General features: G+C 37.3%; 7 protein-coding genes across 11 annotated transcripts; 4 read left to right on the top strand and 3 right to left on the bottom strand.

The window, feature by feature from the left end:
- The first annotated feature begins 5771 nt into the window (after positions 1-5771).
- LOC139133506 (beta-1,4 N-acetylgalactosaminyltransferase 1-like) lies at positions 5772-8614 on the top strand. Of its 2 annotated transcripts, none has more exons than XM_070700144.1 (2): positions 5772-5902; positions 6670-8614. In XM_070700144.1, exon 2 carries the CDS (start codon positions 6808-6810, stop codon positions 7903-7905), a length of 1098 nt encoding a protein of 365 aa, XP_070556245.1. In that variant the 5' UTR covers positions 5772-5902; positions 6670-6807; the 3' UTR covers positions 7906-8614. The 2 variants fall into 2 exon arrangements, with proteins under 2 accessions (XP_070556245.1, XP_070556246.1); XM_070700145.1 differs by having other exon boundaries at positions 5812-5969; positions 6670-8610.
- On the top strand, positions 7915-8394 carry LOC139133647 (beta-1,4 N-acetylgalactosaminyltransferase 1-like). The gene has a single exon (XM_070700396.1). It carries the CDS (start codon positions 7915-7917, stop codon positions 8392-8394), a length of 480 nt encoding a protein of 159 aa, XP_070556497.1.
- Positions 8615-11308: 2694 nt separating the features above from the next.
- On the top strand, positions 11309-17201 carry LOC139133505 (beta-1,4 N-acetylgalactosaminyltransferase 1-like). Its single transcript, XM_070700143.1, has 2 exons — positions 11309-11375; positions 13944-17201. Exon 2 carries the CDS (start codon positions 13958-13960, stop codon positions 15587-15589), a length of 1632 nt encoding a protein of 543 aa, XP_070556244.1. The 5' UTR covers positions 11309-11375; positions 13944-13957; the 3' UTR covers positions 15590-17201.
- A 2788-nt stretch (positions 17202-19989) lies between these two features.
- On the bottom strand, positions 19990-32959 carry LOC139133504 (beta,beta-carotene 15,15'-dioxygenase-like). Its single transcript, XM_070700142.1, has 11 exons — positions 32797-32959; positions 31543-31684; positions 30627-30720; positions 28633-28747; positions 26389-26578; positions 25235-25443; positions 24254-24405; positions 23371-23472; positions 22193-22390; positions 21577-21724; positions 19990-20258 (listed from the first exon to the last, which is right to left on the bottom strand). Exons 1-11 carry the CDS (start codon positions 32957-32959, stop codon positions 20050-20052), a joined length of 1722 nt encoding a protein of 573 aa, XP_070556243.1. The 3' UTR covers positions 19990-20049.
- Positions 32960-40199: 7240 nt separating this feature from the next.
- Positions 40200-78136, bottom strand: LOC139133502 (beta,beta-carotene 15,15'-dioxygenase-like). 4 transcript variants are annotated; one of them, XM_070700137.1, is made up of 13 exons: positions 78006-78136; positions 67215-67468; positions 61522-61692; positions 53627-53768; positions 51756-51849; positions 51005-51119; positions 50299-50488; positions 48965-49173; positions 47858-48009; positions 47017-47118; positions 45145-45342; positions 44491-44638; positions 40200-41919 (listed from the first exon to the last, which is right to left on the bottom strand). In XM_070700137.1, the coding sequence occupies exons 3-13, from the start codon at positions 61682-61684 to the stop codon at positions 41711-41713; spliced, it is 1722 nt and encodes a 573-aa protein (XP_070556238.1). In that variant the 5' UTR covers positions 61685-61692; positions 67215-67468; positions 78006-78136; the 3' UTR covers positions 40200-41710. The 4 variants fall into 4 exon arrangements, with proteins under 4 accessions (XP_070556238.1, XP_070556240.1, XP_070556239.1 ...); XM_070700139.1 differs by lacking the exon at positions 78006-78136 and adding an exon at positions 62318-62360 and having other exon boundaries at positions 67215-67302; XM_070700138.1 differs by lacking the exons at positions 67215-67468; positions 78006-78136 and adding exons at positions 62318-62360; positions 63463-63695.
- On the top strand, positions 76329-90252 carry LOC139133503 (monomeric sarcosine oxidase-like). The gene is made up of 5 exons (XM_070700140.1): positions 76329-76522; positions 78899-79040; positions 85343-85921; positions 88191-88334; positions 88851-90252. The coding sequence occupies exons 1-5, from the start codon at positions 76382-76384 to the stop codon at positions 89105-89107; spliced, it is 1263 nt and encodes a 420-aa protein (XP_070556241.1). The 5' UTR covers positions 76329-76381; the 3' UTR covers positions 89108-90252.
- A 7519-nt stretch (positions 90253-97771) lies between these two features.
- LOC139133501 (uncharacterized) lies at positions 97772-142724 on the bottom strand. The gene is made up of 26 exons (XM_070700135.1): positions 142538-142724; positions 142181-142239; positions 139310-139396; positions 138666-138764; positions 137674-137793; positions 137195-137297; positions 136461-136585; positions 135825-135996; positions 134035-134163; positions 133357-133537; positions 130454-130563; positions 129330-129388; positions 128614-128700; positions 125735-125833; positions 121348-121467; positions 120833-120938; positions 118686-118819; positions 117951-118122; positions 115634-115762; positions 114952-115138; positions 102320-102429; positions 101767-101892; positions 101318-101578; positions 100417-100574; positions 99751-99912; positions 97772-98956 (listed from the first exon to the last, which is right to left on the bottom strand). Exons 1-25 carry the CDS (start codon positions 142605-142607, stop codon positions 99799-99801), a joined length of 3117 nt encoding a protein of 1038 aa, XP_070556236.1. The 5' UTR covers positions 142608-142724; the 3' UTR covers positions 97772-98956; positions 99751-99798.
- Positions 142725-144179: the final 1455 nt, after the last annotated feature.

Raw genomic sequence — 144179 nt, 5'->3', positions numbered from 1 at the left:
GAGCAGGTGACAATTTGCCCGCGCCAGGAGGGCAAATTGCCTACTGCTGCAAGGGCATATAAACCCATGTATTCAGGCAATACTATTTAATTATATTACATACCTCTTCACAGTTAATGCTATGTGACATTTAGTAACATGCAGTGCATTTTCAAATAATTTTACCATCATCGACCAGAATCAAACAGATTTTAACAAAAGTCAAAAAAGCAGTGCACGCGTGGTTATTTTACATCTAGCATTAAGTGTCAACTTTGACGTCGAAACGTCGAAAGCTTAACTGGACCGGGTAACCATGGAAACAGGTTAGTTCATCGTTCACCGGCCCGCTAACCCCCCGGATGTTTCCTATTCAAATCAATGCACTGAGTTTCACTCACATCGAGGCATGTAATGCATGTCTTGCAAGACCACAGTTTCGGATAAACGTTTTGCCACACTCTTTGTCTTCATTTGGTCTAATACCAGAGTGGTACAACATGAGACAAAGGATTTCTCACAAGACCATTCTTGCTTATAAATGCGCTGCAACACTCTTTTCATTTATGTTGTCCAAGACCTGAATAGAATCTATGTCTCCTGAGATCAGACTTTTGAACACATTTTCCATCACACTCATTGCATTCATGTGGTCCGACATCAGAATTGATTGACAAATGCCTCTTAAGATTACACGTTTGGCACAAATGCTTGCCACACTCTTTGCATCCATGTGGTCTGATATTTAAATGGGTTAACACATGACTATCAAGATTGTTCTGTCTAGTGAATGTTTCACCACACTCCTTGCATTCATGTCAGAGAGCATTGAGAAATGTCTCGTAAGATTACTCTTTTGAGCAATTTTTTTTTGCACACGCTTCGCATTCATCTTATCTGACATCAGAATGGAGCAATAAGTGTCTCTTAAGGTTACAATTTCCAGCAAATGTCTTTCCACACTCTTTGCATCAATGTGGTCTGATATTTAAGTGTTTCAACATGTGTGTTTCAAGAGTGCTCTTATTCGCAAATCTCCTACCACACTCTTTACATTCAAGTTGTTTGAAATCAGCATTGATCAGGTCTCTTTTTGAGTAAATGTTTGCCATACTCTTTGCTTTCATCTCGTTTGATATTTAAGCTCGACATACGATGATGCAGACGACAAATTCTATGTAGCACCCATGCAACTCAATCACCTCATTGTCCTCGGCAGTCTTCAAGTTGTTACAGCGCCCCCATGTGGCTAATTTGTTCCCACATGTGGAGGGACCTTGGTCCTGGGTCTGGTGGTACCTCCATGCTCCAAAGATGGAACCGTCTATGTCTAAGTCTTACTGGTTATATGATTACTACTCTGATCCAAATATGCTTGTCAACACATTCTGTAATAAAATTGTTGGTATTTTTCATATCCGAGGCCATTATCGAGACATACTATGTATATTAAGTGAATAATACAATACCTTGTTTAGCATATAATGTTCATCATTATTAAGCCTCATCGTTGTCTCTTTGTTTTAATATGTTTGCTCTATAAGTTGGACTGAAATGATGTTGGTATCACCAATACCACAGGGAAATTTATAGGGGCCATGGATAATTAAAACAGGCACAAAGTAAACGCAATTTCAGCGCCAAGGGGGAGGGGTCTGGCTGTATTTTGATTACTGTGCGCAAACATCGCACTCGCAACATCTCGCTACACGTTTTTAGATTGCAAAATGTACCAGGCAAGTGTGGCAACGGCCCTATATCCTCATTTTTTCGACATCCATTTTAGGTTACCGTATTGTTACAATTTGTTGCAAGTTCGAAACGACGTAATTACCCATTTTAGGGATGCTGATACAGAATGAGGCTTGGTTGGAATGTCACATTTCCAAACTTTCATTTAGAGAAGGGGAGGGGAGGGGGTTCGGGGCCAAACGCAAGTAGTTGTGTTTACCGTGCGCATGTTTTATTTATCCACGGCCTCTCAGGAATCACAGGACAAAGAACACATTAAATAAACCACGGGGGACCGTGAACAAACAGAATGAATGCGTACATATACACCAAGAAATAAATGAATTAAACAACAAACAAAAATGAGTAAACAATACGATGAAAAAACGTATTGACACATATAACCAGCCAGATTTATTATAGGACATAAACTGCAGCAGTTAAAATATTCAAAATGGGAAATTACTCCCATGGTCACTTATGGCTACAGTCACCGAAGGTGGACATTTGCATATAAATTACGTTTACTTTTTTGTACGTCACTTTTTGTACACAAATTTTGTAGATAACATTAACAATGTGATATTATATATACTGATTTTGCTAAGGCACTCGATAGTATTAATGGTAAATTATTGCTTCATAAGCTGACTTCTTTTGGTGTCAAGGGCACCAATGTGAAATGGTTCAATTCATATTTTCATAATATGCTAAACAGAGTGATTATAAAAAAAACCTTTTCTGTATGGGCATCTGTTGATTCGGGCGTTCCTCAAGGATCTCACCTTGAGGAACCGGAACCTTTTGGTCCACTTTTGTTTATTTTTTCATTAATGACATCTGTGACAATCTCATGTCAGACTCGTTACATTTAGTCGATGACATGTAAATTTATTGTATCATTTTTAACATTCCGTCATAAATGAATTACTGGTTTTTACAGTGATGACATTAACTTATTGCGCAAATATTTACAATTTAGAGTAATTAAAATCAAGGAGGGCTATTTTTGATAATATATTTTTAAACAAATGCATAAATGCAATGTTTAATGTTAATTCCCCTACTTCCTGTTTTGGTCTTCATGTACCTAGGTTATTAACTCGGCGTACTACTTTCTTTCATGCGCCGTTCGATAGGGTCAGTTGTGTTCGTGACTCTCTTCTTAGTAGAATTTCGAGACAATTTAATTCGCTTGTAAACCAATACTATGACATAGATCCTTTTTCTGTAACTTGAGATGGTTTTCAAAATACTTTAAAACTTTGCTTTCTCAGTTTTTGTTAAAGCTTGTATGTCTTGTCTCTGTGTTTTAACTCTGTATCTGTATTTTTCTAACAGTTTTCCATAAATGACATCGGCTGTGGAAGTCATTATTAATAAAAATAAGAACATTTCATTTGGTCTTTGACCTTCCATAGAATGCTTCTAATGTTTAATGTCACATTCCACTGAACTTTATTATACACCACTTCATTAACGCATGAAGTTTTTAAGGCAAAGTACTAACAACTTTAAGTAAAATAAATGTAAATGAAGTTCCCAGCTGTATAATAGATCAAACTTTCCTTTAGCTATTGGTAATTCTTATCATATTGTACATGTTCCTGTACATGTTCCTATCCTTTTTTCACCGGTGAATTAGAATATTGAGAATCTGTGTTAACTTTGAAAATATATTTGCAAATTTTAAACCCCCTCCAGACAGGTTTTCAAAATATGACCCTCCCAAAATATCTCCGGCCCACACTCTCATAGTAGATGAAAGATCCATATAAGCTTCTAGTGGTTATTGCACCACTGGGCTTACTATGTCAGCTGTAACATCTGCAGAGAATAAAACATTCGCGATCGAGAAATTCTATTTTGGGAGCAGAGTTTGACTCTCCACAATTTTGTCTCCTACACCCTGTACTGAGATCATTTGTATGCCAATTGCAATCTCTTGTGCTTTGCTCCCCAAAATGTTGAAACAATATACAGCTTGTTAACACAGCGTCAATACGTTTGAATTCTCATCAGACCAGAATTCTATAGTCACTTGTCAACAGTAACAACCCAGATCACATGGAACTGCTCCAGCTTGTTTCTTCTATGTGTCAACAGAAACTTTGATTTTGTTTTATAAAGGAGTACAAAGATAAGCCGCTTGTTCCAATGTACAATATTTAGGATTTATGAAACAGCCCATCCACAACTTTTGCAGCATTCTCTAGCAGAGACTGGAAACCTAACGATTGAGCCTAAAGTTGTAAGAATAAATGGTTGCTGTTGATAACCGTACTGAAAGCAACTTGTGAGCTCCCCTTTCCATATGTTGGCACGAGATCAGTGGAAATCACACTGGGTCACTATTAATAGGAACACAAATGGAACAGTATACATACTTAGACTGGCCTATCAGTAACAAATCAGATTGATGGGTGTGAACAAGCAATTTACATAACCCAAGAGCGACATTTACTCCATTGAGAGCTGTAACTTTTAGGCAATTTTTCCGGTGGTTTTGTTTTGCGTATCTACTAAAGTTTCTTGCTTTAATCCCTGAATTGTGATGAAAAAGTCCAATTTCTAGGTTATCAACACAGCCACGTGTGTACAGTCATTATTGTTACTGTTTAAGATTGAATTCAAGTCCGGACTAGAATTCATTTGTCGTCAATAATAATAATTGCAGTCTCTATACATATACAGAGTGTTCTACTAAGCAGAATATTTGTTATACAGCATGCTGTGGGGAGTAGAAAAAATACGACAGAACAAAACTTACTTGAAATCTGGCCAAAATGTACAAGCTAATGGCCGTTATATACAATAATGTTAATTATATCAGTTTCCCTGATAGGTGAGGGAAATCATCCTGTTCGCGAGCCCTCTTTTATGTAATCGCTGAATATTTTACAAAATGAAGTTTTACAGTAAAAGAAAAAAAAAAAAAAATATATATATATATATATATATATATATATATATATATATAATATAAACAGATTACTTCAAGTACAAAATAATGAAATCTATTACTTAAGTTCATGCATCTTGCAATCCTCAGATAGAGTGAAAGGATTTCTAGCTCGACACTCTTACATATATGATTGGGACGAACCATTCTATTTGTAGGTAGTGTTAAAATTCGATAAATAATATTTGTTTTGGTGGCGACATTTTGAAACCAACTCAGAGCGTTTGTTTAACAATGTAGATTTGTCAGCATTGATAATGTGCAGCTTTTCTGATATACAAAGATTACATCGCTTGTTCATGTTAGAGTAGCTCAATGCTTTATCAATGATTGACCATGAAATGTCAAAGTCTTGTCCCTTATTTCTTAAGTTCCATACATATTTTGATAACTCGGTGTCGTTTTTGTATCTCTCGTTGCGGAACGACTTCATGTGATTAGCGTAGCGCGTCTTGAAGGTGTTATCAGTGAGGCCGATGTAAACCCTCTCTCCGTTATGATCTGAGGATTGCAAGATGCATGAAACTTAAGTAATAGATTTCATTACTTTGTACTTGAAGTAATCTGTTTATTTATAACGCTCTGCTTTTTGCATTGAGCACTGTAATTTCCCTCGAGGACATCTGTATACTTCGATATATATATATATATATATAATATATATATATATATATATATATATATATATATATATACATATATATATATATTCACAAATTACTTCAAGTACAAAACATAATATTTTCATACGTCTAGCAATCTTCAGACTGTAAAATACTTGAAATTTAAGTAACAAATATTATTACTTTGTACTTTAAGTAATTAATGTTATCATTTATAACGCTTTGCTTTTGCCAATGAGCAATGTAATTTTCCTCTCTGTTTGTCGCATAAAATAACCCCATCTGGTTTTTGTACGGATTAGAAAAAATGCAAATTACCCTCAATGTTTCTTCCTGTACGTGATTAAAACATAAATAGTAATCCCAGCCTCGGGCAAACACAATAACTATTCATGTATGGCACCAGCTGTCGCACACAGTGGAAACAGCGTAAATCGGAAAATATCTCATCCGGGGACAGTAGTCAAACAAGGCACAGGAAATGATGTCATGTGTATGGTTGTTTGTGTATACGTACTCATAATGAATGCGGTACGTCAAATATTGCTGTACGTGTAGGGGAATTATTGTTGGACTGCGTTTGGTCCGGCGTAAAGAACGTAGGATGGTAAGCTGGTATTTCGTTTATTATCACGGAAAATTATCAATGGGATAAGTGTTGCCGCGCAAGCAATGTAGGTCATTTTCAACAGTGTGAAGTTCTTACGCCAGAAATTATTCGATTTAGTAAGGCACAGGTTGCTTACTTTCTATCGAACGCTAATGATACATACAACTTGTTTCACATCATAACCCGTATCTGTTTATCGTAACCGGGTGCATTATTACCAAATGAGAATCGTTTGCTAGGGTTTTTGCCGTCAATAATTCACAATAGGTCAGTCTGCAGTAGCATATCTTTTTATCTCCATGTGTAACCACAAATATTAATTTGTATGCAAATACTTCCACAGGCAGAGCGTAATATGAATACTCATGCCAGATGCGGCCTTTCTTTTGATTTTTTAACTGTATGGAAACATGGTATCGTAACGTGTATGTGTTGCATCCTACCGACTAATATAACAAATTGATGACGACTTTGCGAAATAACCCTAAAGAGAAGATTATTTTATTGTATATTCACCACTGTTTACACATTTTAGTTATATGTTTTATTTGACTGTACTGTGGATCACGTGACATAGACCATGTCACTGTAGAGACCAATAGTTCATAAGCTGACCAGCAAAGAATTAGCGGATGCGATTGTCGATGCGATCAAGAACATCAATTATAGAATTCATGTCTTTTTTAATGATACCCTTATAGACAAAATACATGCATGTATATTTAACCGATTTGCTAATTTTTATTTGCTACCATTTCACATAGGATGGGCCAGGTGGGGCCAAGCTTGGACAGGTAAATCGCAGATACGGCTGTGACGATATTTTCTCTGAGACATATATGCTGTCGGCAAGAATAATTGGATAACGACAACTCAAAATCGAGACCAATTTTTCGCTAAAAATGAGATTGACTTGGATTTTGAAATCTATCTTGCGGTACACATTTTCAATATTTCCGTTTATCTGCTTGGTGCATTATTACTTCGGTGCTGGTTTGACCGATGTCGGCTGTATTCCAAAGTTACCAAGAAGTGAGGTGGCCGCTGAAAAGGACGTTGACCCCTTCGTAGGTTGTCGGAAGGACTTCACGAAATGGCTGGCCGATTTCAAGATGGAAAATGCCGAGGATGACGTCAGTTCGTCGGAGGAGTTGCACGACAAATGTACTTGTCACAGATCGGCCTCGTACGGCCCCCTGGATAAAACCACTCTTCAAAGAAGACGTGAGATATTACTTTCGCAGGTAAAAGAACGGACAGAAACCGGTGAACCACTAGTCCGTTGTCCAGCTATGTCACCGATAAGTTTCATTGGTCGAGGGATCGCTGTGGAACCGTTAAAATCGGTGAAGATTCAAGGCCTGTCACTGCACCCTTCTGCAGCATTTCTCATGCATCCACATTCCTGGTACACCATTGGTTTCCACTCGACGAGATCACTTGGCTCGCTGAGCGTTGAGGTCAATGAGGCTTTCGACGACGAGGTCAAAGTTATCGGCCAGAACACGAAACTGCTGACCATAAATTCATCCCTACCAGTGGAGCAGATGAATCTGTTGCTTGGAAACGTTTCGTATCATAGTGAAAATTTCGACGCCGACGCACTTGAGGTGATCGAAGTGTCTTTCCTCCATTTCATCGCATCCATACATTTGCATATATTCAGAAAACCTTTCCCCAAACTATACGATATGGAAGATGACGCGGGTGATTTAAACAAACGAGTTACCATAGTGACGAAAACATTCATGAGATATGAATCGGTTAATAATTTAGTTGCCAGCGTCAATAAACACTATCCAAACTTGACAATTGTTGTCGTGGACGACAGTGAGCAAATAGAGCCAATCAGAGGACGGAACGTCAAACATTTCATCATGCCTTTTAAAGAGGGCTGGTTTGCCGGGAGAAATTTAGGACTTAGCCAGGTCGCTACGAAATATTTCTTCTACGTTGATGATGACATGGTTTTCACAGAGAATACAAACTTGGAAACATGACTTGATAGGATGGAGCGCCACCCTACTTTGGACCTTCTCGGCGCGAGGACAGAGGATGGGAATGGTAACCTTGACGACGGGCACTTCTCTCCGGCTATTTACATGCGTAACCATAGCGACAACGGGTACTGTCTCTACAGGCGCCATCCGCGGCATTACCACAACGTTCTGAATCTACCGAACTGCTACTACGCCGATGAAATCGGAAACATTTTCCTCGCTAAGACCGAGTCCGTCCGGAGGGTCGGTTTTGATCCGATGTTAGACAGGATCGGACACATCGAGTTCTACTTCGACGCGCTCGGCAAACTCCGGATTGCAGTGTGCGATGACGTCACGGTTTATCATGAGCGGGTTCGCTCGAGGGAATACGTCAAATATCGATACAACGACGGAGTCGGCGATAAGGAGGGTTACGAGCAACGGATTTTCTACTCCCTCTTCAAGAACAATTTAAAATGTATTGGGGGCTTGAAAACAGTGCCTTGAGCCAAGCAGACACGAGATATAGACACGCTATTGCTAGCTGACGCGACTCGAAATAATATCGTTAACTTTGAAATTCACAACTTGCGTGTCTGTTGGGGATTTTTTCACATTTACAAAACATTTGCTTTCAGCTGAAAAATGAAATACTAATATAATCGAAAATTTTTCGCTTTCATCAAGAAATAAATCTATTCATAAAGACCAAGATCATTGATCAAGAATATCTCTTGTGTTCTTTCCATGAACAACGCAATGAAACACTTACAACACTATAGATTTGCATTGTCTATCTCACACTGCGGTATGTAGTGACAAGAGGTTACAAGAAATTAAAAACATCACCCACAACCCATGTCATGTCTGAATAGCCAAGCAACAATGCATTTATTACAACCTTTTTCAGTAATAGAGCGCGAAGCCTCTGCAGTGAACTGCAATAAAACTGCTCACACTAATTATTTTCAGCTGTAGCCAGCTGGCAAAGTCGACAACATTGTATGTCCCATGCAGACAGTTTGTCTGGGGAAGTTGAAATAAAAAAGATTTGTACATGGACCAGTGCATGGTTATGTTACATTGTATCTTAATCTTGAACACAGGGTGCCAATCGTAAACTCTCATTTACAACTCGAGCCTCAGACAGAGCTAGTTTTGCCTTTGTACAAGCAGACTTTTTGGTCTTTATCAAGTAGCCTTGTTCAACACCAAAGTGGCCACGGCTACAGCTGAAACTAATTAGTGTAAGCAGTTTCATTGCAGTTCACTGCAGTGGCTTCGCGCTCTATTACTGAAAATGGTTGTAATGCTCTCCTGTATTAAGTTATACAACGTTTAACACAAAGTGTACGTGCTTACGGATATGTATGTATGTATGTATGTATGTATGTATGTATGTATGTATGTATGTATGTATGTATGTATGTATGTATGTATGTATGTATGTAGGTAGGTGTGTGTATGTATGTATGTATGTATGTATGTATGTATGTATGTATGTATGTATGTATGTATGTATGTATGAAGATGTATAAGTAGTCCACATTGACCGTAATCGTCATAGACCTATAATTGCTTTAGACTGTTAACTTTCGACAGTTAGGTCTGTTAGGTCCTAAATTAGAACATAACGATGAGGGAAGCTTGCATATATTGCGGTATTTTGATATCCAGTATGCTATCAGAAAGTCACGAGATCTGAAGAAATCCCCCTTCTGCCTAAGAATTCGACACTGCCATATATTTTGCCTCCATTTCTGATAGATGCAGACTACAGAATGTGTGTACGCAGACAGTAAACAAAAATGGTTCAGCACTGATGTTTGTTGGGTCTGGTCAGATACAACACTCCGCTATAATATGTAAATTTCTTCTATCGTATTAGAAAAATTCATGCAAATCACACAGCCCGCAGTCTCACTTCCAAAGCAGGCGGCGTATGAAAATTGCTATTTTTTGTCATTTGCGCGTATTTGCGAGTGTCGACATCATAACGTGCCTGGAATACGCTGGATATGACACCCTCTATTCTTAGGGTTGATGGACACTTTTCACAAGATTTGTATTCACACAGGCCCGGAAAAGTCGTCTACATCTAATCAGGGGACACGTCAACTCTTATTATCATTAGTAGGACGGTAAAGTCGTAAAAACATGACCATTGCTGATCGTTAGAATATGAGAATTGATGTTAAATGTTTTCAGCAGGAATCTGCGTAGACATTATTATGTGCTCAGAATTTGTTTCGTTAACACAGCCTGTGTTTGTCTTCTATTATTGCGGACAGTTTGTAAATCTACCCTCAATACGATATCGATTGGAACTGATTTCGGAGAATAGGATATTGTTGTAAATGATGATTTAATCGTAGACCCTAATGGTTTAATCATCAAATTTAAGCTAATCTACTTTTCCGTTTTGGCAATTGACTTATTTATATTGACAATTTGTAATATTGCAACTTTCAGCTGTAAGGCACCAAACTCTTTTGATAAATTTGAACAATTAAAAGATCCATTTCTCCCAAAGTAGTTCCAATCGCGTTACTCCAAGTCATCAGTAAAGATGTACCTAGCGGGAGATATTTTACTGGTTCGTGATTTTTCTTAAAATCTCTCGCCGACTTTATCGCTTACCAAAAAATCCGAGGAAATATATTTGTTTTTCTGGCCTCAATACACACTTTACAAAAGTGATCAATTTCTCAAAACTTGATTGCAGCAAACTGATACTAATACTGCATACTATATATATATAACATTACCCTAAAATTTGAATAAAATAGAACGTATGGTAGGAGCTGAATGCGATTCCATATTTGAATTATAATATTGGGGAAAGTGCATAAAACGTTGGGAAACGTTGTTGAATCTTATTGATTTGACACTTGAATGAAATAATACATAAATAAACTCGGCTCGGTTCCCTGCACACTTCCTGTTTCATAAGAGAATCGAATAACACGATTGGAACTCATTTGGGATGATTTGGATCTTCATATTTTTCAAATTTCTTCAAAGTGTTAGGTGCCCTATTGCTGAATGTTGCAATATTTACAAATTACTAGTGTGTAACTTAAAAAAGAAAAGCAGATGAGCTTTCATTTGCAGATTAAACCGACATTACTTCACCATCCAATTATCCCAAATTAGTTAAAATCGTCTTGAATGTACCAGAGGGAACAAAATCAGGTTTTATAGAATTCCCCATGCGACCAAAAAACGAAAGTACATGTAACTGTGAGGTTAATGAGTTACTTATTATATCCGTTTTTGACAAATGATATTTTTTTAACAATTAATTGCCATCGAGGGCTGCTAATCCCCTGAACAGCTGTGCACATCAGCTTGTATAGCGTCAATTTCTGGTCACCCGCCGGACGAGTGATCGTAGGTGCACAGATGTGATCACGTGACACCGGTAAATAACTGCCGCGGAGAGCTGTTTCCGCTCTGCTTTCCCGCCGGACGTGGCTGACGTTGAGGTGAGTATCAAGCATGTCTGTTTCAAAACAACATCCATTTCTCGTCAATTTCTGAATGACATCTCTCGCCGAAGTTGTAATTTGATCGGCGATGTTGTATTTGTCCCCAGTGTAGCGAAACCAAAATCCCAACTTAATCAGAAATGGTGGAATTTCGGCAGTGATTTCGGTGATTTGACAGTGTCAGCGCCCGCGCCTCGACATCACTAACCACGGGCTGTCATTATCTGACATGCAACATGCCGAATGCAATGATCACAAATGCAAACAAACCTTATTCAAATTTCATTGATAATTTTTTATAAAACATACATCTTTGCATCAACGTTACGGTTAAATTATAAAAAGCATGTATTTCTTGTGCGGTGAAAATGCGAATAGATCTTGCCAGAGTTTTACTTTCGTTTATTTCGAGTTAAGTACCATTGGTAATCCCAACCATAAAGTAAACATTTATTGTACGCATACCTTGCTTAAGAATGATTTCACATCATTTAGTTTGACTTTTTGTGCGTTCAGGATGCTAGGATCTAAATTTGATAACAATCTCATCAAGGACTAGCATAATTGTATCATGATACTTTTGTTTCGTATGACTAAATATCGATTTTTTGGGGGAGGGGCAAATATGCAATTCATGAGAAATGGTGCTACTGGAAAAAAAATCAAAATTTTGCAATTACACATAAAGGATTTATCATCCAGATATAGATACGAAAACGATGAAATAGATAGCTTGTGAGCGATTTTACTAAGGTGGCGACCGCGATGATCCTTTTTTCCAATCTGGCGTGCAAACTTTTTCCAGGAGTCAATTCAATTTCGCGTTGAACCTACGATGTGTTTAAAGAACATGTTGTGAAGGAAAATGTCTTGCGCCGCAATGTATACATCAAAAGTATCCAATAGACAACGGTTATTTTATTAAAACACGTGGTTTTCTTTTTTAATTAATGTAAATCAGGGAAAAGATGAATTCTTTACAAATGAGTATTCTGATTAATCATCGATACTTAAATATCCTCAGTGGTGTAAATCAGGCAAGGAGAACTGCCAATATTCCAATAGGGGACGTCAGACTTTGTCCGGCCGGATGGACGCAAAGTCTGTCAAATTGAATAAAACAATTAATCATTATGCTATTATGCAAATATTACACGGTCTACTAACACCTTGATTAGGGTCTTCTCCAGCTAGCTGTCTTGCCGCCCCAACCCCTGAAAAAATCCCAACAAAAACCTGTCATGTGATGCCAATTTCTTTACTTTCAGTCTGCTCCGACAAATCTGCCGGCAGTTATGGACGTAATTTTCACTGCAAAAGTCCAAACTTCTTAAAGTTTTGTGTATCGATTACAATTTTTTTTTTAATTTTACAGTGACTTTTCTTAAAAATGCGTAGTCGTCGATACTTTGACATCATTAACAACGAGTGTCAACGATCTCATAGTTCATGCAAGCTGTCGTCTGCAGTGATCCGATTTGACGTCACTGATAATTTGCATAAATCCGTGCGTCTACCGTTCAATGCACGTATTGTAAGAGCCCTAGTAAACAAGCCTTTCATGGGGCGCAAGGCCGTAGCATTAAGGCATAGTTCCCGCCCTATTGACTTATATAAAAAGTCGAACTCCACCAGATTATTCTCCCAACATTTGTGACGTCACAACTGCAAAAGCGTACTCTTTTGTGTCATGTAAGTAAGCTCATAAGTTTGGCACAAATGCACAAACAACTCGAATAATCGGCAAACCGCGAAAACGTAAAAGTACATCGACATAGTCCGTCGTTTATCTAACTACCAAGAACTGTATTCAAATTATAAAAAAAATTGTCAATGAATATAAAGTTTATCTGTGCGCAGGCGTGTGGAATTCAGTTTTTACCATTGGATTGCCCGTCCTCGGAGCTGGATACTAGACCTGCATTTCAATATTATTCTGGAATAATGTTTTAAATTGCTCGGTCGCCTTTATCATTCTAGAATTGTTTATTTTAGAAGTCTCATATGACAAGCAGAAGTTAGTTATTCATTTTGAATCGTTCACTGGTTCTTTCTGACACCCATTTCAACAAACCTGTCCTTATAGAACTTATATAGTTTTTTCAAATAGTAACTTCAAGTTAATTTTTACAAACTTTCGTCCCAAAGATCACGTTTCCATTTTTATTTTATATCTTTATTAATCAATTTTCTATGATTGAAGTTTGAATTACATCCTGGCAAAGAATTATTTATTCTTGGTCTTATTACAGTTAAATTGCGTAATCTAACATTATGTAAAACGCATTGGACGAACTCATATTTAGCTCTACACGATGCGTCACTGTTGCTTTTAAAACGTATAATTTACATTGTTGAAGTTAAGTTTATACGATCTTTGTTGCAATTTTACAAAGTATTTCCCACTTGAAGGAATTTCTTGTGTGTGGAGGGAATGTTGCTTGAGGTTTTGTTTCATAGCAAGTAGAGTGGATACCGAATACACAATTTATCCAATAGTCTCAATTTGAAATCTTGCATTTATATCACTCTGCACCGTATTGTAATGTTGGTTGCATTTTCCAGGTCGCCTTACGACAATGATGAAGGTCTACACGTTGCGTCTGAATACCTTGATCTTCTTCGTGTCTTTCATGACGATCTGGGGACTCATCTCACACTACCGTCAAATAACTGTCAATGAAAGATGCAGCCGTTCTCTAGAAAACTTGAACAGCGCCACCAGCCCCGTCGCGAGTTCGCCAGTTTCCAACAAACCGAGCGACTGCCGCCAGGCCTTCACCAAATTCGTGAACAAGGCCTGGGAAGAGAACGGGCTCTCGCTGAGGGAACTGCAGCAGCTGCAGGTCGACCTCAAGGAGCGGGAAGAAAGCGAGGAGTGCGAGTGCGACGGTGGTTTCTACGGTCCTCTGAAGACCAACGTGAAATATCGCCGGAAACGAGAATTAGAGAGACTTGAAAAAGAGCACTGGGACGAACAAGAACCTCTCGTTATGTGCAATGCTATGTCACCGATTGCCTATATCGGCAGTGGGCTTACAGTGGAACCGTTGGAGTCTGTGCCGCTCAGTGGGCTGAGCATTGTGGATATTCCGTCAATGCAAGGAAACCAGGAATACGTGATTGAATTTGTATCGCTGAAAAACCTCGGGGTGCTCAAAGTCGGCTTGGCGGGAAAGTTTGCGGAAAAAGTCGGTTTGACTGGACAGGAGTCTGGCCAGGTGAAGATATTCACGGACATGAACGTGTCAGATACAAACGATCTGTTGAAAAACGTCATTTATAGGAGTAAAGTGTACGACATCGACGCCAGAGATATCGTTGAAGTTCGCTTCAGGGGGTTTACGGTTCATTTGCATATTCACGTACGACGGAAACCGTTTCCGCGACTTTTTGACGTCAGAGAGGAGGATAACATCAACAAGAAGGTGACAGTCATCACGAAAACTTTCATGAGGTACGGCGCGTTGCGAGCGATGATAAACAGTGTGCATGAGTATTACCCGGGCATGACGATCATCGTCGCCGATGACAGCAAAGACATCGAGAGGGTCACAGACCCCAACGTCAAACAGTTCATAATGCCGTTCGCCGAGGGTTGGTTCGCGGGAAGGAATTTGGCGCTAAGCCAAGTCAGGACTCCGTACTTTTTCATTCTAGACGACGACATGGTGTTTACAAAGACCACGAAGCTGGAGAAATTGGTTGAAATATTGGAGGACCCAAATTTGAAAATCGACATCGCCAGCACGCGAGTAGAGAAAGAAGATGGAATCATGATGAAAACGCTTTTCACGACGTCCATCTACGAGAGAGGCTTCAGTCGAGATGGTCACTGCATAAATCGTGTCTACAACTCCAGGCACGGTTACTTGGAAGAGTACCCAGAATGCGAAATAGCAGACGAAATACCGAACGCGTTCATGGGTAGGACTCTTGAAGTGCGAAGTATTGGGTTTGACCCCATGTTAGAGCGAGTTGGTCACTACGAGTTTATGCTTGACGCACTTGGCAAGCTGCGCATCGTCTGCTGTAAGGACGTGCGCGTGCGGCATCTGCCGATCAGGACACCTGAGTATGAAAAGTATCGCTTTTCTGACGGTGTTGGAAACAGCAAGGGCTTCGGTGGGAGGGCGCTGTACTCCATTTACAAGAACAATCTGAAATGCATGTCGGGTATGCGACAGAAAGGCCCTCACTACTACAAGTAAACCAACTGAAAGCTCTTTTACCATGGGGCAAGTTTTATACCTTTTGCAAAAATTCTAGCCGGTTGCAGAAGACAACTGAAATAGCAAGCGAAGTGACGAGTCAGCTTTACTTTAAAAGTACACAAAATGCAGCATATTGTACCAAAATTACTGAAATCTACAATTGCCTTCTCCAATCAGTTTCTAAAACTGTTCAGATCAACCCATCAACCAAACATGTGGCTCGAATTTTCTCTCTCTCTCTCTCTCTCTCTCTCTCTCTCTCTCTCTCTCTCTCTCTCTCTCTCTCTCTCTCTCTCTCTCTCTCTCAGTTATCTCAGTGATCTTGTTAAACACATATTCTGGGCAAAGACCATGAACATTTTCCTCAATCTTTATTCGCATTTACTTAACCTTACATTACACACAGAATAATATTATCTGCAGGGCAATTCATTTGCGTTAACGTTCTAAATACATATTTACCGCTTCCATTTACCGTTTGCAACAGATGTGGACTCAGCGAGTGATCAACAGCTGTCGTGCAAATTATCTTTTCATCTGTTATTAGCTTTCGCAAAGCAGGGTGGTACTGCAGGTCGCTCCGTAGTGACGAAAACTGTCGCGAATGATACAAGTAAATCGGTGTATCGGACAGTTTAATTTTCAATTTCCTCTAAGATATATCTATTTCAGCGAACACATGTTGACCTTTAAGCAGTACTATATTTACATTTACAGAGTAAAATATTATATCAATGAGATCTTTTCAATAATATCTATGTTGACGGAAATCTGAAATCAATAGTTGAGGGCGTCCTAAAAAGTGTGAAATATCAGCATGTTAGGGTGTTATTGTGATTTCTTTCAATACCAGGGATGCCACTGAATACTCGAATTTGTTACCTAATATTTAGCAAGCCATACCCATCGAGATGCCATCGAGAAATCTAAGCAGCCGATTGGTACGATACTACGATACCATTTTAATTATTATGTCTATTCAAAACGTGATTGTTTCAGCGGTTGATATTAGAGTTTTAGAATTTACTATTCAGTATCGTTGTGCGTCTGCGCTTTATTTAGATTTTACTTATGTCGTTTTATTCAACTGCAACTTGAGAGTCAAGTCCATTGCCCCTATAGCAGGATGCCCAGGCTTTGTTTCTGGCTTTTACACTTTTACCAATTTCCCTTCACCCAGCTTCACGTCACATCCTTTGAAGTATCGCGGTCTAAGGTTACGAAAAGAGAAACCGGATTTAGAAAGATAACATCCATGACTTTAACCTGGACCCTAGTCTCCGCTTTTGGCCTTCGTCTACGCTCAGTCTGGCCTCGAGATCAACCTTTAGCGCCGTAGAATAAAAACAGCTCATTTGAATAGTCAAAGCAAGTTTCGATGCAAACATTGCCATTTTTCCTATCACGTCCAAGCATAGTCCCTGGTTTCCCCGTTGATGTATTCATACTCTATCTACTATGTAAACTGTAGCCTTGAATTCGAATTGTATTATACTAGCCAATTTAATTGTTTATACCAACTTTAAATGAAATTGTAATTACAAAAAAAGTATTGTAAATAAATAGATAACTACATAAATAAATAAATAAATAAATAAAATTTACTTATCATAGTGACTTAAAGGTGTTTGGTTTGTTATCGTCGTTTGGAAAGGACTATTTAAGGTATACTGTCACTTGTTCCAATTTGCCACAGTTACCATGGAAAGAGAATATCTAATCAATCACAGATTTTAAGCGGGTGGCCGCTTTTCAAAAACAGCGCCCTCACATGGGCATTTTGAATACCAAGGAACGCCCCTTTGACCATATATGGGCATACTTAGATTACAAGTGACTGTATACCTTTCAAGTAGTCAAACGAAATTTGTTTCACAAATGAACACATCTCAACGATTACAATGCGATACCACGTCATCGGAGTGGAGCGAAACGGGCATTGGTACACAATAAAGTGTAAATTATGTATATGTGTATCAAGCATTTGGTTAATTTACTCAATTACCATATACCTACCCACTAAGTCTACAGTGAACTACATATAATAGTGAATTAGATGTAAAAGTTAACCCGAACCACATTTCGTAAATGGAATAAATAAATGTACAAACTGCTTTCTCTCTTCTCTGTTTGCGTTACAAAATCGACACTTAAATATTGAGGCGGATAAATGAAAATATAGTGAATTTTCGCGTCTTCTTAAGCTCGAGTATTATTCATACGCAGTGTCGAATATCCAACACCATGTCGTTCATTTCATATTTACCTGGTGTTGTACATTGCGTAATGGGCATACAGTAAAATCATCACTAGTGATTTACGAGACAGTTAAAGTTTCCACACACATAGCTATTTTATCCCAATAGTGTAAATATGATGAAGTTAAGCTTGAGCAAAACTGATAAAAAATGTGGCCTACTTGCCAAGCAAAGCACACAAATAACCAGTAATGTCGAGTCCGGTGGTTACTAACCACGTGTTTACCAGCAATATATATATATATATATATGTGTATATACAGGAGCCACAAACTAGACTTAGCACGTGTTTGAAACTGATAAAATTCAGCTAAAGGCAACCAGGTGGTGTGAATTAAAGTCGTTATTTATTGTTCCACAAAAAAACTGTTGCCTTTCCAAGTTCTCGATCCTTATGCGAAAACAGTTTTTGCACAGTCTTCAGATACGGCACAGACGTGAAAGACTCTATTTACAATACATATAAAAATATTTGGTTCACCATGCCCATTAATTTTGCGGATAAATGAAAGCAGTTGAGTCGGCATTTTCATAATGCTTTTCCTAAATGTTTAACGTTTCTCTCAAAATAAAATCTATTACGCACGTGCATACGTACATACATACATACATACATACATACATACATACATACATACATACATACATACATACATACATACATACATACATACACACATACATACATACATACATACATACATACATACATACATACATACATACATACATACATACATACATACATACATACATACATAATACATACAACATACATACAACATACATACATACATACATACATACATACATACATACATACATACATACATACATACATACATACACACACACATACATACATACATACATAATACATACAACATACATACAACATACATACATACATACATACATACATACATACATACATACATACATACATACACACACACACACACATACATACATACATACATACATACATACATACATACATACATACATACATACATACATACATACATACATACATACATACATACATACATACATACATACATACATCCACCAACACATCCACCCACCCAATCCCTCCGCCAAACCACCCATTCATCCATCCATCTATCCACACAAACAAACAAACAAACAAGGACGCACACTGGAATTACGCTTTCATATGTGGAGGTACATATGTACACACATGTACTAACATGAATTAGCAGTGCAATTCCTTTAACTGTGTTCGTTTTCAAAATGTCAGAGTAAGAATTCTACGGTGTGCAAATTCCTTTATTACAGCAGGGAATATCTGTTGTCATGGTTTTAATGTAATGAGTAGATTGACAATATAAAGTACGTATTATTAAAACATATATGGTGTAATAAAGACAACATCTTTTCTTAAATATTCCATCACCAGATTTTATGAAAATACAAAGTTTAAAGGACAGATCATAGAAACGAATGTTAGAATGACGTCATGGAGAGTTCTTAAAGCCACACTATCCTAAAAATTTGACATTTTTCGCCAGACAAAAGACAAAGAAAATTATGAACCTAATTTTAATTTATTTTGCCTTTGTACTCCATACATTGCCACTCTGTTCACGTGACCCCTGACATTCAGTGATGGTAATGAAATAAAAAGTTTAAAGTTCCGGTAGATATAAAGGAAAATGAAGGCAACTCCACACATCGGCTCTACCAAGATTGTTTAGTATTACGATAGGTGAATAAAATATAAAGGAAAATGAGGGCAACACCACACATCGGCTCTACCAAGATTGTTTAGTATTACGATACAGTGAATAAAATATAAAGGAAAATGAGGGCAACACCACACATCGGCTCTACCAAGATTGTTTAGTATTACGATATGGTGAATAAAATATAAAGGAAAATGAGGGCAACACCACACATCGGTCCCCGGTAAACCGGTTTGTTGATTGAGTGATTCGTCTTAACGGTGTTTCGGAACCAAAAATGGGGTTCCTTCATCAGTCGCTCTCTTGTTTTGTATCCCATCCGCTTGGTTGTGTAATGAAGTCATCTTCGTCCTCGAGGAGGAGAAGCCAGATTCGTTAATGAGAGAGTTAGCCACTATATTGACTGACTCTAAATTTTGAAGCATCAAGTATCATACTATTTGAAGTTATGAAACAATACAGACACTTTTTGAAGGTGTTTCGGACCTACTCATAAAAATAATGAGACTAAAAAAGACATCAGTAGAATGTAGACACTTCGTATGACCGGTTGGCTCGCAGCTGACACCGTTGTAGGCTTCGGTATTGGCTCAAAGTCCTGATGAATGAACTTACTGTGGAGCCCAAAGGGCATGACCTCGGGTGAAATGACCCGACCGAGCTCTGTGAAAGTGGCAGCATCCAGCACAACGGCCATCCCTGAAACGAATCCCAAATGAGAACAACTTACACAAAATAAGTCAAGAAATAAACGATAAGCACGTTGATGTATCTTCATAGTGGCAATTTTAATTAAGTTAGAATACGCCTCGGGGACAGATATTTGGACTCTCAAACTTTTACAATTCTTTTCTATGCTACCCCTTGTTTGGGCCCATTTTAAAGCTGTTGGTGTTTTATAAAAAATTTCACCGTCTTATTTTTTCAAAAATCGAAAAAAAAGTTAATACAGGGATGGTGGCCATTTTGCATTTCAAATCTCGGTAAATATTTTGTAATTTGTTTCTCCAGTACTTAACTCTGCACGGTTCTGAAACAGAATGGTTGGAAGAAGATTTCTTGAGAAATGTTTGAGCAAAGGCTTGTGTCTTTCATTTTCGAGGCGTATACTACCTTAATTTGTTCCAAGAACGTGATATTATAACTGTAGTTTCTGGTAATTGATAAACAGGAAACTTGAAATGTTCAACGACACTTCTGATACAAGTGACGTTAGTAGGTCCTATGTAGACTTGCCCCAGGTCTTTCGGAATATAAATATCGAAACAGAGTAAACTGAAAAAATTAAACTTCAACTGACTGTTTTGATATGCAGTGATGTGATCGCGAAATCGAAGCAATTTATACTCTGGCAGGCTTTTGCGTAGACAGCCAGTAACTCCTGTTGAGAAATGCTAAGAGACTAGGGCCAGTCTAGAGCCTATGCAAAATATTGAAATCAAAGGTTTTCAGCTCAGAAAAGCTAAGGAAGAATATCTGTACTTGTAATTTTGATAATATATTCATTTATTTGTTCCATAAAACAGGTACATGGTTTTTTCTTCTCCCAAAAAGTATGATGGTCGAGTAATAAGTATCAGCTTTGCAAAAACAGCGTATGGTGTAAAAAACACTATAATATTTTATTGTTGACAAATGAAATATAGTGGCTTGTCTAGATAAACTTCAGTTGATGACAGTAACTTTGCATATTGCATGCATACAAACTGTTGTCAGTTTCATTTCAACATGTTTTTGTTTGTTTTTTGTTTTGTTTGGTAAAATAAAGTTTATTTTACCAACAGAACCCACTGAAATAGTATCAGCCAATGGAAGTTTTAATAATGGCTGTATATATGTGATGCCGTTTTTTGAACAAAATGAAACGCACAAACGCTCATTTCTCTCGTTGCACCGTGTCGCTCAGCCGCGGCAACGAGGTGCAAATAGAGAAATGTGTACTAAATCCGGTCTCATTGGTAGGTTTAGAGGTCTAAAAATGTGCAGGGATACAAATTAATGAGGTATAATTCCTTACCTTTCTCGGCATTTGAATCCAAGACATTGGCAATAACAACACCGTCGTCTTCGGATGTCGAGCCAGGTTTGGGCACAAAGATTGGTTCGCCGGGTAGTAGACCATCGTATGGCCCCCAGTACACGGATTCGCCTGTGTCTACATTTAACTGCAAAAAGTACACGAACCATCGTCAAAAATAGAGTCAAATTCCTCATGTTTGTCCTCGTTATGTCACCAATGTGATGGCTTGCATTTTATGCCTCTATTGCTGTTGTAAAAAAACACATTATTGACTATTTGGATGTCGTGCACTTTTTGGGGAAGGTTAACATTTAGGGATAGGCCATAAAATTGTTTGAGGGAAGGGGGAGATTATCAATCCGAACGAAAATTTGTAGGGTAGGATATCTTTAAAATGTTGTCTTGCTTCATTTGCGAAAAAAAGATATTCACAAAATTGAAAAATACACGTTCAAATTTAGAAATCTGGGATAAAGTTTGCATGCTTCTTAATCCAACATATTTATTACTCAAATTCTTGGTGATTCTGGATATGTGTAGCACGACTATGGCTTCGCAGATCTAGTACGTCACCCTAATACTCAGATATATGAACTGTGACCTTTCACCTCACCTGTATCAAGACATTAGGTAGAGGATCAAATCCAACCATGTAGGCATACTTGTAGGGCTTCGCATTGTGATATTGGTAGTTCACGGTGGAAAACTCCACTAGCTCATGATCACGTGATGAGAAGAGCTCGATTCTCTCTTCAAGGGACCAATCAGACATGTCCACGACGAATCTCTCCACCTTCGTCCTCTTACCACGCTACAGAGAAAATAAATCTTAAACACAGAAGAGGCGCACACAACACATATCACAAGATACTGAATATACCTCATCCGCAGTCTGTTTTCTGATTCGTCAAATTGATTGTCACGTAGGATGCGTTCTTTTTGTGCTGATCCACGTAAACAACGTTATCACGCATCAGTTGTCGGAACTGTTGTCTGCCAGACATTAGTTCCGATAACTGATGCCCGCCACCTTAAAAGATGACATTTGCGCATGCGCGAAAGGGGAATATAAACAAAGATGTCGTCTACGACAGAGCGAAACAATGGTCGAGAAATTTCTCGGTTTATCCGACTTTTTGAAGAAGAATTGAATGCTTTTGTTCTGTGTATGGTAAGTTTTCACGCGTGAATGTGAATGAGGTGTGTTATAAAACACATATTGACCTCGGGAAACACTGTTTTTGTGGGTTGACTCACAGTCCCTTTTTTATTTTTACTTTAAAAGTGTTTAACAAAGAATATACAAGAACACTCCCCCCCCTCTCTGTCTGTCTCTCTCTCTCTCTCTCTCTCTCTCTCTCTCTCTCTCTCTCTCTCTCTACCAATGGCAACTTAGCTAAAACAATGTGACAAACATAATACCCAAAGAGATCGTCATCCTGGTTTGGGCCTGGTTGTGCTTACGGTAGTATGCGCCTCGAAAGTGAAAGACTTAAACCTTTGCTCAAACTTTCAGCCATTCTTTTTCAAAATCAGGAATAAAAATCACTGAGAGGTCACCGTGCAAATTTTGGTACAAAAAAAAAATTATTGATATTTTAATTTTTAAATGGCCGCCATAATAATTTTTTTGATTTTCGAAACACAAAGACAGTGAAAAGTTTTCTTACGCCAAGAGCTTTAAAATCGGCTCCCCACGAGTGGTAGCTCCGAAAAATATTGTGAGAGTTGGAGAGTCCGAATATCTGTCCCCGAGGCGCATTCTACCTTAGTACATAAATTTTAACTCACAGGTCCTGCCATCAGTTCATCTACATACATATGCCAGTAGATGTCCTCTGGATAGGTCAACATGTCCAGATACATTTTGCCGTCGAGTTCATAGGAGTTCAACTGTGCGAAGACACAAAACAACGAGCAAAGTCATTAGTACGATTAAACGTAGCTGTGGATCAATAGCTTTGATGTTTTACAACTTTTAACCCCTTCAAAAATTTCAAAATTAGCCCGTAAAATGCGGAAATCCTGCCTGAAAACACTACAGCTATGGACTCTCAGCTAGATCATGTGAGACTATACACACTGAAAACGGAACACAGCAAATTTCTACCGTTGGCGGCGTGGTGATGTACATGTAGTTCAGTACATCTGATCCCCAGTTCCTGTACAGTTACCTCGTGCACCTCTCGTTGTAGCAAATAGACTGTTGTACACTACAAAAGTAACGATTGCCAGATACAACGACAAAATATCTTGACTGAACGCTCACGTTTGCTTTGGATGTGTTGGATAAATAGCTGCGCTGTGATCCTTTCCTTATACATCTTATTCTAATACTAGGGATCTATGTTAAGTAAATCCCGCTGAGATTATTGTTGGATTGTGTAGCTGTGGGATGCGTTGATAGGCACTGTACGGTGTGGATAAGAATCCGATTGAGAGTTCACTGCATTGATCGCATTCACTGAACTTGCGCAGATTACACTAAACATTTGAGGACAAGTTTGCATTTTGATGATTCATTATATTGGTTCTGAAGATTGGGCCTACATCAGTCACTGGTACTCTTGTAATTGCTCTGGGCACCAGAGTTCAAGGCTCAGAAAAGATAGTTGTCATAAGAATGAGATGTATACTAAGACATCTTGTGCATAAGCAATGGGTTCATAATTACCTGGTGAGTTATGAAAAGGCCATCAGGGGTTGAAAACTCTCCGACGACCTGATTGGTGGATCTACTGATGATGACGAACCTGGTTGGCTTGGTCTCAGAAAACTGGAAATTGCCAAGAAAAAATGGCATTGCCGGCTCAAGAGGACTAGGCACTACAGAAGCATAAGAATGTGGTAAATATTATCATTATTCAAGGTATATTGCGCCAGGCTCCTCGGGGACAGATGTGCGCACTCTCAGTTTTCAATTCTTTGCATGTCTACCGCTTCGGGAGACTAATTTCAAAGCTCTTGGAGTTAAAATAAAATTCACCGTCTTAGCTTTGAGGTTTTTTTGAAAATTGAACATTTCATTCCCCCCCCCCCCCCGAAAAATTAAACACAGGGATGGCGGCCATTTTGAATTTAAAATATCGAATTTGGTCAGAGGATTGTTGAAAGTTTCGTCGGCGCATACTGCCTTAAATTAGCACTTCCTCTCACATTGACTTTTCGTTTGAAGTGAGATCACAGGAAGGCTAGAATATAAATTTGTTCCTATATTTACTGGTCACAATCCTTGCCAGAACATGATCTAAGAAGTTGCCAGGACTAAGGTTAGAAACTGAGTTAATAGGTAGAGTTCTCAACCGCCCCTTCCCATCTTGTGCAATCTGTTTTTGAGATAATCTTCACTCGTGCCAAACTGCAAGCATAAAGCCTAAAAGATCATCTCCTACGCCTTATACGTAGACTAAAATGCGTGGAGCTGTCCTCTCGTCATACCCCGACATATTGGAAAATGAACAAAATTTGTGACTTTACCACTTTGACGTGGACCGTGATACAATATGGGTGTGTACTAAAATGCATTCTTTTTTCAGCTATCATATATAACTCATACAAATATTTTGTCGTTAGGTAAAAAGTCGCCACATAAAACTTTGAGTAATTTCATATGGACAATGGTAAATGATTCAAATGATTACGTCATAATACTTACCCAAAATGCTGCATACGTTGATCAGATACGCTGAAATCGGCATGACGAAATAGTTCTGCGTCATGGGAAATGAGTGCATATAGCCCCCTCTAGTGTTCAGATCGGGATAGGAGTCGTTCAGTCGGCACAGGTTCAGATCAAATGGTCCCGCTTCATGAAACGATGCTATAGGGATACGTTCATCATCGACGATTTTGTACAGAAATCGCCTAAGAAGTTGATGTAAGACGTAAAGATTATTTTAATTGTTGTCAGGGTATCGAACGTTTTACTCATCCTTTGTACTGTTCTTCCCGCTAGAAAATATCTAATGGTGCTATGAAACATTGAGCAGTGTCAAGTTAATTAGGCGTTCATTTGCATATTTAATGAAATTTGTAATTTGTGATATTACTCCAAAATTACAGCATTAAATTTGATGAAACCACAGACCCTCGAGGGTCTATGATGAAACGTGCTACATATGTTGATCTGATAGATATCTAATTGTCCCATGAAGCATTGAGCAGTGTCAGGTTAATAAACAGCTCATTTGCATATTAAATTAAGAGTTGTAATTAGTGATTTTCCTCTGAGAGTACTGTGCGAAAGTTGATAAAACCTGCCACATATGATATAACAGGATATCTGATTGTTCTGTGAAGTGTACTACTATTAATGAACCTGTTGTAAACACGTGAGCACATTCAGTTCACGTCTGGTTAGTTTTATTTGCATAGGCATAACATTTGCATAAAGATAGGCCCGGGACGTCGTCCAGTTGAAGGCTTTATCATGCAGCCATTGAACCATGAGGTGTCGTAAAACAGTACCTTTTAGAAGCACATAGTCACAGGAATGGGAATGCAACATGATAAAACCGTCAATTATATAGGCAAATCGATATGTGTGTGTTTTGTAAGCACTTACTCGCCAACCTTTTGGAATTTTGAGTGGACCCAAAACAAAGAATTTACTTAGTTCGGCTTACTTTCATGTTTTTTCTTCCTGACGTTCTCGTCTCATTTGGTGAGCGTAGAAATGGCAAATATTTTACTGAAGTTTTGTTTCAAGATTCGCGAGAGGTACAGAAACATAGGGCAGAGACTAGAGATTAGCGTAGCGTGTAGGAGGATATTTCCCGGAAGAATATATGCCGTTACGATTGTACTCACGTAGCATTTACACTGGTAATATCGCTGACGTCATACATCACCGTTGATCCATAGACTGTCACCCCATCTTCATCGGTTTGCTCGTGGGCGGGGGTGCTCAAACTGACCATATAAGACGGCAAGCCCAGATTCGTATCCTTGAACGGATAAAGTCCCTTAGACTCGAGCGTATCCAGTGTGAACCAAAGGCCTGATGACAAAAAAATAAGATTATAATCAATAAAACCGTACAGATTAATTTGCTGTGCTTTTCTGATACAACTCGGGTGAGGAGAGACTGTCACACAATGTATTGATGACCTTAAAGTAAATACTTTGACGCACATACATACATACATACATACATACATACATACATACATACATACATACATACATACATACATACATACATGCATACATACATACATACATAGTTTCACATTCACACACACATATGTGCTTGCGTGCGTGCGTGAGCGCACACATGCCTATATGAACGCAGGTGAGACTATTAGGTAAGAAAAGTAACATCAATACATTTAATTTGTAAATATGTTTAAAGTATTTGTGCTATGTTGTTGTATAGAGGTGAGAAATAAATATTCATCTCTTATGACTTGTTGTTGCTGTTGTTGTTGTTGTTGTTGTTGTTGTTGTTGTTCTTATTGTTGTTGCTGCTGCTGTATTTTATTTATTTAAGTGTCCTATGTGGACTTATCCACCATTTAAATAAATTACGATGAAGTGTTTTCTTTTGCATTATCCAGCCCGCTTGGCTTATAAGGCAAGTTAATAAAGCACACAAGCGACAGTATACCACGAGATTTTGACCAGTTCACGACGTGTTACATGAACGAGCGATAACAAGTGCACATATGTAGTGAACTGGTCAAAATCGAGTGGTATACCGTCGCTTGGTGTGATTTAGTGCTATTAATATCATAAAAGTAGATTGAAATTCTGGCATAGAACGTTAGAAAAGGATGTTGCTCTGGTTGAAAGCTCGTGCGTGTGCCAACCGTGGTATATCGCTAATATACCACGGTTCCTTTCACGTCTCGACGAATCAGATCGCTGTATTTGTGCCATCAATATACTGGTATGATATAATAATAATTATATCATACCAGTATATTGATGGCGCAAATACATCGATCTGATTGGTAGAGACGCGATACGAACCGTGGTATATTGGTGATATACAACGGCTGGCATACGCGCGAGCTCTCAGCTTGAGCAAAACTCCATTTATGACGTTCTACGCCAGAATTTCAATATACTGTTATGATATAATAGCTATTAATCACACCCAGCGAAGGTATACCACTCGACATATATGCACTCGCTATCGCTCGTGCATATGTAAGTCGTGAACTGGTCAAAATCTCGTGGTATACCATCGCTGGGTGTGCTTTATTGCTTAAATATCACACTAAAGAAAAAAAGGATACATTATTTGCAAATTGTGCTTTTCCTTGTAAAAATGCCCTATAAATGTAGTCTGCTACATCATTACAGAATTTTGTCATACATATGTCATATTTCTATAATTTTTCTCAACTGCTGTAAATTTACTTTCTAGAAAGTCGCTTAAGGAATATTTGAGCAATTGCCGTAAATTTACCTTCTTAAAAATCGCATGGGCGTGAGATTATGTCCCGAATATCTTTAAAAATTGGCGCGAAGATACATTTTCACAATTCTTTGTTCTAATTAAATGGTATCGCCATTCAGGAACCCGTGTAGTATGAATTCTTATGATTATTCATAGATGCCCTTGTGTACAAAGTTGGACAATAGAAAGACGCTGGTAGGGTGCTTTTCATACTTTCACGGCTAGGATCTTAAACAATAGTGTTACGTGGGCAAACTGATAACTTGTACATTGTTTCTTTTCAAAAGTTGGTAGAACTCAAAGTTATATTTATTGTACTTTCTAAGACGATTGAGCCGACAAAGAACCGTAAATGTATAAATTGAGTTTACTTTCGTGATTGAGGGCTGGGATTCACTCGAGATTCTGATTTACACAGAGACACAGCTCTCACGGAGGCCTACGGTCTCGAGAGAGACACTTTCACCTAGGCCTAGGGTCGGCCGTGATAGGCCGTTCCCGCACGGCACCACAGTCAATAAACCTGGTCAAGTTCCACACCGTACACCTGTTGTCGCCGTATTACTACGTAGCCGCACCTCTGCCTTTATTTTATATTATGACACATACATACATAATTTTGACTAATGTTTGTTGTGTTCACCTACCGGAAAGAGTTTCTGACATAGCCTGTACGTTGTCGCCTATCTTCCAAAAAGCCACGTTAGGATTAATGTTCGCATAGTCGTTAAAAATCGACCATTTCGAGAGCTGCTGTTGGTGCTGGTGGTGATAAAATCATGGAGAAAAAAAATGTTTGGGGTGACAGGTCATTAGTCCCTGTGACGTTTGTAGCGGAAAAATAGCTCTCAAACTGTTTGCTTTTTTTGCAAATTTTCTTTGCAAACTTTGGAAACAAAAATCCATCGTAATTTTCAAATTCATATGGCACAGATTAAGTCTCTCTCTCTCTCTCTCTCTCTCTCTCTCTCTCTCTCTCAAATCTCTCTCTTCTCTCTCTCTCTCTCTCTCTCTCTCTCTCTCTCTCTCTCTCTCTCTCTCATCTATCTTAAAAATTTCAACACAGAGATTTGATTTGCCGATTTGTTTTACATTAAATCTGTTGCACCAAATAAGTCATTTCTTTAGGGTTGAACATTTATCTCTAAAGGTTTTTCACCATCAATATTGCAAGTATTTGGTGATAAACAAGGACGACACATCCATAGAGGACGGACGAACATACTGACAAGTCGGTGCAGCTCGAGCAATTCGGAACTCGCCCTCGAGCCTTGGGTTCTGACTGTGGGTAAATCATATGGTTCATGCCTATTCTTTGGCATTTTCCCTCACATGTGTCGTCGGTATTCTAATGACAGAAGGCACGAGGGACTGTAGACAGTTTAGATTGCGTTCAAAAAAAATTGGTGAAGGAGGGGCTGGAGGAATTCAGGGGGATTCGAAAATTCTGGGGGTAGCCGAGGGGAGACTTGATAGTTTTGCTCTGCCTATAGGGGGACCTGAAAATATTTTGGTTCCCAACATTTTGATGTCGTCCAAAGGTTCTAATGTTAGCAATAACTAAACAAAATCTAAAAGGTTTTTGGTGAATTTTATGACTTTAATCTCGTTAAAAAATCTAGAAATATATGAATGCCATTCAAATTTTCGTAAAAACAACAAGTTGGCCTGGTAACGGGCATGAGCTGCAACTGTTGATAATTTTTTCAATATTTCTATGCAATGTATCAAATACAGTTTCTTGGTATCTCTCTACAGCATGCTGGAAAACACAATATTCAGTTTGTCAACAAAGGACTAGAGAGGACTAGGAGACTTAACAGTTACCATGGATTTTTGAATTTCGACATATGAGAACAAGAGAATAATCAAATAGTAGGGGAAAAAAATGGGGTCGCCATGCTTGATTTTATACGATGAAGAGTCAGTTTTTCTCAAATCACTTAAAATCAATATATTCATGCAGTGAATGAAATTTTCTCATCTCATCGTACAACAATGCAAAAGTAAACTTTTGAACAGTAAGACTCTAATTTAAATTAAAAAAAACGCGTGACTAAATGGAACTATTTATTTTTTACCAAATTCACAATTATTACACCCTTAAATTTTTGAGATTAAAACATTTATTTGATGGGATATTTAAATGTTCCAGTATTGTCAATTTTGTAAAACATTATTTTATAAGTAGCATCTAAGTTGCATACGTCTTGCACTTTCGAAAAAAAAAATATCGGTAGGTCACTGTTCTCAGTTTTTCACACTTTGGTAAAATGTAGCCAGGATTTCATAATTTCCATACTTTCTCATGATTGTTATTTTGTGTGCTGTTCAGCTGATGTCATTCACCTGGCCAGAGTTGGATAAACACAAGTCGGCTTGGACTGAAAAATCCAAAAGTCTACTGATTCATTTAAAAATGAATCAATTTAAGATCTTGCCTTAGGAACACATGTATGGCTCTACAACCTGTTGAAAAGAGGTAGTTTCGAACATTTGCGTGCAGAAGTACGCGATACATGTTTATTTTCAATCGCAATTCCTCCAGCCCCCTCCCCACCATTTTTGAACGCGGCCTTATTGATAAACTTCATACTTGAAATCTAACTCAAACAGAAATTCACTTAACGTTAAAACCTACCATCGGACTGTAGGTCGTTCCCCATGCGACCTTGGACTTGTCCATGTCCCTGCTGTAGTAATCAAATATCTTGTACGGCTGCGTCACGTAGAATCTGGTTTAAATTTACATAAATAGAAATAGAAGCGTCAAATTTGTTAGTCATGCACTTTGCAAGTGAATGACCTAAAATTTTGCTCGAACTTTCCCAAATGAAACTTTGAGCTATACACTTACCAAATCAATAATAAAACTAAGGGGTCACCATGCAAAGTTTGTGCTAGAGAAACAAATTTCCTGACATTTACCGAAAACTGAAATTCAAAATGGCCACCATCCCTGTGTTAACTTTACGGGGGAAAATATAATTTTCTATTTTCGAAAAACGAAGCATTTCTTACTTCAAGAGCTTTAAAATGTGTCTCACAAGTGGTAGATCAGAAAAGAATTGTAAAACTTTGGGAGTCCGAATATGTGTCCCCGATGTGCATTCACCTTAAAACTAAATGACTTCTATGATGAGAAACGGTCATAATTTTGGTATTTTTGAAACAGGCCAACTGGAAATGAGTAGTCTAAAATATGATATTTTTCATGATTATTCAAAATAATAAACCAAAATTAAGAAATATTGGTATCACACAACCGAGTTAGTATTTCATCAGGATTGAGATTCCTTTCTGCAGAGCAGCACTCGATAAAATCGCCGTATGTGTATGAGTTATGTATGACATAGCAGCAGAAAATCAGAAACTTAGGAAAGAAATAAAGCCAAGTTTTTGTCAACTTTCTTGATGATAGGACAACATTCGACATCATATTGAACATTTATAATTCTCTGGGAACTACTTCATGAAACGTGACCTCTCGGTGACCTACGACGGCGTGAGGAGATTGACCTCAACGAGGTTCAAAGGAGCGGTCAGTGTCGCTTTACCTTGTTGAAAATTCTGCATGTCCGCTGTTGAATTTGAACGAAGCAACTGTGCCGAGACCATCGAACGTGTGGGTCAACTTGCCTCCTTCCTCGGTGTTGTCATGGTTACCAAAGGAACCAGCTGTCTGACGTATATAGTAACCTATCAATGTATAAAAATTATGAAAATATTAAGCTTCAGCGAGTGTCACGTGACACCTGATGGAGAAAAAGAAATTTTTAAACTAGTGCTAACATAAGACAAAGAAACCAAAGCTGCAAAGAAAGGCCGGTGGTATAAATCTTTATCGGCAATACATATCGCAGTCAAACGTATTAAAATGAAATAAACCATAGCAAGAAGAACCCTGTGCTGACACCCCTACCCCAACCCCCACCCCTGGGGACGGACTTTTATGCTTCCCCTATGTTGGGACCTGGTTACAGCTGTTATTTTAACACTACCTAGAGGTGCCTCTATTTGAAGGGGTAATCTTCAAACAACAACAGCAACAACGTAGCTGGCTTGATTCTGTGAATGGTTCACCGAAGCAAAAATAATAGATAACCCCGTCTCCACGTGTTGTTCACAAAAGTTTTGAATCGCCAACTTTCTTGGCCCTTACTGCTTTATCTCTATTCTGTTCATGGGACAATCTCTAGGAAACCTCTTCCCACTCCCTTACAAAGGAAAGCACTGCAAAATCCCCTTTATCATTGCCTTGTCCCGTTGCCATGTGTCCGCGGAGTCGAGGACACAATTATTCGGTAAATGTTAGGCCTTTTAGTCTCTATACTTCATCGTGATTGTGTGCGGTGGAAATGTTTTCATTCTTTAGTCGCTATTGCAGACTTCATGGTTCTAGCACAATTACACTAACGGTGCAAATAATGCAACATCCAACGAAATTCTCAAATGAGCTGAGGTCAATACTTGGTACTTGCACAGAACACAAAATCAGGTACGCTGGTCTTGTGTACACATCAAATAAGCGCTGGACTTATGTACACAGAACAAGGGCAAGGAGGTCATCACCAATTCTACAGACTGATCGATAATGATTAACGTGTCTTAATTCTCAGCTCTATGCTTGTCTCCGAGGAATTTCCCCTTCAGAAACTTGATGAACAATATATCTGGCGCCTCACACGTAATTTTTCTCAGTTCTTAATTTTTTGTCATGATTATGCACTGTACTTTTCTCCTCTCAGATGTTAAGGATAAACCATGTGTTTGCTTCCACAGATACATCAAATAGTTTCACGGCAACTTACCCGAGATCCATTCAGGGATGTCGCCCTGGACTTCGGCTTCTCCGTAGGGGTGTTCCCGCCCAATTGAGCCGAAGAATGTGTCATTTATGTTCTCCGGAACTTCCCAACTCGTACCCATGGCGATAACAGCCAGCAGTAGAATCAACTTCGCGTAATACATCATGTCTACTGGAAAAAAATCAAAGCCCCGTTTCATTAAAATCATTTTTTTACATACAAATGTAACGCCCCTCCCTGTAGAGATTATATCTTGAAGCGTCCCTCACGTGGCCAAGGCGTGTGAAGTTCATTGACTCAGATCGTACGAGAAGCAGATAAGAGATAGTGTGATAGTTTAATTAATTATTGGTTAAGATTTCAATGAGAACAATCGAGAATGGGATATTTCATGGTGTGATCTTATTTAATCTTAAGAAACAATCAAAGACTTGGCGGGAAAATTACCACGTGATCACTTTTGTAATTATGTAAGTTTGAAGATGTATTTAGCTTTGTAGAGAGTTTAGACTGGGACTTGAGATCAGACCGTTGACAGTGAACGACACGGTCGCCATCTTGCAATAAAGTACAAGGTTGTGTTAAATCTACATCTTGGTGTGTCAGCTTCAGTTACTGAAAGCATTACGATCCAGACTGGTACCTCTCAACTCGTAATTCCCCTAACTACGAGCGCAACAATTTGGTGGAGAATCCGGGTATACTGAAGCAGGACGAATATATGATTCTTAGATCTGGTAGAATTATCAGGCGACAAGAACCAAACATGGCAGAACAAGCAGATATACCAGTAGCTGTACCACTGAACCAGCAGCAGGATGAGCGATATGACAACCTCCAGCAGCGCATCTTGCTCCGTCACTAGTTTTGACCAGCGAGGACGCTGGTTATAAAAAAGGTGGGAGAGTGTAACGCCCCTCCCTGTAGAGATTATATCTTGAAGTGTCCCTCACGTGGCCAAGGCGTGTGAAGTTCATTGACTCAGATCGTACGAGAAGCAGATAAGAGATAGTGTGATAGTTTAATTAATCATTGGTTAAGATTTCAATGAGAACAATCGAGAATGGGATATTCCATGGTGTGATCTTATTTAATCTTAAGAAACAATCAAAGACTTGGCGGGAAAATTACCACGTGATAACTTTTGTAATTATGTAAGTTTGAAGATGTATTTAACTTTGTAGAAAGTTTAGACTGGGACTTGAGATCAGACCGTTGACAGTGAACGACACGGTCGACATCTTGCAATAAAGTACAAGGTTGTGTTAAATCTATATCTTGGTGTGTCAGCTTCAGTTACTGAAAGCATTACGATCCAGACTGGTACCTCTCAACTCGTAATTCCCCTAACTACGAGCGCAACACAAATACCTGCACCGCCATTGTGCTGTGTTCATTAATGTACGTGCTCGCTGTACATAGTTTTTGCACACGTGCTTCTTTTACCTAATTACAAAATTATCATGCGAAAGGTATGTAGGTCGCTGTGAAAATGATTACAGTGCAGATGCTTAACACCTCATATCTATTGCAATAGATGAATAGCGATGGCAGGTACGGAATAGCAGCTTGTTACCATGGGTCATTAACTTTAGGCCTGCCCCGACTTCAGTCGTGTTGTAAATATTGGTATTTATCAGTAGATATCGGTTTTGCTTCAATGTACGTAAACAGTTGCTTGGAGTAATGAGGATATGATAATCGAGAAAATGATAATGTATTAAATGGAGCTTCAAACGCCAATAACTTTAGTGCTGTCTGGAATGCCTTGAATCACAACACATCTCTATTTTTAAGTACAGATAAGCCATCTTAAACGATCAGTTGAAGGGGCGAGTTGTTATTACAGTTACCTGATATTAAAGTTGTCTCATTTGCATTTATAGACAAATTGTAAACATTACAATTCCATAAAAAGGAGTACATAAATGTAAAATATGAACGATTGAATGTGGACAAAGATTAGCAGCCTCGAACTCTAGAATTTCACGCATGTAAAAGACAATTATCGCCAAATGATATCACAGTGAACAATGCGACTCTCGAGGTCCAGAAGACAAGGGTTCATACAAACTGATGATAACGCGGCCTGTAGAGCGATATATTCGAAACAATGTGTGACTGTTATTTGTTGCGCCAGCTGTATTTAGTTCAACATTTTCAAGCTTACCTGAATTTGGACTTAATGTCCTATGTAGAAGGGACCATCTGCGCATTTTACAACTAATCACAATTAGCTGTTTAAGGTAGCATGCACTGAGAAAGTGAAAGACTTAACTTTTTGCTCAAACTTTCCTCAATTAAACTTTCAGCCGTCCTCTTACCAAATCTGGCCTACAAATCAGGGCTCACCTGATATATAATGGCCGTCATCACTGTGTTAACTCTATTGCGAAATACAAAATTTTCGATTTCGAAAAAGTAAGACGATGAGAAGATTTCTTTCTTAAAGAGCTTTTAAATGAGCCCTCACAACGGAGTGGTAGGCCAAAGGGGTACTGAAAAGTTTTGAGAGTTCTAATACCTGTCCCCTAGGCCCATTCTACCGTAACAAGCCGTATCCAGTTAACTTTGCAAACTCGACCGCAATACTCACTTTAACATTCCTTTCGTGCACAGTCAGTGGTGGAATTCAACTTGGAAAAGTTACTCGCTCTGTCTTCACCAGTGACAGCAATCAAAGATAGCGTAACTGGTTTAAACTGTCCCCGTCAACTTATAGGAGCGAGGCAAGTATGCGGTACTCAATGGCATATTACACTGAGTCAGAAACGTACCCTTCAATCATTAAACAGGCTGTTCGAGAGTGGGAGAATTGGAGCAATTTGGTAAAATGACCTTTGATCCAGAAGGGGTCTCTGGCCCGACAAAAAATCAGTATTTATCTCGAAACAGAACATTGTGTCGTCACTTCAATACTGGACAGCTCAACACGCTGTAGAGAGAAGAAGAAGAACGCATGCGCAGTTGTATCAACCGAACAAAAATATTGTCAAAATATAAAGTCAATACAGTTACGGCCGTGCTACTGCCTACTGGCATTGTCACTGTCACTGCATACCGGCAGTGACAGTAACAGCTATGACTCTGATGTAGTTTTGAGAAGAGTTTGGGTCATAGGACATTCAATTGACAGTGAAACATATATGTACTGGTACACAAGATCAGGCCAGAGGGCAACAAATAGAAGACTAGGAGACTTAACAATTACCATGGTTTTTTATAAATTCTGGTATATGAGAGTATTCAAAAATTAGAGAAAAAAATGGGGTCACCATGCTTGATCTTATACAAATGTACGATGAAAAGTCACAGTTTTTATCAAATCACTTAAAATCAATACAGAAAACCGTTCATTCAAGTTCATGCAGTAAATGAAATTTTCACATCTCATTGTACAATAACACAAAAGTAAAATTTTGAACACTAAAGACTCTAATTTAAAACAAAAAAGCGCGACTAAACGGAATCATTTATTTTTTATCAAATTTGCCATTACAACACTCAAAGTTTCTGAGATTAAAACATTTATTTGATGGAATATTTTAATCTTCCAGTATTGTCAATTTTGTAAAACATTTATAAGTAGCATTTAAGTTATAATGTCTTATACTTTTAAAATAAATTCGGTTGGTCACTGTGCTCTGCTTTTCACAATTTGATAAAATGTAGCCATGAATTCACAGTTTGCGTACTCTCTGAGTCTCATGATTGTCATTTTGTGTGCATTTTAAGCTGGTGCAATTGACCAGGCCAGAGTTGGATAAACTCAAGTCGGCTTAGACTGATGAATCCAAAAAGTTCACTAATGCATTTAAAAATGAATCAATTAAGAACTTCGCCCAGATACATGACTCTACAACATTCTGCGTGTACAACTACGTAATACATGTTTATTTTTACCCTGCGCGCATTTCTAATAAATATGCGGCTATATACTAATTTTTTGGGGAGTGACTTGAAAAGTTCTGATCATATAGACAGGGGGGGTCTTGAAAATTTTTTAGGATAATGATGGGAAATCTGAAAAAATAAGATTTCAATTGCTATTCCCCCCCCCCAGCACCTCACCATTATTTTTTGAAAGCACCCGAACTCTTATACACGCAGAGTGACGGTGCTTGTTCATTGCAAGCGAATATGGACTTTCCAGTTTATTTTGTGTTAGTAAACTAGCCACAACAATTATCATGGTATTACTATCAGGTGAGATCAGCAGGGCTTTCCTGGGGGCATTTGACGCAACTTGGAGCATGGAGTAAAAAAAAAGAAGGAGCGAATACTACAGTTGTGTTTTCGGCGAATTAGAAATGATCAGAAATTCCAATTCACCTGTCAATCAGCGACACTCAGCCAACAGAGTACAAGGAATTCACTGGAGACGGCATGGAGGTAGGAAGAGATCTCTTGTTACCTCAATCACTCTTTGTACCTCCATAGCACTCGCTCGCCAATCATTAATGATTCTCCGTACTCGAAACGTAATCAGAAACATTGTGCGTCGTTACCGATGCGATGTACTGCCGATGCAGTGCCGTTTTCGTCCTTTGCCGATCTTATCCCTGCGCATAGGCGGACGATCCATTTAATATCTAATCATAAAAGAGCCAAGATAGCTAGAAAAGTGAACCTGAAGACTGCTACTAACCGCTGTACAGTATTCTTTTACTTAATGATTTTTAAAGTCGCTTCTCATAATAGCTTGGGTGTGCTACTATAGGCTGTTTATATTTAATTCTTTTCATATTTGATGTAAAAATATCATATTTTGGCATGGTAATAGTGTCTGTCATGTGGATGTCTTTGAATGTCATTTTCAGTCATGTTCAAACTTGCAAGTGTTGAAAAATTACGAACTTTTCTTGCTGACATTTCATCCTCATAATTCATGATTATCATCATAATTTTTATTGTCATATTTAAGCTTAAAGTAACATAATACAATTCAAATTCCACAGAATACATTGACAATAAGGAGCTAGGAATATTAGCCATGCAAAGGTTATTACAGCTAGAATTCGTTTTACCTTCGAATTAGACCAAATACATAAGCACATTAATACATAGCAAGACATTCTCGTAAGAGATAGTCTTTCAGGGCTTTTGTGAACTTATACCTAGATGTTTGATTTTTAATAGAATTCGGTAATGTGTTCCACAGTTTTGCGCCTGTGTAAGAGATTAAAGATTGGCCTGCAGATGTATTCATTCTAGGCAATACTAAATTCATGTCCACCTTTTGGCTGGTATCGTAGCAATGGTTTACTATATGAAAATAATCTGATAAGTCGTGAGGAACATTTTGATGGAGTAAATCAAACATAAAAGTACAGACTAGCAACTTGTATAGAGCTTATGAACATCCAGAATACGTAGAATGTAGAACAGAACAAAGGTGAAGATGGCTCTCTAAATTGAGAGAATGTTATACTACGCATACACATTTTCTGAGTGATATAAATTGGATTAACGATGAAAATGTTTTCACCATACTTCTAAACCATATATTACATGGGGTTGAATAAATGATATAAAAAGCAAAATGAGAATACTTTGTGGGACAGCGTGTCTTAATCTAAATAATATTACGGCCTTATTTCTTTTCATCGCGTTTACCTTTGTAATGTGTTGTTTCCATGTAAGGTACTTATTAATAATTACCCCGACAAATGACGCTTGGTGACTCTGAACTACAAGATGATTTTTCACACACAGATTACCATGTAAATATACTGCTCTATGTTTTGATAGAAAAATACATAGTTTGTTTTTTAGATGAGCCTATTAACGTCACACATTTCTCGAGTCATTTCTACTAGTGAAAGATGAAAAAGATTCGAGTTGTCTGCAAATAGACGAAAGTCGAAATAATCACTTGAATTGGGAAGCTCATTAATGTAAATCAGAAAAAGTGTAGGACCAAGTATTGACCCCTGAAGGACCCCACATGTGACAGGTAATTCACTATGTCAAGTTAGACTGTTAACAAATGCTCTGCACAAGCATGTCCAATGACTAAAAATGCATAATCGAAAGTCATTGCCCAATGGGAAGATTTTCACCCAGTTTAAGCCTTTTATCACAAATTAATAGTACAACATATTTTAATGATACATATCTTAGTACCGTGTAGATATAAATCTAACATACTTTATATATCAATGCAAATATAATAGTAACAATAGCCTTGATTTTATGGCGAGGGTCGAACGCGGCAATCGAATCGGCATCTATAATCTAATCCTGGCAAAGCTTGTGAGGGGATAAAAAGGAACTGCGCCGGAACCTGAAGCCACTTTTTGTCAGACAGCTGCTGTATTTTCTTATGTGGAATACGATTCGCCTCTCATCATTGCTTGGGGTGTTCCTGTAGTCGTTCGTATTTGATGTAAAGGGTATCATATTTCAGGCATGGTTATCTGAATGTGCGACTTGGAAAGTTACGCATTTTATACTGCCTGTCATATGGATGGTTTTAGGGACGTCATTTTCTGTCATGTTCAGACTTACAACTAAAAAAATTGTGCATTTTTCTTGCATCTCTTTCCTGTAGGTCAGAATAATGCTGACATTTTCGAAAAAATAAATATGGCCAGTCACACTGTCATCAAATGCCCTGCACTAGTACCTAAAATGACTGAAAATGTATCAGTCATTAAAGAATCGATAGTCATGGCTTGAGTTAATCCAACTCTGGCCAGGTCCGCGCGGCACCTGCTGAAGAGCACACTAAATGACGATCATGTGAGAGTATGCAAATTTTGAATCCTTGAAGTGCCAAATAGTAAAAAACTCCGCACGGTGCCCTACCAAACAAAAATATTGTTTTCAAAAGTAAAAGACGTACATGACTTAGATGCTACTAATATAACTTTGATCACGATTGGAACTAATTTAGGACAATTTGATAGTGAAGTAATGTCGGTTTAACTGCAAATGTTAGCTCATCTGCGTTTCTTTTTAACTTACACACTTGTTTTTATAAGTAAAATTGCAACACTCAGCTATACGGCACCTAACAATTTTGAGAAATTTGAAAAAATAAAGATCCAATTATCCAGAATTAGTTCCAATCGTGTTGTTTAACAAAGTCCACAATACTGGAAGGTTAAAATATTTGATCAAATAAACATTTTAATCTCTGAACTTTTGGGTGTAATAATGACAAATTTGGTGAAAAATAAATAATTTCATTTAGTCACGCTTGTTTCTTACATACATACATACATACATACATACATACATACATACATACAAGCACATACACTGGATTTACTCTTCTCATATGTGCAAGTACGTTTATGTACATGTGTACTTGCACATATGAGTAGAGTTATTCCATTGTATGTACATATGTACATACTTATACTGAACTGTGTTCGTTTTTACAATGTCAATGTAAGAATTGTTCGGTGTACAAATTCCTTTATTACAGTACGGTGTCATGGTTTGAATGTAATGTACAGACTGACATATAAAGTACGTATTACTAAAGCATATATAAGCTTAGTGTCATAAAGTTAACATCTTGTCTAAAATATTCTATAATCAGATTTTTATGAAAATACAAATAGAAACGAATTTGCATATTTTGGTCAGAACGACACCTTGGAGAGTTCTTAAAGCCACAATATCCTACAATTATTTTCAGGTCAAAAGCTTCGTGCGCTTGTGTTGAAACACGTTTGAAAAATTATGTTTTCGCTCTCTCATGGTGTGAAAAGCGAAAATTTGAAATTTTCCGCCAAACTTAAAGGCTGCAACTGTGCGAAATTTGTCCATCCTCGAGGTACCGCCAATTTCCTAAGATATTCATTGCAATCTACAAACTGAACGATATAGTCATTAACTGTGCCTCAACAACATTTGCTTGTGGCAGAATAGGCAATAAATTGAACAGATTTTCGCCCATTTTAAATTTCCCGCCATTTTCAAAATCTTGCCATATTAGGTGAAAGACGAAGACTTTTTCGTCAAAGTGGAGGGAATCCCTTTCCCGTCCGTTCAGTCGGTTGCACCATGTTATATTTGTAAAGATTAAAATGTGTGCATGCGCCATTTACGCGTTTATCATGTAGCTGCTTGGAGGTGGCCATATTTGGGTACGGCACCCGTTTATTATTGTCTTACTGAAACCTCCCCATGCAGTCCTACTCAGTGGATAATTATGCTTGAATAAACATCTCCGAGTCAGAACATTTCTATGAATTAATTTTAATACAAATATAAAATCATGAAAATAATGTTAAAAGTTGCAGCTCATGAGCATTTAAGGTAGAAAACGCCTCGGGGACAGATAATCAAACTCTCATATTTCTACAATTCAACACTTGTGGGTTAATTTTAAAGCTCTTGGAAAAAGAAAAAGTTTCACCGGCTTTCCCCCATACGAGTTGAAATTTTCCCATAGAGTTAACCCAGGATGGCGGCCATTTTGAATTTATACCCCATAGTGTTAACATAGGAATGGCGGCCATTGTGAATTTCAAATATCGCAAAATGTTGGGTAACTTGTTTCGCTAGTTTAAAACTTTGAACAGTGACCCCCGATTTTTATTGGTGATTTGGTAAGAGAATGGTTGGAAGTTTTAATGAGGAAAGTTTGAGCAAAAGTTTAAATCTTTCACTTTCGAGGTGCATGCTACCTTAAGACAAAGAAAATTATAATCATTTTCACTTTCATATAACATTATATTTAATGTAATTTGTCTTTGTACTCCATACGTGGGCACGGTGCACGTGACCCATGTGATCAGTTACGGTAATGAAATAGAAAAGTTTAAAGTTTTAATATACGGCGTGTGAGTATTAAATTAAAACATTTATTTTCAAGGAGCGTGTGACCTTGACCTAAAATATCATACTGTTGGAAGTTATGAAATAATACAGTCACTCTTTGAAGGTGTTACGGACCTACTCATAAAGATAATAAAACTAAAGAAGACACCAGTAGAATGTAGACACTTCTTATGACCGGTTGGCTCGCAGCTGACACCGTTGTAGGCTTCGGTATTGGCTCAAAGTCCTGATGAATGAACTTACTGTGGAGTCCAAAGGGCATGACCTCGGGTGAAATGACCCGACCGAGTTCTGTGAAAGTGGCAGCATCCAGCACAACGACCATCCCTGAAACGAATCCCAAATGAGAACAACTTACACAAAATAAGTCAAGAAATAAACGATAAGCGCGTTGATGTACCTTCAGGGGGCGCTGCACCCAAAGCAGCGTACTTTTCCTCAAAATCACTATTTTGCGACTATTCAATTGTCAACCAAAGATTAAAATTTTGGTTAAAGATTAAAATTTTGGTTGAGTTCACCTTTTAGCTTGTCAAGCAGATAAAGATGTGTTAATTTATGCAAATGTTGCAAATGTATGCAAATCATCCGATTTCCTGTCGTTCCTTTTCTCCCAATTTCAAGATTTCCAAACAATTTAACTCCACTCTGGCTTGGTCAAATTTTCTGAAATTTCACATATGTTCTTTAGATGCTATATAACATAAGACTATTTTGTTTGGCAATAAAGTGCTTACATTTAGAATAAGAGGCATTTTAATTTTGCTTATCATGTTTTAATCACTTTTAGTGTCAATCTTTCAACCCATGCCATTTTAGAATGAGGATAGATAATGCAAAATAAAATAGTCGGTTTTTTTACATATACTCTTCTTTCAAGTGAAATATTACATTTCAGAAAATAGTATCAAGTTTTTGACTTACGTTACTTTTTATCATTAATACCAAAATTAAGGTTTTTACCCCAAATATACACCCGTTCATCTTTCGAGTAAACTGTTGCTACAATACCAAACTTTGAATTCTCTGCTTTTTTTGTATAGTATGACGGGAATTTCCTTGTCGTTTTTGAGAAATATTCTTTTGAAAAAACTGTGTTGGCAACGTGAAGCTCCACCTAAAATTTAATTAAGTGTAAATACGCCTCACTGAAAGACAATTGGACTCTCAAATTTTTATAATTCTTTTCTGATGTACCACTCGTGGGGCTCAGTTTTAAGCGCTTGGTGTAAGAAAATTTTCACCGTCTTAGTTTTTCGAAAATCGAAAATAATTTTTTCTCCCTTACTTAACACAGGGATGGCGGCCATTTTAAATTTCAAATATCGGTAAGTATTTAGTAATTTGCTTCTCCATTACTTAGCTTTACACGGTTTTTAAAGGAAGTGGTTGGAAGATTCTTCGAGAAATGTTTGAGCAAAAGTTTGAGTCTTTCATTATCGAGGCGCATACTACCTTAATTTGTTCCAAGTGATATAAATTAATAAACAGGAAACTTGAAATATTAAACGATTTTGCTGATACAAGTGACGTAGACTTGCCCCAAGTCTTTCGAGATATATATACAAACAGTATGAACTGAAAGATAAAAGTTCAGCAGAATGTTGTAATATGTGGTGACGTGATCGTAAAATTGAAACAGTTTATACTCTTGTAGGCTGTTGCTTGAATTTGTGTGCCAAGTTTGAACGAAATCTGTTCAGTGATAGTTGAGTTATGGTTCAAAAACATAAACAATCGCAACAAAATGGCCGCCCGGCCGGCCATATTGGATCGCATCGCAAAAGAAATTGACGTGCATGTATATGCCATAGTACTTTATCTGTGTACCAACATTGAACGAAATCGGTTCAAGGATAGTTGAGTTATTGTTCAAAAACATGAAAAAATCGCAACAAAATGTCTGCCAGGAGGCCATATGGGATCGTATCGCGAAATAAATTGACGTGCATATATATGCCATAGTACTTTATCTGTGTACCAATTAACATTAAACGAAATTGGTTCAGGGATAGTTGAGTTATGGTTCAAAAATGTGAAAAATTCGCTACAAAATGGCCGCCCGGCGGCCATTTTGGATCGTATCGCTAAATAAATTGACGTGCATATGTATGCCACAGTACTTTATCCTTGGACATAGTTTGAAACAAATCAGCTCATGGGTGACAGAGAAACGGCTGCTGACGGATGGACGCATGGAAACACGGACGGACGGACGGACGGACCCAATCTATATACGTCCCCGCGGGACTGCGTCCGCGAGGACTAAAAAGTATGGTTGGGTTAAAAGTATTCCTAGCTTTGCAAACACAACTTGCTGTACAATATGCATTATATATAATCTGTAAGCCAATTTCAATCACTGGAAAGGGTGATACTCAAAAGTTGAACACAACTAACACAAATAATCAGGAATTTCTCGTCGCAACACATCCATAGTCCACCTCTTCAAACTAGGCAAACGTCGAACAGGTAGGTGACCAAAAGGTCATCCCTGAACAATTTTTTATTGTTGACAAATGAATTCTAGTGGATTTTCGGACTAAAATTCAGTTGATGATGATGATAACTTTGGACATCACACACCTGCAAACTATTGTAAGTTGCGCAATCGGTATTTCAATATGTTTTCGTGGTTTTTTTCATGTTGGTTCAACAAATTTTATTTTACCAACATCAGCCAAGGAAACAGTACCAGCCTAAGGATGTTCAATATTGGCTTATGTGTGATGTCATCTTTTGAACGAAATGAAATGCTCATTTCTCTCGTCGCAACATGTCGTCTAGTCTCGGCGGCAACGAGGTACAAGAAGAGAAATTTGAACTAAATTCGGTCTCATTGATTGATCTGGAGGTCTAGAAATCTAAGGAATACAAATTCACGTGATAATTCCTTACCTTTCTCGGCGTTTGAATCCAAAACATTGGCAATAACAACACCGTCGTCTTCAGATGTCGAGCCAGGTGTGGCCACAAAGATTGGTTCGCCGGGCAGTAGACCATCGTATGGCCCCCAGTACACGGATTCGCCCGTATCCACATTCAGCTGCAAAAAGTACACGACGTTTCGTCAAAAAATGATTCACATTCCTCATCTTTGTCCTCGTTACGTCTCCATGTATGGCTCATTTTATGCCTCTATTGCTGTTCTTGTAAAAAACACATTATTGACAATGCGGATGTCTTGCACTTTTTTGAGAAGGTTAACATTTAGAGATGGGCCACTAAAGTTGGTTTAGGGGAGGGGGTGATTATCAATCCGAACGAATTTGTAGGGAAGGATATCTTTAAAATGTTTTAGTCTTGCTTCCTTTGCGAAAAAAAGGTATTCACAAAACTGGAAAATTAACACGTTCAAATTCGGAAATCTAAGATAAAGTTTGATTGCTTCTTGATCCGACATATTTATTACTCAAAATTTTGGAAATTCTGCATATGTGTAGCACGACTATGGGTTCACAGATCTAGTACATCACCCTAAATAAAATGAGAGTTTTACCTCTCCCCCGAGTTGCAATTCTCAGATCTATGACCTGTGACCTTTCATCTCACCTTTATCAAGACATTAGGTAGAGGATCGAATCCAACCATGTAGGCATACTTGTAGGGCTTCGCATTGTGATATTGGTAGTTTACGGTGGAAAATTCCAATAGTTCATGATCACGTGATGGGAAGAGCTCGACTCTCTCTTCAAGGGACCAATCAGACATGTCCACGACAAATCTCTCCACCCTCGTCCGCATACCACGCTAAAGAGAAAGTAAATCTTTAAAATAGTCGAAAAAAGCACTTTCATACATACACAACACATAGTGTATTTGTTCCAATTTGCAAAACAACGCAGTTGGAATGACAATATAGTTAAAAGCATGTTGCAGACGACCATGTTTACTGCAGTATGCAACACAGAAATCTTTTAGCGGGAGCAATCACAATAACACTCATTTCTTATGGAAAGCTACGGTCGATGATTTTCTCATGACGGCATTTCATTGAGTCTCTTTCTTTATTCCTCAATTCCCTTACTATATACAATTATTGCTGCAGCAATATACAGCAGAATAACAGGGTAAGGTTAATGACCTGGCAGAGAAATAGGTGATTTACTGAAAATGCACCATGACTGGTTATTACCTTGTTCTGTACCTATTGCATTTATCCCTTCATTTCAAATTTTAAAAGGCATAGAATATGGCTGTAGACATGTATCTTCTCAAATATTTTCTGCCTTTATAAGTTTCCAGTGGAAGTTTAATATTTCTTTCAACTTTAGCAGGCTAACGTCCGTTTCTCTCAAATGTTTCCATTCAATTTGTCAAATTATACAAAGAATGTACCGTGCAAAGAAGTGCCGTTCTGTCCATTGGATTGCACAAAGTCTGCGGTTTGTTGAAAGTGACGGTTGTTCATTGTGTGTCAAATTTTCCGTAAGGAAAGTGTTAATCATCGCCTTTCGAAATTACGGAAAAAAGGGGCTATTGGGCAAAATTTGGTTCTTTAACAACAAAGTCCAAACTCATGCAATTCAAAATGGCCGCCTTCAATGTATTAACTCTGTGGGGACTTATGATATTATCGATTTCAACAGAGTAAAACAGTGAATATTTTACTCCATGAGCGTAAAAATAGCCCACACTTGTTGTAAAGCATTAATGCAATGTAAAATTCTGAGAGTCCGTAAATCAGTGCCCGCGGAGCGTTCTACCTTAAAGCGACAAATTTACCCTTTGTTCACCTGTCGACTGTCTCCTATTTCTGTTAGATACAAGAAAGACTAACGATCCAAAAACAATTTTACAAATCATCATAATTCTAAGGGGTTATATTTTCTTGTACTACGGGAGGACCCCTTAGAACGCCTGACTGTTTTCCTATAGAAGCTTTCGGTTTTGTCACAATAAATTATGTCTTTATTTTCTTTATATCTGCGCATGCTCTGTCAGTATGCGTGGTTGAAGACACCTCTCTCTCTCTCTCTCTCTCTCTCTCTCTCTCTCTCTCTCTCTCTCTCTCTCTCTCTCTCTCTCTCTCTCTCTCTCTCTCTCTCGTGTGTATTTCAAGATTCTCGCCACTAACAACGACTTCTTATGTGATACACTGTGACAAACACATACACGAATAGTTTAATTGTGTCATGGAGGTAATTATTTTTTACCTCCATGGTTATACCTAACCCTTTAGGTGCTGTAATTCTTCCACAAGTATTTGAGTACAACATTTACCAATTTTACGGATTTTTCTGTAGATTTTTTTATAATTTTGGATAGAGTGGATATTTGTCAGTGGCTATAGATTTTGATCAAAAGTTTGGAGAAAATCTTGGAAAAAATTGTCTTGATCTGAAAAAGTATGGGTTATATGTTGTAGGAGTGACAAAATTGACTTTTGGTACTCAAAGGGTTAATACAGGATTTCTAACTTACAGGTCCGGCCATCAGTTCATCAATATAGAAATGCCAGTAGATGTTCCCTTGATAGGTCAACATGTCCAGATACATTTTGCCGTCTAGTTCATAGGAGCTCAACTGTGTGAAGACACAGAACAACAAGCAAAGTCATGAGTACGCTCAAACGAGACTAACACTGTAAACGAAACACAGCAAATTTGCTATCGTTGGCGGCGTGGTGATGTGGTGCAGGACATCGTTACGTGGTTCGGTACTCAGACGCCCAGAGCTGTTAGTTTATGTATTTTACAGTTTCATTCATTCATTATTCACAATTTTTACTTTATGAAATCGGTTTGGTTATTCTGTTCCTGTACAGGTATATCTTGTCGTACCAAACAGACTGTCCTACGATTGCCAAATACAACGACAACATATCTTGACTGAGAGTTCACGTTTGCTTTGTATATGTAGGATGAGTAGCTGAGCTGTGATCCCCTAATGATCCTATCTTAGTCCCGTAGAGATTAGTGTTGTTCTGTGCAGCTGTGAGATGCGTTGGCTAGGTTAATAGGTACTCTACAGAGAGGGTAAGAATCCCAAGACAGTAATACTGCATTGATTTTGCACTGATGTATGAGCAGATGTCACTAAAACATTTCCGGAGAAGTTTGCATTTTGATGGTTCATTAACACCGAAGATCGGGCGTACTTCAGTCAGCGGCACTCTTGTCATCGCTCTCTGCACCAGAGTTCAAGATTCCAACATGGAGAGTTGTAATAAAAATGAGATGTACAAAGATTTTACACGAAGGCGTTGCCATTTTAATATCTAGCCGTCCTGTACATTTTTATTAAGCAATAGGTTCATAATTACCTGGTGAGTTATAAAAAGGCCATCAGGGGTTGAAAACTCTCCGACAACCTGATTGGTGGATCTACTGATGATGACGAACCTGGTTGGCTTGGTGTCGGAAAACTGCCAATTGCCGAGAAAAAATGGCATTTCCGGGTCAAGGGGATTAGACACTACAGAAGCATAAGAATGTGTTAAATATTAACATTATTCAAGGTAGAACGCATGGCTCCTCGGGGCTAGATGTGCGCACTCTCAGTTTTCAATTCTTTTCTGGTCTACTACTTAGGAAGACTCATTTCAAAGCTCTGGCAATTAAACTACAATACAACGTCTTATTTTTGGGGGGTTTTGGGTTTGTTTTTTTTTTATTTTTTTTGAAAATCGAACATTTTACTATAATTTTTCCCCGTAGAATCAACTCAAAGATGGCGGCCATTTTGAATTTAAATATCGGTCAATGTTAGGTAATTTGTTTCTCTTGTACAAAACCTTGCAAGGTAATTTCGGATTCTGATTCTTTATTTGGTAAGAAAACGGTTGGAAGTTTCGTCGAAAAATATATTGGCCAAAAGTTTAAGTCTTTCTCTTTCGAGGCGCATACTGCCTTTAATTAGCACTTCCTCTCACTTTGGCTGTTCGTTTGAAGTGAGATCACAGAAGAGCCAGATATATATTTGTTCCTACACCTTTCTGGTCACTGCGCGCAATCCTCGCCAGAATATGAGCTAGGAAGTCGCCAAAGCTAAGATTAGGAACCGAGTTAATTGGTAGACCCCCCCCCCTTCCCTTCCCATCTTCAGTTGTAACAAGTTTGTCAGATAATCTTCACTCATGCAAAACTGCAAGCCTAAAAGACCACGGTATCATACGCCAATAATATGTAGACTAAATGTGCGGAGCTGTACTCTCTCTATAACCTGACATATTGGAAAATGAACAAAATGTGTAATTTTACTACTGTGACGAAGATCATGATGCCATATGTGTGATCTACATAAATGCATTATTAGATATCGTAACTCATACAAATACGTTGTCGTCAGGTTAAAAAGGCGCCCACCAAACTTTGAGTAATTACAAATAGACAGTGGTCAATGATTAAGATGATCACATTATAATACTTGCCGAAAATGCTGCATACGTTGATCAGATACGCTGAAATCGGCATGACGAAATAGTTCTGCGTCATGGAAAATGAGTGCATATAGCCCCCTCTAGTGTTCAGAGCGGGATACGAGTCGTTCAAATGGCATTGGTTCAGATCAAATGGTCCCGCTTCATGAAACGATGCTATAGGGATACGTTCATCATCGACGATTTTGTACAGAAATCGCCTAAGGAGTAGATGTAAGACGTAGAGATTATGACAGAGAAATTGTGTTCAGGGTATCGAACGTTTTACTCATCGTTTGACTGTTATTCCCGCTGGGCAATGATTTTCACAAATGACACTGAGGCAATATGGTAAATCAGACAGCCGCACAAAAAGGTAGGACGGAGCCACAGGCGATCGGAAAATTGGGTGCTCATGAGTCTTTATATAGTCTGTATGATTTCATAGCAGAAGTATATTGATCGCGCAAACACTACCATGTGATTGATTGCGACGTGAAATTAACCATGCTATATTCGCGTTTGAGTAGGCACGAGCTCCCAGCGAGAGAAAATTCCCTTTTTGACGTTTCACGCCAGAATTTCAATATAATATATTATGATATAATAGCAATAAACTATCTCGAGCAACGGATATACCACTCAATTTTGACCAGTTCACGCCAGATATGCACTCGCTGTAGTTTGTGCAACATACTCGTGGCATACCGTCGATGGGCGTGGTTTAGGCTAAAGTAATGAAAGTAAATTCTTTGTTTTGCGTCCCGCGCGCCGAGGTTTTCGACGATTTCGGGAAAAGCACAGACTTTTCTTGCAGAATTTTCCATGATTGGCGATATTCTGTCAAAAAATTGAACCAGGCCTTGAGTTTTACATCTGACAAAATGCTTCCTTAGGGCAGTCATATCACATGAGGCCATTGAACCATTAGGTGTGGTAAAACTAATTTTTAAAAGTACTAAGTCACAGGAATGGGGCTGCAACATGATAAAACCATGAATTAAATAGGCAAATTGATATGTGTGTGGTTTGTAAGCACTTACTCGTTGATCTTTTGGAATTTTGAATGGACCCAAAACAAAGAATTTACTTCCTTGGGCTTCAGTTAGTAACATATTGGGCATGTCCACACCCACAAAACCCCGAGCGCCTTTTGAATGAGAAAGTCAGGGAGCAAAAAATGAACGTGAAAGGTTTTGTTTCAAGATTCGCGAGTGGTACGCGAAAACACTGAAATAACTGAAAGCGAGAGGAGAATTTATACAGAAAGATAGGGCAGAGAGAAGAGATTAGCGTCGCATGTACGGATATGTCCGATGGATATATGCCGTTACGATTGTACTCACGTAGCATTCACACTGGTAATATCGCTGACGTCATACATCACCGTTGATCCATAGACTGTCACGCCATCTTCGTCGGTTTGCTCGTGCGCGGGGTTGTTCAAACTGACCATGTAAGACGGTAAGCCCAGATTCGTATCCTTGAACGGATAAAGTCCCTTAGACTCGAGCGTATCCAGTGTGAACCAAATACCTGATCACAAAAACAGGATTATAATCAATAAAATCGCACAGACTAATTTGCTTCGCTTTACTGATACAACTCACAAGCTCACTGTCAAACAATGTATTGATGTCTTGCAGTAAATATTTTGACTCATAAACAATCAATTATATCCGTTCTTCAATACACATATAATTATTCATGAAACTGTGTTAGTCATTGCACATACATACATACATACATACATACATACATACATACATACATACATACATACATACATACATACATACATACATACATACATACATACATACATAGTTTCACATTTACTCACTCATGAGTGCGTGGGTGCGTGCACGCGCACATGCTTATATTAATTACCCAAATAAAAGCGCAGGTGAGACTATAAGGTAAGAAACGTAACATTCAAAACATTTAATTTGTAAAAATGTTTAAAATATTTGTGCTATGTTGTCGTACAGAAATGAGATATATATATTCTCTCGTCATATCCTATAAATAACGTTTGTTGTGTTCACCTACCGGCAAGGGCTTCTGACATAGCCTGTACGTTGTCACCTATCTTCCAGAAAGCCACGTTAGGATTATCGTTGACATAGTCGTTGAATCCAGACCATTTCGAGAGCTGCTGTTGATGCTGGAGGTGATAAAATCACGGAGAAAAAATATTTTTGGGTTGACATGTCATTTGGCCCTTTAACAATATAACGTTTGTAGCAAAAAGAAAGATAGCTCTCAAACCTTTCTTCGCAAAGTTTATTTGCAAAGGCGATATCGTTGACTTCGGAAAGAATAAAACTCATGGCAATAATTTTCAAATTCATATGGCACAGACTCTCTCTCTCTCTCTCTCCTCTCTCATCTCTCTTAAACATTTCAACACGTAGATCTGATTTGGCGATTTGTTTTATATTAAATCTGTTGCACTAAAGAAGTCTGTCTTTCTTTAAGGTTTAACATTTATCTCGAAAGGGTTTTTACCATCAATATTGCAGGTATTGGGAGATAGACAAGGACGACACATCCATAGAGGACAGACGATAATAGTGGGGAGTTGGGACAGCTCGAGCAATTAGGAACACGCCCTCAAGCCTCGGATTCTCGATTGTATGTGGGTAAATCATAAGGTTCGTGCCTATTCTATGACACTTTCCCTCACATGTTCCGTCGGTATTCTAAACACAGAAGGCACGAGGGACTGTCGACAGTTTATTGATAAACTTCATACTTGAAATCTAACTACAATAGAACTTCACTGAAGGTTAAAACCTACCATCGGACTAAAGATCGTTCCCCATGCGACCTTGGACTTGTCCATGTCCCTGCTGTAGTAATCAAATATCTTGTACGGCTGCGTCACGTAGAATCTGGTTTTACATAAATAGAAACAGAAGCGTCAAATTGGTTTAAACTAGTCACTTTGCTCTAGACTAAGTGAATGAACTTGCAGATACAACCAAATAGAATGAAAATCAGGGATCACCGTGCACATTTTAGTACTAGAGAAACAAATTACCCAATATTTACCCTTATTTGAAATTCAGCATGGCCGTTCTGTGTTAACTCTTCGGGGGAAAATAGAATTTTCGATTTTCGAAAAAGTAAGAAAGTGAAAATATTTCTTACCCCAAGAGCTTTAAAATGAGCTCCCACAAGTGTTAGATAAGAAAAGAATTGTAAAACTTTGGGAGTCCGAATATCTGTCCCTGAGGCGCATTCTACCTTTAACTGACTGACTTCAATGAGAAACGGTCATACTTCTGGTACTTTCGATGGTGAAAATACTTTGAGACAAGAAAAAAAGTGTATCACATCTTATGTTTCCTTCGCTATAAGTTTTCCTATATTTTCAAGCATTTTTGCATCGCCTATAAGATACCGTTGCTTTCCCTACTCCATCAATCACATCGAAGTACCTAATATCCAGCCTAACAATAAAGCAATGTGCGATGTTTTTTGCCCACAACTTAATTCTAGCCCGCACTGGAACTTATGAGCAACAGTAAGTAAGCAATAAATCACACCCAGCGACGGTATACCACGAGATTTTGACCAGTTCACGATGTGATACGTGCACGAGCGACAGCTATCAAGATATCAAAGCTATGAGACGAGTACTTTTTGAGAAACACATTTTTTGACCAAAAATTGCCCTAAAATTACAAACTTGTAGATTTCATCATAATTTGAATATATCACACTTTGCTGATCCCTATAAACCTGTGTATGCCAAATATCAAAGCTGTCAGACAAGCGGTTTGGTGAAATAAATGTTCACCAAAAATGATAAAAATTTCCTTAAAAATTCAAATTTACATATTTCCGCGCATTTTAACAGATCTGAAATAGGCCATCCCTAGGAACCAATATACAAAATATCAAAGCTAACTGACCTATAGTTTTGAAGAAGGTTTTTAAAGATTTTTTGACCACAATTGCCTTGAAAATACAAATATGCAAATTTCACTACGTTTGAACAAATCTAACTGAAGTAACCCTAATAGAACTGCATATCAAATTTCAAAGCAATAGGACATACGGTTTCAGAGAAGAAGATTTTTTTACCAAAAACAGCAAAAAATGCCCAAAAATACAAATTTGCAAATTTCACCACGATTTGAACAAACTTAAGTGAGGTCACCCAAAGTGAACTGCAAATCAAATTTCAAAGCATTAAGACATCCTGTTTCAGAGAAATAGACAATTGTTAACGGACGACGGACGGACGACGGACGACGACGACTACAACAACGGAAAGTCAGTCTATTTCATAAGCTACGCGTCGTTGACAGCGGAGCTAACAAGGAAGTCGCTCAGGCGCAGTTCCGACGACCCTGACTCTCTAACAGTACATGCGCGTTACCACTTTCACCCTTTCACCAGAGTGTGGGGAAGATGGGTGAACGTAATCTTAAACCAGCGCTTCCTATGTACGCATCAGCACAAAATCAGAAACTCAGAAAAGAAACAAAGCCAAGTTTTTATCAACTTTCCTAAGAATAGGACAACATTCGACATTACATTACATTAAACATTGATTATTCTCTGGTAACTACTTCATGAAACCTGACCTCTCGGTGACCTACAACGGCATGAGGGGATTGACCTCAACGAGGTTCAAAGTAGCGGTCAGTGTCGCTTTACCTTGTCGAAAATTCTGCATGTCCGCTGTTGAATTTGAAGGAAGCAACTGTGCCGAGACCATCGAACGTGTGGGTCAACTTGCCTCCTTCTTCGGTGTTGTCATGGTTGCCAAGGGAACCAACTGTCTGATGTATGAAGTAACCTACCAATGTATAAAAATAATGAAAAAATTAAGCCTCAGCGAGTGTCACGTGACTAGGGACTGGCGGTGGCACCGGGACTGCCTTTCAACGCAGTTTGAGGAAATCGACAGTTTGTATATATATATATATATATATATATATATATATATATATATATATATATATATATAACAAATGCAAAGAGTGGATCATATGTGTTCTCTAAGATGGTGTCAGATGAATGATGAAGATATGACAGCAGAATTAGTTTATAACAATTATCATGTAGCAAAGAATGAATATCATCAAAAGCTCCATAAGTGTTATCAGTTATTTACCACGGCGACTGTTTCGGGGATTCGAAAGTAATACAGTCAACTGCCTTGCCTCCCTAAACAGTACAGGTACCACCACACCTAAAGTTATTCGGAGTCTGATGTTATGTATGATGTCTTTAGGCGTTGTATTAATTTTCAAAAAGTAGAGGATATTTTGACATAGCTTTATGAAACTATCTGATGATTTTAAGTTGTTTTCCTCCTTGAGACAACATCCTGTTGTGCAGGCTGGCAACTTTCGGAAGAAAGTCTTATATTAGAAGTGTTGCACGAGCAATGTGGAAATATTCTGACAATACAGTGCAATAAAAGATGTATGAAGGGATGTTACTTTCGCGATCTGGCATTCTCACTATGAAAACTTGAAATTGTCTCGCTTGTCAAAGAGTTTATAGACAAATATTCCATCCACTATTGATATGTCCAATTCAAGAAATGTAGCATGTCATGTTGCCCATTATGCTCATATTTCAACTTGAGCCCCGCGGAATAAATATGATCATACAATTTACCAAACTCTCCACAATCATTTAGAAGACATATGTCATCGATGAATCGTGCGCATCCATGAAATTTCCGAACACGAGCTATATCAGTATGAAAGAGATTTTGAATACTCATGTCTGTGTAAGTATAAATATGCCCAGAAAGGCGCTGGGTCAATACCCATAGGAATGACTATGGTTTGTAAAAGCATCTGTTGCCTATCTGGAGATATCGTTCTACTATGAGATGTATTTTATATATATAGTCAAAAGTAGTTAAACAGTTTAAATTCACTCGGATGGAAATAAATACAGCAATGATGTAAAGTAACGTCATGCAAGTGCAAGCAATAGATCATTATGGGTTCTCTATGATTGTGACATATGAATGATGAAGATATGACATCAGCAGGATTAGTTTATAACAATTTATAACAATTAATATATATATATATATATATATATATATATATATATATATATATATATATATATATAGTTATGTAGGTCATTTTAACCCCACTCAGGTCATGAGTATGTATATATATATATATATATATATATATATATATATATATATATATATTATATATATATATATATATATATATATATAATATATATATCCCATGGTATTTTTCTCTGTTTGACGTCATCGTATACGAGTGTTTTTCGCGGAGCCGTACAACTTCGAGCCGAAGGCGGGCGAGAAGTTGTGCGGCTCCGCGAAAAACACGACGTCAAACAGAGAAAAATTCCATGGGATTATATATTTATCACATGAACATCCTTCTTGTTTTTCTTTGATGTGGATGGATCAAAATTATTGTAACAATTGCATGGTTTTTATCGCGATTTGTGTTTTTCCTTACGCGGATTACTTTCATTTATTGGGTAAAGCGCCCCGTCACCCAGGAGATGTGCGAATGTTTACAGGCATACTTTCATTCATAAATCCGATTAAAGGGCCATTATTTGTAACTTTTGACCATTTTTTACCTCGGAAAATTCCATGTTGGAGGCTCATATTTGTTGCAAAATGTTGTTTTACGAAGAAACAAACATGATTATTGATGTAATAGCCACATAAAACTGCTAATTTTTGTTCCAACGTGTTGCCCTTCCGAGCTCGTTTGTTGATGTCTGGCATGCTCAGCGTGTGGGGAGAACGCAGATATGGTGACGCCGCGATCGTGGATTGCCATACATCTGGCTACGCAACGTGCTCGGACAATTGACTACGACGTAAGTACCGGGCATAAGTAATGAATGTTTATTTTGAAATTGCTGTAAATTGCTCGCGCAGGTGCAGAAGAATGCCTACGTTGCAATCCGCGTGTCAACACAGTTTTGTATTTCTGTCCGGACAAAAATTGAAATTTTCGTTGTAAAATCACACTTTATTTAGTTGTAGGGCACGTAATGTTTCCGAATAATATGCGATTCTCTGTTATTTGACAGGCTATTCAACATGAGCCAGTGATCATTTCAATCAAAACTAACGGAAAAATCGCAAGAAGATACAGCTAATGGAACTTTAAGCTAAAAAATTGATACATGGAATGGTATCTCCACCAATCAGACATACGGATTCGGTCACGTGCGCATGTCAATCTTTGTCTCGCGCTGGACCGATGCCAAGGCAAGTTTACCATCGGCGGACGTAACTTTCACCGCGCTAACGACGGATAACCATAGTATTTTGAGTTATTTAGAATATTTACAATTATATTTATGAAACTAATGCAACGACACGATCGAAACAGTAGTTAGGCCTACCATTCTTAGAGATGCTGTGGATATTAAAATATCACAAGTTTACGACCTTGGCGAGCCCGAAAGTTTCAGATCGATGACACACAGAGTGTACGCTTGTAAGTTGTAAAACTTAGCGGGCACTGCCGTCACTGGTCATCGCCGGTGGCCATCTCGGTCGTCAATTTTCGTCTTACGGACTTTGATGTTTGCTGTGACACATATATCGCCCGTAGGTACATCCCAATTTTGTTACTTTGACGGGAACTCTGTTCTGTTGTGAGTGTTGTCCGAGTCAACTTTCGAAATACATCGGATTCACGGCGCTGCACTGTAGGTCCACAGCTTATGTTTTCACTATTAGCCTTACGCTGCAGGTTTGATTCCGATCGAGAAACGACGGAATAATTTGGGTGATGAAGGAAATTTATCGTTGTTCGTAAAATGACTTTATGCTTGTGCCTTCTATGTCGCTTTCCCGAAGATTAGGGACCGGACATAAATTACAGGGGGGTGGGTCGCCATTTTTCGCGCAAGCATTTTTGAAGGGTCATAAAATTTTGTGCAAGCCTATGGGGGAGGGTCACCTTTTTTGATGCATCAAAGCTGAAATTACATGTGCACGTATTAAAGAATATGGAATACTGAAAAAAGAAAACATATCTCCTGGCACTTTCATTTTCTGTCATTTCCATTTTCGGCGCGCCCTTCAGGCGCAAGTTTAAGGGTATAATAAGTAATGTATTGATGATCCAAGCAGCCACATTGATTTCAGTTGTCATGATTTCTACTTATCCAACTCCTCTATTGTACATATAAACTGTCCCCTATAATGACGCTTTAAATAACAATTTGGGAGATCACTTATTTGATATCATTCTCCCATTGACAATACATTGGGTATAGGTCGGTGTCAAATGTTCATGAAGCTGTATGTACATTTTTCATTTTTTGAGGACATTGACAGAATACAAACTATTCAGAATAGTGCAAAATGTCATCAATAACAACTGGAAGCTTCAGGTCGAACAACTTTGAATAACAATTTAGGATCAGATAACCTATGAGTTATTGTAGTTTCCTCTTAGCCTACAATGTATAGTGAATCAACATTTCGGTGAAATTCCAAAATCAAATTTCTTGCACAACCATGGACTTGAAACCACTCTAGTCTAATCATGAACATTAATACTAATAATTAGGTGTACATAAATGCACACATTTACTAGTTTTGTGTTGGTAAAAAAATATTCATAGTTTCATTATAGGTTGCCATGCGTAATGAATGGACATTTCAGTGAAATTCCAAAATCAAATTTCTTGCACAACCATAGACTTGAAACCACTGTAGTCTAGTCATGAACATTAATACTAATAATTAGGTGTACATAAATGCACAGATGTATCTAGTTTTGTATTGGAAAAATATTATTCATAGTTTCATCATAGGCTGCCATGCACAGTGAATGGACATTTCACTGAAATTCTAAAAAATAATTCTTGCACAACATAGACTTGAAACCACTGTAGTCTAGTCATGAACATTAATACTAATAATTAGGTGTACATAAATGCACAGATGTATCTAGTTTTGTATTGGAAAAATATTATTCATAGTTTCATCATAGGCTGCCATGCACAGTGAATGGACATTTCAGTGAAATTCCAAAATCAAATTTCTTGCACAACCATTGACTTGAAACCACTGTAGTCTAGTCATGAACATTAATACTAATAATTAGGTGTACATAAATGCACAGATTTATCTAGTTTTGTATTGGAAAAATAATATTCATAGTTTCATCATAGGCTGCCATGCACAGTGAATGGACATTTCAGTGAAATTCCAAAAACAAATTTCTTGCACAACCATTGACTTGAAACCACTGTAGTCTAGTCATGAACATTAATACTAATAATTAGGTGTACATAAATGCACAGATTTATCTAGTTTTGTATTGGAAAAATAATATTCATAGTTTCATCATAGGCTGCCATGCACAGTGAATGGACATTTCAGTGAAATTCCAAAATCAAATTTCTTGCACAACCATTGACTTGAAACCACTGTAGTCTAGTCATGAACATTAATACTAATAATTAGGTGTACATAAATGCACAGATTTATCTAGTTTTGTATTGGAAAAATAATATTCATAGTTTCATCATAGGCTGCCATGCACAGTGAATGGACATTTCAGTGAAATTCCAAAATCAAATTTCTTGCACAACCATTGACTTGAAACAACTGTAGTCTAGTCATGAACATTAATACTTATAATTAGGTGTACATAAATGCACAGATTTACTTAGTTTTGTATTTAAAAAAAATATTCATAGTTTCATCATAGGCTGCAATGCATAGTGAATGGACATTTCAGTGAAATTCCAAAAACAAATTTCTTGCACAACCATAGACTTGAAACCACTGTAGTCTAGTCATGAACATTAATACTAATAATTAGGTGTACATAAATGCACAGATTTACCTAGTTTTGTATTGGAAAAAAATATTCATAGTTTCATCATAGGCCTGCCATGCATAGCGAATTGACATTATCGAATCTAAATATTACATTTTTTGTACATGCATGCACTTTTACCTGCCACTTCAAGCAAAGAACATTTACATTATCACACACGTATGATTTGATATTTTTTGGACAAAGCGTTATATCGGCCGCATTTTGCCTTCCTTTTGGGAGGGGACTTCAAAAGTATAGCAAGTCAGAAGGAGGTCTTGAATGCATTGGGTTTGTTTGGGGGAGTATTGAGTAACAGGGGAGGGTCACTAATTTTCATGCACGGATAAGGGGGAGGGTCACTAATTTTTGTGCATGAACTTTTGAAGGGTCATTATTTTTGACGCAGCGGTGTTTCGAAAAACACCGGCCCACCCCCCCCCCTGTAATTTATGTCCAGTCCCTTATACAGTACTCATTTATTAAGTTGAACTTTCGTTGAGGTGTATATTTCGAGTTTATCGCCAACCTCGATCGCCAGGTACGACGTCGCTTTGCGATCGCCAGGTACGACGACGTCCACTTTGAGCCTTAAGCTTACGACTTGAGCCGTGACGTTACTGAGCCATTATAACGATCGACGGTATCCTCATTCGATTCTTGGGAAAAGCTAAAGCTTTAGCGACTCGAATGTCGTTGGACATGCCTTCTATATTTCCATATCTTGATTTATCGGGTCATCTTTTTGTCAAAATGTCATGAGAGCACGGCATCGATCACGACAAATCGGTCTGTGTGGCAACGTGCACATACGAACGGTACCATCGCAGAAAAAAGTTCCGGTTGATGACGTAAAACAGCGGTAATATGGATTTCTTATCTGTGCTGGTGTACGTCACACAGGTGGAGATACGGGCCAGCTCATGTGATATATATATATATATATATATATATATATATATATATATATATATATATATATATATATATATATATATATATATATATATATATATATATATGTGTGTGTGTGTGTGTATATATGTATATATATATATATATATATATATATATATATATATATATATATATATATATATATATTGTAAATGTTGTTTTACTCGACTCTGTGTGAGAAGAGCCTCAGGCTCTACAGTTTATCGAGTTTAAATAAAGTCTAATAATAATCATAATATATATATATATATATATATATATATATATATATATATATATATATATAATAACATTTATTTTTCATTTATTTATTTATTTATCAAACGAAATTAAATCTTTGTGTTTTGTTTGTTTGTTTTTGTTTTTTGTCCTGCCACATAGAAGACATTTTATAAACAAGACTCTGAAAGCTCGAATAGTAGGGCCGTTTTAGAGTCTCTACGAAATTGCTCTCTGTAATACTTGCCTCAAAGACAGGATAGAAATGTACATCACGAAAAACGTGTCATCAGATTATACCAATATAACAGTGCGCGATGCAAGCTGGCGATAATTTTGTCAACAGCAATTCAATATCTGACATCGCATACAGATTTAATAGTAGCAAGGCCAGTAAACAAATCCAAAACTAAGTGAACGATGCGTTGAATTCACACCTTTCTTCAACGACTACAAGGAGAACTGACGACAACCACAAACACGACTTCGACGTGCTGACCATCTTGACCACTGATATACAGAAACCATTAATCAACTGCCAGTTAGTCTCACAGCGCTGTTGGAAGAAGTGAATGCAATACACTACAAGCGAACGACTCACAAGTCACATGAAGTAGGTCACAGTGTTGACGCTAGTGTGGTTACGGGGTGATATATAGGAAAATAAAGGCGACTCAAACCTAGAAAGATAACAATAGGTCGTATTGTACACAACAAGCTATCAAAATGCTAGAGGTTAGAGATGCTTTGTCTATTTGATTCCATTTTATGATTTAATACATAACTTGATTCTTTGAATGATTGACCGAGTTAAAAATTATAATAGATATGCCCGCCTCTATATGTGATCTTCACAAAAGTTTTGAATCGCTAACTTTCCGGGCCCTTTACTGCAGTATCTCTGTTCCGTCCATGGAACGATCTAGAGGAACCCTATTCCCAATCCCCTGCGAAGAAAAGCCACGTGTCCGCGGACGTACTCGAGGACACGACTGTTTGGTAAATTTTAGGGCTTTTAGACTCTATATATTCTTCATCTTGTTTGTGTATGCTGAAATGTTTTCTTTCTTTGGTCGTTATGCTTCTAGCACAATTGCAACCAACGGTGCAAAATTCAACATTGCTAGATCCTTGCCATATGACCTTGACGAAATTAATATACTCATTGAGGTCAGTACTGGCACAGTACAGGGGCAACATAAACGGTCAGATAACAATTTACATACGTTGGTTTTGTGTATACATAACAAGGGCCTGGAGGTCATCACCGACTCTACAGACTGACTGATAACAATTGAAATGTCTTAATTCTGTGCTTCATATTCCCTCTGTGTTTGTCTTCGAGGAATTTCCCCTCCGGAAACTTTGTGAACAATGTATCTGGCCATAGACCCTCCAAAAAACGAGAGTGTGTGATCTGGCGCCTTACACGTAATTATCCTCAGTTCTTAATTTCCAGTCATGGTATCATGCACTGTACTGTTCTCCTCTCAGATGTAAAAGATAAGCCATTGGCGTGCATCCATGGATAAATCAAACAGCTTCACGGCAACTTACCCGAGATCCATTCAGGGATGTCGCCCTGGACTTCGGCTTCTCCGTAGGGGTGTTCCCGCCCAATTGAGCCGAAGAATGTGTCATTTATGTTCTCCGGAACTTCCCAACTCGTAACGGTGGCGAAAACACCCAGCAGCAGAATCAATTTCGCGTTTGTGTACATTTTGTCCACTGGAATAAAATCAAAGCCTCGTTTCATTAAAAGATATTTTCTGCATACAAATATCTGCACCGTCATTTTGCTATGTTCAGAAATTCACGTGCTTGCTGTATATAGTTTTTGCACACGTGCTGGTGAAAAGAGTCAAATTCTTTGGAGATTCGAGGCTATCTGATGCCGATTTTAAGATACTATGTTCGCGTGCCATAAATTAGGGCAACGCTTACCAACTTCAGAAAATCTTCTTTAACCTAGTTACGTATGCGAAAGGTAGGTCGTTCTGCAAGCGAAAATACTGCAGATGCGTAACCCCTCAAATCTATGGTAATCGGTGAATAGTGATGGCAGGTACGGAATAGCAGCTTGTCACCATGGGTCATGAACTTTAGGCCTGCGTCGAATTCAGTCGTGTTATCAATAATGGTTTTTATCAGTAGGTATTGGTTTTGCCGAAATGTACTTAAACTGTTGGTTGGTAGGATGGAAGAATGCTACACCGAAGAAATGATAATGTATTAAGATAATATACGCCTCGAAGGTAAAAGACTGAAACTTTCGCTCAAAGTTTCCTCAGGGAATCTTTCAACAGAAATCGGGGGTCACCATACAAATTTTGGTACTAGAGAAACAAATTACCTAAGATTTGAAATTCAAAATGGCCGCCGTCCCTGTGTTAAACCTATGGAGGAAAATTTTCGAATGTCAAAAATCTAAGACGGTAAAAGTTTTTCTTACTCAAAGAGCTCAAAATGAACTCAAAATGAGCTCAAAATGAGTTCAAAATGAACCCTCAGAAGTGGTTGATCAGAAGAGAATTGAAAAAGTTTGAGAGTCGGCATATCTGTACCCGAGGCGCATTCTACCTTAAAGGGAGTTTCAGACGTCAATAACATTAGAACTCAGTGTCTAGAATAACACATCGCTATTTTTAAATACAGATAAGCCATCTTAACCGGTCAGTTGAAGGGACGAGTTGTTATCACAGTTACTTGTTATTAAAGTTGTCGCATCTGCATTCGAAGACAAATTTCAAACATTACAGTGTCATGAGAAAAAGTACATAAATGTAGAATATGAATAATTGATTATGGACAAATAACTCCAGGATTTCATACATGTAAAAGACAATTTTTGTCAAACGGCATCACACTGAATAATGCCACTCTCGAGGTCTAGAAGACAAGGGTTTATACAAACTGGTAATATCGCGGCAAGCATAGCGATATATGCGAAACAATGTGTGACTGTTATTTGCTGCGTCAGCTGTGTTCAGTTCAACATCTTAAAGCTTACCTTTAATTTGGACGTCGACTTAATGTCCTATGTAGCAGGGCCCATCTGTGCATTTTGCAATTAATGACAATTAGCTGTTTAAGGGTAGCATTCGCTGACAAAGTGAAAGACTTAAATTTTTGCTCAAAACTTTCCTCAATTAAACCTTTACCCGTTCTCTTACCAAACCAGGCGTAAATGTGTCAGGGGTCACAATGCAAATTTTGGTATTAGAGAAACAAGTTGCCTGATGTTTACCGATATTTGACGTTCACAGTGGCCGATATCTCTGGGTTAACTCTATGGGGAAAATAACAATTTCCATTTCGGAAAAGTAACACGGGGAATTTTTTTTTCTTACTCCAAGACCTTTTTTAATGGAGACACCACATGCAATAAACCAAAGGGGCAATGAAAAAGTTTGAGAGTCGGCATATCTGTCCCTGGGGCGTATTGTACTATAAGAAGCCGTATAAAGTTGACTTTGCAAGTTCAACCGCTATACTCACGTTCACGCTTCTCCCTTCAAACACTGTGGAATTCAACTTGGAAAAAGGTTACTCGCTCCGTCTTCACCAGTGACACCGATCTAAGCTCGCGTAACTGGTTTAAACTGTCCCCGTCAACTTATAAGGGAGAGGCAAGTATGCGGTGACTCAGCTGCATATTACACTGAGTCAGACACATACACTTCAATCATTAAACAGGTTGTTCCAAAGTGAGGGAATTGGAGCAATTTGGTAAAATGACCTTTGATCCAGAAGGGGTCATTCCGCGTTCAACAGAGAAGAGGTATTGCGAGTACACATACGTTGGTAGAGAGACACATTTTCATACAGTGGGTCATCAACTTATATCAGATTAGATTTTGGGAAGTGAATATCTCGACAGTTTGCAAAGTATCCACGTCTCTACATTTTTATGAAATCCTACTCACTTTGTTTCCTCTTTACTGTGCAATTTGAATTTGTCGTCAGTCCCCCCCTCTCTCTCTCTCTCTCTCTCTCTCTCTCTCTCTCTCTCTCTCTCTCTCTCTCTCCTCTCTCTCTCTCTCTCTCTCTCTCTCTCATGTCAATACCAGTTGGAGAACATGTTTGATTGTACATCATTACAGATAGGACACTTTGATATACAACCTGTGGTTTCCGGACATGGAAAAATGTCACTCAATATTGATGAGTGCGGGTGTTTACGACGAAAGAGGACAGAGGTCAAAAGATCCGAAAAAAGTCAGTATTTATCTCGGAGCAGAACACTCCTTCGTCACTTGACAGATACGTATACTAGAGAGATACATGACTCAGTCACCAAGATCTACACAAATACTTGTAGAGGGATTGTTGGGATAGCCAGGGTCGATGTCTGTTCCCTAATTTCAAAAATTCTTTTTACATCACCAAGTTATGAATAATTGGCGCGTTCCGACACTCAGTATATCAGAAATATGTTTCCACGGGCAAACGTATAGCCATTCACACATTAACAAGTACTTCACAATATTACGGAGGATCAATATAATACATAAATAACAAAATGTCCATCTTGACGAAAACCCCGTGAAGGTAGTCAATGTATTCTAAAACTCACTTTTACGTCAACACTACGGGAATTTAATGAAGAAAAGCCTGTATAAGATTTTTGTGACCACTGTTAGTATTAAACTAAAAAAAATGTATTGCCCTTTTTTTTTTTTTTTTTTTTTTTTTTTTTTTTTTTTTTTTGCTCCTTTTGTAACTGAACCTCCTATTCCAAAAGTGGTGTCAAACTGCATACCAAGCATTCAGCTTATCAACACAGCCTATAGATGTGTGTTTTAGACTTATTGTTGATAGGGTCAGCATTAGAACTGTCTTGTCAACTGTAACACTGCATACTTTACGCAAGGTTTGTGTGTTTGAAAGTCTTATACTTTGCGCTCTATTATACTTAGGATCAACAGAAAACGAACTTGCTTTCTGGGACAAACACCCTTAAAATATTATCAACTGTATGGCAGTCTTTGTCTCATCGGTGTCATTTACATGTGATGTACATCTGAGCATCTGGTCAGAGATAGTGAAATATACAAATAAGACCTGCTGTGTGACTCTGGTCGTGATATTTCAAAACTACTTTACTCGGTCAGAGAATATTGTCTTGCACAAGGCAAACACAAACGTTTTTTCAATAATAGCAAAGCTATGATTATGTGTACAGGCATTTTGTTATGCTGCCCGATGGGGAATGTCTTTCTGAACGATCTCGATACACAAAATAAATCAGACATGACAGGGTCCCTGTCTAATGTGCCAACATCGATTTGCTTTGCTGGATCACTAGAAATAATGTTACGTTGTGACGGTTCTTCTGTCCACGCCGAAAAGACCGGCAACAACAACTTAGAAGTGATAAGTTCTTTTTTATGTTTTAACGTCGGAAGTCTAGCAAATCAATCAGATACCAGGCTAAACGGTTAGGCGTGTCTGAGTTGTCCTAATAAAAGGGAACTGTAATATCCATTATGATCAAATTCCATTTTGAGCTTCACGTGGTGCCGTGTGATTCATTGCTACACAAGGGTTAATGAAAAGCCCTTTCGTGAAGTGACTTAATTGTTGAATATTCAAAGACTTCGATGTTGGCATGGCTACCACTGTATACTTGATAGGGCTCAATATGAGTCGCCACTGAATGGCGCCGACACAAATGTTTTGGAATGTCAAGGCATGTCGATATTTAACCCAACCTCGATATTCGTTGCCGATCTGCGCATGCCTCATGCGGTCGATCGGAAATTTGACATGAGAAGTAGACGTTGCTACACTCAGGGAGCTATATGTACACCCCTTTATACTACAATGGCGTGTAAACGGGACATATCTGTAGGTGAAAACGCTGTCAAAATGGGGGAAATATTCTGAGTGATTTTTTTTTAATTCCTTTGCCCTGGCTGATTTAATTTGCCAGAAAGAAATATTTGTACGACTTGGAACTTATCGGTGAGTATGGAACTCTGGGGCAATTGTTGTTTGGTCTGTCTGTCTGTACACTAAAAACATGGCAAACCTTGGAAGGCACATGTTTAAATATGCATACCGTCATCTGACCTCTTCATCCCTTGTGTTACCACCTCCATCATGATTTCAGCTGCTTGACGATACGATGAAATGGATATATGATGTTAAGGTAGAATGCCCCTCGGAGACAGATACTTGGACTCTAAAAACTTTAAAAATACTGTTTTGGTATACCACCTGAGGAATCTCGTTTTGATGCTCATGGAGTAAGCCATTTTCACCGACTTGTTTTTGTGAAAATCGATTTTTTTTTCCTCCAAGACTCCATGGAGTTAATACAGGGATTGTGGCCATTTTGAATTTCAAGTGTAGGTATATAATGGGTAGTCTGTTTCCCTCGTACCGAAGTTTGCACGCTGAGCGCTGATTTTGTTCTTGATTTGTAGTGTTTACTTACAGAAAGTTTGGGCAAAAGTTTAGTCTGCCGATTTCGAGGCGCGTACAACCTATCTGTTTTTACCTCCATGCTTAAACGGTTGAAACACACAGCGACCCGGCGGAAAATCAAAACGAGTCGGTACTATTAGTAATTCTAGTTTCACCCACAGGCACTGAAGAGCGACAATAAATATTTGCATCGACAGCAAAACTATATGTAAGGTAAAATTAGTGATATTTTGTGTTACAGATATCCCTGTTGTATATTAATCAAGAGCGCATATGAGTTTGTTTATCAACCTGATGATATTGAATACTTCGAATACGACATGAGCTTGTCGTTTTCAAGTTGAGTTCACAGTCATACGTTTTATGTCCAGGGTCCGTTTACTTGCCTATCACAGATCGATGATCGTCGACCTCGAGCATGAAACACAGATAATGCTATCAACTTGACCTTGACACCATGTGCAATAGTATGCACAGGTGTTCGTAAATGCTCTGGGCCTATATGCAAATGTGACATAACTCTTTGAAAAATAGTATGTCGATAAAGTTAAGAGTTCTTTGCCCGTTTTTGATTTTTTACCTTAAGTTTGTACGGTTTGCTACGAGTACTGATGTCATCAAAAGCCGGGGATTCAAAATTAATTGTTGTAAAGCCGGGAGATCCAAAATAAGATTGTGATTTGACCTGCTAGTTAAGTTTTAAATACAAGCATATTCTTTTCAATCTTGTAAAAAACATTCTGTATGTACGTTAACGACCCTACCTTTTACCTTGAAAAATATGTATTTCATTCGTATTTTAACCACGCTGCATTTACCTGACTGTACATTACCGTGTTCTCTTGTTTAAGTAGATGGCAGGTCTTCACACCATGCTCTGCACTTTGGTCGGCGAGGATGTCGGTTATGGTGATATAGTGTAACGCCTTCCTTCGTAATGACATCGGCTGTTATAGCTGACGTTTGCTGATTGCAAGAAAACATCTAATCTCGCAGCGTCCGTCATGTGGTCTTGGCATGTTTGAGAACAAGTTCATACGAGTAGAAGATGCCGCAGTACAAATGAGATAAGCTGGATAAAAGAGAAAAGGTGTGCTTCTACTCTAACCGATTTGGAAATTATCGTGGAAAGCTGGTAAAAATAGCCACAAATATTTCCGCTTTGCATTTACCGTGGCACCGACCGTAATGAAGGGATTGTTATTGTCTCAAGTTTTTGCCATCCAGAACAGTATGGTATACGGTATGGTACTCTAAAAACTCATTTATTTCTGTTTTGTCTATCGTGTAATATAGTCAAGTGATGATAATGAGACTGCCAAGGGTCAAGGGTGGTGGATTGTTTGGACAGCAGAGAGTGCGTAGATAAGCTACATTTGCATCTATACATGTTCATATAAACGCTATCACAGCCTGTCGTTTGCCGAGCAGCTCAATCTTAAAACTGGTGGTGATGCGCCCTCGACGGTCATTCTCGCAAGCGAGGCTCACCGAGTCACCCAGGTTGACGCGTAGCGGCAGAGGAATCAGGAGGGGGTCACTCAAAAAATTGAAAGTTACAAGAGGGGGGGGGTGCTCAAAGTGTGTAGAAGAAGAAGTGTACAGATGTCCTCTTGGTAATAATAATGGTGATAATATCTGTTACTAAAGTTTCATGTATCTAGCCATCATCAAACTGATGATTTGCAACGCTCTGTGTGATTTCCCACGAGTACATCTGTATAGTATTCAGCTTGTCAACTCAGCTTGTACGTGTGGAAACTGCATTGTCATTGTTGACCAGTGAATTCTGGTCCGGACTAGAATTCAAAGTAAACAACAATAGTGGGTGTGTCAACATTATTTTGGGTGTAGAATAAGAACATGCAATTGATATACAAAATTTAAAAAATGAAAAAAAAAACATCAAAAGTAAGCATTTCTAGCCCTTCAAAGAACTATTGGCTGGGTTGAGTGAGGAGACTAGATCCAGCCTGCCGACTAACAGTGACACAAATAATTAAACAATTTACCCCTCCCCGGGCCCGGCCCATAATGGACGAAAGCAAAATTCCGACTGGTATTTACAAAGCTATAATATGATAGATATGTTTCAGTTGACCTCTTTATGAAGTATAAGCAGTTTATTCGTGATTAAATGTAAGGTAGTAGACGGAGCTGCTAACGAGTTATTTGGTCAGGGCGATAAGTCACTACGTTGGTGAGACGCAGGACAAATTAATATTAAAAGGGGATTAGGGAGGGCAATTAACAGATATGGACTTTTTTCTTTGGCATAACATACAGAGATGAGAGATAGCGAGGGTAAACACACACTCGACACTGGTAAGGTTTGTATGGTGAAAATAAGTTTTATACATGACATTTATTTAACTTAACTTAACTTTATTTGATCACAGTGCAGGGCCTCAGCCCCTCGCACAGAGTTTACAAAGTTTTACATTATTAAGTGAGCTGGTCCATAAACTGTTCCTAAGACATGAAGTACAAAACCTATTAAGTGGCTTATGAGTCAATTTTACAGATCTACAAAAAAACCCAAAAAAACAAAAAAAAACATTTGAATACTGTAAATATACATAAAATAATAGATTAGATTCTAGGTAAATCTGGTAAAGTTTCTCTTCTCTTGAAAGCATTCAATAAAGACAATGAAAGTTGAGAGACCTTGTCTTTGTTTTGCGATGACATGATTTCCACAAGCTTATTTCCACGTAAGTTAAATTTCCATTCCATTGGAAAATAAGTGTTTCTAAAATCCTCGTAAAGTGGACACAGAAAAATAAAGTGAAATTCGTTTTCTACAGTTGTAATATTTTTAAACTCTTTACAATACATACAGATTCTCCGTTCTACTGGCAAATTAAGATGACGACCGATTTCTATATTAAGTTTGTGTGTGGAACAACGAAAATTTGCTAATATTCGTTTACGACTGTAGCTAAGGTAATCCAAATATTTTTCTGGCTCAAGCAAAGACTTGAACTCGCAATAAACACTAAAAAGTCTTGAAGAATTTGTCAAACTATAATGCCACTCTTGTTTACAACAGTCATTTAGCCTTTGGGTGAAATTTATCAAGAAAATCTTGGCGTCACCAACTTGTTGTTCCAGCCATACAATTCCAAAACCGTATCGAAAGAGGAGATTTTTAACGTGTGTAACCCATGTGATTCTACCAGCATCATCTAGTCGTTTTGACACAAGATAACGCATGCTTTCGGATATCTATGATTTCCCATTTCCAGTAACTTTAAACAGTATGAGATACATCTTTTAAAATAAATACAACATAATGGGAGTCTACCACATTCCCCAAGCACGGCCGAAGTATTTACACTGCTATTTACGCCTGTCAAAAATCTACAGAACTGAACTTGTACACGCTCGATACTTTCTGAGTATTCGAAACCCCAGATCTCACTACCGTAACACAATACAGGGACAACAACTGCATCAAAAAGTTTAAAAGAATTCAATATCGACATCCCACCAAGCTTTTAATGGTTAACTGTACTGAAAATAGTGCTTTTAGCCCCTTTGCAACGAAATTTGATTTTGCAGGTGACCATGATAACCTTGATGACAAAAGTAACCCAAAATAATTATAATGTTTTACAGTATCAACCCGTTGTCCTGCGAAAAACCAGTTTTCATATCTTCTAAGATACCCCCCGTTGCGAAATACAATAATTTTTGATTTGGATAGATTGACTTCCATTTCCCATTGTTTACAAAACTGCTCGAGTTGGTTTAATTTACGCTGTAAACATATTGGCAAATCGGCAGAATCAGCAATATCATCGGCATACATTAATATGCCAATTGTGGGAACATCCTCATTGACATAAATCCCACTCTGTACATTACACATATAGTTAGATAACTCATTGATGAATAACGAAAATAAAAGAGGACTTAGCATACATCCTTGTCTCGTACCAATAGTGCATTTAAAGTAGTCAGTTAAGCCATCCTTACATTTCACACATAATTTAAGTTGTGAATACATTGATCGTAATAATTTCAAAATTTTACCATGAACACCATATGAGATTAATCTATGCCACAAGAGTTCATGATTGACACGATCGAAGGCTTTCGAAAAGTCTATAAAAACTACATAAAAACGGCCTCCTTTCAAAGATAAATATTTCTGTACTAGAGCTTGCAGGCAAAATATATTGTCAATTGTACAATAACCTTTTCTAAATCCTGCTTGAGACTCTACAATTACATTATTTTCCAATCTACTAATCTTTGATTCAAAATTTTAGTAAAAATCTTACTACAAACTGATAATAAAGAAATACCTCTATTGTACAATAACCTTTTCTAAATCCTGCTTGAGACTCTACAATTACATTATTTTCCATGGTCCAATCTACTAATCTTTGATTCAAAATTTTAGTAAAAATCTTACTACAAACTGATAATAAAGAAATACCTCTATAATTATTAACATCATGCAAAGACCCTTTTTTATGTAAAGGAAAGATAATTCCCTTGCACCATTCTTCTGGATATTGCCCAGCTTCCAAAATGGCGTTAAAAAGCTTACATAAGTGCGGTGAAATAATATCATTTGCAGCTTTGAAAATTTCAGCAACGAATCCATCTGGACCTGCAGCTTTCTTATTCTTAAAACTATTTATGGCATTACGTACTTCCTGTTCCGAAACGACTTCGTTTACAGAACGTGGACAATTATCATTACATAAATCACAAAAGGAATCATGCTCACTACTCTTACGTTTAACATTTGTATTGAAATTTACATCCTTTATAATATTACCCTCACAATTCAATAACTCCTGAAAATACTTAAACCATTCGGAAGGTGAGATATTGCTTGTAAAGCACCATTTGTAGTACCACGTAGTTTTTTAACAACTTGCCAACAATTCTTCAGGTCATTACATCAGGAAATTAAACGCTGCTTTTGACAATTCTTATAAGCTTTCAGTTTATCTCTGCAGAGGTTCTTAAACTGATTTCTTACAGCTTTGTAATTAACCAGATCAGCAATGTTGTTTGAACGCCGAAATTTACATAGCAATTTAAATTTTTCATTCTTCATTCGTGCACATTCTTCATCCCACCATGCATTACCTTGTTTGTAATTTCTATTATTGTTGACACCTCCAACTGTAGTTTTCAAAGTTTCACAGGCTTGGCCAATAACATTCTCAAATAACTTCAGAGCTTCATTAACATGCAAAAGAGATACTTCTGTACTGAAAGCAGAAAACATTCCTTGGCTTTTCTCATCTAGTAATTTGGAACGCAAGGTGTCAGTATATTCAGAGTTCCATTGATATTTAAAGTAAGGTGATGCGATAACCTCTCCCATTACAGGGATATTCTGTAGTGCATCAATTGGAAAGGAGAATTTACAACATATTGGAAAATGATCAGAAAGATCAAGACTGTCAACTTTAAAGTTTACAATATTTACAAATAAGCGACTGGAAGCAACAATGTAATCTACCGTACTAGTGCCCTGATTTGCAACGCATGTAAATTCACCATTTGTATCGCCATCAAAGCGGCCATTTAAAATATGTAAATTAAACTTACGACATAAGTCAAGAAAGGTTCTACCAAAATTTTTAATGACATCATCTTTTGAACTTCTAGGTGTGTCAAAGTTAATATCCTCTACATCAAATGGAAGAAACGAATCCACGTCGCTGTCTTTAACTATGAAATCTTCTAAATTACCGGTACGAGCATTGAAGTCTCCTGCTCGTACCAGATCACAATCATCAAACTGACTAAAAATTTCAACAATACGATTTTCTAAACGAATTATCCCGTTTGGCTCTCCAGTATTATACAACGAAGAACCTTCTGGCGATACATACACTATGCCAACAATAACATCCCGTACATGATTGAAAGCTTCTTTTTTGAACAAAAGAAATATACCATCTTCAACATTACGAATTCTATTAACATAACAAAGTAAAGACGATTTTACAAAGACTGTGACCCCACCTGAAAATTTACCAACATTTGATTTACGTAATCTACATGTAGAGAAAGACTGATAACCAGGGAAAAAGGAGTCAAAGTCAGAGGATGATGTTGCAAAAGTTTCACAAATCCCAACTACATCGAAATTTCCAAGATATTCTTTCACATCAATGCTGTATTGATATTTCTTTAGACCATTTACATTCCAGCAAACTAAGGAGACAACTGTATTATTTTGTGACAGACACTCAAGACCAGCAGTTAAAGCTGTACGGGGCCGACCGAAACCCTAGATTTTAACAATATTTTGAGTTTCCTCATTAAACTTGTATTTCTCCCCCTCAATGAGGAGGGAGTCATATATCAATGTGGCCTTTTTGTTTTGTTCTTTAGCTTTTTGTAGAAATGGGATAAGATTGCGTCGCTTTGCCCTGACGGATGGCGAAAAATCTTCGGTAACCTTGAAACGCGATTCCTTCAGAAGTCTTCTACCAGTCTGTAGAATTCGCGAACGTACCTTGTATGACAAAAACTTGACTATTACGCGCCGCGGAGTATTTTCGGTGCCGCGTCTGTCCGGAAGTCTGTGCGCTCTTTCGATACCTAGTAAATTTTCGTCTTCAGCGTTTTCTAGATGCAGCTTTTCTCTTAAGAATGTCCGAACTTTGTCTTCACATTCATCCCACGATTCTTTGCCATCTTCGCTTTCTGAAATTCCGTGAATGATTAAATTATTTCTTCCTCCATGACCCCGCAGCTTGTCACACTGATCTTCTAAATTACCGATTTTCTGCCTCAGTAGATTATTTTCCTCGAGCAGTTTCTGATAGTTTTGTTGCAGATTTGTGACAGAACCATTCAACTTTCTAATATCACTTCTTACCTCCGTCAGTTCAGTCTTCATTTCTTTTCTTTAATATCTTCATCTCTAGAAAATGATAACTTATTTATCATTTTTGGGTTATGCACCAAATTATTTTTATTCTCCACGGGAGGCCGACAATATTTTCGCCCAATTCTCCAGTCCTCTCCCTCAGAAATCAAATGGTTCTCCCCTTAGCATGCTTGGTAAAAACGTCGGGCTGCAATCAATCTATCGATTGGCCAATCAACGAGGTCAAAGGACATCACTTATACATACATACATACATACATACATACATACATACATACATACATACATACATACATATTTTAATGCACATTTCATTATATATGCAAATAATTTGCAAGTACCGACTCAGCGCGGCGCGCCCGGCCCTTTGTATCAATTTGAGTCAACGTACGTACTAATATTGCATAAGTGATGTATTTCCGTGAATTCTTTTAGGCCCAATAGCTGTATCTCTTAGCATTATTGTTGTAGGGTGCTTGCACAAGTAGAATAAACTGTCTACTGTGACTGCATGTGCAATTTTGAGCAAGATAAATAATAAACGTTTGCCCAAACGTAAAATGGCGCCCTCATGCAAATAAACAAAAACACTGTACGTCATGCATATATGCATTGGAATCTTCACAGAAACAACAGAGTAGTCCAATATAATGCATAGTGCTGAGTGTTTTCCACCGGGATATCATGTGCTTTGTTTTCTTTGTAATATTACCAATATTTAGTAATGGCGGGAAATCAAAATAAAGGTTAATATTTCAATTTACTTGTCCAATTTTTCAGTAGTAAAATACTATATCGTTTAAATTTGTAGACTTTAAAGAAAACCAAAGAAAATAGAGAGCCTTTTCGGGTCAACAAATTTCAAGAGTTACAGCTACAGTGGCTTTAGGCCTAATGTTTCCAATTTGATAAGGCCCTTGAAGGTTGATTTTGGATGACATGATTCCCTGTGTAAGAACTGGAATGTATCTGTTGGTTTTGTGTGTGTTCTAGTGTCTAGTATGTTTTTTGTTGTTGTATCGTTGACTTTCATGTTCTGTTCCTTTAAAAATTAGGAAAATATGGTCTCTGAATCTAAACCAGAGTGATATTTTTGTTGTGTGTTCCCGTATGATTTTCATATCCAATTCGTGAAACGTGATGTCCACAATGTCGGGTGAGGCAGGCGATCCCATGCTACACCCAGATGTTTGTTTGTAGAATTCGTTATTAAATTCGAATGTGTTGTTTTTCAGAATAATGTTTAGCATAGCTAACAAGTATTCTGTTGGTGGCGTATGAATAGCTGTTTGTTCATATTTTGTTTGCGCTTCGCTGTTTAGTGCTTTTTCGACTGCCCGCATGGCGTCACAGAGAATTTTCATTGGCTATTAGCGGTAGTCCCGCGCCCACAGACAACTTTTCCCTGGGGCTACCAAATTCCATGAAATGGTAGCCCACACGGACTACCAAAGCCTGGGACATTTAATTGGGCGACATTATGTTGATCGCTGTGAGATATGATGACCGACGCTCATACAGTCGACCCATCTGGACACAGAAAGACCAGATAAATTAAAAGGCGACAGTGCAGTCGAATTTGTTGCGACAAACTTTCAATAAAATATTGGCAATGATGTACTTGGATGACAGGCTCGGGAAATGATGGCCAATGAAAATTCATTTTCATAGTTATTTAATCACAATCATGTATCAATCACAATTAAACAAAAATTTATTCAACCTGCAAAGAAAAGGCTGTCGGCCATCCACAAATTACGCTTTCGGAAGTGTACCAGATCATCCCATGATAGTGTACTGGAAAAATATAGCCAAAATTACCACGAAAGTAATTGGAACATGACTAGCCAATCTATTATAGCCATGTTATGTTTACACGTGCTGAGTGAAAAGTCGTTGTCATGGCGAACATCAAAATTGGCATATAAGCTCTGCGTATAATAAGTGTGAATAGGTCGTCAAACTTTGATGCGCCGTTGTCCACTATACATGCTATACCGTTCTCCTAAGGCTATGATCTGCAGGTATCGATGCCAAATGACTAGAAAATTCACTTCCTGGATAGAATCATAAAAAAATAAATCTTTCATTGTCTAGATATAAATAAAAATATCCTTTACAAAAACCCTCTTCATCCATGCATGGGCTACCAGACCTTGTTACTGGACTACCAACTTCAGAAAATGGTAGCCCAATGGGACTACCAGTGAAAAAAGTTAATTTCGAGCCCTGCCGTCATCGTGTTGTGTTTGTGTACATAGAAACTACGTCTAGTGTGACTAAAATAGCATTGTTCGGAACTTGGACTGAGTCCATTTTCCGGATAAAGTCTGTAGTGTCTTTTATATATGTTACTTGGTTTTTTTTCACAATTTGTTTGGCTATAAGTATAAGAACTAAGTGAATAAATGTAACAATCATGTTAAAGTTTATTGTGCCAATGTTTCATTGTTTGGCAGTGAAAATGCCAAACTGGGTCCAAATGTCATAAAAATTGTAAACTGAGGACCAAGTTATCAATTTCTCAATTAAAATCTTTATAAATAGAGAATGTTTAAGGCTATTAGCATTTGAATTAAGGGAATTAATGATAACCATCATGATAAAGTTTATTATGCCCATGTTTCATGAATGTTTGGCAGTGAAAATGTCAAGCTTGGTCATAATGTCACAAAAAATGTGAACAGAGGACCGAGTTGACAATTTCTCAATTAGGCCTAAAATCTTTATGAAGATTTTAGGGTAAAAAGTCGAATGTGCCCATGTAAATGTGAAGTTGAACACAGGGCCAATTGAATAATTTTAAAAACAAACGCTTTTCAGTATGGAGAAGGATTCGCTTCTGTAAACGTGAATATATGATCATCATGATCATGTTCATCACCATCGTCATAATCAGCCACGATCTACAGTATAAATACGCATTTGATGGCATGTCCTGTTTCAATGTGTTTGGTTTCTCTGCCGCATCAATCACATGTACCTTTCATGGCACAACATATAGTCCGTGAAAGAGGCTGTATCAGGTGATCACAAACAAGTCTGAGGTAAAAGGTCAGGGTTTGGTCGGGTCGGTATATCATAAAAATTATGTATGAATAGAGAAGGATAATGGCGTACAGGAACGTTGTCTGCACCCACTACGACCTATGCATTGTCGGTGCGGGTCTGATCGGCTCAGCTGCGGCACGACACGCAACACTCACCGCTCCACACTTGAAAGTCTGTCTTATAGGACCAAAGGAACCCAAGGCAAGTTGTTGTGAAGCTTTTACTTTTCTATTATGCATGCCAACGACAGCTGCCGCCACAGGCTCTTGCCTCAATCACGGCCCCTCCTTTTGTGGAGGGACCGTGCCTCAATGCAGGCGAACCGCCAGCCGTCACTGATCATTTGATGCAATAGAACACATTTTTATAGAATACATGACATTCTATTGCATCAGTGACGGCTGGCGGTTCGCCTGCATTGAGGCAAGAGCCAATGGCTGCCCCCGTGTATCGGTTCTCAAGCGACTGTGGACGGTCGTCACACATTCACAGACCAGACGTTACAATTCTAAAATACATGTAATCAAACTCAAAGTTCTGCTGTAAGCCTTTACGTTGAAAATTGCTGGCTCATACCTTAGCTGCAGTACTGTAGCTAGGGTGACCGGACGATTTTTGAAACTCAAATTTTTTCCCAAAATCTTGATGTTCACATCTGGTTATTTGAATCATGTGACCCCCACCCCAACTACCCGTGCCGTTTGAAAAAAGCAAGAACAACTTCAGATTACACCCTGCCTGCATTTTGCTGCCCAACTTTGGCCATAGTATGACTGAACACTCATAATAAAGGAAATGGGGCTGGAATTAATCTTTTTTGCATTTCTTTGTCATTCTTGATCTAGAAAACCGCTGCACATAAGCTTTTTGGTAGCCATATTGGACTTTGGGGAAATATCAATTTATGTAAAGAATTTTCTTCTCAAGCACTGGCAGGCATTTAAGCTGAAATTTTGTTCATATCAGCAATTGTCTGAGAACTTCCAAGATTGTTAAAGATATTTAAATCTGTTATGAGGTTTGGCGGCTATTGGCATTTGCAAAAAATACCTACGATAATTATCAAATAGTATTAGAAATCCAACTTACTCACTTTTCGACCTTTAATTGACCAGTATGTGATCAAAGTTTTTCCCCCAATTTTGTGGATGACCTTGGATAACCTCTGACCTACTTCCACACATCTTTGCACCTACATGGGTAACTGGTTTTTGTTGGCTATTGATTATTGTTTGACTAATTTTACCCCAATTTTTTGGATGGCCTTGGATGACCCTCACCTACTTTTACATATTTCAAAAACTGCAAAGGCTTGATGTTTGGCTTTAGTAAGACATTGGCTGGCTTTGAACAGATTTTCCACCAAATTTTCAGATGACCTTGGATGACCTGTGACCTACTTTTCATGCATCCTGTAACCACATGGGCTAGGTTTAGTCCTTGTTGAATATTGATCAGTATTGAAAAATAGTTTTTCCAGAATTTTTGAGATTTTTTGTGACCTTTCACCTATCTTTGCAGATCTAAGCAAATGCACCAAGTACAGTTTTGTTAGTATTAACTATAGACAGTAGTCTATTTATTAACCGACAAAGAAAATTCTTTTTGTCTGTGGTATTGAGTGGTATCATAGACTGTCTGTGGTGGCATGAGGCACATATTGTTTCTTTTATAATTGACATACCTCATTTATCTGCATACATATCATGAGCTTGCATTGTTTACTGTCTGTCATTTCTTATAGCGCAGCATTGATCCTTTCATCATGTCTTTTTATCACAGGAATCCCTGAAAGCTCCTTTGATCCATTCATTGCAATTGTAAACCGATCATTGCTGCTCTGCAAACGATACAAAAGGAGGGGACAGATTAATTCTAATAATTCATATACATTGATATGTACAGTAAAAATACATTCATGAACAGAAGATCATAATAAAGACAGTCAAATACCAAAGCATATGCAAACTTTATAGTGAGGATGGTTATATAAGGATTTGTTTTTCAAATTCTAGCACTTAATTTTGGTCAGAAAATCCAGTACTTTGGGACCTGCTGATTCTGTCAAACCATACAAATATCATATGTATCTTTCTGTTGATACTTCTACCCTTCTCCCATCATGCATTGCAGGCTGTTTCTATGGATTGACTGTCAGATTTTCTTGTTCAACTGAAAGTCACAAATATGGCACATATTTAACTGATTTCTTCTAGATAACTAATATTATGATATAATTGAGCAATAAATTACACCCAGCAATGGTATACCAAGAAATTTTGACAAGTTCACAACATATGCACAGCAATAGTCCGTGCATATATGAATTAAACTGGTCAAAATCGAGTGGTATACTGGGTGTGATTTATTGCTATTATAGATTATATCATAACAGTATATCAAAATTCTGGCATGGAATGTCAAAAAAGGATTTTTGCTCTAGCCGAGAGCTCACGCATGTACCAGCAGTGGTATATCGTGACATGGTTCTTTTCATATCTTGACCAATCAGATCACTGTATTTGCACCATCAATATACTTGTATGATTTTCCATTTCTACTTTAAAAACATTACAGGACAGACGACAATGCAAACACGGAATATTTAGTGCTCACTACGATGAAGGTCGATTGGTAAGGCTGTTTGGTCAAGATCAAATATGGGCAGAACTTACCAAGAGATCGATTGAACGATATCATGAAATTGAAATGAGATCAGGTACATTAATTATTGATACATTCCTTTGTTATATCAACATCAACAATATCAACAGTTGGAGTGACTGCCCAGTCAAAATTCCAAGTTACTAATTTCTCTATACAACTTTCATTTCAAGTTAAAAGATCATGATGAAAAATCTAAAAACAGCAATAAATAATATGTCAGTCACGAATATACGCTGCCATTTTATCCAACAGAGCAGCAGCAGTGACAGCATGGTAGATCTTCAATGTCCTTTTATTTTGATAATGCAGTGGGTGTGTTAGGTAGACTCAGGTAAACAAACATTGAAACACATCACTGCCTGACATCAAAAATTTAACTACTAAGTCACCACTGGCTTTTTATAATGAATTTTATCAGTTGACCCAACTTCAGGTCACCAATGCATAATCAACACCCATATCAAAAGTGTCATTGAATTTTTTATTACCATATTGTAAGTTAACTATTAAACAAATCGGACATTCAATGACTTCAAGTGGTTGTCATTATGGTAACATTTGAATGTACCTCTATTTCAGGAAAGTTGCAGGTAGTCTCATTATTTTGCTTTCACAGTTTAATAGTGTTCATTGTATGATGCAGTATCAGGGTGCAGTACACCATTTGCCCATTTGATGTATTGCTCAGCTTTAAATCAATACCAAATGATCTGTTTGTCCATTCACCATACTTGTTTAACCCTTTCACCCCCATTCCACTCTCTAGAGGTCCAACTGTACCATAGAAAACAATGGGATTGGTTCAAACCACGGTGGTGAAAGGGTTAAAGGGCAAGTAATGCTGACTGTTGATGATATTTTTTTTGATTTTATATGTCAATGGCAAGGTTTTATTAGCTACTATACACTATAGTCTATAGAAGCTGTTGGGATGGATATCTGTCCAGCATCCATCATCAGTCTGTCTGTCTGTCTGTCTGTCTGTCTGTATGTATGTATGTATGTATGTATGTCGGTTTGTGAGGATGTCCGTCCACTCAAATATCTTGAGAACCGCAGTACTTACAGATTTAATATTTCTTGTGTAGGTGCAAAATATGATTATGAGAAACTTTTTAGCTCCGCTGTCTGCGACGCGGAGCTTATCAAATAGGTTGATTTTCCGTCGTCGTCCGTCAACAATTGCCTTCTCCTCTGAAACCGCAAGTCCAATTGCTTTGAAATTTTATATGCAGCTCACTTGGGGTGACCTCACTTAAGTTTGTTCAAATCGTGGTGAAATTTGCATATTTGTATTTTTGGGGCATTTTTTGGTGTTTTTGGTAAAAAAATCTTCTTCTCTGAAACCGCTTGTCTGATTGCTTTGAAATTTGATATGCAGTTTAATTAGGGTGACTTCAGTCAGATTTGTTCAAATTGTGGTGAAATTTGCATATTTGTATTTTTAAGGCAATTTTTGTCATTTTTGGTAAAAAAATGTGTATTTCCAAAAGTACTCATCTGATAGCTTTGAAACTTGGTATACATCCTACAGATGAACTGAATGATATTTATTGAAATTATGATGAAATCTGCAATTTTGTAATTTTGGGACAATTTTTGCCATTTTTGGTCAAAAAATGTGTTTCTCAAAAAGTACTGGTCTGATAGCTTTGAAATTTGGTATACAGGTTTCTACAGATGAGCTAAGTAATATATATTGAATTTCTGATGAAATCTGTAATTTTGTATTTTTGGGGCAATTTTTGCCATTTTTGGTCAAAAAATGTGTATTTCCAAAACTACTCATCTGATAGCTTTGAAATTTGGTATACAGGTTTCTATAGATGAACTAAATGATATTTATTGAAATTATGATGAAATTCTCAATTTTGAATTTGTGGGTCAATTTTTTCCATTTTGGTTAAAAAATGTGTTTCTCAAAAAGTACTGGTCTAACAGCTTTGAATTTTGGTATACAGGTTTCTATAGATGAACTAAATTTGATCTTTTGAAATTATGATGCAATCTGCAACTTTTATTTTTGGGGGCAATTGTTGCCATTTTTGGTCAGACAATTTTATTCAAAAAAAAACTACTCATCAGATAGCTTTGGTTGACATGTTCTTAGGGATGATCCGATGTGATATATTCAAAGTACGATGAAATCTTCTATTTGTGTATTTTTGCAGCTATTTTAGCCACTTTTTACTGGCCACTGCATTGAGCTATCAAAGATTTCCACCTTCTTCATCAACATGTGTCAAAAATAGTTATTCTCTACATAAACACAGCGGAGCTATGTCGGCCGCTAGGTCGCTTGTTTTCTGTTTTTAGCTCACATTTGGTTATACCAATGTGAGTTTATCGTATAAGCTGAAGTCGATGGCGTCTGTATGTATGTATGTATGTATGTATGTATGTATGTATGTATGTATGTATGTATGTATGTCCGTCAACATCAAAAACATGCAAACCGCTGCACATTTCAGCTTGGTATTTGGTGTGTGGATGCATCCTGGGCTATAGATGGGATTTTGTTCAAATGAAGTCTGCATAACCAAAATTATGCAAATGAGCTCACAAAATGTGAAAATGGTCAAGAATTAATATCTCAAGAACCGCTGTTTTGATTGCTCTGAAAATTTGTGTGCAAGTACCTTAGGTAAACCTTATACAGTTTTATGAATATTGTGAAGATATCCTTAATTTTGTATTTTTACTGAATTTTTTTGTGATTTTTCTCATTTTCAGTAAAATTCTTCTTCTCTGAAACTGCAAGCCCAATCGCTCTCAAATTTGGGTTAGATCTTTGTGAGTATGTTACTCTTCTAATTTGTTGAAATTATGACAAAATTGGGAAAATTACTATTTTGGAGCAATTTTGTCATTTTTGGTCAAAAAATCTTAAACAGTATTTTCTTTTTAAAACCCCTGGACAGACAGCTTTTATATTTGGTACACAGACGTACAGAGATAACAATAGTTAGATATGTTAGTTAGGTAATTTTCTCAGTTTGTGACCTTAAATGACCTACACCAACCCAGGATATGTTGTGAGACAGTTTCGAAGGCTGTTAACATAATTTTGTCATATTTGGTATCAATTTGTAGGAAAATTTGATCCAGAAAACAAAGCTGAGGTGAATTTTTTCATTGCCAACCAATTTTTGCAACTTTTCCATGTAAGACACACAAGAACTGATGAGAAATTTGGATCCAGGATGATTCCAGAGGTTGTAGTCACCGCCCACAGTGGAAGGCATTTCACTATATATCTGTAACTAACTTAAGTGCTGTTTACATTAGAATGATAACACTCATCGCATTAATTAAAAACTCCCCTAGGTTGTAAATACCGGTACATTTCCTGTCATCTGGCGTTATGTAATATCAAGGGATGGGTAGGGTCTAAAAGACTGATGAGGTAGCATTACTTTTTACCAGATCCCTTGTACATTTTTTTTACCCACTCCCACCTTTTCTTTTTATCAAACCTTCTGTGTCTATTTTTTGTTGTTGACATTTGCTTATGTATTATAGGATCTGCTTGTCCAATTAGAGCTATAGAAGTTGATATGCATGTTCCTAAAGATGACCTCCAGTACCTAAGTTGGAGACCTTATTTGCTTTTGTCATTCTTGTTTTTCTAGTTTAAATATTTCTCGAATGGACCAATTCAAACCAAATGTGAGCACACTGTGCTTGACGGTATTTTTTGATATTGTTGAAAATTTGCAAATTAGCTCCGAAAAAAACGTTTTTGGTAAAAAATCTTCTTCTTCATAACCGCTGGTCAGATAGCTTTGATATTTGGTATACAGTTCCCTAGGGATGACCTAACTTAGATTTGTTCAAATTGTGATGAAATATGCAAATGTGTATTTTTAAGGAATTTTTTTGTCATTTGTGGTCAAAAATTTATTTCATTAAAACTGCTTGTCTGACAGCTTTGATATTTGGGGTATAGGTCCCTAGGGATGACCCGTACCAGATTTCTTCAAATTGAGTAGAAATATGCAAATTTATATTTTTAAGACAATCTTTTGTCATTTTTGGTCAAAAATATTTTTCAGAAAAACCACTTGTGTTATCGCTTTGATATTTGGTATACAGATTTATAGGGATGATTAAATATCATGTATTCAAATCATGATGAAATCTACAATTTTGTAGAATTTTTGCCATTTTTGGTGAAACATTTGTTTCTCAAAAATTACTTGTCTGATTGCTTTGATATTTGGTAAGCAGGTTCCTATGCTTTATCTTAACGTGATATATACATTGATATAATGATGGCTATTTTTGCCATTTTTGGAAATGAATTAGCAAAGAAAGTCACCTTCTTCATCCACACATGCGTCACTTATACTAGTTATTCTTTACATAACATAGCAGAGCTTTATTGGCTGTTAGGTTGCTGGTTGCTTGTTTCTTCAACACCGCTGGTCAGACAGCTTTGATATTTGGTATATAGGATGACCGTAGTGAAACAATTACATATAGTCAGGGAATACTTCATTTTTTGTTTTGAGGGCAATTTTTTGCCAGTTCTTATCTGTATATAGGGTGTCTGTAAGTATGAACCATACTGAAACAATTCTTCTGCCTTTAGAATATTGCAAAAGGACCTCTGCACTTGCTATATCTGGTATTATGGTATGTACGTCCTCTATACCATCCATGTGTATAGTAGCTTCAGGGACATTGGCCCTATGTTTCTAGTCCCAAAAGAATGTTGCAACACCCACTATTTAGTGGCAACATTATCGTCTATATATATATATATATATGTGTGTGTGTGTGTGTGTGTGTGTGTGTGTGTATGTGTAAAATTCACTGTTATTGTTTACATTTTATTGTTTACATTTTGAATTTTAGTCTGAATTACAATATACTCGTCACCTTTACACATGTACAGGCTGAGTTGACAGGTTGAATACTGTGTATCTCAACATGCTTTGGGGAAGAACAAGAAATTTTGTTTGACAACAAAAACAAAAATAGTGAAGAAAGGTTAGCATTTTTGGCCCTATAAGACCTTGCCAAGATTTCAAAAATTTCAAGACTTCATTACATCTGTCACTTCTTCATGCAAGATGATCACATTTTGAAATACAGTAAGAATGTGTTACGATAGATTTCTCATGTCATGATCAAACGTTACAAAATTTTAATACTTACCTTGTGAAAGAAGACATCAGTCCATAACTGACTGTGGAGCACAATCATAACTATATCCAAACAAAGTGCTTTTGTGGGTTTACAAGTTGAAAAGATGTATTTTCAATCAGTAAAGTTTTCAATCAGTAATATCCTAAAAATAATGCCAATAAGATTGAAATGAACCATCCTGCGGAGGACATACTGATGTGGCAGCTGGCATGCATCCTGTTAGTTAGCCTAAAGTGAACCATAACAGCCGGAATTGTGTGACAGTAATTATAGCTTTTCGTTCACTACAATTTTTATTTGATTAGTTAAAGCATATTCTATTCATGAGAGTCTCAGTAAGGAAAATATTTCACAAGAAGTATTTCAGTCTAAATAGAAGATTTTTAAATATGGCATTGTGGGTAATCGCTTGCAGATATTTACTCCGTGAGTTCTCAACACAGGTGTTTAGTTTTCCTTTCTTCTATTCAACATCCTATCCAGTATGTCCCGAAATGTAATTGTGTGTTATATTTTGACAACATAAGTAACTGTTTTGCTTTAAGTATAAGGAAATTGAAATTAACTAATAAGGCATATATGAATTTCCTGGCAAGAAATATCTTCCACAGGTTTAGATGGCTTTTTAAGAGTAGTGTGTCTGTATCTAGTCCCTGCGAATTCTGTTCAAAATTTTTCAGACTCATAGAAAAGATGAATAAGCAACTCTCGGTCATCATTCGAGAAAGTGCAGAAGCATGACCGTTTCAGGTAGAAGTGTCACTATTTACTTAAAAGCAAGACATTGTTAGTAATATTATTCCATTGAAATTTATGGTGTTTGTTTGTCAGGACAGCAATAATGTCTTCTAGACCCAGTAAATGATTGCACAGGGAACTTCTCTCATAAAGTATTGATCTGTAGTATCTCTCTCTCTCTCTCTCTCTCTCTCTCTCTCTCTCTCTCTTGCACGTGCACACTTCTGAAAGTAACCACCATAAAACTGAACTTACTCATAAGATGAGTTTATGAGTTGTTTATAAGTTGTAAAACTCTAAAAGTCGACAAGGATGGACAATAAACATGGTAATTTAGGCATGGTAAATAAATATGATAAGCAATCTTTTAAATTACCGAAGCAAGATATGAATGTTTTGTTAGGGAAGAAATTTGACCTGCAATGTCCAAAACATTTACAACTTTATTATTTTTTTGTTCAGGTGTGAAGTTCTTCTCGGAGGTTGGTTCTCTATCAGTTGTTACTAAGAATGATGAAGTCAAACAGCAAGAAATTGAGAATGCAAAAGCCATGAACATTCCAATCCAAATTTTGGATAAGAATGAAGTTACTGAGAAATTTTCCTTCCTATCAATCCAGGATGATTCTGAAGCTGTCTTCCAACTGAAGGGTTCTGGTCATGTGAGTGCAAGATTAAAGATCATCGCACAACAAACAGCCGCTCAACAGCAAGGTTGCCAAGTCATCGATGATGTCATAGATCAGGTGACTGAAACTACCCAATCAGATGCATCCAAATGTTTAAAAGTCGTTACTAGCAAAGGTAAAATTATCTTTGCTAAGAAAGTACTTCTTGCAACTGGAGCCTTCACAGGATTCAGAGACTTACTTCCTCCTGGAAAGGTCTTAGACACAACATTGCTGACTCAAACCGTCGTGTATGCTGAAATCAGTGACAAAGATGCTGAAAGATTACAAGATATGCCAAGTGGCTGCCTTGACTACACTAAAGGTGAACTCTCTGGCTGCTACCTATTGCCACCAATCAAATACCCTGACGGTATGTAAAGGTTACATTTTCATTTATTATAAAAGTACAGTACAGAATACCATTATTTGAGCAGTAATGTACACCCTTCCAGCCCATATTGGAAGAAAGCAAACATTGTAAAATATATAATGTACGAGGCGAAGCCAAGTACATCATGGGATGCAAAATTTGCTTGAGTCCATTATGAGCAGGGAGGGGGTACATTTTTAGCTACTATAGACTATAATCTATAGAAGCTATTGGGATGGGTATCCATCCAGCGTCCGTCATCAGTCTGTTTGTATGTATGTATGTATGTATGTATGTCCGTTTGTGAGGCAGCCGTCCACTCAAATATCTTGAGAACCGCAATACTTACTGATTTGATATTTCTTGTGTAGTTGAAAAATATGATTATGAGAAACTGCTTTTTTTTTAATTTTTTGATATTGTTGAAAATATGCAAATTAGTGCCATAAAAGGCGTTTTGGGTAAAAAATTTTCTTCTTCATAACCGCTGGTCAGACAGCTTTGTTATTTGGTATACAGGTCCCTAGGGATAACCCGACTTAGATTTGTTCAAATTGTGATGAAATATGCAAATCTGTATTTTTCAGGATTTTTTTTGTCATTTTTGGTCAAAACTTTATTTCATCAAAACTGCTCGTCTGACAGCTTTGATATTTGGTATACAGGTTCCTACAGATGAACTAAATATGATATATTGAATATATGATGAAATCTGCAATTTTGTATTTTTGGTGCAATTTTTGCCATTTTTGGTCAAAAAATGTGTTTCTCAAAAACCACTTGTCTGATGCCTTTGATATTTGGTATACAGGTTCCTAGGGGTTGTCTTAGTGTGATATATTGAAATTTGATGAAATCTTCAATTTTTGTATTTTGGGTCAATTTTTGCCATTTTTGGTCAAAACATTTGTTTCTCAAAAGTTACTCATCTGATAGCTTTGATATTTGGTATACAGGTTCCTAGGCTTTATCTTAATGTTATATATTGAAGTTATAATGAAATCTTCAATTTTGTATTTTTGCAGCTAATTTTGCCATTTTTGGTCAGGCCATACTGAAATGAGCTATCAAAGATATCCACCTTCTTCATCAATACATGTGTCACAAAAACTTATTCTCTACATAACACAGCAGAGCTCTGTCCACTGTTGGGTCTCTTGTTTTTTCAAAACCGCTGGTCAGACAGCTTTAATATTTGGTTTACAGGTCCCTAGGATGACCTTAGTGAGATAATTTCATACAGTCAGGAAATACTTAATTTTGTATATTCCATGTCTATAGTAGCTTCAGGGACTTTGGCCTTATGTTTGTTATTTATAGTTTTGGCAATGCCAGCCTAAATGTAAAATAAATCTTAGGCCACAATACTGGGTAATTGAATACCGGTACATTATCAGCAATAGTCTGGTGGGATGACATCACAAAATTCACTTGTATCATTGACAAAGCTATAGTAGAATACATGATTTATCCATAGCCAACCTCGTTATAACTTGATGATCTATTTTAAATAGTTTTTGGTACTTAACAAATCTTCCAAAATATTTAATAGTTCATTTGTTGCAAAAAACTTACAATAATGTTCTTATTCACATGAATAGTTCTTGTGAACAAAATTATCAGCCAGCAAGTGATGTTTGAAAAATTCTCAGAAAGTTTTTCTGTAGTGTTGGTACATAATGTCAGGGTACTTTCTGGATGGTTCAAAGCTCAAGCTCAATTCAGTCATTGAACTTAACTTTTTGACTGGTGTTGGTGATGATGACTTTTTTAAATCAATGTTTTTGTATTTTTGACGTAACATTTTGGGGAGGAATTTGTGATCTAAATAAATGAATTCAGTTCAAAGACCTTAGCAATGCTCCCTTGCAGAAAATAGAGTACAATCTTTATCTTATTGTTATGAAATAGGCACCTGTGGATGATACCTAATTTGATAGTATTATTCAAAATATACTAATGACTCTTTTCAATATTAATACATGGACACTTTTCAATATCAAAGGTATTCGGTCACCTGTTTTTTAATAGCCAATCACAGATTTAATGTGGGTGGCCGCTTTTTAAAAGGGCGCCCCAACACGACCACCCATGGCATACTTAGCAGTGTTGTCTGCATGTCCTTTGACGCATCAAATATGGAGGACCGACAGCTACAGGTGTTACGAGGTATTAGGCTAAGCTCCGCCCCTTTACTGTATATGGAATATGCAAATTTACGGTAAATGTGTACCTTTAATACATGGATACTTTTCCATTAACTTTCAAGGGAAATACTATTTGAAAGTTGGTCATAGGAAAGAATATGAGAGAGAGCTTAGGACACCTGAAGAAGTTTCTGATTGGTACAAAACAGAAGGAGATAAGAATGCATTCAAACCCCTGCTCGATTGCCTATTTCAGTTTGTTAGAGGTAAGATCATCTAGAAATAAGGAGAATGAGATCATATGTAATGTTTGGATTTTCTCTGCTCCATTGAATACCTATAAGTAGTGAACACATTTTATTTGGATGGCTCAGCTTCTATGCAATGAGTTGCAGTCAACACTGTAGTCAAGCAGTGACTGCAAATGTAACAGAATTCTCTTTTTATACACTTACTGCTTCACCCGGTGTTAATTTTAAAACTTAATCTGTTGCTATTCCAGTTTTGCAGGTGTTTGTTTTGCAACTTGCTAGTTTCCTCTGGTAAAGTGAATTTGGCACTGATATATAACAAATTGTAATCCTCTTTATACTAGGCTCCATAGACAAACCACAGAAATAACTACAACTTGAGAAAAAGAGGATTAAGTGTTGAGTTGACATACGCTGAGTATAGCAATTATGTGTAGAAGTTGTGTATGACATTGTAGCTGCCCCTTTGGTCTTTCCATTGTCTTATGGATATTGTATTGTAGTTCTAAATGGCAAATCTTTTTTACATAGGTGTGACACCAGTATCAACTCATGGTGATTGTTGTGTAACCACACACACACCAACCAATCATCCATACTGTGATATGATTACACCCTTACTTGGGATAACAGTTGGTGGAAATGGTCATGCAGCCAAAGCAGCGGATGAAATTGGAAGAATGGGAGCCAGAATGATCATTGCTGGACAATGGGATCATGATCTACCCAAGGAAAGATTTAAAGCAAAGTTTAAACCGGATAAAAAAGTACTGGTTTCAAGATTGTAATTTTTATTGAAATTTGATCACTTTAACTTCATGATCGTCATGCAAAATTTTAGTGAAAGGAAAGCATAATTTTGTGATGGTCTTATATATTCCATAAGATTTCAGCATTTCTTTCTAATATTCATCACAATTCACATGAGCGTCCATAAGTGTACTAAAGTGACATGCCTCTGGCAAGCTTTTTCAAAGATGTTCTGTCAATGATTTTGTGAACAACTGCATCGTGATTAACTGAGAATGCTTTGTTGTGAAAGTACAGGCAACCAGCAGAAAGAAAACATTGTACAAGCAATAAAATACAGACTTCTTCTAGAATTAACAAATGCATTACTAGCATAACTAAATTTGGTAGAGGGTCCCCTTCAGCCAAGCCAGGAAGTGAAGGACAATTGATGACCTAGAGCCAAGGTCAGGCAACTGCCCAAAGTGTGGATCCATCATGCAAGGCCAAAAGTGAGGGAACAGAGCTGAATTCCCAAGGAAACAGGGTCAGGATGGAATCTTAGCCCATGCTTGAAAGAAGAGAGCAGAGAAAGATGCCGTTTGGCACCCCACTTCACACATTCTACATCAACCTTTGCAGTCTAATAGCACCCCTTTTTGCCGTGATTATACATATTCATTTTGGATCCTTTCTTCACACATTATATTACAGCAGCACTTGTTAGTGTAGTTGAACCACAGTACGTAGTTCAACTCAGGCAAAAGCATATGTACAAGAAAGTTCTAACAACTTTAAATAACACATTCCCATGTAGGATTTCTTGAATTAGAACGTTGTTGAACTTAGTTAAGAGCATTGAGAAGACAGAATATATAACTTATTGAACTAGGACGTAGTTGCAGTTGGCAAACGTGTTGTCGAACTGCTATATTGCGCTCCTCACATCTGCTGGGCATCCCTAAAAAATAATGGTACAGTCTGCTATGGACTTCCGCGGCAGCATACTTGACAAGGTTCGATATACTTGTAATTTCTATTGAGGCAAGTGTTGGGTTCACGCCTAACTACTATTTATCATGTGCATAAAATTGTGCAAACTGCAAATTTGCATGCGATCAATTGGACTGTAGTTCATTTACGGGATTAAATGAACGGCAAGTCAAAGTGTCACGTGGCCAAGAGTAGTATAACATCACAAATAATACCTCAAAAACATCAAAACAAACAAAACTGTCAGTTAAGTAGGTTTTAAAATCGTGAAGGGTATCCCTAATAGGTGTTATCAACCTTTTCAAGTAGAATGACAAATCTGTGTTCAAAGTTTGGTAATATTCAAAACATCGCATTCTTCAGAGAGAATGTATCAGGAATTATATCATACCAGTATATTGATGGCCCAAATACAGCGATCTGATTGGTCGAGACGCGAAAACAACCGTGGTATATTAGCGATATACCACGGCTAGCATACGCGCGAGCTCTCGGCTTGAGTAAAAATCCGTTTTTTACGTTCCATGCCAGAATTTCAATATACTGTAACGAAGAGCAATAAATCACACCCCGCGTTGGTATACCACTCGATTTTGACCAGATCACTTTATATACATGTATGCACTCGCTATCGCTCATGCATATATGTCGTGAACTGGTCAAAATCTCATGGTATACCATCGCTTGGTGTGCATTATTGCTTAATTACTGATCATTTAATTGACTTGTTTAAAACGCCAAGCATTTGAAGTTTTTAGACACATCATTTCATTGAGTGATGTTTTTGTCAAATCATTTACTTATGGCCAATTACTGAAGTGAGTGAGAATGGCAATTTAGTACGTTTTTTCTAGTTACGTATAAATATCACATTTTTTCTTATTTGATCAGTTTCTTCCCCACCATGTCATACATGATGCACCAACCCGTATCTTTATACCCTAAAATGTTGCACACAACATTTCATTCTTCCATAACAGGCTTCTCAACTTGCCACGGTTGCGGCTCACAGGTTTATGCTGTGGTAAAATACGTACTCCAGTTTCCTGTACTAAGAAAATGCTTCGTTTAAGATGACCACAGACTTTATTTATGGGCCATTTATGCCATTGTATTGTCAGAGTATCCCTCAGTGAGAAAGGGGGTCCATGATTTTATCTGCGAGTGTGTCTGCCTGAGATCTGTCTCTAACTGTTAGTAACTCAGTTCGCTTGTTTTTTAGGGGCCCAAGCCCTCTATGGGGCTTGGGCCCCTAATGTATTTGTAGGGGTTCAATATTCTTCTTCTTCTTCCCTGTTTTTGCCATCCTAGAACTCAAAAACTGTTGCACCCAGCCTTTTCAAACTTTCAGGGCGCAATAAGCTCACTAAGTTCTAGTGCACATGACTCTTTCAATACAGTGGGTCATGTGACCTGGCTACCAATCTTGGATTCATATTTAGCTCACATTTGGTGTACCAATGTGAGGTTATCGTATAAGCTGAATCAGTTCATTTGCATCTGATTTGCATGTCTGTATGTCTGTATATTTGTGGGTATGTGCGGATGTATGTCCGTCACACACAAAGGCTCCCATACCGCCAAAGCTACCATCTCAGTATTTGGTGTACAGGTAGATGCAGGGGTTGAGATGTGAATTTGTTCAAATGAACACATCAGTGTCAAAAATGTGCAAATGAGGTAAGAAAAAGTGAAATCCTGCAAATGTGCAGGAGGCATGCCAGTGAGAAACAGGCAAACTCCACTGATCTTGACTCATTTCCTGTCATTGTTTATGAACTGTTACATATTAACAGACCAGCTGCAACCATAGACAGTAGATGGGGGAAGACCGTTTATACTAAACTAAGAGGGGCTTGTTTCTGTTATGCATGTTGCTAAAGTTGACCTCCAGTACCTAAAATTAGACCTTAACTACTTTTGTCATTCTTGTTTTTCTGGTTTAAATATTTCTTTTTGTTTTTCTGGTGGTACTGTGCAGAATCATTGCCATAACATCAACGTAGAATTTTCCTCCACTGAACAGATAGAAACAACATTTATTGTTGATCATCGGTAACCCATACTGGTATATACCAATTCTGATCAAATTTGAGCGACACTGTATAATTGCGGTATTTTTTGTATTCTGCCTAATTTGCATAAAACTTGACCAATCAGAACGCTGTGAACAACTTTTGTAAAACAAAGCACTGAGATGCCATATGGCAAATTTCAGGTTCATTGACCTTGCTGTTTTGGAGAAGAAGATTTTTAGCTCACATTTGGTTATACCAATGTGAGGTTATCGTATAAGCTGAAGTCGATGGCATCTGTATGTATGTATGTATGTATGTATGTATGTATGTATGTCGTATGTATGTACGTACAGTATGTCCGTCAACATCAAAAACACGCAAACCGCTGCACGTTTCAGCTTGGTATTTGGTGTGTGGATGCATCCTGAGCTATAGATGGGATTTTGTTCAAATGAAGTCTGCGTTGCCAAAATTATGCAAATGAGCTTACAAAATGTGAAAATGGTCAAGAATCAATAACTCAGAACCGCTGTTTTGATTGCTTTGAAAATTTATGTGCAAGTACCTTAGGTGAACCTTATACAGTTTTATGAATATTGTGAAGATACCTTAATTTTGTACTTTTGCTGAATTTTTTGGTGATTTTTCTCATTTTCAGTAAAAATCCTTCTTCTCTGAAACTGCCAGCCCAATTGCTGTCATATTTGGGTTGGATGTTTGCAAGGGTGTTACTTTTCTTATTTGTTGAAATTATGACAAAATTGGGAAAATTACTATTTTGGAGCAATTTTGTCATTTTTGGTCAAAAAGTCTTAAACATTATTTTCATTTTAAAGCCCCTGGACAGACAGCTTTTATATTTGGTACACAGACGTACAGAGATGACAATAGTTAGATATGTGGAAATTGTCCTGAAATATACAAATTTGTATTTTTAAGACAATATTGTCATTTTTGGTCAAGAAAACTTGTTCTCAAATTACTTGTTTGATAGCTTTGTAATTTGGTATAAAGTCCTGAGGGATGTTATTAGATAAATATCTGCTCAAAGTGTTGGAAAACCCCCAAATTTGTATATTTTAGGTAATTTCTCAGTTTGTGACCTTAATTGACCCACACCAACCCAAGATATGTTGTGAGACAGTTTCAAAGGCTGTGAACATAATTTTGTCATAATCGGTATCAATTTGTAGAAAATTTGATCCAGAAAACAAAGCTAAGGTGAATTTTTTCATTGCACACCAATTTTTGCAACTTTTCTATGTAAGACACACAAGAACTGATGAGGAATTTGGTCCAGGATAATTCCAGATGTTGTAATCACCGCCCACAGTGGAAGGCATTTCACTATCTGTGACTAACTTAAGTGCTGTTTACATTAGAATGATTAATTAAACATACCCAAGGTTGTAAATACATTTCCTGTCATCTTGGGCAGCTGGCCTTATGTAATACCAAGTGGTGGAACATTTGATATTCAGGAGGGGGTAGGATCTAGAAGATTGATGAGGTAGCATTACTTTTATACCAGATCCCTTGTACATGTTTTTGCCCTCTCCCACGTTTTCTTTTTATCAACCTTCTCTGTCTATTTTTTGTTGTTGACATTTGCTTATATGTATTTAGGATCTGCTTGTCCCATTGCTATAAAAGTTGATATGCATGTTCCTAAAGATGACCTCCAGTACCTAAGTTGTAGACCTTAAGTGCTTTTGTCATTCTTGTTTTTCCTGGTTTAAATATTTCTTGAATGGACAAATTCAAACGAAATGTGAGCACAGAGTGTCCTTGACGGTATTTTTAAGTGATTAAATTGATATTTTTCCATAACTTATTTATTATGCAAAATCAATGTATCTCAGGAACTACAGGGGCTACAGGTGTGGTTCTTGGTTCATAGGGGTAAGTATGGGACAAAAAAATTCAACAATTGTCGGTTGACCTTGACTGACCTTGGACCTGCTTTCACATATCACGACTCCCATTCAAAATTCATTGCACAAAATGACTTGCAATTTTACAAATAGGTAAAACTCAAAGACAATATTTGCTTACTTTGTTACCATGCCGACTGGTCACATGACCCAGCAGTTATCTTCAATTGAAACTTTTAAATTCATCTCATTTGCATACAAATTAATCAATCAAAGTACTGTTAACAACATTTGTAGACCATGGGTCAAGGCTCCTTATTGCCATATTTCAAGGTCACAGGCCATTTCGATTTAGAGAAGAAGATTTTTAAAGCATTATTTTTCACATTTTTCAATGACCTTTGACCCGTGCTATACCTATGCAGCTAAGCTATGGCAATGGCTTATTCTGACCAATGTAAGAGTCTGGGAGGCTTGAACATTGACCAGTAGAGGACCAAATTCAAAACTAAAATTTTGGGATGCCCTCTGACTTTTGACCCTGGCAAAATACTGTACCTCATTAATTATGTACATATCTAATAATAAGGTTCCAAAAGGAGAAGGAGGTCTGATTTTCGGTACGTAGAGATAACTGTGGACTACAAATTTTTTGACAAAATGTTACATGACCCGATGACCTTTGCCCTCAAATATACATATTTGTCCATTACTCAGTAACCACAAATGCTATGCCCTTCATATTTGGTATGATGGGAGACTTTATGATGGCATATCCTGTACATCATTAATTATGCACATATCTAATTCTGGACTGACCAATAGAGATAGAGGTCTGATTTTCGGTACATAGGATAACTATGGAATACAATTTTTTTGACAAAATGTCACATGACCCCGATGACCTTTGACCTCAAATATACATATATGTCCATAACTCAGTAACCACAAGTGCTACCCGCTTCATATTTGGTATGATGAGAGACTTTATGATGGCACATCCTGTACCTCATTAATTATGTGCATATCTAATTCTGGGCTGACCAATAGAGATAGAGGTCTGATTTTCGGTACATAGGGATAACTATGGAATACAATTTTTTGACAAAATGTCACATGACCCCGATGACCTTTGACCTCATATATACATATATGTCCATAACTCAGTAACCACAAGTGCTACCCTCTTCATATTTGGTATGTTTGGAGACTTTATGATGGCACATCGTGTACCTCATTAATTATGTGCATATCTTATTCTGGGCTGACCAATAGAGATAGATCTGATTTTTGGTACATAGTGAAACTATTGATTGATTGATTGAATTTATTTGGCAATTAAAATAAAATATATAAAATGTACATTTCACATTACTGCCGAGGATAACACAAGAAAGCAATTGATGCTTATTTCCATTGTGGTCCTCGATGTTAAAAAATACAAAATGACGGATTTGATTTTGACAAGACGGCAATTGTTCTGCTTGATGTATTGGAATACATGGGGAAAATGTCATGACAATTATGTTTTATAAAAGTGTAGATAGATTATATCATTCATTAAAATCAGAGAAACATTCTTGACATTAAGTGGTCTTTTACTCCTTTTTTGAATACACTGATTGACTCACATTGTCTTAGTGACAAAGGTAAACTATTCCAAATTACGGAACCTGTATAATTAAAGGAATTATGCCACAACCTTTTACCCTTGGAATCTTGAAAGATGCAACACTATTTCTTGTATTGTAACAGCTTATGTATCTTTGTACTTGATTTCTCATGTAATCGGGAGCATGGTCATTGAAGATATTATGCATATGATTAAGTTTAAGTTGGTTTACTCTCTGTTCAACAGGCAACATACCTACTTGACGGAATTCGCCCGGCCCAATGTGAGCTCTAGGCGGGACATTCAACAGAAATCTGATAACTTTATTTTGAGCCACTTGTAGCCGTGATTTAGATCGTTTTGTAAGTCCAGAGTACCATGCAGAACAAGCATAATCGAAGTGACATTGAATCAGCGCCGAGACAAGGAGCTTCTTTATATCAAGCTTAAAATCCCTTGCATTTCTGTAAAGAAATTTCACTTTTTTAGAACATTTACTGACAATATCATTTACGATGGAATCACCCGACAGCGACTGATCTAATTTTACTCCTGAATATGCAACTTGCCGCTTTGACTCAATGTCAGTTCCACAACACTTGACCTGTAGTTCGTTTGAATTTTTCAACTTTCTTTTTGTTCCAAATAGAATTGACTCGGTTTTACCGAGATGCAAAGACAGCTTGCTGTCAACTAACCATTCCTGAATTGTCTCCATTTCAATACTCAACGCCTCCTGTATTTCATTTATGTCTTTGCCAGATACAAACAAAGCCGAATCATCGGCGTACAATAGAATCTTACACTTAACAGCTGCTGGCATATCATTTACATAAATTAAAAATAAAAGCGGTCCCAGTATTGACCCTTGTGGCACACCACATGAAATACACTTTTCAGATGAGATGATTCCATTTACGTCAACCACTTGCTTGCGATCAGTTAAATAGGACTTAAACCAACTTACTGTGACACTGTCAAGACCCACTGCTCTGAGTTTATGTAATAAAACGTCATGATTTACAGTATCAAATGCTTTCTGTACGTCAAGCATAACCATACTTGTATAATTGCCCTGATCACACTCACGCTTGATAACATCATAGAGATGAATCAAACAGGTGTCAGTTGAATAATTGGGACGAAATCCAGACTGCAGCTCATACAGCAAATTGTGTTCAACAAGGTAATCATTTAACTGATCAAAAACAAGCCGTTCCATGACCTTAGACATAATGTTAAGTACAGATACTGGTCTATAATTACCAACTTCAGTTTTACAATTTTTCTTAAACAGAGGAACTACTCTAGCCACTTTAAGGTCATGGGGATAACTATGGGCTACATTTTCAGAGAAAAAATGGAATACAATTTTTTTGAAAAAACGTCACATGACCCCAATGACCTTTGACCTCATATATGCATATATGTCCATAACTCAGTAACCACAGTGCAACTCGCTATGGAATACAATTTTTTTTTGAAAAAACGTCACATGACCCCGACGACCTTTGACCTCAAATATACATATATGTCCATAACTCAGTAACAGCAAGTGCTACCCGCTTTATATTTGGTAAGATGGGAGGCTTATGATGGCACATTTTTTCACTCATTAAATACGTGCATATCTAATTCTGGGCTGGCCAATAGTGATGATTTTCGGTAAATAGGGATAGCTATGGACTATATTTTCTGAGACAAAATGTCACTTGACCCAAATGACCTTTGACCTCACATATACATATATATATCCATAACTCAGTAACAACAAGTGCTACCCTCTTCATATTTGGTATGATTGGAGACTTTATGATGGCACATCCTTTCACTCATTAAATATGTGCATATTTAATTATTGGCTGTCATCGGGGTCAGTGACGTTTCGTCAAAAAAAATTGTATTCCATAGTTAACCCTATATACTGAAAATCAGACCTCTATCTCTTTTGGTCAGCCCAGAATTAGGTATGCATATAATTTTTTTTTGACAGACACAAGACCCCAATGACCTTTGCCCTCCAATATGCATACATGCCTATAAATAGATAACCACAAGTGCTATACCTTTGATATACTGTATGATGGAAGACTTTATCGTGTTGCATCCTCTACCTCACTAAATATGCATTCTTGGCTACGGTTATGAATTATCACTCTGGTACCTTTTCACACTGTTTTCAAATGCTTGGGCCCAGTGAAGCTGCTTGTAGCTTTAATTTTAATAAGAGTGTCAGCGTCCATTTATACAGTATCGTAGCTATGTCGGTTACCGATGCCATAAAGAACACAATAAGATAACATACAATACTATGATTTCAATCGACATTAGAAAAGTACAAATTATCACTTGCCTGTGCGCTGCATGCCACTATTCAATAGTTTCAAACTCAATCCATAAATATACAGCTCAATATGATAAGTGGTTTGATAATAATGAGAAGATGGAGGTAGTATGATGCAGATTTCCCTCCAAGAGAAGTTTAGGTTACTGGGTTCATTTGTTTCAATGTGTAAACGAGCTGTTGCTCCCGTTCTGGTGTTTTGTGGCGCCACTATTGTTTTAGAATGGTATTTACCCAAGGACGCTAATTTCTCGGAAATATTAGGAAATAATCAGTAAAGGCAAGGAAGATTAATGGTAATATGACAGTAATATAACATTATGATGATTATGACAGTATTGTAATCGTGGCGGCTGACATTTCCAACCCATCGATCGATGATACGCTACATGTTGGCCAAACTATTGTTGCCCTGCCATTGTGTTTTGAAGAAAGCTATGCTCACTGAAACAGCAGTGGTACGAGACAGGACCTATGAAACTTCTCGCTTTTATCACAGGTATAGATTCGTGCCACATAGTACTGGTACACTGTTGTGCATCTATGTTCCTTTCGATATTACATCACAAATAGTGACTTTATCAATAATGGTGCAATATGAACTATCTGTGACTTTAATCTTTTTTAATTGATAATAAGTAATAAGATGCAGGTTGAAATTTATTTCAGCGACTTTATTCAAAAGTTACTTTATTCACAATGACAGAAAAAGTCTTAATTCTTATAAGTAAATGTTGATCCAAGTGGGTGAATGTGTTTTTATTTCCGCTATCCTTTGACACATTGCCTTATCAGGTAATTATAAAAAATACAGCGGTAAGAATTGAATGCCAATATTCATTTCAGTAGAAAAATTAAAGTTTCCAATTAATGCTCGACATTACAAGACTGCAGTCTAGCTTATATATTCCCTGGGAGTTTTCAGGTGCATGTAGCTGTGCTTTACCGAGGAATAGTACCCACAAAAATGTAGACTTGAGAATCCGTCTTAAGTATTCCAGGCATTCCTACGAATCGTCATTGGGTGGATTATTATGTCTTTCTTTAAAGGCTTCAGTGAAGAATCTCTGCAAGTGTTAACGTTGTAGTTGTCATGTTAAACATACAAGGAGATATTGCATTGAAATAGAATGTGCCTCAGGGACAGATATTCGGACCATCAGAATGTTACAGTACTTTTCTGACCTACCGCTTGTATGGGGTTCATTTTGAAGCTCGTAAAATTACTAAAGTTTTCAGTCTTATTTTGAAATTAATGTTCTCCCATAGAGATAGCGCTAGCAGCCTATGGCAGCCATTTTCAAATTTCAATTATCAATGTTGTTCGATTTATTGAAAGATGTCTAAAAAATGGTCGACCATGGACAACTTCCATCCAATTTTGCCTACACCGTGTAGAAAAACCTCGGGTCAGAGGTTTTAGGTGGGCTACTGTTAACCCCTGACCCGAGGTTTTTCTACACAGTGTAGGCAAAATTGGATGGAAGTTGTCTATGGTCGACCATTTTTTAGAAATCTTTCAATAAATCGAACAACATCAGCAACTGCTCGTTTGCAACAATATTGGTGAAAAAAGGATCAAAAGATAGCGATAATGTCCCTTTAAACGAGATGAATATCCAACACTTCGGATCTCGACGTGAATAATGTGCTAAAAGTGCCGGATTACAACTATCCAACTAATGTTGGCTAAGGGTGTTGACAGATGCACAAGGCGATGCTTCTCTGATGCAAGTATAGTGAATTCCAATATCAGCACACTGGCGCTCACTGTAATATCATTGATCATGGGGCAAGACGAAAAGAAACCTTCATTGATGTAGTCAGTGTACAACTAAGGTTCGAAAGAATTTCGACTCACCTTCGCAGATAGTTTTAGCAGCGACTTCTTTTTCTTCTCCATGGATAGTCAATCGAGCCTTGTAGACTCTTCCAATTCCCCTTTACCAATCGGCTCTTCCTCACATATCTTCAAAGCTTTCTTCTCAACATTCAAAACCAATGCTTCTTTCGGCAAATGTTCCTGGTAAGCGAAGATAGACAAGTACTTTGAATAAAGAACAGCCATAACGAAAAGAATGTGACAGCAAATACATATCTACGAAAATCAGTCTACTTACAGCTTTTGTACGCCTATCATTCAGTTTTGCTTACCCTTGTACTGACGAGTATATGTAAAAGAAAATGTAGATGGGCAATTTTAATTTTCATCTTCATCTGGACGATGACTCCCCTATGACAAACATTTGAAAGGTCCCTATCAAATGAGGTGTCTTGGCAGCATCGCGTAGTTTACACGAATATTCCTACAATATATCATCAAAAGGATATTTTTAGCTAATAAATAAAATATAATAAAGAAATTTCACTTTAAATCATACTATCTGATGACCAATACCATGCAACGTTTGTGCTCAACGTGAATTAAATGAACGTGAACGTATAAGGGAGTAAAAATCTTCATTGTCTAAGTAAAACAAAGTATGCCTTAACATTTATAAATTATATATTGTAGTGAGCATCTTGCCTTTAGATAATCCTCAAAGTCACTGTCTTGTCTGTCAACAGGAGCGTAAGGTGTTTTCTTTCGGGCAATACATTTATACAGAAACAGCATTAGAGCACACAAAAGTACTCCCACCAGTGTAATCCATGAATAGAGTGGTGTAGCTTTGATAATTCCGGCTGCAAATGATCAGTTTGCGAATTAAAGTCAGCTTTTGGCCCAAAGGAAAGAATTTTGACTGGTCATGCAATTGTTCTCAATAACGTTCAGGGTTATTTCATAGTTTGTGAATTCGTTTGCTTATTTGCCATCGTCTTACAGTGGGAGTGTATGACTATCCCTAGCATCGATACATGTCTGCCGAATGATGTGGCACTGTTGTTCAAAACGATTGCCAATACTCTGATACACAAAAATGTAACTCTATAGATTGCTCTGCCTACATCCATTTCCCTTGATGTACAATGCAACGTACAATATATTGCTAAGACAAATGGTTTGGCGTGGAATAAATGAACTTTATGTGTAAGAACATGTCCATAATTTAAGTTGAAGAACGCTGTTGGCCTTAAGAGTGACTAGGTGTTCAAACCTTGCTAAAAAACTGAATAAAATGGCGTTTCTTTGTATTTTTCTTACCATCGGTAAACTTTCAAATTTTATATCACAGATTTAACCGTCTTATTCTGCGTGTGCATTTTGTTTGTCATCGGTCTATTCTGTTTCACTGCTTCTTCGCAAGTCGAATTTAAAATTGTCTTCTAGAATGAGGTGTTTTTGTTTGACAAGCACTATGCCCTTACTCAAATGAGAGAGTAATTCATTTCAGTGGACCTGAGAAAATCATCGTAAGTTGTATCAGAATGTGTTACATGTCCATTTGTATAAAGTGCTCATCATAGAGACATTTAAGGGAGCTTACCATTTCTTTTCTGTTTAGCAACAAATACTGAAAAATTGCAAAACGCCGTATTATTCGACTGATCCGAAGCCCAGATGATGATGTCATGCTTGCCAATGCCAAATCTCTCCCCCGATTCTCGATTTGATCCCAAAACAACTGGCTTATTGGAGTTATCAATTATAGGGGTGTTCTTCCAACTCACTATAGCTGAGTTGTCGTCAGCGTCTGCCAACACTGTTTGGTTCGCTGGACAGTCAGTGATAGTTGGTGCTTGGACGTCTGTTGGATAAAATGTAAAGACTGGGTCACGTGTTGCAAAATGTCCAGCTGTCAAAAATGTCGGTAGTGCATTCTAGAATGATAATATAGGCAATATGACCAAAAGAAAATAAAACAGTTTAATACATAAACAAATACTGAACAATTGAGTACCTAATTCAAAATGCGTATAAATTGAAAGTTCTCACCCAAATCGCATTTTTCCCCGGTCCATCCATCTAGACAAATGCATCCTAATGATCGATCACATCGGACGGCATGTTTGCAATTGCGTGTGTTGTTGCAGAAATCACCAAACAAGCTTTCCGCATATTCTATGAAGAAAATATATATGATGTCGTCAATCGATAAAACATATGCTCAATTACATGTGATATGATCAGGAGACAGATACAAATACTCAGCTGGATGAAAGTTAGACTATTTGACAAACACCATCCATTTCATTACTTGAAGCGACATAAACTTTGTTTTGATATATTTTTCTGTATTTTTATTTTGTTCGTTGATTGCAGTTTCGTTATCTGCAAAATCAATTGAAATGAATTACAATGATGGCGATGGAAGCTAATTCAACACAAGAACTCATTTTCCAGAAAGCAACACTGCATGTTGTACAATACAGATCCCAACACGGTACAAAACAAACTGCAAACATCAAGCTAACAGGTGGAATATACGTTTTACGTTAGTATATCTTTGCGATCGTGTTCAGTCATCAGCTTCTAACAGAACATTTACCTGCATAGGTAACATTAGTTTCAGCAGTGTATTCTAATCCATCTTGATCGATGACTGAACATCTGTAAGTACCAACTCGCTCTCCATCAAAGTGAGTTATCGTTAGTTGGCTGAAATATAAGAAGAATAGTTTTGGATGACCATTTCTTAGCTGACCATATAACATTCAAAGGGATTGGATATTTTCAATTTTTTTCAAGCATATGTCAGCCCTTTTTGTGACAAACGATTTGAAATCCTAGCTTATCCATACTATTTTGTTCGATATTAAAAAAAATAGCGTCAATGATGACACTGTGCTCCTCAGTGCATTTAGCGGTAGGGATTTGGGGAATGTTGCTGAGAAAGATGCAAAGAAAGGGTTGAAATGTGAAACTGTAATAAAACCTATTGTTTTTTTAGCAGTGAGCGTCCAGCTTGGTAAACACGCCATCTTGTACATGAAGGCAAAAAACATAATTTTCACATGTCCACAAAACTTGGAATTTGCATAGATGTACATAGATCATCCAAATTGATTTATCTGCAAGATTTTGTATGTTCCTTGCTACAAAATTCTGACCCAATTGAATTATAACAGGAAACATGCACGCATGATCGGACAGTGTGGACTGTGTATTGGATGGCACTACATCTGCCGTGATGATGGATTGCCAGACGACCACACTGCATCAAAGAACTGTAGTTTAAAACGAAAATATAATTCTAAACATTGTCATTGACAATGACATAGTAATAGGAGTATTAGTCTTGATGGGGCAGGGAAATGTGGTCATTAAGAAGTATCACTGGAGTGTATATGTTGAGATCTATGGGCACATAGGTCTATGTCGTTGTTCCCAATTTGAAACACATGAGGCATGTCTAAGTTATGGTTCTAAATTGGGAAAAAAGATCAGACCTGTAGCTGTATTGGCCAGCCAAGAAATACATATGCGCATAATAAATGAGGTACAAGATGTGACATCTTAAGGTCTAATATCCTATCAAAATTGAAGGGTATAGAACTTGTGGTTACTGAGATATGCATATATATGTATAATCAAGGTCAAAGGTCATTGAGGTCACATTACATTTTGAAAAAAAAATGTATTGCTAATAAATCCCTATATGCCAAAAATCAGACCTCTACCTCTATTCGCTTGCCCAGAATTAGATATGTGCATAATAAATGAGGTAAAGCGTGTGTTGTCATAAGGTCTCCCATCCTACTAAATATAAAGGACATAGCACTTGTCGGACTTATTTATTGACATAAACGTATATTTTAGGTAAAAAATCAAGTTCACATGACATTTTGTCAAAAAATTTCTATCCTATAGTTATCCCTATATACGAAAAATCAGACATCCAGCTCTATTGGCTTGCTCAGAATTAGATATGCACATAATTAATGAGGTACAGTATGTGGCGTCATAAGGTCTCCCATCATACCAGATATGAAGGGTGTGGCACTTGTGGTTACTGAGTTATGGACAAACATGTATATTTGAGGTCAAAGGTCATTGAGGTCACGTGACATTTTGTCAAAAAAAATTGTATTGCTAAGTTATCCCTATATACCAAAAATCAGACCTCTAGCTCTATTGGCTCGCTCAAAATTAGATATGTGCATAATTAATGAGGTATAATATGTGGCGTCATCCCATCATACCATATATGAAGGGTGTAGCACTTGTGGTTACTGAGTTATGGACAAATACGTATATTTGAGGTCAAAGGTCACCAAGGTCACGTGACATTTTGTCAAAATGTCTGAGATATCTGTGTGAAAGGATGGACGAACGGATGGACGAACGGACACAATAACCCGGACACCATGACCCAATCTATCAGCCCCTGGACTTCATCCATGGGGACTAAAAACTGTGTCAATGCATCCTTTTTGCACTAGAATACGATGAGAAACTAAATTTTTATTAGGGGCCCAAGCCGACCGGCTGGGCCCCTATTGGTTTCGTAGGAGTTCAACTTTCTTCTTCTGGTTCTTCCGCTCTTTTTTTGTCGACCTAGAACTCAAACACCGCTTACCGCAAACTTCTGAAACTTGCAGGGCTAATAGGTACCTGTGAGATCTCGTGCACCTGGGTATACAAATTTCGATTGGTCACGTGACCTGGCGGCCATATTGGATTTTCCGAAAACCTACAAATGGCTTCTCCAGAATACCCAGGGGTCTAGTCGATTTGAAATTTTTTTGTATAGCAAGCATGGCCTAAGGTCTTAAGAATTTGCCAATAAAATCGCATGCGGTCACGTGACCTTGGCCGCCATATTGGATTTTCGAAAAATACCCATTTAATCTTTAAAAATCTTCTTCTCCAGAACCAAAACACCGATTCGACTGAAATTTCACATGTAACATCTTAAGTGTGATCTCTTTCAAGTTTGCGAAAGGCGCTTGGATCGGTCACGTGGTTTGGCCGCCATATTGGATTTTGAGAAAATCGTGATTTAATCTTCAAAAATCTTCTTCTCCAGAACCAAAACACCGATTCGACTGAAATTTCACATGTAACATCTCAAGTGTGATCTCTTTCAAGTTTGCGAAAGGCGTTTTGATCGGTCACATGGTTTGGCCGCCATATTGGATTTTTGCGAAAATCGTGATTTAATCTTTAAAAATCTTCTTCTTTAGAACCAAAACACTGATTCGACTGAAATTTGACATGTAACATCTTAAGTGTGATCTCTTTACAGTTTGCGAAAGGCGTTTTGATCGGTCACGTGTTTTGGCCGCCATATTGGATTTTGAGAAATCGATGATTTAATGTTTAAAAATCTTCTTCTCCAGAACAAACACACCGATTCGACTGAAATTTGACATGTAACATCTTAAGTGTGATCTCTTTCAAGTTTGCGAAAGGCGTTTTGATCGGTCACGGTGGTTTGGCCGCCATATTGGATTTTCGAAAAATACCCATTTATTAGGGGCCCAAGCCTACCGGCTGGGCCCCTATTGTTTTATAGGAATTCAACTTTCTTCTTCTTCTTCTACTTCTTCTTCTCTCTTCCGCTCTTTTTTTGTCGACCTAGAACTCAAACACCGCTTACCGCAAACTTCTAAAACTTGCAGGGCTAATAGGTACCTATGAGATCTCGTGCACCTGGGTATAAATTTCGAATAGTTGCGCGTCCTGGCGGCCATATTGGATTTTCGAAAAATACCGATTTAATTTTAAAAATCTTCTTCTCCAGAACCAACATACCGATTAGCTGAAATTTTACTCATGTCATCCTTAGAGTGATCTCTTTCAAGTTTGCGAAAGACGTTTGTATCGGTCACGTGATTTGGCCGCCATCTTGGATTTTACGAAAATCGCAATTTAATCATTAAAAATCTTCTTCTCAAGAACCACACACAACCGATTTAACTGAAATTTTACTCATGTCATCTTTAGAGTGATCTCTGTTAAGTTTGCGAAAGACGTTTGTATCGGTCACGTGATTTGGCCGCCATCTTGGATTTTACGAAAATCGCAATTTAATCATTAAAATCTTCTTCTCCAGAACCAACACACCGATTTAACTGAAATTTTACTCATGTCATCCTTAGAGTGATCTCTTTTAAGTTTGCGAAAGACGTTTGAATCGGTCACGTGATTTGGCCGCCATCTTGGATTTAACGAAAATTGTAATTTAATCATTAAAAATCTTCTTCTCCAGAACCAACACACCGATTTAACTGAAATTTTACTCATGTCATCTTTAGAGTGACCTCTGTTAAGTTTGCGAAAGACGTTTGGATCAGTCACGTGATTTGGCCGCCATCTTGGATTTTACGAAAATCGCAATTTAATCATTAAAAATCTTCTTCTCCAGAACCAACACACTGATTTAACTGAAATTTTACTCATGTCATCTTTAGAGTGATCTCTGTTAAGTTTGCGAAAGACGTTTGTATCGGTCACGTGATTTGGCCGCCATCTTGGATTTTACGAAAATCGCAATTTAATCATTAAAATCTTCTTCTCCAGAACAACACACCGATTTAACTGAAATTTTACTCATGTCATCCTTAGAGTGATCTCTTTTAAGTTTGCGAAAGACGTTTTGAATCGGTCACGTGATTTGGCCGCCATCTTGGATTTTACGAAAATTGTAATTTAATCATTAAAAAATCTTCTTCTCCAGAACCAAACACCGATTTAACTGAAATTTTACTCATGTCATCCTTAGAGTGATCTCTTTAAGTTTGCGAAAGACGTTTTGATCGGTCAAGTGATTTGGCCGCCATCTTGGATTTTACGAAAATCGCAATTTAATCATTAAAAATCTTCTTCTCAGAACCAACACACTGATTTAACTGAAATTTTACTCATGTCATCTTTAGAGTGATCTCTTTCAAGTTTGCGAAAGACGTTTGTATCGGTCACGTGATTTGGCCGCCATCTTGGATTTTACGAAAATCGCAATTTAATCATTAAAAATCTTCTTCTCCAGAACCAACACACCGATTAACTGAAATTTTACTCATGTCATCCTTAGAGTGATCTCTTTTAAGTTTGCGAAAGACGTTTGAATCGGTCACGTGATTTGGCCGCCATCTTGGATTTTACGAAAATCGCAATTTAATCATAAAAAATCTTCTTCTCCAGAACCAACAACACCGATTTAACTAAAATTTTACTCATGTCATCCTTAGAGTGATCTCTTTTAAGTTTGCGAAAGACGTTTTGATCGGTCACGTGATTTGGCCGCCATCTTGGATTTTACGAAAATCGCAATTTAATCATTAAAAATCTTCTTCTCCAGAACCAACACACCGATTTAACTGAAATTTTACTCATGTCATCCTTAGAGTGATCTCTTTTAAGTTGCGAAAGACATTTGGATTGGTCACATGATTTGGCCGCCATCTTGGATTTTACGAAAATCGCAATTTAAACATTAAAAATCTTCTTCTCCAGAACCAACACACCGATTTAACTGAAATTTTACTCATGTCATCCTTAGAGTGATCTCTTTCAAGTTTGCGAGAGACGTTTGGATCGGTCACGTGATTTGGCCGCCATCTTGGATTTTACAAAAATCGCAATTTAATCATTAAAAATCTTCTTCTCCAGAACAAACACACCGATTTAACTGAAATTTTACTCATGTCATCCTTAGAGTGATCTCTTTTAAGTTTGCGAAAGACATTTGGATCGGTCACATGATTTGGCCGCTACATTGGATTTTCTAAAAATCGCAATTTAATCATTCAAAAAGTTCTTCTCCAGAACTAACACCAAAATCTTTTCGCAAACTTTATAGGCCATACTACTAGATGCTATATAATAAATATCAAGGAAATAAACCAGGCAGTTTTTGAGAAGAAAATTTTTAAAGAATTATTTTTCTGATTTTTCAATGACCTTTGACCTCCCCTATACCTCTGCAGCTAAGCTATACAAATGGCTTATTCTGGCCTATGTAAGAGTCATATCTAATTCTGGCAATCTAATAGAGCAAGAGGTCAGATTTTTGGTATATAGGGATAACTACGAAAACAATTTTTTTAACAAAATGTCACATGACTTCGATGACCTTTGACCTCAAATATACATATACGTCCATAACTTAGGAACCACAAGTGCTACATCCTTCATATTTGGTAGGATGGGAGACCTTATGGTGCCATATCCGGTACCTCATTAAATATGCACATATCTAATTCTGGGCAAGCCAATAGAGCTAGAGGTCTGATTTTTGGTATATAGGCATAACTTAGCAATACAATTTTTTGACAAAATATCACGTGACCTCGATGACCTTTGACCTTGAATATACGTATATGTCCATAACTCAGTAACCACAAGTGCTACACCCTTCATATTTGGTATGATGGGAGACCTTATGACACCACATCCTGTACCTCATTAATTATGCGCATATCTAATTCTGAGCCAGCCAATAGAGCTAGAGGTCTGATTTTTGGTATATAGGGATAACTTAGCAATACAATTTTTTTGACAAAATATCACGTGACCTCGATGACCTTTGACCTTGAATATAAGTATATGTCCATAACTCAGTAACCACAAGTGCTACACCCTTCATATTTGGTATGATGGGAGACCTTATGACACCACATCCTGTACCTCATTAATTATGCGCATATCTAATTCTGAGCCAGCCAATAGAGCTAGAGGTCTGATTTTTGGTATATAGGGATAACTTAGCAATACAATTTTTTTGACAAATATCACGTGACCTCGATGACCTTTGACCTTGAATATACGTATATGTCCATAACTCAGTAACCACAAGTGCTACACCCTTCATATTTGGTATGATGGGAGACCTTATGACACCACATCCTGTACCTCATTAATTATGCGCATATCTAATTCTCAGCCAGCCAATAGAGGTAAAGGTCTGATTTTTGGTATATAGGGATAACTTAGCAATACAATTTTTTTGACAATATGTCACGTGACCTCGATGACCTTTGACCTTGAATATACGTATATGTCAATAACTCAGTAACCACAAGTGCTACACCCTTCATATTTGGTATGATGGGAGACCTTATGACACCACATCCTGTACCTCATTAATTATGCGCATATCTAATTCTGAGCCAGCCAATAGAGCTAGAGGTCTGATTTTTGGTATATAGGGATAACTTAGCATTACAATTTTTTGACAAAATGTCACGTGACCTCGATGACCTTTGCCCTTAAATATGAGTATATGTCCATAACTCAGTAACCACAAGTGCTACACCCTTCATATTTGGCCGCCATATTGGATTTTACGTAAAACATGCAATTCCCACTGACACGTACAATAACTATGAGATGATGTTCAAAATCATACTATTCCAAGATCGAATTTTGCACATGATATCATGAGTGCAAGATCTTTCAACCATGTTATCCGCTTGGGCCCCGCCAACGCTGCTTGCAGCTTTAATTTTTCTTGGCCTTATACATGGGCGTCTACGGAGAACTGACTTATACATGGGAGTCTATGGAGAACTGCCTTTACATGGGAGTCTATGGAGGACTGCCTTATACATCGGAGTCTATGGAGAACTGCCTTATACATGGGAGTCTATGGAGGTGTAAACTAAAAGCCTCCAAGTCTAACACGGCCAAATTTGATCGCATTGTGAAACAAATTGACGTGCATCTGTATGGGGTAGGGTACTATCCTTGTGCAAAGTTTGAAAGAAATTGACCAGGGCATGTCTGCGTGAACGGACGGACGTACGTACGTACGCACGCACGCACGGACAGACGGACATGACTCAATCTATAAGTCCCCCCAGACTTCGTCCGTGGGGACTGACAAACTTTCTTCGTGTCATTGATGGCCTTGGATATTGAATGGACACATTTATTAAAGACGTCACTTTAGCTTGTCATTGACAGTGAAATGATTTTTTGCAGAAACTTGATCGGTCCAGCCAAGTACACATGCTTACTCATAACAGCTGGACTGCGATGATCACAACATTGTTTTGTGATATTCCGATACAAAATTAAAATAATTTTATTAATATGTCGCATTGACTATAAAGTTGCAAATGTTTCCTTGGGTGTTGAAACATGTTAGCATAGTGTAAGTGTTACAAATCAACACACCAAACAGCAATGTTCATGTAAGAACAACCTGCTTGATTTCCATGGACTTTCTGGTCCGCCCATCACACTGTTATGTCTGTTTCCCCTCTAGCTTCCGAAAATTCTTGGTAAATTTACAAATTCAGTCTCAAAAGTTTTGAGTAAATTTCAAAATTGATTGTATTAATTAAATTGTCAGTTATTAACAAATTCCTTTCGATGCCAATACAGCTCATCTCAGAACCGGACATACTTATATACACACAAGATTTGGAAACACCTTGACACTTAAATAATCTTCAACAGCACTGATTTACATTTACAAATTATTCTATGTGAAGTAATTCTCCAATTGCAGATACTATGACAAGCATAACATTACACGATGGTTCAGAATGTTCATTTACAAAGTTCACTCAAAATGTACTTTGAAAACGATAGTATTTTGACAGCTGTACCGCGGCTACTTACTAAAAGTCTGTTGAAAAAGAGTACTAAATATCGTTGTTTTTCAGGTCAACAAGTGATTGAATCAAAAACATGTGTCATGAAACAGTAAAACAACAACTGATAAATAAGTAACTTAAGAGTAACTTGAAACGCCTCGCCTGAAAGAAAATTTCATACCGTTTCACAGAAACTGACTGCGTAGTGCGTATTCGAGCGCCACAGCAATGAACGAACGGTCGGGGAATCCCCACGAAAATCGCGCGCTCACACTACGTACTCGTCCAAAACATTGATTGTTCACTTTTTAGCTGCATGATTCACTTGCCAAAAATATTTTTATTTTGTAGATAAATATTGAATTTCTCATTTTTTTATTTCGTTTGTTAATGAAAAGTCATTTTAATGTTTTTAGATGCTTTAAAAATTTCAAAACCCGCTAAAAGCGACTATTTGGCCAAAATTCAAACGAAAAACACGAAAACCAAGCTCGAATCATGGGCTATTTCTGTATGAATACTCTCAGTCTCTACTCTCGCCGATGCACGATTTTTGCACCGAAATTTTTCACTCATTTTCGTTGGTATGACTTTGAAACTCCAGGAAGCGATTGAGAAGAAAGGGTTACCTTGAATTATTGAGTTTTTTGCTGATAATTTGCCAAATTAAATGAGAAAAAACACTACGAAAATTTCCACACGCTTAGCTACACACTGAGTGTTTCAGAGGCCTTTCGTGTGGTACAACATGTGATCATGGAGGTAGCAGGAGACTGAGGTTTCTTGCACGGTCGCGCCGATGAAATGGGAAGCTGAAATTTTCGCTCGTAATTTTGCAAACGAAATCGTAAATCCACTCAAAACTTCGTATTTTTTACATAGTTGAAATCCATGAGGAACGTAATTCATTCTCCCCTGCACAGTAAAAAGGAGATCGAAACGACATGCATGTCAGACAAAGACCAAACGCACGCAAGATGTCCATCCACATCAACCAATCTCGTAATTTACACCGACTGAACAAAAACAATTTGATCGAGCATGGACGTTCTAACGTAAATGCATTATTGTCTGTCGCATTTTCATGTAAGCCAATACACTCACACGTACGCTCTAAGTTCAATTATAATGTCAATCCAACACGATACTATTTTCGCTGATAATGAGCGTGCAGCGTGAATGGTATGCTGTAGTCGTTAGATAACACTGATCACGTGGTGTGACAAAATAGTTTTACGGAAGTTGTTGACGGAAATGACGTCAACTTTGCCTCTCCCAACCCTATAAGCTTCCTCAGTTACGTAACTTCGTCGCTAAAAACATTTTAACTACGGACTAGCTTATGGCGCCATTTGAAACAACTTATCTTAAATAGCGAATAGGTTCAAAACAAATGGAAAATTTTTGTGGTGCTCACGATATTTAAAATCAAGTTTATTCCGCATTTGTTTTAGAGTGTCAAAGTGACATTAACGTAACATGTAGTTGAGAGAAAAAGTTTCGGAAATTTTTCTGAACAATTATTTGTATGGGATTGCATTATTTATTCTTCATGAAAAAGGAAGATTCAGTGGGAGTAGTCGATTCCCATGATAGGTTTTAAGGTGTAGCTATAAACAAAATAGACTCTTTCAGATTTTTATTTTTTTCTCAGTTATAGAAGTCCCAAACCCCAATAAAGTATATATTTGCTGACAGCCCTGATATTTGGCAATTCGACCGTGCACTGTACAAAGTCATTTTATTGCATAATAGTCACGTGACAAAGTTTTGCTGAACCTTCCAAAAATCGGGTTTTCCTCCCTTTAGCGAACACGGTGCAAAAATATCAAATCATAATACATGGGAGTACATCAGGCAAACTATTGGCAATTTTCCCCACATAACAAGCTATGCCTGTAAATTAAAATGATGTTTGATAACATACGTAAATGTACTTTGCTTGAAGTGTGAAGTAAAACATGCATGTATACAAGAAATTGGGTTTTGGGGTTTCATTTACAATGTTGATTCAATATATTTTATAGTCTAGAGAGAATATGAATAATGTTTATTAGCAACTAGTATTAAGATAAGTTATAATCAAATAGGTAGTCTATGAGAGAATATGAATAATGTTTTCCAAAAATTAACAATATCTCTGCATTTATAGACGTTTGATAATTCGTATTGGTGCACTTGATTGAATTAGGCTGGTTACAAATGAATATGCGTACAAGAAATTTGAGATTGGAATTTCACCGAAAATTTTGACTCACTTTACATGGTAGTCTATTAGGAAACTATGTATAATTTGATTCCAATACAAAACTTAAATCTCTGTATTTATAGACTTTTGATAATTCATTTTAATGTACTCGATTAGACTTGGGTAGTTACAAGTCCATGGGACTTTCACCGAAATGTTGATTCACTATACGTTGTAGTCTATGAGGAAAGTATGAATAATTTTTTCTAATGTAGAACTGAATATCTGTGTATTTATAAACGTTTGATAATTGGTAAACACTTTGCGACCTGACCCATACGTTTTTACCTCTTGCCTTTTCATCAATTTTAACTGTTCAAGGTGTTTAATGTAGGATACCACTGCATATTCTTTACTTGTGAATAATGTGTATGAATTTAAAAGAAAGGGTGTATATTGTCGGTGATTTCGTATTCACAGAATATTGCATGGACAATCGAAGTTTGGGCTGTAAAATGAGCTTTTGTTAAATGTGACCCTCCCCAAGATAGGTTTATAGAAAGTGACGCTCCCCCTCAGACAGTTTTCTAAAGCGTGACTTTCCCCTATTTCCCCGGCCCATCCCTGTAATTACTGAAGGCTCCCTCCGACAAGTAGGTAGGTAAGCAAGTGGAAGTATAAATTTATGGACGGTTGAGCAGGTATGTAGGTAGCATTCGGTATTGTTACGTCTTTACACAAAAGTTGATGCTAGATGAAGAAGGCCAAGAGGATAACATGAAAGACACTTATTTTAAACACTCTGTACGTCCACTTATAGGCCGAATTATCGGAGTATTTCAGTTCGTTTGACAAAGACCTCTGAAGAGAAGCTTAGATATACTGTATGGACATACGCGTTGTATTTATTGAACCTAAAACCACCTGCAGGTACACAATGGGCAATATTAGGAGTTCATGTTCTCATTGATTTTATAGTACAGAGATATATTCCGCTGTTTGCCAAATCATTGAAACACTTAGCGCTAGGTTTTGAAGCAAAATCAAATTTTCTTTGATTTTGTAATTCATGAAAGCAATTCAGTATTTTATGTTAATTATATAATAATTATATGATTATTACTTATCTTAATACTAGTTGCCAAAGAAATTGAAACCTCTGTCCAATAACATCATTTAGTATAAAACAAATAAATTTGTGTCTAGACTGTCCGGTGATTTTAATATAGTATATTTTTCAGGTAGGTATTCAGGTATCTTCATTGAGATTGTTCAGAGCAGTGTTCGAAATAACACTTGTCCGGCAGTCCGAGACTGGTTGTTTTTCTGCAGGACTTGTAAAATAAAAAAGTTACCAGTCCGGCGGACAGGTTGACTTTAGCGTGGGGAGTCTTCTTTAAAACTAAGTATGTCTGCTATTTTTTTCCGGGCTCCAATTCAAATTTTATGGCAAGAGAGTTTTCTTTCCCGTAAATGCATCCTACTCAACAGCGCATAACAAAAATACTTAGGCACATAAAAGTATTCACAGTATCAGGACTGGTAAGTTTTTGGCAGGACAGGCAACTTTTTGAAGTTACCAGTCCTGGTGACTGGTTGATATTTTCCACAAATTTCGAACACTGGTTTAGAGGTTCATTTGTTTACATTTGTAAATGAGTAAACCATTTATTTCCGCATTTTAAACTCCTTTTAGAAAGATGTGTTACAATAAAGCGAAAAATGTTCACATATGCTTTTATGCGGATTACCTCATTGTACTGGCTTTTGCATTTACGTCTAGATTTCGATCAGTTGAAGAGAGTCTTGAATCTGAAAATATGTCTGTGAGCTACGATGATCAATACATTTACATGTTTTTTTTATTTGCTCCTTTATGGATTTATTTCATTAAAAAATCAATACAGGCTGAAAGCACATTAGGTTTCTAAATTCACTGAATCTCCTATTTGATTCAAAATCGCAACCTACATGTACTCATCTAGACATAAGAGGTCTAAACGCTCAGCTGAATCCCCACTACAATGTACTCTGCTTAAGTCGCGGAACATTCTCCAAGTACTTTAATGCAAGGAAAAAATTTAATCAAAGAATACAATTCATTAATTAGCAATTAGGAGGTTTATCGTTAGACATTTTAAGACAGCTGATCCGCTGACGAGTTACGACATGCACTACCTGTCGATTAAATAGATGACTCTATGTTGAATATCATTCAAAAGAGAGAGAGAGGCTGGGCTTGAAAATTAAACAAAAACATAACACATTCAGTAATGCTTGGAAATTTGGTCTATGAACAAATTGCACTCGGCTGATGAGTTTTTTAAACTTCATCATCGAATACTAAAAATTTGAATTATCCTATTCAATCAAAATGGCAGGTAATCATTTCAAAAGCAGTGGCTGTCGCCTGTCAGACAGCACCATACCTTGTGAATTACTGACCTTTTATGCTCATCATAGGAGATCTGTTCCAACGGACCGTCTAGAATTCTACTAGACAAACCATTGAAATATGTCCAGACTATCCCGTATGCAGAGTTGATTTCAAAGTTGTAGTGACAGGAAAGATCGAATATTTGGCCGTTGATCGGCTTACCATCTGCAGGTGTAATCCATAGCTCTTTTACAGCTGCAATGAAGTAAATTCGTATTATCGGTATGAAATTATAATTGAAAAAGTATTACAGATATGTCTGCGGAATTACAAACAGCTCTTACTTCGGTACGAAACATTTGCGAGATGATCCATTTAAATAACGTAGCTTTGAATGCGGTAACATTGGTTGCTATCTTTAGTCCCAGGAGAATAAATATTTCATAATTTCACTTGTAGCATTCCTATTGTCTGTTCCTTTCGTGTCTGGTCATATGTGGATTTATGTAGTTTTCTCCGTTGATTCGAATTAACACTAAACTGTTGCAGCACCAAGCAAAGAAGTCGGTCGGCCGAAGATCGGGACCACTGTGCACCATCACTACGTCAAAAAAATGGTAGAATTACATAGCCATATGGTTGCAGTTTTGACTGCTTTGTTGTTATGCTTGATGTTTATCCTGAACTAATCTATAAATTAAAGCATAAAGGTAAAGCATTCGTAGCCTTTTAGTAATCAAATTTGTTTACCTATATCGCAGGCAGGTCCTGTCCATCCTTTGTAGCAATTACAAGCACCATTGAACCCATGGCAAGAAGCACCGTTCTGACATATGCAGTCTTTATCACATAACATACCATATTTACCAGGTGGGCATCCTTTAGAATACAATGACATGAATTAATTACACAGACCTCACCTCTGCTAGCCCTAGTTCCCAACCCGAACTCAAATATAACAGGATGCTTTTCAAATTTAGATGTACATAATACATGGACGTTTTTGAACTCTTAAGTCTGACCCCTGTATGGTCAGTTGACATCTTCCTTACAGAGTCACTGTCGAACTTTTACACTCTTATTGCTGAGTATAGGGAATGTTACAGGCACAGAGACAGGTGGTGTACGTGCTTTCTACGAATAACACTCCATGTTCCAATATTGATGCTGTTTCTGAGTTCTGTTTTATGGACTAGAAGTGTTCGACAATCAAGTCAAGTGTTGACCTTCCATATTCTTCTAACGCATGATTATGTGAGCTGTACATATAACTAAAACAATCAATAATTCGAATTGATCAATCATTTAAGAAGCTATTGATCTGTAGCCCCAGTCTAAAAATTCTTTTCCCGATACACTGCAAGTTGGTTGCCGATGATTTTAAGAATATATGGATATCGATTTCAAGAATGTGCTTCCCAAAGTCTTTCACATGCCAAAGCATGGTTCAAGATATTTTCTATTATTTATTTTGACAATATTTTTGTTCAGTTTCTACAATTGCGTTCTTGTTCTACTCCCTACAACATGTTCAGCTGTCCAGTATTCAGCTTGCCAACATAGCCTACGTGTACCGTGCATTTGTATTATTCAATTCTCACCAGCTGACCAATATTTAGACGAACGGGCTTTGTTGACAAACTTAATATTGTGTTTTTCATCATTCTGTAGAGAGACGCCAAGAAACTGTGTTTGATACATTGCATATTTATAGAAATATTGAAAAATTATCAACAGTTGCAGCTCCTGTTCCATTACAAGGCCAACTTCTTTTACGAAAATGTAATGGCATTCATACATTTTTAGATTTTTTCGAGATTAAAGAATAAAATGCGACAAAACGGTTCTAGATTTTGTTTAATTATTACTAACATTAGAACCACTGGACGACATCAGAATGTTGGGAATCAAAATATTTTCAGGTCCCTCCCTATAGGCGGGGCAAAACTTTCAAGTCCCTCCTCGACTTCCCCAAAAATTTTCGAATCCCCCCTGAATTCCTCCACCCCCCTCCAACCATTTTTTTGAACGCGGCCTTATGTCTATGTTTTTAAGTACCTGGAGATCCAACTTCAAATTATGCTGCCACGGTGAACAAACAAAGAGCGTATGTCAAAGACAGCTCTATGACGTTTGCATTTTGTTAGAATATAGCTTGAAGAAATTTAGCGTGAAGTGTGTGACTTATATAAGCTTTTTATATATACTAGAGCTTAAGGTTCCAAGACAAGAAATCAACCTCTTTAATCTAACAAATCTCTGGTGGTCAATAAGCTCAGAACCCCCGTAAATTATACATTTTCTGAAAGCCTAGATATAGGAAATATATTGGTAATCACAATGTCACAATTGTTTACATAACTATCACGTGATAGGTAATTTGCATAACCTTTCAAAAATGGGTTTTCCCTATGTTTTGTCTCAATACTTCAAAATATCTGATTCAAACTTATTACCTAGTTAGGTAGGTTTTTATTAACTATTTTATTGATAGCAAATGCCAGATTCCATGAAAGCCGTGGCTTTGAATTTTCGTGGTATAGTTTACAAAACGTAAATGTTTTTCTTGTGACCATGCAATTACCTTGAAACCCCATATTTGACAAATTCATATGACTTATCAAATACAACAGATCAAAACGAAGATCAACATTACAGTATTATATGACTTGAGTACAACCAAAATGGATTCTATCAACTCGGTTATGAGATTAGATATTTCCTAATGTAATAAAGCTCTTTCAGAAGTAATATTTTGTCTGAAAGAGTACGTGCTTTATTAATCAAAAATCACGAATTTATTTGATTATGTATCGTATAAATGTGATATGCTGTGATGGTGTAGCTTTATCTACTTAGTTTGCGATATAATTCGATAAAACAGTTAGTCTGTCAATTACGTTTAAAAGACAACAAGTGAAACATACTGAAAAGGTATGAATCTGTTGTGTCTATATTATAATGGCAAAGATATGTACAGTCAATTCAAAGTCAAAGAAAAATAAATAAGTACATGTATGTGCTAGAATTCGAGCGCATCCGATTTCGTTTCTTTTATTTAACTTACCTTGCTTGTCAATTTTTATCTCTACTTTTTGAAGGGAATATCCCATGCCTGGACGATCAACTAATGCCAGCATAACTATGGGTGCGCTGGCAGAACTGTACTCAAACAGCGTTTCGACAATACAATCAGGACGTACTGACGGATCCATCGAAAAGTTCCTAGGAAGCGCGTTCTGGAAGAAGCATAAATATATAGAGCTACATTTTTCTCGAGCAAACGCTCTTGTACGATAGAAAAAGATTGATCTCTCACGTCTTTAAATCGCCCGGTAGAATGTATTTCTGTATTTGCCCATGCGCCTCTCTGTGTCCCTGTCTGTGTGTCTGTCTGTCATTGTGTAGTCTCTGATACAATGGTGCTGTAACATTTCGGGGGGAAAGGGAGTAAAAGTAGCTAAATAATGAAAATAATTTGACAAATAATTCAGTTTCATCTTTCTGTTATGCAAGCTATCCATTCTCTTTTTCAATAATACAGTATACTGATTGCCTTTTTGTTCTTACACAAATGAAAATCTTAGTCATTACGGTATTGTAATGCCCTCTTGGTAATGTGTAATTCGTTATTCTAACTCTTATTTCTACTTGGTGGAGTAATTATTTCGCATGAAACAGACCTTAATTCTCGGGATGCGAAGAATAATGTTCCTCAAAGGTGACTGAAAAAATCGGGAGATCCACATTGCGAGAAACCAGTTTTCCTAATACAAAATAATCCACTCAAAATGTTACTTACCCTGTCATCGTAAAACTTGATTTTCGGTATTTGAATTGGTGGCCCCTGTACTTGGTAGATCTCGTAAGACGTTTTTGATAAATCACAAAAGGCTGTGTATGGTTCAAATAAATTTAAGAAGATATCGGCGCTACCTGTAAAATTATAAATATGGTAAAATGTTTTATTGTAAAGTGACAATGTACCTACGTGATTTGACCGAACGTTGGGTTGCAGATGAGGCAATCAACGCGAATGGGATACTTGCTGGACTTGTAATAAATTTGCTAGCTTTTATATCCGGTCTACCACTTGTGGGTTCATGTTAAAGTTCATGGAGAAATTAAAGCTTTGACTGGCTCAATTTCTAAAAAAAAAAAATTATATATCTCGCCGCAGGGTCGCCACAAATTTTCCAATTTCCATTTGGACTCTACGATAGGGTAGCATGTACCTCGAAAGTGAAAGAATTAAGCATTTGCTTAAAATCTCCTCGAGGAATCTTTTAAACTTTCTCTTTTACAATAAAGAATAAAAGTCGGGGAGGGGGGTCACCGTGGAAATTTTACTAGACTAAAAATTACCAAAGGTTTACCGATGTCAGAAATTCAAAATGGCCGCCATCCCTGTGTTAACTATATGGAGAAAAAATAAAATTTTCGATCTTTACAACCGCTGCTAAGATGAGACCAAGACACAAAAGGTTGGCATTATCTCTTTATTGGCAATGCATATCTTTCCGTAGAACTAAGACGATGAAAAGTTTTCCTACACCAAGCGCTTCAAAATGAGCACATTGATAAAATGTGAAAGACCGAATATTTGCATTTTTCTCTACAGAGATGGAGGCCATTTTGAATTTCAAATATCGGTAAATCTTGGGCACGTTGTTTCTCCAGTACCAAAATTTGCAGTGCGACCCCCGATTTCCATTCTTGATTTTGAAAGGGAATGGTTGAAATATTCCTTGAGGAAAGTTTGAGCTGAAGTTTTTGTCATACTACCTTAGGCGGAGTATTGTGTTTGGGCTGCAAAAGAGTGGTCAGTCAGCTCTACGGTCACATGCATCTCGACGAATGCTACACGCAGATCGAATTTCAAAAAGGATCGTATGTGTGTTCAAAGATTATCGTTGTTAGTACAATAATGGTAAAAATCATAAAGAGATTGATTTTTACAATAAAGCCAATAAAATCGTTTCCCATGACATCCCTATATATGATATAAATACTGAAGGGGTACTGCAACTACCAATTCAGCGTATTTTGGTAAAAAATTACTTTTTGCAAATATTTATTCAATTTAAATTAATTTGTTTACCCAAATACTAAAATACTGGATTGATTCACCTTTTAGCTTGTAAAGCAGTCGTAAGTTACGTGATAAAGATGTGTTAATTTATGCAAATTTATGCGAATTACCCGATTTTCCAGCTTCTATTTTCTCCCAGATTCAATTTTTCGAAAAAAATTTAACTTCACTCTGGCCGGGTTGAATTTTCTGAAATTTTCTCAGTACTATGTTTTTTTAAATGCTATAAAATAAAAACGACTATTGTGTTTGGCAATAGAGTCCTTACATTTCGAATAAGAGGCCTTTTAATTTCGCTAATCGCGTTTTAATCACTTTTTTAAATGTCAGTCTTTAAACCCACGCCATTTTAGAATAAAGATAGATGATGTTCGTTTTTCGAGGATAAATGAATATTCGTTTCTACAGTACATGTACTCTTCTTTCAAGTGAAATATTACATTTCAGTTTTTTACCTAAATTAATTTTTATCATATATACCAAAATTTAGGTTTTGTACCCCAAATATACACCCATTTTATCCACGTTGCTATGTCTGTCTTTCTATTTGTCTGTGATTCACTAAATTCTATCTTATGTTGTGAGTCTTAGCCAACCAAAATAAAGATAAAAAAGAATTCCCTTCGATCAACCAACTTGTCGGAGGCATGTTAATACATATTTAATTATTTGGCCTTATCTGACGAATAGAATGTTTTATTGTGGGTTTATTGTTTATTGATACTTTTGTTGCTTTCAGTAGCTTGAACTATACAAGCAAGTAACAGGGCCAAGCCACTGTTTTTATTGTTGTTGATGGACTGCGTATTCAACGTACAACTATTGAGGAGTTCAAAGTTCAGTTAAGAGTCACTTACATCGGCCATTGTCAGTGTCAACCCCCAGGACCAAAGCTTGCCTCGGAAATTCGACGTCAGCCAGTCTCATTTTGCCGAAAGATACATCAAGCAGGAGATGACCGAACTATAACAGACATTACAGTGAAAGCGTAAACCTGTATTGTTTATTATCAACATTTACTCCTTTGAATTAATAACAGAAACGAAAGGTTGATGAATCTTGTCATAATAACAGAAACGAAAGGTTGATGAATCTTGTCAAACGATAAAATATTTAGTATTAAAGACTTCAGACAAGATAATCCATTATCAGATCAGATTTTATCCCAAAATAGGCAATTATATTCACAATGGTCTTTAATCATTTGCGTTGGCTAGTATTTATTTCAATGTGACCTACGGTATTTTAACACTTTTTATATGAATAACTATTCCAATCAATTTATCTGTCATCGGAACACATTTTCCGTTGCACGAAAGTAATTATTGTTTTCCCCGTCGACTATGGTACACAAAATAAAACAATGACTTACAGGGTTTAATTGACCCCCTGTATAAACTGGCGTTTCACACGTTGAGTTGTAGAAAGGTGGCCAACCGCTCTCGTTCAGAAGAGTCACCGTCAACTTCGCCTCGTTTTCGCGAAAATGTTCCTATTGGCAAAACAGAATAAAAAATATTAGTACTACCGAGTTTGGCATTTGGCATTTTTGTTCCTGGAGGGTGTAGGCAATTTAGATCAAGCAGAACACGAAAACAGGTTACTTTAGTACTGGCGTAGGCTAAATAATGAATAGCTTTTTGCATGGTGCCCTGATCAGGATAACATTACAATCCTACCTAAATACTTACTTATTTGAGAATGTCCTGCATGTAACTGAATGTCATATAGTGTTAACTGTAAAAGGGGCATGCAATAAAAACATTGCCGTACTATAACTGCAGGAGAAAATTCGTCCTCCTGGCGTCGGGCAAAAGTCACCTGCACACGGACACATGAACCTATGTTCAGGCAATAATATATATTGTAAACACCTCATCCGCAGTCTGTGCTCTAATTCGCCAATTGACAGTCACGTGGGATGCGTTCTTTTTGTGCTGATCCACGTAAACGACGTCATCAGGTATCATTTGTCGGAACTGTTGCCCGCCGCCAGGCATCAGTTCCGAAAAATGATGCCCGCTGACGTCAAAAAAACATTGGCGCATGCGCGAACTGGAATGTAAACAAAGATGCCGTCTGCGGCCGAGCGAAACGATAGTCGAGAAATTTTTCGATTTATCCTACTTTCTGAAGAAGAACTGAATGCTCTGGTTTCAAACAAGGACTCGCAACGAACGAAGACGATAATCAAAGGTGCATTGAACGTTTTGCAGAAGTATTGCGACCCTGTCGGGCAAAACTTTTTCTTGCTGAACCACTCCAACATATTACATCAGATAGCTTACATGCAACAACTTTTGTGTATGGTACGTTCTTATGTATGACTACGGATGAGGTGTGTTACAAAACACATATTGACTGGCCATGATTAGGGCAACAGCATACGTCTTTAACCCCTCGGGCCTGTGAGTCACCCCCAAAAACAGACTGTTTCCCTCGGCCTACGGCCTCGGGAAACAGTCTGTTTTTGGGGGTGACTCACAGTCCCTCGGGGTAGGGCCTACAGACGTATGCTGTTGCCCTCATGGCCAGTCAATATGTGTATATTATACACGCCACATGCTCATTCCGTGTCGCGATTCGTCAGAATACGTCACGTGACGAGAAAATAGATACGTCTAGTCCCCACTGAATCGACAAAAGTGACGTCAGAGGGCATTTTTTGAAAGACTATTTCCCTAGGGAAATAGTCAACACGAAAGTGTCACGTGACTAAGTCCGAGGTGCAGGTGTCGTCTGCGCTTTTTGAATGATGGCGGGCGGTCACAGTGACGAGCCTTTAGCAAAACAGGCGAGATTTTGCATTCCGTCCGCAGAGGAACTTGAAGAGCTCATCAACAACAAAGATTCAAGTGCAACCAAAGATGTCATTCGGTATGCTAAGGACATTTTGGCTTCTTTCTGCGAAGAAACTAACACCACTATGGCCGCTGTGGAAAAATCGCCCGGTGAACTATGCTCGTTCTTGGGAACTTTCTATGCAGGGGTTCGGCAGAGTAACGCAGAGCTGTATTCCAGAAAATCAATGATAACTATACGGTATGGCCTACAAAGATACTTTCTGAGACAGTGTGGCATCGACATTATCAATAACGAGAATTTCAAGAAGGCGAATGACGTGTTTTCTGCAATGCTGGTGAAACTGAAAGTTGAGGGAAAAGGAGCGACTCAACACAAAGAACCGATAACAAAGGAGGACATGACAAAAATTATGCTGTCGTCTGCTCTTGATCGTTCAACACCACGGGGACTTCAAAACAAGGTATTTGTTGACATTATGATCTACCTTTGCAATCGTGGACGGGAAAACCTGCGCAACATGACCAAATCTCATTTAACCATCAAGACTGATTCGGTAGGCTTGAAATATGTATCATTTTGCCGAGATATGCAGACCAAGAATCATCGCGGTAGTGTCGAAGACGGAGAATTTAGCCAGTGTGGACGCATGTACGAGACGCCAACAAATTCGCTTTGTCCTGTCAGGTCATTCGAGCAATATTTGCAGAAGCTCAACCCCGACTGTCAAGCTTTGTGGCAACGGCCAAAATCGTCGATAAAAAGCCAAGATGTTGATATCTGGTACGACAACATTCCAGTCGGTAAGAATACCCTTGCGAACAAAATGAAAAAAATATCGATGGAAGCCGAGTGTTCTCATATCTATACCAACCACTGTCTACGCGCTACCACTGTGACAACATTGGACGACCAAGGATTCGAAGCCAGACATATCATGGGAGTTAGCGGTCATAAATCAGAATGTAGTATCAGGAGCTACAGTAGAGTCAGCGAGCAGAAAAAGAGACAAATCAGCCAAGCACTCTCAAGTAACTTCCAAGATAATTCGCCTGTAGAGCAGGAACCATCCTCGAGTGACCCTGTTCAACACCCAACCCCGTCTCTCGCTTCCTCGCCACGACGACAAAGTATTCAAGTCACGGACATGAATTCACCTGTCTTGCCGATCAATGTTCTATCTCAACAAGAAGTAACCCGTAGAAAAAAGACCATTAACTATCATTTTCATGGATGTGTTGTAAACATCCATAATAACTAGACATTCATGGATAGCATTGTCACTGCACGAAATAATACGTGCGTTCACTAGCCCGTGTTGGACACTGTTTCGGTCCCCAGTTCAATATTGTAAGCCTAATTATTTTAAAATTTCATGACATGTTACTGTTTAGAATACATTAAAGCACATAAAAACAATGATAACGTCATGAGCATGTGGTGTGTTATAAAACACCTATAACCTGGTCTTTATTCGGGCTATAGCGCCCGTTTATTACCCCTCGCGGCCGTGCGTTACCAGAAACACATCGCTATTCCCCTCGGCCTACGGCCTCGGGGAATAGCGATGTGTTTCTGGTAATGCACGGCCTCTCGGGGTAATAGACGGGCGCTATAGCCCTCATGACCAGGTAATAGGTGTTCAATATAAGCATACGTTTCATAGTCGAAATAGCGAGGGATGCAGGTTTACGGGGTTTCTTTGAATAATTACTTTATTTGATTGGTGATACTCACCAAGCAAAGTGAAGTCATTATATAAGCATAACATACTGATGTCACCAAGATTCTATCACCAAATATCCTAGCACACTGTTTAGATGCACGATTTGACCCCGAAGTAGCAGCTAGTGGCTTCCTGGTTAACAAGTGGCAAGTCTACTGTATAAGCCTTTTCCCTGATACACAAAGTCGCTGCAATATTTATATCCCATGACGCTTTGAGGCAAACGCCATCAGGTTGTGTGTGATGCTGATTTCATGTGTGGCACATATTTTATTAATAAATTCTATGATTAAAGGCAGTTTGCGCCTCGATAAACGACTCAAACTTTGGCTCTTTCCTAGATCAATCTTTCGACCACTTCACTCGCAATAAAGAATACGAATCAGGAGTCGGCCTGCAAAGTTTGGTATTCGAGAAACAAATCACCAAATATTTACCGATGTTTCAAAATTCAAAATGGCCACCATCCCTGTGCAATCTCTATGAAGGTAAACAAATTCCCGATTTTTACAAAACTAAGCCAGTTAGACTTTAACTCAACAAGCCCCTAAATGAGCACAGCAAGTGGTAGCAAAAGATAATATTATAAACTTTTGAGAGTTCTAACATCTGTCCCCGAATCGCATTCCACCTGAAGAAGAACTAACGACAAAATTCATATCATAACAAAGACAATCCAATAAACAAAGGAGCATCCAGAGCTGCATTGAAGGCAAAATACAACATCTTTTGTAGTGGCCGTCAAGATTCTCTCTAGCTTGAGAAAACACACCTTCAGCCTGGCGTTCATGATTTCTCGCTGATTTTGCATTTCGATACCTCAATGCCAACAGCTTCTGGTAAGTGTTGATTTTACATGTACTTAGAATGGCTCGATAAAGCTACCTACGTAGAGCTTGTCCGTGTAGCGACATAGCAATTCAACAAAATCTGTCTTTTGAATGAACGACATCGGCAATAAGTAGCGCGACCCTTGGTCACGTCATCTGGAACATTGGCCCCTGAAATGCCAAATGATTGTAAGGCTAATCCCCGGAGCTCTCTCTGGGTAAGGCCAAAAGTTTATCAAAAGTACTGATAAACTTTTCATAGGTTATGATCGTACACCATTTTATATTATTTGAAAATGGACGATTCGACGCAAATCAAAGAATTACATATTTATATTTATTTATATTTACATGGATATGTGTATACTTTCACCTGTGTATGTAACTTATTAGTAACTTACCATGAATAAAATTTCAAGCTCGTATTGAGCATCGATATCATAGTCTAAAAAGCCATTTGTGACCAGAATGCCATCGAGCCTCATCTTGAACCTGTCGTCCTACGAAAAGAAATTATAAACGATACTGATAATGAAAAAGGCAGTTCATCTTCATGATTTCTGACGATAATTGCGTAGGAACCATGTTGTTTGGCGATATAACCGAACTGATAGCTCTGGAACATACAGTGAGCTGTTCGTCAAAGCGGTGATCAAAACCAGCCGACCACTTTTATATTTCGGATGCTTGTAAATGGCGGTCACCCAAGGAGAACACTTGATGTGATTTTTTTAAAAATGCAACTTTTCATCTATTGCAATTATGAACGTCAGACTTGGACTCAATGGTTACATGGAGCAGAGTCTTATACAAACTAGAAAGCCGCACCAACCATATGTAGCTATTAATGAATGGAAAAAAGCATTAATAAGTATCAATAAAATAAACGAAAGGCATATATGCGGGTATTTCGATTTATTGTAATATAGGGATACTTCACAGATATACACCTGTTACAAAGGTGCTTTGATTGTTGTGAGTTCGAACCCGCTTGGAAACTAACACCGTATTGTCTACCTTAGGTTGGTAGCTCTGCTAATGGACAAAATATGTCTACGAGGCTGTATTTCGCCCAGTTTAAGCAATGTATTCATTGCTTGAATTAAGTTTGTGTGCGATGTGTGATAGCGAGTTTACAAGCGTGAGTACGAACTCTACAGAGTGTGGAGGGGTCGCACTCAGAAAAATTGTAACACCTTAGCTCGGTTATTGAACCACTCTCTTTTGAGAGTAGGGATTTGGCCGAGCTGTTCTGTCTGTGGCTTCTCCGCAAAGTGGCTGGCTGCAGCACGTATGTTGTGAGTTCGAACCTGCTTCTAAACTTACGGCATTTGTTATGCAAATTACAAAGGCGACAGTGCCTTTGAATTTTTGCAACAACGTTGCATGTCTGAAATGATGTACTGGGATGACAGGCAAAGGAAATGATGGCCAATGAAAATGCAATTTCGTTGAATTTTTATCATATTGTATCAATCACAATTATGCAGATATTATGTCTCCTCCTTTCAGAAAACCCATATTGGTCAATTTTAGCAAGGTAAGGTCTGCAAGTATCGACCACAAATGACGAGAAATTCACTTCATAGGCAGAATCTTGAAAAATACTCCTTTTTCATCGGGTTAATGAAAATTATTCCTGAATAAAAATAACGTATTGGCCTCTAGCCTTTGTTATTGGACTACAGACTTTAGAAAATGGCAGCCCAAGTGGACTACCAATTTTATGAGAAAAGGTTAATCTTTAGCATGGGGCTTGCAATACTGGACGCTGGGCAGCACAGTTGCTGTTGCAACGATAATGACGGCATAATAACTACCTTAGAGAATACAGTGGGTTGTTATCATTGAAAATGCAAAGTGTGGTGTACAAAAATTGCCAATCATGGCCAACATTTTGACAAATTAAATAGGAAATCTATACCTACCCGGGTCTGACAAGTGTGTATCAGTGACAAGTGCGCATCAGTGGGTTACTGAGTAAACTGGATGATTGAATTTATTGTCCATGCAAATTGTAGTGGCACTACTAATGTACATAGCACATGACAATTATTTTTACTTATTTTTTTATCATGAATCGATACTATTATTAACCATGTAAGCGAGGACTGTGCATCGTCATACGTAAATAAATTTTTTAATTATAACCTCTGGGGCGACAATAAGGGCTGAGCTCTATATGGTATTAATTAAATCATTAAGATCTAAATAATGAGTCGATTTGGATACAATCCTGATAAAAACCAGATTGGCGGCTATTGCAAAGAGAAGCCAATATATTACCTTTAACGAGGATATACTTGAAGTTTTGATACGAAATATGTTTTAAGTGATATTAAAAATGATTAAAATAATTATTCTAATAGAGGAACACAAGACTTCCATCTGACTGGTTTGAAACATGACTTTTAAATATTATTTCTGATATGTCAATTGAACACCAACAGCTGTATTGATGCTAGTGATTGGATTCATGGTTTTGTCTTCAATTCATATCTATCGTATGATCGAAACTACCCTTTTATGTGTAGTTTAGTTTATGTGTTTATTTCGATAATATTGGAAGCTTGAGCACGGGGACAGATGAGGGCTCCATTACTGTAGCGCTATCCCTGACGAAATGTGACTTCTACTCGTATGAAATACACGGGTGTTAACTTTGAAGACTGGGAGTCTCTACTTTGTTCAGGTATCCCAACGACCTCGGGCGAGGTAATATCCCAAAGGAAGACAACTGTTGACTGAAACTTGTTAATGTTCCTTGCTTGGTAGCTTTGTCTCAAATTGTTCATTTTATAAACATATTATTTACATCATACATTTATTATGATTACTTTGTTGGTTTATCTGTTCGAAATAAATGTGCTTATTACTGCATATCTGTATGGGTATTTTAAAGAGACCTTTGAAATGTTCTCAAGTGAAAAGGAGTTCCCTACAAGTTTGGCTAATTTTGCTAGGCCTGCACCAAAAAAGTAATAAATGTATTTGTCGTAAGGATCTTGCAGCTTTTTCCTTTCCCCCAAGTTTCCTTTTTCCTCAAAACATTGCTGATTTTTAATTTCTGTTTTTCGAATAGACTACAATCATTGCAAAATACCTTATTTCGTCATAATGCAGAACCGATTTGGGCGTGACTTCTTTATCCATTATAAATGTCCGCCTTCGCTTAAACCTGCAACGATTCATTTTCTAAAAACCTATTTTGGAACTCATGGATAAAAGTAATGACATTCCAACGTTTCCTGAGAAACCTTATCAATTTTCACATATTTACCTTGTTTCCTGACAGAATCTGGAACGAATGTACGTTGTTTCCCAAAGTGTCTCGAAAATTAAACACTTCCTCGCCACGCCTTGAGCTCTACAAGACAGTTTAAAATTGTGTTATACATTACAGTCATCAGGCAGCTATTTGTCAACTATGTACATGTTGGATCTTGGAAAGTTACTCATGATTTTAGTTTAAGATAACAAGCTAATTATAACCAAAAAGGATGTGTGCTTTGATAGCATGTAATCAAAGCCTCTTTTGATAGCACGCACTGTACTTCTTATTGCTAGTTCTGTATTAAGAATTAGACAATAGTACGATTTTAAATATAATTCTATCGAAAAGCAACTCTAGAAACTCTTTGCATCTCGCGATCTATAGTTGCAATAAGTTGATATTGAACTTTTACTGGCTTTTGATGGCAAAAAATACCAAAATCTCTACCTGTTCACAAAAACAAACTAAAGTTTGAAAGACTTCAAAACAATACACGTAAAAACAATAAATGTTAATCATTAACCCTGTATGTGTAAAAAGAAGCTTTTACTGACCTTGTGAAACTAAAGTTGTTAACAATTTAGTGTTAATAATTAATCAAAAATGCCCACATCACATCAAAGATTTATAGGCGTAAGTGAAGAACATTTAAATTCTACACTCAGGCTACTTCTACCTTTTTCTGCGGTTGAAAGAACACTTATAATTTCGGGGTTACTTACTTCTGGTATGTAGACAGTGAAGTTAAAGTTAGCGTCTCCTTCAACTGGCTTCGAAGAGGCTGTAATTGTATAATACATAATTATTAAATACACATAAATATATAAATACTAACACACACACATACATACATACATACATACATACATACATACATACACACATACATACATACATACATACATACATACATACATACATACACACATACATATATATATATATATATATATATATATATATATATATATATATATATATATATATATATATATATATATATATATATATATATATATATATATATGAAAGTCCGGAGCTGGATTATTATATTAAAACATTTATTCGCTACTCAGAGTTTCGTGCATCTTACGATGCAGTCATCAGGCATCATGTTTGATGGCAAAAAATTTCGTGCATCGTAAGATGCACGAAACTCTGAGTAGCGAATAAATGTTTTAATCTAATAATCCAGCTCCGGACTTTCATCTATCTATAGCTCTAGTTCAACTATGGAGCACTCTGCCAGTCCGATGAAGACATCAATCTACGCCCTGCTCATATATATATATATATATATATATATATATATATATATATATATATATATATATATATATATATATATATATATATATATATATATATATATTAGGTAAGGCATCTTATCTGCCACATAATTAGAAGTAATATTTTGCTATCTTTTTGATCAAAGACAATCCATCATATACAATAAAGGAGTACGTTGCGACGTTGCGATAATATTGTAGAAAGTTTTAGAAGTTTGAGAGATACCCTTCGATTTTCATGCCGTTGAGTACTAGCATTATGAGATCATATACGATTATAATCCGATCGATACAACAGAACGATTTTCACCAGTGATGGCTTCCTTCAGTCATTATTCTTTTTGAATGAAAATAAATTTATCTATAATCTACTCGTCATCACCAGTCGTCACAGTCATCACACACTTACTTTCATCATGGACTGTAGAAATAAGACTATGTAATCTTAAAGACCAAATTTTTACAAACAAAACTAGAGGAAACCAGTGCAATACAGTTGTATGCGTTATGTTTGCTATCAGATTCACTTATTAGATACAAAAATATCAAGTAGTCACCCGCATAAGTGAGAGTAGCTTCAGCAGTGTATTCCACTCCATCTTGATCGGTGACTGAACATCGGTAGGTACCAACTCGATCTCCATCGAAGTGAGTTATTGTCAGTTCACTGAAAGATAAGAAGACAGATGTTTGATTAAAATAAATAACTGACCATTTATTATTCAAAGGGAAGGGAAAGTTGAAAACGATTTATGCATCAATCTTCTTTCTAACACACGCCTTGATGACATATGCTAAGCCGACCACAGTTTGTTCGAGCGGTTCAATATTTTTAAGATTGTTAGGGTATCCATCTTCCCAACAGGTATACTTTGTCACATATGGCTTAAAACCAATCATAAAATTTTCGTTCTTTAACTCGTTCATCATGCCATTCCTCAGCCCCAGGCTCTATATCCGTCAGGCAACTCAGTCCTTCACTAGTTGAAGTCTTTAACTCTTTTGGTTGATCTTAAGGCATTTGTTCAAGGGATGCTGATAATGAAGTCGGCGATGATGACAACTAACCTTACTAATCCACTGGTAACTGACCAATGAGCTGCCTAAGTGCACCGAGCTGTCTCATCGCATGGGGAATCAAACTTATTTCATTAGAGTAATTCATAGAGAGCTCAGAACTTACCGATGCACGCACTAGCTATATGAAAGAGGGATGTTACAAGTGGCGGATTAGCTTCTCAAAATAATGGCAAAATAAGGCTCCTTATTTGAGCATATTCAACACTTTCGAATAATGCCATTGAAAGAGTCAGATCAGACACGATCATTAATAAGAATATTAAGTATAACGAAGGTTTTATTGATTCTATTCGGCAATCATTAATTGTAGAATCAACAAAACAGTAGACTTTTTGGAATCCTGGTTATTGAAAATTTAGCATGACGATATTGCAAATAACATGTTTGCTGTAAAATGTAGGTTCTCCATGTTGGAAAGAGGTAATTCAACACTGATTAAGCTATAGGTCATAACAAGATATTAAACAATGTCACTCACGCTTTGAAATTACTTATAATGATGATGTTGAAATTTAAAGGCTACAAAAAGAAGTCCATGAAATGAAAAGACTATCATCAAAATGAGAATAACTATGATGTGCCATTCCCTTTTACAATTGCAGTACTGTCAGTGGACGCCGTAATGAAGGCTCCGCAAGCACTGTCTGCAGGGCCAGATCCGATCCGTGCACATTCAAAAAGCTGATTAATCGCCTCTTTGGCAGCAGCATCAGCATCAGAAGCCATCAGCAGAGAGGGAAGAAACAAGATATTTTGTGAAGGTGCAAAAGACATAAGTAAGGATGAGATTGGAATAATAAATAAGAGAAAGCCAAGAGCTGGAATAAAAAAGGCAACTAAAAGGCCTTTCAAATATATGGAGCGATTATCTGAGCTTGTATCAGTAACAACATAACAGGTAAGAATGTTCCGAGGTTAATCTCATTAGAAATCGTGATTGACTCTGTACGATAACCAAGTCTCGAGCTCAAGAATGATTTCGTTTTCACAAGTGAATTAAAAAAGTCACAGTGTGCATGGCCTACTTACAGAGGGTTTACGCTGCTTTAATTACTACCCAATATGTAAATAAGAAAGGATGAATACTTTGTTTACTATTGTAGAAGATTACAAACGATGCATTTGCAATTTGGTCTACGTTAACGGAAGTGACTCCATTCTAGGCAGCAGGCCGAATGCTGCTGAAGCAGACAGAGAATAGAACTTAAAATGTACACCTTATTAAAGGTCCAGATGCTGAAAGTGACTCAATAAAAGCCACAAGCAGTAACGTCTGGCAGTATCAGCTACAGGGCTCATTAGAGGGGATTTACATGATATTTCAATGCTTGGACAATAGTTGTCAAGTCAAAGTCAATGCAAAAGAGAAGAGAAAAGTATGACTTTAGAAGTGAAGGTCTTATACAGATAAGAGAAAGGCAAAATCGAGTTTAGAACAAGTTTGTGAAGATGCTGAGAGGTATTTTAATCAACAACAAAGAATTTATGATTATGATTAGCGAAAAGATACTGATAAGGACAGTCAGTGTTATGCAGAAATCAGTACAGGTAAAGCAGGTGAAGATGGCCATTGCGGAGTAACCAAGTCACCGATGACAAAAACAGAATCTAACATCCGATATATCCCTCTTCAACAGCAGAAGGTGGCGTTATTCCGATAAAATAGGTGTAAAGAAAATGTCTGATGAGAGAATGTATACAAGTCTCTCAGAAAGCAAAGTGATATCTCTGAGTTTTGTATCAAACTGGAATGGCGCTTTCTTAGAATGGCAAAGCACATTTCTAGGGTAAATCTAATAGGGCATCGATTGCAAGATGATAACTTGTACTACAATATCATCTATTTCACCAAAGTCTGCTAGAGGATCAACTTGTTCAAAATAGTTGATATTGATCATGTTAATAAGATAAAGGGTTCACGAATAGCTTCATCACCTCTAAGAAAGTTGGATGCTTTAGTTATTTAAAGACATAGGAAATAGGAATATTTTTCATAGCAGCATGGAAAATCCATGTTGAAATGCGACAGCACAAAGACACCTCACCCGCCATTCCATTCCCTTTGGCCATAATGATCATCAAGCTACTGATTGCCCCTTTAGCCCCTTGTGGCCACTAACGTTATTAGTGACCTATCCCAGCCCAAGAGACGGCCTGCAATCTCGTAGGGGGTCCATATTCAGCAGAACTTAGGTCAGAAGAACAGTACCCCTCGCATGATCACATCATCATTGTATGATAGTCATGCGCGCTTATAAACCCGCAATCGAATTGTAAAAATATGATATTACCCTCTTCAATATGAAAGGAGAGAACTATTTTATCAGAATGATATGACTCTCTCCAGTCAGATAGCACCAACTAACATAAAAAGACGTACCTTCTGTGCGGTTTATGAGAGACCTGCTCTAATGGAGCCTTTAGAGTTCTTCTTGATACTCCATTGAAAAATGTCCAGACTATCCCATATGCAGATTTGACCTCAAAGTTGTAATGACAGGAAAGATTGAACGTTTGGCCGTAGGACAACTCAGCACCTGCAGGCAATACCCATATACGGCCTGGAGGCACAACAAAGGAAATGTATATTGTATTTTCAGGAAAATATATATTGATTTGCTTGGTAAATTTGACAATACTCATTGCACTATGGCAAGTAAACATACTTTTTAGGTTGCTTCAGGGCTACACAACGTTCTAACATCAGCAAGAAACTTATGATGATAAACATCATTAAACAAAAGTGAAGTTTTAAAGATGGTAACATAGGTTTTCTGAGAATGACAATACCATATTTTCACTTGAAGCAGATTGGGGTCGTTTCGTCCATACTTGCATATATACTTCCGTGAATTTTTCCATCGGAAATACTCATCAGGGGAAAAATGGAGGTAATCAGGACTGAAGTGCTACCTAATAGTATTTAGTAAACTAAGCTATGTTATCGCAGTTTTGACTGTTTCTTTGTTGTTATTTTTGAATTAGTTCTTTAAATAATTAACTCCCTGAAATAAAAATTTAAAGATTTCACATGCTCTTGGTAACCAAATTCCTTTACCCATATCACAAGCAGGTCCTGTCCATCCTTTTGAGCATTTACAAGCACCATTGAACCCATGGCAAGTAGCACCGTTCTGACATATGCAGTCTTTATCACATAACATACCATATTTACCTTCCGGGCAGCCTACAGAACACAATGTTAGATAATGGAATAGATAAAGAGCTTTTAATGATGTAGATTTCAGAATCTGTTGAGAACATAAAGCTCATTTTATAGGTATTCCTTACTGTATGTTAGGCCACTATCATCATGATCACAAACTTCTAGCCCTAATCATATTTTACTGTCAAGAAAATGCTAGGGAGTTTCAAAGTGAAAGAAATACTATCTGAACAGAGCCTTACTCCACCACTGCCCTTAGACATCGATGGCAATATGTCAACATTGGCTCAGTTGAGTCTACCGTCATCAAATTCTGAATGACGTTGCAGTTGGCAGGAGGGAGAAAAATTAATGTTTAAAAAGTTATGATTTTCTTATAACATCTTGCAAAATCATATTTAAGCTCATTGCTGTTTTTATGGACATGATTTGCGCAGACTTCACCTTCCTTAGCTTAAATTCCTAGCCCAATCTAATATGAAACAAGATGACTTTTCAAAGCTTTGATAAATCCACACATGGACATCTTTGCACTCTTAAACCTGGTCCTCTTACAGCCACCAGACACTTTTGTTATAGAATTTTCAATATCCCTTTCGTTGATAAGAATTGATATTTCTACAACAGCAACATTAGTGGATAGTATGCGAGGCGCACACTTGAATAACCATTGCCGTTTGCAATGTATGTATTAGACTGCAGAGCCGCATTTAGGCCAATAACAGCTTTGCCTTGATAATGAAACGATGATATTGTAATTGAATCTTGTCAAAATTGTGAGCGTAGTTTGTGACTTTATGTCACTATTGATGTAGTTATACCGACAGTACCTCATCAAAAAGCTAGTAAGTATTTGGACCCTTGCTCTCTGTACAACGCTTTAGATAAAGGGACAAAAATGAGCATAGAAGGAAAAGTATTGATTCATTATCAATTTGCATTTGCGATTACATGTAAGAGGTTTCCTTGTCGTTATGTTTTTATGTTTAAGTACTTTAATTTGTAATAGGATGAACAAAAATGTAATCAAACAAAAACAATCTATAGCATATACTTGATTTACTACAAAGCCGACGTTGACAGCTATAATTCTTAAGATAAGTATTTACTTTTTCTCAAAGGAGTGTTATCGTCGGTTTCCATATACGATACATGACAGTATAGGGGACAATATATAGGAAAATTTATCGTGCTGGTCAGTTTATATGAATCGTACAGATAAATTTTAGAACCTGCAAGGACTTTTTGAAATTTAATGGGTAATTATTTTTACGCTTCCCTTTCGACGAATTCTTATCAATAGAATGCATCCATAAAATCGACAAATACATGTCCGAGTACAAACAAAGTATGCTTTTTATCGACTTTACGTCTCGTATAATATTACCGGTTTGGAAAAAGCTCTAGAGGAATAAATGATTGAACTAAAAAGATCCATTCGTTGTTAACTACTAATGCCGGGATTTATTTTTTCTGACATGTGGTGATGCACTGTGACGTACAAATTTCCAAAATTTACTTTTACCAAATAAGACATTGATACATTTCAAATAGTGAGGAAGACTTCGGGAGTTAAGCGATATTTTAAAAAACAATATTCGACTGTTAGCAAGAATAATTGAAATTAAATGGTATTTCATGAAATGGAGGTAAAGGCAATGTTGTAAAAATATTAAGCTCACCATGACTGACCACTTTTAAATCCACTTTACTAATGCCGAATGCTTTGACAGGAGAGTCAGCAGATAGACGTACATCAAAAGGTGCACCTGTAGAACTTTCCCGGATCGAAAATTCCCCGAGACAATCAGAGCGCACAAACGTACCCTTGGCAAATCTCTCAGGGAACGTATCCTGGGGAAAGCAGACATGCGTAAGTTATATGGTTTCATTCTCTCTTAGCCTAACTCATATGATGGCGAGTAGAAAGGTTAATATCTTTTTGACACACACACACTCTCTCTCTCTCTCTCTCTCTCTCTCTCTCTCTCTCTCTCTCTCTCTCTCTCTCTCTCTCTCCCCCATAATGTCATGACGTCTTTGTTTTTGTCATTGTAAGGTTTTTGACAGATATCCGTTGTTTTTTTACGATCTAGAAAAATACTTTGCTTATTTTATGAATCAAAATATCTTTTGTTATTACAATATCGAGCTATGATTAGATCTTTTTACTCAACTTTACCTCTTATGTATGTATATGTCATTTGTTGGAGTTTGCATACAACGAAATCACTTTCATGTATTCAATAATCAATATTTCCCTATAGTAGACTTAAATCAGAGCAGTAGACGCCAAGATCCCTCAAAATTTTACGTACCCTACCACTGTAGAACTTCAGTTTGGGTTCTCGGAGTGGTGGTCCCTCTACTTGGCTGAGTGTGTATGGTACATCGCAAATGGCTGAGAACGGATAAACTACATCAATGAAGACGTCGATGCCACCTTATATAATTTAAAAACGTCAACATGATTTGAGGAGTACGATTACACACATGGTCTTTAGCTAGGATTAGGGTTGCCGATGTTTGCCATTAGATGTTACATCATCCAATGGGCAACATTTTAGACTTGTCTACAGCACGACAGTGACAGCAAAAGACTGACATCGACATGTGCAATTAGCTGAGTCATGTATTGTACTTTAGTGAGATTCCGAATTTGATTTGAAACTGCTACAGTTCTTTAATGGTCGACAATGATAAACTATTGATAGTTTTTCAGGTTTTCTTGTTTGATGATGAGAGGGTAACTTAAATTTCACAGCTTTGAAAATTGCGCGAGAGCTAATACGATGCTCTTGTGTATCAGTTATGTATATTGGTATAATAATTTCCAAGTGACGATATTTAATGTTTTGCCATTTATTGTTTTCTAACCTCGACACATAGTTCCTTGCATTATATTATATCGCTCATTTTTTCAATTTATTTGAAATTATAACAGTACTTTATTCAAATAAACTCATAATTGCTATTCTTTATTGAATTTCTTATCGATATACAATTGCGTATTCAATAGATCATTATTAATGATAGATTAAAATTTACTTACAATGTGCGTTGTCGGTGTTTGATTCCCGAATCAGTTCTCTTAATTTAATGCTTGCTATCGTTTCGCCAATAACTACCTGCACATCGAACAAGGAATGATCACTCTGCAAAGGAATTATTGCGAAATTCATGTGATTTTTAAAACCTGATTTCCTGCTTCAAATAATTAAAAATAACGATGTCAATAATGCTAATTCTTTTAATGTTTATTTTAAGACTTATACATCCTATTTCAGCTGCCAATGTAATGCAAAAACGGATAATAATTATCACAGGTATTGGTAAGAAGAAGGCCCAGACAAAGATCCTGCAAGTACGACACTTGCTATTACTTAGCCGGTATTAATCTAGATGTGACCAACGAAGATTGGGAACATCGTTTTGTACGAATGATTGAGTAAAGTAGGTTTTATCCAATTTTCACTGCTAAAAATTATCAATATAGTTTTTCAGCGCAAAGCACTATAAAGAACCACCTACAGGATTTTTAGGAAGACCTGCGTAAACTGGAGTTTCACACGTTGAGTTGTAAAATGGTGGCCAATCGCCCTCTTCTAGCAGAGTCACCGTCAAAGTCGCCTCATTGACGCTTATAGTGTCCTGTTACAGATGTAGTCAAAAGAAAATGACAGCTGAAAATTCTTAGTTGTTTCCCATTTGGTATTGTACTTCCTGCGGGACACTATAAATGTTGGTCTAGCAGATACCCTTAAATAGAAAATACATGTAGATTACTTCCACAAGGGTGTGGGTGGAAGTAAATTTGCTGATCAGCATATAGATATCTAAATGCGGAAGACTTAATACTCTGCGCTCTCATTATATGGTAAGGACGTACGATTCAATTTCAAGGTTGTGTTGAAATTTGATAAATAATATTTGCTTTTGTGGCGACAATTTTGGTTTCAAAATGTTGCCATCAAAACAAATATTATTTATCAAATATAGCACCCACTATATGTATACAAATAGAATGGTACGTCCCAACCATATAAATGAGATTGTACAGCTAAATATCCTTTTAGTTCTGTCTGAAGATTGCAGATGCACTGTTCGTGATCCCTGGGGTCACCTTTGTGTTGGTCTGTAAGAGGATTATGGTGGTGTGATAGCCTTTTGTTTTCCATTGAAATTGTAATCTTGTGGGTAAATTTTCTGATGAGACAATCTGGTGCCAACACAGGCCTTTAAATAACAGATATTATAACTTTGTACTTGAAGATAGATAGATAGATAGATAGATAGATAGATAGATAGACAGACAGACAGACAGACAGACAGACAGACAGACAGACAGACAGATAGATAGATAGATAGATAGACAGACAGACAGATAGATAGATAGATAGATAGATAGATAGATAGATAGATAGATAGATAGATAGATAGATAGATAGATAGATAGATCCGCAAATGTGTGGCCTTACGTAGATGCTTACAGTGCAGTAGTTTGAGTTGAAGTTTTTCCTTACCGTGAATGAAACATGTAGCTTGTAATGAGTTTCTATATCATAGTCTAAAAAGCCACGTGTGACCAGCATGCCATTGGGCATCATCTCAAATCTGTCGTCCTACGACAAGAAATTATTGAATATGACTATGTCTATATAAGTATATATTGACAAATGAAAAGTCACGATTACTGAATATAGTAAATAATCTATTCCATTCCTGATAATAACTTCATTACAGGAATGTAAACGGCAACTCTGAGTTCAGGGGCTGATACATGTACCCAGAGATTTTAATGTTGAATTTGCTGACGTACACCATATGAATGATATTAATCAATTCACCAGTCTATGTTGTTTGTTTATCAGTTTGAAATATCTGTGATTCATGCGGCTTTAGAGAAGACCTTCAAATTTCCGTAGGTAAAAAATGACATGCCTTCGAGTTCGGCTGATTTAGTGTTTGTTCCTTTGATCGTGCGGCAGTTTCTGTTCCCTATTTCATTTTCCAATTTCTGTTCAACATTTGAAATAATTCCAGTATGCAAGACCAAACGTAGTGTATTTTTCCGCAAATCTATTTTCATAACTCGTGAATATTAAGTACCGGGCTTCGACTTGTTTACGGCCTCATGAAAATATTCAAGTCATTTTCGTGTGTTTACCTTGTTTCCTGACAGAATATGAAAGGAATATACGTCATTTCCCAAAGTGTCCTGAAAATTAAACACTTTCTCTCCTGGCCTTGAACTCTGCAAGCCAGACAGAGAAAAAATACTGTTATTCATCATATTTTTTTAATACTCGCCAATTTTGTGCCCCTTAGTCCTAAACCATAGTTAGGAAAGGGGCAAAAATCCAAAGGCGATTTATGGTTGAAAAATTTGTCAGTATTCTTGTATACGTAAAATGTCTCTTTTTATTAGAGAGACACAAATACTTTAAAACCTACCTGACATTTAATGGCGATGATTAAACAATAAAAGGTAGGGAACCACGCTAAACCGGGCGCGTAATCAATGTCAATATTCGAACTCCCCATTTTGGATTCGTGTTTCCCATTTTCATCTTTCGAAATCTCATTTTTGACTAACTCGCCATTTTTGACTAACTCATAGAGGTTTTATTTTACCGTCAGTTAGCATGCATCTGTATGCTACTACCTGAAAGATTTTTCGATGCGGCCCTTCAATAATTTTTTTTCATAACGGAATATCTATTTTGAGCAATTAAAAGTGTCATAAATATTATGTGGTTTTAAGTTCAAAACAAAAATAAATAGAAATCACACACTCACTACCGGTATTTGTGAAGGTGCAAATTTCAATCGGAAATATGGTAAAGTTGTCAAAGGAAGCACTGAAAACTGATTTCTGAAAGGGTAATTAAATTTCCTATCATATATCCTTCTTCATAAAATGACAATGAAGTGACTCCAGATGGGTTGCTAATTAGGTAGGCTTTCCATTTGTATATGGGCCGTGTCAAGCATAAATCTACTGGATGGTAATGGATACAATGTTGCAAAATAAAAATTGCTTGTTTTTGCATTACCATCGCGAACCTGTCGGCGATAAGATCGTGCTCGTGCCTTTTCTCTAAGTCCTCTTTGAATTAAAAATTTTGCGGTAAGAATTATACCTAAAATGAATACTACCGAGGTGCGCTGAAATGCAGTCACTATAACATAATTTATAGAGTGTTTCTATAACAATATTCGTCAGAGAATTCTTATTAAAGGCTACTTCTTTTCCTTGAACCTAAAACGGTGCCAAAGAGACATTTTCAGTGTTTCAAATTAAATTTATTCAACTCAAGATCCAGATACAAGTATCATGATATCATAAGTAAATTCTGTCCAGAAATGGGCAAGAAGTTCCGCCCTGTTCACATCTTGAAATTGATTACTGAAATTAAATCACCAGTTTTGGATGTAATCCTGCATGCATGATATTTTTCACATGGTTGATATTCCATTTACTAAGATTTATGTTTTCTTCAGAAAAGGCTTTGTTCCAAATCACATAAAAGTTTTCTAAACACTATGCTTTGCGCATGATTTTGAAAAGGCCGCTCTAATATTTTTCATGAATATTTTTATGTAAATTGATGTTTTTGAATAGGACCGAAAATACTTCAGTTTGGTAGAAATGTACACCATTTCTCTAAACATGGACGTTTCAAAAGTAGGATGTTACATATTTAAATGTTTTGACATATACTATGTGTGTCTGACAAATTGGTGTCCGATAGGGTTGGGACACTGAAAATGAACCAGTCATTAAATCGATAGTCATCATGGCCACGTGAATGGACAGACTTTCATATTTTTTAAACCTTTTATCACTTCTTAAAACTATAACATATTATAATACAAAGTAAAAATTCAGCAGTATATACCACTGCATATACATTGGCAACAGAACCGGATCGGCAGCTGCCGATCTTATCCCGGCGAAGAATGTGCGGGGATTAGATCGGCAGAGGATAAAAACTGCACTGCGCCGGTTCACATTTTCGTGGACCCTATCTATATATAGCATCACACAGGAATGACCAGAGAAATCCGATAACGTCATGTGACGTATCTATGACGCCTTCTGACGTAGAATGGCCAAGAAGGAAAAATGTGGCTAACTATGCTGAAGCAACTTAGGGATGCCTGCACAAATACTGTACTGAAGACCGCTAAGAAAAAACGTCGATGGTGGGACTTCCAATGGGAGTTCAAACATTGTGGATACGAAAGTAGAGAGTGCGATGTACGAATCCAAAATGGGAGTTCGAAAGTTGAAAATTGCGAGTTCGAAAGTTGAACATTGCGTTTATAAATCCCAAATGGGTAGTACGAATCCAAAATGTTGAGTTCGAAAGTTGAAAATTGCGTTTACGAATCCAAAATGGGGAGTACGAATCTAAAATGGGGAATACGAATCCAAAATGGAGAGTTCGAATATTGGCCTACGCACCATACTAAACCGGTATGCATAGCAAATACATTCAATGGGAAGTGTTGACTGCACGTAATCGCAGGTCATTGACATCTTCTTACTTCACCCGTTTTCATTTCTCACTTACACGAATTTTTGAATTTTGATGGCCATTTCTGTTTACATGCAAAGATCGCGTTTAGCCTTCGTCTGAGCAATGCATAGTGTATTACAACAGTATACGTCCTTCAAAATAACTATATCGAAAACCAAATGATGAAGTTCATTTAAAATCGGTGCCCCCGGTTACAAAAAGATTAAACTGAAGTGTTTTTCGAGCCCACCACCAGGAAATATAACCACTCATTATTTTCACGCTGACGATGCAGGGACCCCGACTGCGTCCTCAAAAAGGAAAATAGACACAATGCCGGATTTCACAATTTTGGAAAGCAATATCTGTTTTCAGTTCCACATAGAAAATGTAACCTAAGGCTTCCGAAACAAAGCTAACCTTTGGGAGCATAGGTCAAAGAGATATAAATCCACGTTACTTCAACCTTCCTCTGTAGTTAAAAACACACGAATATTTCAGAAATTACTTACTTCCTGTATGTTGACGGTGAAGTTGAGAGTAGCATCGTATTCATAAGGCTTCGAGCAGGCTTCGGTGAGAGAGAGAAATGTTATATGTGAGCTAATTTACAGGAAAGAAATTTGGATATCAATATGTCAACTTTATCAAAATTGTTGACGTGATTATGCCACATGTACCTCAATTCTGTATCAAATTCGAAATCATAACGTTCCACCCATTCACTCAGCGGCGTCACTCAAATATAGTCATCGGTTGCATTCTGTGAGCCAAGCTCACCCTGAAGTATAACACCACGCTGAATGACGACCTTGATAACTATTATAGAGCCAATATTAGTGAGTGAGGCACTCTTAACACATACTTACCTCCGATGAATAACCTGATAAGAAAAAATACACACAAAACACGCCACACTTCTAGTCGGACCGTCTTCATAATGGACCTTTCATAACGGCGTATGCTTCGTTTGGCTTGCTTCTGCCAAATTCAAATGAGGATGCTATCCGCACCGTGCACCTGAAAGTATGTGCATAACATGTGACCAAATGCAAACAGAAACTGGAATTTCCAGCTATATGTCACTTATATATACAATAGCTGTACAAAAGTCAACGGGACGCGTGTGTTCAATACAATACAATTCTTTTCGATAGTAACTTTGCTGTACAAGAATTTAAAGACGCTTGACAGTAGGAAAGTAGGAACCAATATTAACCGAAAATGCTAATGCTTCCAAGACTCATCAGCTTTGAGAGGGACCTTTAAAGGTACAAAGTCGGCCATTTTTCATGAATTTTGTTTGATACGAGATACTGCTTATATTGTTTGACATCTGAAACATATTAATGAATGGGTGACCATGCATATATTCGACCCCGGTTTTAGACAAGATACATGAAACCAATGACCATTACTTCATTTTCGCGATGGTTTCATTTAATTTGTCTAAAACCGGGATCGAATATATGCATGGTTACCCATTCATTCAGTATCTTTCAACATGTCAAACAATATAAGTAGTATATATGGCACCGAACAAAATTCATGAAAAATGGCCGACTTTGTCCCTTTAATATGTAATATATAATGAACTTTACCCTATATATGTTTAAGTTCACGTAAATTCATGAATCTCTCGGGAGAACTGCTTTTACACATTTTTGTGTAATTTGAGCAACGCACGATAACGCACTTTTCGCTTCCAAAACTGCATAAGATACGTGTCATAAGAGGGTTGCGTGACCAAAAACAGAATAAAATATAAATTGAAATGAAAAATGATTTATTTGTGACTTCGCCAGGAAGTCATAAGGTTTCGATCTAACGTCATCGCACGCACGACAAAAATAAAAAATGATAACGGCTGCAACTTTTGATCGAATTCTCACCCTTTATTCAAAAAAATACGCCCGTTTCTCACTCTTCTGGAAGTCTGTTGAACTACAAAATATCAACCTGTGTGAGAGTAATTTGAAAGGACCTCTTGATAGAGTACGTGGCTCTGCCTCAATGTCTGTGAAATTATTAAGAGTTACATGTATATTCCGTTGTTCACACTGTTATTTGATGGCGGAAGTGAAACATTTTGATAAAAATCAAGAGAGGCGTAATTGTTCCAAAAGAGAAATCACAGGGTATCAGATCCTCAAATTTATGAAATTGAAAAGAAGAATTTTACACAAACTCGACATCGCTTTGACGTGGAGCTTGGTCTGGGGGTGCCAATACTTTCTCATATTTCAAAAAAAACGACGCGTTGTTATATTTTAACGCTAAAAAGTGCTTTTTGAGGTTGACTCATCCTCAAGGAGTCTGAAACGCACATTTTCTTTACCCTGTCATTAAAACCGGAAGATATATTTGAATAGTCTATTTGCAGCTCTTAGCTGTTAGAAAATAGAAATATCATAAAATTTTACATTTCCAAATTTTCGCAGAATACTGATAAAATTCGTAAATGATGTTACTTTGTGGCCATTTCAATTGCAGGAATTGTTTAGGCAAACA

The sequence above is a fragment of the Ptychodera flava genome, chromosome 5 (genome assembly GCF_041260155.1).
Source record: "Ptychodera flava strain L36383 chromosome 5, AS_Pfla_20210202, whole genome shotgun sequence".
NCBI classification, from domain to species: Eukaryota; Metazoa; Hemichordata; class Enteropneusta; family Ptychoderidae; genus Ptychodera; species Ptychodera flava.
This window is presented reverse-complemented; position numbering and strand designations above follow the sequence as displayed.

Coding starts and splice junctions, on each gene's coding strand:
- LOC139133506 (XM_070700144.1), top strand. CDS start 6,808: ATGAGATTGACTTGGATTTTGAAATCTATCTTGCGGTACACATTTTCA.
- LOC139133647 (XM_070700396.1), top strand. CDS start 7,915: ATGGAGCGCCACCCTACTTTGGACCTTCTCGGCGCGAGGACAGAGGAT.
- LOC139133505 (XM_070700143.1), top strand. CDS start 13,958: ATGATGAAGGTCTACACGTTGCGTCTGAATACCTTGATCTTCTTCGTG.
- LOC139133504 (XM_070700142.1), bottom strand. CDS start 32,959: ATGATGTATTACGCGAAGTTGATTCTACTGCTGGCTGTTATCGCCATG. Junction 31,685..32,796: donor CATCCCTGAATGGATCTCGG/GTAAGTTGCCGT, acceptor ATACATTGATAG/GTTACTATATACGTCAGACA. Junction 20,259..21,576: donor GGATTCAAATGCCGAGAAAG/GTAAGGAATTAT, acceptor GATTCGTTTCAG/GGATGGCCGTTGTGCTGGAT.
- LOC139133502 (XM_070700137.1), bottom strand. CDS start 61,684: ATGTACACAAACGCGAAATTGATTCTGCTGCTGGGTGTTTTCGCCACC. Junction 51,120..51,755: donor GAACGATCTTTAGTCCGATG/GTAGGTTTTAAC, acceptor TATCACCTCCAG/CATCAACAGCAGCTCTCGAA. Junction 47,119..47,857: donor GCCTTTTTATAACTCACCAG/GTAATTATGAAC, acceptor GTCTTCACACAG/TTGAGCTCCTATGAACTAGA.
- LOC139133503 (XM_070700140.1), top strand. CDS start 76,382: ATGGCGTACAGGAACGTTGTCTGCACCCACTACGACCTATGCATTGTC. Junction 76,523..78,898: donor TAGGACCAAAGGAACCCAAG/GCAAGTTGTTGT, acceptor AAAACATTACAG/GACAGACGACAATGCAAACA. Junction 88,335..88,850: donor CCTATTTCAGTTTGTTAGAG/GTAAGATCATCT, acceptor TTTTTTACATAG/GTGTGACACCAGTATCAACT.
- LOC139133501 (XM_070700135.1), bottom strand. CDS start 142,607: ATGAAGACGGTCCGACTAGAAGTGTGGCGTGTTTTGTGTGTATTTTTT. Junction 135,997..136,460: donor TGAAGTTCTACAGTGGTAGG/GTACGTAAAATT, acceptor TGCTTTCCCCAG/GATACGTTCCCTGAGAGATT. Junction 128,701..129,329: donor TCACTGTCTACATACCAGAA/GTAAGTAACCCC, acceptor ACTGTCTTGTAG/AGCTCAAGGCGTGGCGAGGA.